This window comes from Talpa europaea (assembly GCF_964194135.1).
Source record: "Talpa europaea genome assembly, chromosome: 8".
Classification (NCBI taxonomy): Eukaryota; Metazoa; Chordata; class Mammalia; order Eulipotyphla; family Talpidae; genus Talpa; species Talpa europaea.
Genome location: NC_140075.1, coordinates 15,461,863 through 15,606,041, shown reverse-complemented (window position 1 = coordinate 15,606,041; position 144,179 = coordinate 15,461,863). Strand labels below are relative to the sequence as shown.

General features: G+C 49.0%; 1 pseudogene across 1 annotated transcript; it reads left to right on the top strand.

The window, feature by feature from the left end:
* The first annotated feature begins 38,267 nt into the window (after positions 1-38,267).
* Positions 38,268-131,546, top strand: LOC311175173 (olfactory receptor 11L1-like; annotated as a pseudogene). The gene is made up of 8 exons: positions 38,268-39,232; positions 41,804-41,870; positions 77,707-77,760; positions 83,527-83,823; positions 128,481-128,571; positions 129,648-129,801; positions 130,136-130,222; positions 131,474-131,546. The product of its transcript is annotated as an olfactory receptor 11L1-like (transcript).
* The last annotated feature ends 12,633 nt before the right edge of the window (positions 131,547-144,179 follow it).

The window sequence follows — 144,179 nt, the reverse complement described above, 5'->3', positions numbered from 1 at the left end:
TAGGAGTGGAATTGCTGGATCCTGTGGAAGCTCTATGTTTAGTAGGTCCAGAAATCTCCACACAGCTCTCCATAGTGGTTGGACCAGTTTGCACTCCCACCAACAGTGCAGAAGAGTTCCTTTTTCTCCACAACCTCACCAACATTTGTTGTTGCTAGTTTTTTTAATGTGCCATTCTCACTGGTGTAAGATGGTGTCTGATGGTAGTTTTGATTTGCATTTTCCTGATTACAAGTGATGTTGAACATTTTTTCATATGCCTGTTGGCCATTCGCATTTCCTCTTCAGAGAAGTTACTTTTTAGCTCCTCTGTCCATTTTTTGACTGGATTATTTTCTTTGTTGTTGTTGAGTCTCATCAGCTCTTTGCAGATTTTTGTGATCAGTCCTTTATCATTAGTGTTGTGTGCAAAAATGTTCTCCCAGTTGGTGGGGTTTCTCTTTGTTTTTGTTATTGTCTCTTTTGCTGTGCAGAAGCTCTTTAATTTGATGTAGTCCCAGCTGTTGATCTTTGCCTTCACTATCACTGCTTTGGGTGATGTGTCTGTAAAGATGTCTTTGATATGCAAATCACATAGTGTTTCGCCTATATTTCCTTCTATGTATTTTATGGTTTCAGGTCTTATGTCTAGTTCTTTAATCCATTTTGAGTTGATTTTTGTATATGGTGTGAGGTACTGGTCAAGCTTCATTCTTTTGCATGTAGTGACCCAGTTTTCCCAGCACCATTTATTGAACAAACTTTCTTCGCTCCAATGCATAGTCTTTGCTCCTTTGTCAAATATTAGTTGACCATAAATCTGTGGGTTTATTTCTGGATTTTCTATTTGATTCCATTGGTCTGTATGTCTGTTCTTGTTCCAATACCATGCAGTTTTGATGATTATGGCTTTGTAGTAGAGTTTGAAGTCTGGGAGTGTGATGCCTCCATTCCCTTCTTTTTTTTTTTCAGGAGAGCTTTGGCTATTCGGGTTTTTTTGTGATTCCATATGAATTTCATCAATAATTGTTCTATATCTTTGAAGAATGACATTGAAATTTTGATTGGAATAGCATTGAATCTGTATATTGCTTTTGGTAGGATGGCCATTTTAATAATGTTTATTCTCCCAATCCATGAGCAGGGAATGTTTTTCAATTTCTTTGTGTCTTCTTCTATTTCTTTTAACAGTGTTTTATAGTTTTCTTTGTATAGGTCCTTTACCTCTTTTGTTAGATTTATTCCCAAATATTTGATTTTTTTTTGTTTCAATAATAAAAGGGATTTTTTTTTGATTTCTTCTTCAGATTTATTGTTTGTATATAGGAAGGCTACTGAATTTTGCATGTTGATTTTGTATCCTGCCACTTTACTGAACTGATTGATGATTTGAATTAGTTTTTCTGTGGAGTTTTTGGAGTTCTCTATGTATATTATCATATCATCTGCAAAGAGTGATAGTTTGACTTCTTCTTTTCCTATTTGGATTCCTTGGATGTATTTCTCTTTTCTTATTGCTCTGGCTAGGACTTCCAGTATTATATTGAAAAGCAGTGGTGAAAGTGGACATCCTTGCCTTGTTCCAGATCTTAATGGAATTGCTTTCAGCTTTTCACCATTGAGAATGATACTGGCTGTTGGCTTGTCATATATGGCCTTTATGATGTTGAGGTACGTTCCTTGTATCCCAAGAATTTCAAGGGCTTTTATCATGAATGAGTGTTGCACTTTGTCAAAAGCTTTCTCAGCATCTATTGATATTATCATATCATTTATATATTTCTTTTTGTTGATTTGTTGGATAACGTTGATTGATTTTCGGATGTTAAACCATCCTTGTGTCCCTGGAATGAATCCTACTTGGTCGTGGTGAATTACCTTATGGATACACTGTTGGATTCTGATAGCTAAAATTTTATTGAGGATTTTTGCATCAGTGTTCATTAGGGAGATTGGCCTATAGTTTTCTTTGTTTGTGTTGTCCTTGTTCGGTTTTGGTATTAGTGTAATGTTGGCTTCATAGACCGTGTTAGGTATTATACCTTCCTTCTCAATTTTTTGGAAGAGTTTGTGAAGGATAGGCACCAATTCATCTCTGAATGTTTGGTAGAATTCATTTGTAAATCCATCAGGTCCTGGGCATTTGTTTTTGGGGAGGTTTTTGCTTATCATTTCAATTTCGCTAATTGTAATTGGTCTGTTTAGGTGTTCTATTTCTTCTTTATCTAGCTTTGGGTGATTGTAGAGTTGTAGGAATTTGTCCATCTCCTCTAGATTGTTGAACTTGTTTCCATATAACTGTTCATAGTAGTTATTAATTATTCTTTTGATTTCTGCTGTGTCCGTTGTGATTTCTCCTCTTTCATTTATTATCCTATTTATTTGTGCTTTCTCCCTTTTTGCCCTTGTGAGCCTGGCTAGGGGTTTATCTATTTTATTTATTTTTTCGAAGAACCAGCTCTTGGTTTCATTGATCTTTTGGATTGTTTTTTTTAGTTTCAATTTCATTTATTTCTGCTTTGGTTTTTATTATTTCTTTTCTTCTACTGGTTTTGGGTTTTTTTGTTGTTCTTTTTCTAGATCTTTGAGCTTCGAGATTAGGTTGTTTCTTTGAGTTTTTTCTTGTTTCTTGATGTGAGCATCTATTGCTATATATTTTCCTCTTATTACTGCTTTTGCTGCATCCCATACATTTAGGAAATTGGTGTCCTCCTTGTCATTCAATTCAAATATTTTTTTTTAATTTCTTCTTTTATCTCCTCGTTATTCCAGTGGACTTCCAGTAGTGTGGGTTTCAATCTCCACAAGGTAGGAGAGTACCTTGCCTTCTTTTTATGGTTTATTTCTAGTTTGATGCCTTCATGGTCAGAAAAGATGTTTGGTATGATTTCAATCTTGGTGTATCTGTTGATGTTTGTCCTGTGCCCCAGTATATAATCGATCCTAGAGAATGATCCGTGTGCGCTTGAGAAAAATGTATACTCAGATTTTTTGGGGGTTAGTGTTCTATATATGTCTGTTAAGCTCAAGCACTCTAGATCCTTATTTAGAGCTTTAGTGTCTTTATTTATTTTTTGTCTTGTTGATCTATCCATTGTTGATAGTGGTGTGTTGAAGTCTCCCACTATGTATGTGTTTTCTCTGATGTCTGTTTTCAGAGATGCCAATAGTTGTCTGATATATTTTGGTGCTCCTTCGTTTGGTGAATATATGTTAATGAGTGTTATTTCTTCTTGAAGTATTGTCCCCTTGATTATAATGTAATGACCACTGGGGTCTCTTTTTATCTTTTTAAGTTTGAAATCTGTTTTATCTGATATGAGTATAGCTGTTCCTGCCTTCTTTTTTGGTCCAAAAAATATGGAACGCTTCACAAATTTGGTTATTGTCTCTTTTGCTGTGCAGAAGCTCTTTAATTTGATGTCATCCCAGCTGTTAATCTTTGCTTTCACTCTCACTGCTTTTGGTGATGTGTCTCTAAAGATGTCTTTGAGGTGCATGTCATGTAGTGTTTCACCTGTATTTCCTTCTATGTATTTTCAGGTCTTATGTCTAGTTCTTTAATCCATTTTGAGTTGGTTTTTGTGCATGGTGTGAGGTAGTAGTCAAGCTTCATTCTTTTGTATGTAGCGACCCAGTTTTCCCAACACCATTTATTGAACAAACTTTCTTTGCTCCAGTGTATATTCTTTGCTCCTTTGTCAAAGATTAGCTGACCATAAATCTGTGGGTTTATTTCTAGATTTTCTATTAGGTTTTATCAGTCCGTGTGCCTGTTCTTTTTCCAGTACCATGCAGTTTTGAGGATTATGGCTTTGTAGCATAAATTGAAGTCTGGGAGTGTGATGCCTCCATTCCCTTCTTTTTTTTTTCTTTTCTTTTTTTTTCAGGAGAGCTTTGGCTATTCGGGGTTTTTGGTGATTCCATAGGATGTTCATCAATAATTGTTCTATTTCTTTGAAGAATGTCATTGAAATTTTTATTGGTTAGCATTGAATCTGTAAATTGCTTTTGGTAGGATGGCCATTTTAATAATGCTAATTATTCCAATCCATGAGCAGGGGATGTCTTTTTTTATTTCAAGATGTGCTTTTCTCATGGGCATGAAGTGGTGCCTCATTGTGGGTTCACCTTTAATTTTTTTTTTCTTCACTAAAGAGAAAAACATTTTTTTTAAAGGTTTATTTTTTTTATTTATACAAGCACTTGGTACAGTCAGAAGTGCGGGAGGGTGCGAGAATTCACCAGAGCCAGAGCTGAGAACACAACAGGCAGACTGACGAAATACATGGCTGAGGGGAGTAGCAGGTGGCAGGAGAGGTCTGTGTGCCATGTGGGACCTTCACTGGTGGCTGGGGATCGAACTGGTGCTGCAGAGCCTGCAGGCAGCTTCGCAGCCCAGCACTCAACTTCTGGGCCACGAGGGGAGGACCAAGAGAAAAGCATTTTTTAAAAATGAAATCCAAAGTACAGGAAAAGTAAATTTCCACCAATTTTCCCTTGGAAGCAAATTCACTTCCTGCTTATATTTCATTCCTTCACTGTTTTGTGTGCTCACTGAAAAAGACTCATTAGCCACCTCCTGTCTTCCCCCTCTTCTTTCTCACTGTCCCCCCACTCCCCACTGCTTTTCTAGGCCTGCTAAGTTCTGGTAGCCAACAAGGGTAAAGCAGGTCCCCATAAGGAATTATTGACAATCTGCCCAGTAATGCCAAATGAAAACAGTGCAAGCAGTCACAGATGGCCTACTTGAATAAGTGCCGCAGACCAGCTTTCGGCAAAATGTCGGGTCAGAAATCCTTGAAAGGAAAAGATGGCCTAGGTGCAGCGTAAAGGGCTGAGGGGAAGGGGATGAGGCAGTGAGGAGACACTGACACTGGATGAGGTGCAAGTATCTTCTGCCGTGAAACTCAGCAGGTCTTTATTTATTCATTTTTAGTAATCAGAAAAAAAAATGCATTATCATGTGTAAAGCAGAGACAATCAGAGTATTCTATTCCCATGGACTACTGGCTCCTACAGGTTTCAGCTAGATGGTAGCCTTCACGGTCAATAGATAAAAAATCAAACCTTACACTAAAACTTATGATTTAAGCTAGACAATTACCTAAGACAGTGAATAGAGGCCAGTGCATCCCTATCAGCTAAAGCATAAGAAAGAAAAGCCGGGACCGGCTGCTACTCAGCTACCATAACTTTTTCTACCTAGAAACTTAACACAGTTAACTTCATTTAAAAACTTTTCTAAGATACTTCTAAATAAAAATGAACTTCTAAAAAAGCAAAAGAAGGACTTACTATAATAGTTGTGCTGGTTTGCTTGTCAGATATGTACAATAAATTGTCTCCCATTGTCAAGTGGGTCAAATTATTTAATAACTAATTTCTAAACAGACAATTTTCCATGCCATCCACCCACAGTCTGCTGACATGTACAATCCACTGCCCTATATACTCTCTAATAAATTTTTCTCTCTCTCTATGACCAAGAACAAAAAGCAAAGGGATGCCAGATCTTCAGCCCCATGGTGTGAGGCCCTTTCTCTTTGCTGCTTGTCAGCATCCTATCTGGCTGGGGCAACAAGACCCCCTGCAGCAAATAAGCAAGAGCAGGACCCCTGTAAGAATCTCTCCAGGGAGGGAGAACAATGAATCCATTTCTCAGCCACCTGGGGTTTCCTCATGCAGGCTTGTCTCCCACCAGCAACCCTATGACACCTTCATTATTGAGGAATCCCAACTCCAATCCTTCGGAGGAGTGACATTTTAGGAGCCTTCAAAGGTGAAGCAGATGTTTCTCTAGTAAAGAAGGCAGAGAAAGATGCTCCAGGCAAAGGGACCAGCATATACTAAGGGACGAGAAGGCTTGGAAAAGAATGAACATTTAGGAAGCGTCTAGAGGTCAGCTAAATTAGAGGGTTCCCAGGTAGGACATGGCAGGGTGTGATGGGAACACACTGGCCATGGAGGGCCAGGTCAAGTCCAGATGTGAAAAGTGAAGGAATCCCTTTGTTACAGGAGGACGAGGGGTACCCCAGGACCTCCAAACCTGTCTGCTCTAAATAGGTTCTGCCACCCAGTACATCGAGACAAAACATGCTCCAGTGCATAAAAACTTCAATGGAAAACAACTTTAATACAATTACTGTGCAATAAAGAGAAGAAAACAGGAAGAATACAGTTTCCAAATCAAGCACCAAAAACTACTACCCATGTGCTTGTGGGCAAATGCCCAGCCAAACAGAGTTAGCTCAAAACAGGACCCGAGTCTAAGGCATTTCCTGGTGGGGGCCCATAGGAAAGGGGCAAAAGGGGCCAGGAAAGTCTAGAAGGAAAAGAACAAAATCAGGGCCTCCCCGTGGCACAGCAGGCTGAGCGCAGGGCTGTGAAACTCTCTGCAGCCTCTTTAGTGTGGGTTCGATTCTGGTAGGCCAGGGAGATGCCCACATGGAGCGGCAGACTTCTGCATCGCCCCCTGCTCCCCTCAGCAGTGTCTTTGGTCCGCCTGCCTGTTCTGCTCCCCACTCTGTCTCTGGTAAATTCTCTCACCCTCCCCTGCACCTGGCCTGTACCACAGATTTTGCATAAAAATAAAATAAAAAACTAAATAAATAAATAAATAAAAAGAAACAAGCAAAATCAAAATCAAAACCCAAATCAATATAAAGGCTGCCAGTGTCAGCCTCCCCGTAGGTCTCTTCCCCACATTTCTGTCTCTTTCAATTCTCTCCTTCCATATCCCCCAAGTTCCTGATACAAGCCCCAGGCCAAGGAGCAAGTACAGCTTCTTCACATGTCTCTCTGCTCCACTGTCTCCTCCAGGTGCTGGTCTTGGTATCCCCTTCCTTCCTTCCCCTGCCTTCTCTTGCTCCCTGTCCCTGCTCAGCTCCACACTTCCATGACGGGGCAAGTAAGACACGGGACAAGTAAGACACAGGGCAAGCTAGAAATTAGGCAGTTTTAGGGACAGTGCAGGAGGGGACCTCTGAAGAATTTAGGGATTTTCTCCTCAATAAACTTTTTCTTTCTCAAAACAAACCTGCCTCTTCTTGCTTGCTTGCCTGAGAGTCTGCGAAATTCCTGCTGCGGCTTCGTGAGACACCAACCCATGGAGGTCTAGTGGCTGGGACTCAGCACTGCACCTGCAGCCTGGGATCTGTTCCTGGCTGTAAGACTAGGCCTGACAATTCTGGTATCACAAGGAACCTGGAAACTCCCGTTTCCTGGGTGATTGCCTTGTTACACCTTCAGCTCTAAGATCATTCCTGTGTATTGGCAGCAAGGTAGTTTCTCCCTGTTTGGATAATATTAATATTCAACTGCAGGAGGGTGGGGGAAGAACTTTCAACAATGTTTAAGAGAAATCCACACCATGACCATTCACTCTGTTATCCGATGAGCACTAAATTAATTTCCATATGAACGCATTTTGTGGAGGTAAGACACAGAAACACGAATTACAAGAGACACAGCCAGCTCTTATTAAATTTCCCAGAAATACAGTGCGTGCATTAATAAGTCTAAGGCACCTGGAACCTAATGCAAGAGAGATTTACAGGGAGCAGCGGTACAGAGATGGATTGACCCCAGAAATAGGTTTGGCTCTGAGGCCGATGTTTTCTTTTCCTCTCTGAATGGAACAAGATAAGACACATTACTTACAAAATGTAACCATTTCTGGCAGTTTTACCTCTGATTCCTGCCTCCTACCCCCATCCCAAGTGCTGCCATGCACAGAGACTGGTTCTGAACATAAACACCAAAGTTAATTATTAGCAGCCTGGGGCCTCTTCAGCTCAAGCCCCAGAGACACTTACGGGTGAGTTGTGCAAATTCGGGGGGAAAATGCCAGTTCCTGATCCTCTTAGGCTTGGCCCTGTTTTCTGTCAATCCAGCTTTGCATGACAAATTGAAGAATTTCCCATATGGCTGAAGGCACCAAGGCACCATCACCACTGGACTTAATCCTAATGCATTTTTAACTTCCCCCTTTTTTTAACCAGGCGCCAAGGAGAAAAGATCAACTTGAAAAAATTCCCTGAACAGGCACCAAGGAAGCAAGAGGCATGAATGCCACTTTCTTTGAAAGACTGAGTCACTGGGAGTAGAAGAGTTGTCATAAAATGCAGGCTAGAGCTCCAGACCCCCTGGGCTGTGACTGAGGCCAAGGCCAGTGTGGCACCCTAAGGACAGTTGTGACCTTCCTCTTTATGCTCCTGTGGAGAGTTCAGCAGGTGTGATGGGATTTTTTGGAGTTAGTGGGTTTGGAGTGCGGGGTCCTTGGGCTCACTCTGGGAAAGGTTTCAGAGGAGCTCCCGTTTCAACAACACGCGGTGAGTTTCCCAGGCAAGTTTATCCACAAGACAGAGACATTGGTTATATTTTAAAAGCAGGTTTGTTAGGGAAAGGGACAGAAGAATAAAGGACACTTGCATAGACACAAGCAGGCAGGAAGAGCTGCCCTGAAAGGGACAGGTTTGCTAAGAGAGGCCTGCGTGTTTGCAGGCAGGTGGCCTTGAGGAAAGTGGCCTCCGCTGAAGGAGGTCAATGAGGGGAAGTACAGGTCACGGGCAGGTAGGGAGCTGCTGCCCTGCGGAGGGAGAGAGTTGGTAAAAAGAAGCACCTGCATAGGCACAGGTGGGCAGAGAGATTGCTCCCAGAGCCTGTGCAGAGACTGCACTGATATAGTCTTCTCTTGTTTGGGAGGGGCTTACTCCTTGTGAGCCTTAGATTAGTTGCTCATTTTTTTTAAGATGTATTTACTTATGCATACAAGAGCTGGGGTACAGGGCAGATGTGTGGGGGGTGAGAGGATTCACCAGAGACAGAGTGGGGAGCAGAACAGGCAGACTGACTGAAATACACTGCTGAGGGGAGCAGCGGGCGAGTCAGGAGAGGTCTACTGCGCCATGTGGGTTGCTCCCTGGCTGGGGATGGAACTCGTCCTGCAGTGGCTGCGGATTGCTTCATAGGTTGCATCTTAACCCCTTGTGCCAGCAGGGAGGCCCGATTGCTTATTTTGGATAACTATGTAGAATCTGAAAAGGACAGGAGATTCCACAATGGACTTAATCTCCATATCTTTACCCTTGAACCTATGCTCTGGACACTCCCTACAGCAGCTTGATACCTGCTTGGATCTTATGCTTTGTAATCTGGGTTTTGGCACCTAAGGATCTTGATTTTCATAGCTGTGTCAACAGCTATGCTAATCTATTCTACCCCCACCTCCTGTGTGAGCCAAATTGCTGGTCTTGTGGGGCCACCTTTGCAGTTTTGCTATTCCTATCCTCCATCAGGTGTATACCATGTGAACAGTCTTGTTTTGGAAAGAACAGACTTATTTTGCTGTAATCTTGCTGAGTGATCATGGGCAAGTCACTGAACCCCACATTTTCCTCCATTGTTCAACAGAGAGGTAGAGTGGCATGATCTCCAATATCCGCATGATGTTAAGATCCTATTATTTTACTAACAGCAACCTTATGCTTTCACATTGTGGTGGACATGGTGATGGTCCTCCCAGATGGTCACATTGTGGTGGACATGGTGATGGTCCTCCCAGATGGTCCTTCTGTAACAAGGAGCTTCCCAGGAAAAAGGGAGGTGCCAGGTTCCCTGCCCCACCTAAAGGAGGGTTTAGCTGAGTAGGGAAGAGAAGAAGCTGAAGAGGAGACTGGAGAAGGAAGGAAGCAGGATGGATAGCCAGAAGGAGACCTAGAGGAGGCACATGGAGTGAAGAGACATGTGAAGAAGCTGTGCTTGATGTTTGGTCCTAGAGGGACTAAAACAGACGTGGGTGAGAGACCAATGGCAGCATTGTTCTTGATTTTGATTTTGCACTTTTCCTCCAGACTTGTCTGGCTGTTTCTGACCCTTTTCTATGGGTCCCCACCAGAAGGTGCTTTAGACTAGTGGCAGACTTTTGGGCCTCAGTGGCCCTGCTTTGGTTCAACCCTGTTTGGCTGGGCATTCACCCATAAGGACATGGGTAACTTTAGGTGCTTGATTTCAAAACTATATTCTTTGTCTTTTCTGTACTGCACACTAATTGTATTAAATTTACTTTCCATTAAAGGTTTTGTATGTTTTGTCTTGGTGTGGCAGATGGCAGAACATATTTAGAACGGGCAGGTTTGGGGGTTCTGGGGTGTCCCTCTCTTGCCCTGTAACACTTCAGTGAAAACCTATTGTCCAGAGTTGGAAAGCGTCAGCAGGAAAAATTGCCTCAAATTGCCTAAAGCTATATACCAGAGTCAATGATGCTCCTCACTTCCTCCTGAATAAGCAGCCTTCCTGCTAAGCCCCTTCATGGAGTCAGCTTCTGAGAAAGCCCAAACTGTCAAGGTCACTCCATAGAATTGTAGAGTTTGAGCCTCTGACTGCACGTCCCCCCAGCCTTCCTCCCTCATTGTAGAGGAAATGATGTCTCAGATAATGACTTGCCAAGTTCATTATGTAAGCAGGGATGGGACAAAGTCTTCAATTTCCCACATTGCAACCAAATCCTCCTATCATTCCTCACTGACTTCCCCAACTTAACTCACTTTTCTTTGCATATGGAGAGAGAGAGATATGTAGACAGAGAGATAAATAGATTCATCCATCCATCTCCTCTGTGAGGAAGAATAATAAGCAAATGCATGCACTCATGAGTTTATTGCCTCTATATAAATAAACCACTGGTTTTTGTTTGAGGTATTTTTTTATGTCCTTGAGAAGCCATATCACATAAAGTAAATAAGCTGTGGATCAGGAACCAGGAAAGGCTTCTTATTCTCAGTTTCTCATTCCTGTGCTTCAAATATGCTGCCATTTGAGAGTAGGATTTTTTCAGATTCCAAGACTGATGGCTGGGGGATAAGAGTGGGGAAGGCGTAATCATGTTATAAAATGATGGTTCCGCAAAGATTGATGTCATTTGGGAAAGCAGTGTAAAGGAGAAATAGGAAATTTCTGTATATATACACACACACATTTATATATATTTATATACATATATTTATATATACACATTTATATATGTATTTTTTAGCAATATCTTGTGGTCAAAATTATTTCATACACATTTGATAACAATAATAATAACTCTCAATGGTTTCATTTATTCTCACAAAGAGTGGATGACTTGAGGGGAGGGGGAGAGATGAGCAAGATACAGAGCATACTCACAGCACCTCATTGCAAAGCTAGTGTATTTTGAGTGCCACTCAGTGAGGTAGAGGTGATGAAAATTATCGCACCAAGTATGTGTTTTTGAAAAACATGCTCTCTATGAAAAAGCTAAGGGACGGACATTCTTTAACCAAAGCCCTGTCTGGTACAGCACCTGTTTTCCTGTTTGGGTAAAATCACCCCAGGTAAGTCTCACCAGCTGTGTGGGTGTCATCTACTAAGTCAGACCAGATCCTTCATTTCATAGGTGTACAAAAACAGAAACCCTGAGAAGAAAACAGCTTTTGCAGGTTGGCCAAAGAGTGACTGATTTAACAAAAGCAAACAATCCAAATTGGAAATACATACCTGGTCCATGATCTGGAGAGCATCCTCTTCTCTTTCAAGAGCCCAGGGTGCATGGGTGGGGAGGAGAGCAAAAGCCAGCTGACTCTAGACTCCCCGCCATCTGCACTGGCATCAGAACTGCCCCATGCAGGCTGCAGGCTCCAGCCAAGAGTTGCCTGCAGCATGGTCAGCAGGCTGTCCAAGGATGGTCATGGAAGTCACGTACTAAGAAAGGAGCCAGAAAGAAAGAATTAAGCATTTCCAGTTTTATAACTAAATAGCATTCAAAGGTGCTATCAACTATAAATCAAATGTGATGTTAAAAAGGAAAAGAAACAAATCACCTCAATGGAAATAACTGCCTCCTATCAAAATATCTTGCAATTAAATATCTATTTCTTCTCTAAGTTCTAATTTTCTCTTAGGAGAAGTCAATGTTTTTGCAGTGACAGTCCAAAGTCATGAGGAGGACAGTGTGAGGTTTTATCCCTGGCACTGAATATTTTAAAGGTATGTATTTTTAATAACTTTTTTAAACTGAAATATATCTTATTTATAATCAAGTGCATAAAAATTGGTTTTTACTTTTTATAAACCTGATAACCACTGCCCCGCTGACCAACACCAAGAGGACATTTCCTGCTCCCTAGAAGCTTCCTGGAGTGCTTGGCTATCTAAATAATATTAAAATACTACAAAAATCGAAACCTCCACCATCCGGGTGGCTAGCTCATCCCAAACCTGGGATTTATCCTAAAGACCGGCATCTTAAGACATTCAGGTTCCCTAGCTCAGAACACCCCCCCACTGCCTTCTCAAAACAGGACCATGCCTTGAGAACATCTTATTGACAAGGTAAAGGAAGGCTAAGGCTTAGGGTAAGGCAAAATTTTATTGTTTGCTCCCTCTAAGGAGCCATGTGGAATAGGGGATGGTGAGAACCTGAGGTTTAAGGAAAACCCGGCATTTGGGGATGACCTGACAGTTTGACTTATAAGTTATGGTTTCCAATAGAGAATATTGAACTTAAAAGAGTGTTCATAAGTTTATTTAATCGCCACATGGGTGGTAGAAACATCCATGTTGAAGTAAAAAAAGATGCTTCTGGTGTATTTAAGTCTCTAAACTGATGTTTGCAGGAAGTTTGCCTTTTCTTTCTTCTGGATTGTAGAATCAAGTGCCAAGTATAAAATTTCATTCCTTTTGTTTTTTTTTCCAGTGGGAAATTTTCTTCAATTCTCAAGTCAGGATTTAATAATATTTGAAGCTGCTGTCACCTGATGATTTTGGAACTGATTTTCCCAACCTTCTTCATTCCAATATACATTTCAAAATCCTTCATACTTAGAATCTTCACCCAGAAGATTTCTTCTGTGAGGGGTGTGAAATAGAAAGTTGAGGGCCTTACTGGTGGTGCAGCGGGTGGAGCACTGCACTGTGAAGCTGTCCGCAGACTCTGCAGTGTGAGTTTGATTCCCGGCCGCCCAGGGAGAAACCCACATGGCACTGCAGACCTCTCCTGCCTTGCCTGCTGCTCCCCTCAGCAGTGTCTTCTGTCTGTCTGCCTGTTCTTCTCCCCGCTCTGTCTCTGGTGATTTCTTTCACCCTACCATGCCTCTCACTATACTCCAGTTCTTATATAAATAAAAAAAAAAATCTTTCAAAAGAAATAGAAAGTTGCCTATGTTTTCCAAAATTCAACCTAGTTCATAAAAGGGGTTCAATCACTTCCCCCCACCTCTCAAAAACACAGTCTCAATTCCTTCCCAGTGCACATTCTAGTTAGGAACTGAACCAAGCTATATTAAGGACAATTATAAATAAAATACTTGAAACTGTGGATCAGAGGGAGGGATAGTGGAGGAAAGAACATTGTAAATAGATGGCATCATTCCTCAGAGGGCCCAAATCAGCCTTTGGAACATATAAGCCAATTTAATTCCTCTTGTTTTCGCTCATAAGTAAGAATTTTGAGGAAATACCAAATGCCTAAGAGTTTAGGACATTTTTTTTTCTTTTTCTCCAAGTGGGAGTTGGAGTTATCTGATTTCAGCAAGGTTGGAGGACGGTGTGTGAGGAGAGCAAGAGGTTCCAGTGGAGCTCAGATTGAAGTCCAGCCCTTGCTATGCAACTAGTGGGCTCTGCTCATGCATTGAAACTTGTTTTGACAAGGTAAAATTTCAATTTATTTCTATAGAGAAGGGTTTGATTTCTGGTTTCAGGAAAAAAATATTTTTATGTGTAGATGTCTAAAGTGAGAAATGCCACCTTGGCCCAAAGATCTATTTATTGTCTCATTATTTGTACTCCCATTTTTACTGCTTTTCTCTAATTATATTATGTAAATATCACACATTCGTTGTGAACAACTCAAACCATTTATAAAATATGAAACTCTTGAAATATAAAAATATAATAAAAATTATCTTGTCATCTTACCATAATAATAAGCATTAATATTTTGGTGACATTTTTGCATGCATCTCTTTACATATCTATGTGTTTTTACATAAACAACATTCAGCATAAAATATAATTTTCCTGGGATACCTTTCCACACCCATATCGGCAGCTTTATCCCCATCTCCATTTTCCCCAAGTAACACACATATCTTAGCCAGAAAAAAAACTTGAGGTTTTGCATGCAAATAGTTTATTTGGGTTCATTACCATGGGAACAGGAAGCATAAAGCAGGGAGTGGAAGAAAAATTGATACCAGGGTGCTTTACTGACCTGGGTACTGTCATGGGCAACTGGGGTTCAATCTCCCTGGGGCACCCTAAGGAGCTATGTGGAATACACCTGAAAATTGTTCACCGATGGAAGGAAAGATGGAGGGACCTATTTACTCGCTGATTTCTATCTCCCATAGATAGAGGGTCGCCACATGGGCTATTAATTCCCTCTCCTAGGTTGTACATGAGTGAGCAGGTGTCAGAACAGTTCAGCAGTCATCTCACAGAATGGTTTCAGAAAGGACCTGAGGCAGAAAGTGACAAATAAGGTACAACTGGACTAAGGTGGAGGCAGGTTATACCTTCATGAAACTGCTCACTATGAAACAATAAACCATGGCAGTAAAAAGGTGAACTGATGGGATAGAAGACATGAGGACTGAGAAATGTCCCATACAGTCTACTCCTTACACCACTCAAATCTTCTCACGCCCTCTGGGGAGTCAAGTCAGTCAGAGGGTCTTTGATGTGGTGATCAGTGACAAACTCTACAAGACTCAGTTAATGGGCCAAGCCTACACAGATGCATGTGGTCACAACACCAGTATCAATGTGCTTTGTCTCTTTCCCCCACACCCATTCCAGATTCCCCTCCCCCTGGAGCAAACCTACATTCTTCATCCCTATGGAGTTGGAGGCTGAGTCCCTCACCCCCATCACGATATGGTTTCTGCATGGCCTGTTTGTATTTCTACTTGGCAAGAAGCCCCAGATCTCCAGAGTTTCTACACGTGGTCCTTTCTTACTCCATTTTGCAGCATCAACCCTAGTTCCTCATAGTAATCAGGGTCAATTATTCTGAAAACGATCACAATAGAGTTCATTGTGGTTCACTAGCTCAAGGAATATAAATGCTTAGGCAGTAGATATAACATCAAATCCAGCAGAACCTTGCTGGTACAAATATGTCTCCCAACCTCCCACCTCACATCCCTGGGAAGCCTCTAATCTAATAGGGTGAAAGGCATGGGGTGAGAAGTATAAATTCCTCCAGTGGATCATTAGGAGTAATGGTGAGAGCGGCTGATCCTTCTTTCACCTCTTAGTTCCAGGATCCATGCTTTCTTGATATTGGAACACAGATTATATATTGGCCATTACTTCAATGTGTATAACACATGTTGAAATCTGCATTCCACCATCACAGAATGTTTTGCCCAAGATAAAATGTTAAAAGTTTTTAATGTCTCTCATACTTCAATTATGCTGTCAACTTCCAGGTGACATGCTATATGGTAGAATCAGTGATTCCTGCAGACATGCTGCCAATATCATACTTACTTCACCATAAAATGTGCCCAGAGGCACATGTTATATATCAGAGGCAATGTTATATAGGCTCTATGCTGGTAAATTAGGCAATCTGTTGGCTCTTGAATGGAGATGCTGGCAGTCAGGGAAGGGAATCTTACATCCAGAAAGAATGTCAATTCTTGAGAACAAATCACTCTCCATAACAGGGTAAACTGGGTGAAGAAATGCACCTGTTACCATGTAGCTGTCTGGTCTACTAAGTGATGTTATCACAGCAAGAGCTTGGCTGTGATTTCTTTGACTGGAAATCTGGGCATTCATGAGTGACAGTAACTGATGAATCACCCATAATGAGAAGAAACTCATGCTACTGGAATCAGGTATGATCAAATCAATCTTGATCTCAATTTTTATGACTTTTAGGGACTGTTGAATCACCCCTGGGGTGACCAAGGAGACAGGTTCACTGTTGTCCACACAAAGGGAACATTCTCTGTGGTAGGTGCTCTCTGAGGTGAGGACTCACATGAGACACTCTAGGGTAAAGAAAATGTCAGGCTTTTCTGCCCTTCCACCATCAGGATAGATGATGGATTCTTGTCCTGAATGCATGCCTAATGGCGGGCACCTGGAATAGGGTGTGGGCATAGGTAGATGGGATTCAGCTGAGCTAAGACTGTGCATTTAAGGGTGGTGTCACGGGGACGCCAGCAGCAGCAGTAGTAGCACCAATAACAGCACTAGAAGCCGAAGGAGAAGCCGAAGCAGAAGCCGAGAAGCAGCAGAATGAACTCCAGAGAGAGAGTCCAGATAGAGTGAAGACTTGCTGGGGGCTGGGAGGCCTGCCAGCACCCCTGCCTGCCATATGCCCGGTGAACCCCAAATAAAAAACCTGCAAAACCAATGAGGACTCTGACTCCTCCTTTACCCGGTCTGCATGGGATCAGAAAACCTGCACTGTGGCCAGTCCTTCCCCTTTACAGACACAAAGATCTTACACCCTGTGTCCACTCTCATGGACAAAAATGTCTCAATTCCTAACTTCCTTTGACGTTCACCTTCTTATCTTGCTCCTTCGCAGCACGGAATCATTCAGAAAGTCACAAATCACTGCCAGGAGTCTATTTTATAGTCATAACGGAGGGAGGTCAACATGGCCACCATTCAAATTAAGTTATCAGGACACTGCATGCAACTCTTGCCACTCCTCACTGTCTCATTGGGCACTCCTGGGTGAGGCTATTTAATGAAATTGTAGACCTGGATATGCCATTACATCTCTAATCTTAATATCTTCCTCCTAAAACATATGTTCTTATAAATGGATGTCATAACATGGACTGATATAGACATTAACAATGATTTCTTGATTATACTTATGTACTGACATATGGCTGATTTGATAGATATTGCTCATTTGCAAAACCCTACCGATTAACTTAAATTGAGCATCCCTATTTTTTTTTTTCTTTCTGCAGAGAAGAACTAGAGTGTAGGCTTGAAGCATGGGGATAAGAGGATTCACCGGAGACAGAGTGGGAAGCAGAACAGGTAGATTTACTGAAAGACACTGCCAAGGGGAGCATCTGGTGAGATAGGAGAAGTCTCTGAGCCCTAGGAGGGTCAACTCCCTGGCCTGGGCTAGACTCAGGCCTCCGTGGTAACAGCGCTGAGACTTCACCCCTGGGACACCAGGGAGGCCCAACAAACCAAATTTGCATTACACCTTCCATGTGTACTACCTCTATTGTGTAATTGGGAAGATCCAAGTTCAACACTTATTTGGTTCCTTCTCTGTAAAACGCCCAAGTAGAATTCAGAATAGAGGCAACAGGCATGTGAGGGAATCAGGGACTGAGGGGCCTGGGCAGTGAGTGGTTTGACCAAAGGGTTTACACTGGGTTGTAGTTCTTCTGCAAGGCCATAGCAAGAAGGAGGCCAGCACTATGACAGAACTGGATGCAAAAGGATTAAAAAAAAATTTTGGGTGATACAAAACAAACTTTATTAGTATTTCCATAATGAACAAGAAACTTGGAGGAAATAAAACAAAAACAACTTGAAATCAATTAGAAAACAAAGATTTGAACTACAAGAGGAGGGCCAGGTGTCTGTGGGTGCAGGGTTAGTAGAAGTTAAACGAGGGCATGTGGCTAGGGAGTTGGGTGAGGAGAGGTTTGGGGTCAGCGGTGCTTAGTCTGCACCAGAGGTGGGCAGGCAGGACAGGGGTCAGGGATGGGACCCTGGAGGAATAGTATCAGGTGAGCACACTCTGCTTGTGCTGCAGAATCCCTGCAGGGGCTGGTTCCCCAGGCAGGGCTGCTGTGGCTTAGCACCCTCACTTGAACCTGCAGGATGTTGGCCAGAAGTGCCTTCCTCCCACAGGCATGGTTTGAGCTCAGGACCCTCTTGCATAGGCAGCATTCTCCTGACCAGGGCCTGGCTGTCCCGCAGGGGCAGAGTGAGCTCAGCACTGTCCCCATAGGGTTCAGTATCCTGGTCATTGTCTGGTTCCTCCTGCAGCACTCCTCTTATCTCAGAATCCTCAAAGAAGTCTTCGGGATCCTGCACCAGTCTGGGCTTCCCCAGATGGGGTGGGTGTGAACTGCCCACAATGGGCAGCTCTTCAAGCATCCTGGCCTATACCTGTCTCCCACAGTGGGGCTGGTGTAAACACACCACTTACATCTGCCCTGCTGGGGCCTGGCTAGGGCCTGGCTTCCTGCAAACAGGTGGTGTTCGCTTGTGCCCAGCAGGTTGTCCCACAGGTTGCAGGTCCTGGCCTGGTTTCCCCAGCAGGGATGGTGTTAGGTATTAGCTCAGCAGCCTGGGGACATCCTGCTGGAATCTGGGGAGTTTCAGGCTGACTATTCAGGGGTTTAGTGTGCTCAGAGTGCCCAGGACGCCTACAGCATCCTGGGCATTGTCTGTCTGACCCAGCAGGCCTGCTGGGCTCTCCTGTTGCTCTGGAAGAGCATATGCAGGAGCGGCTTCTCCTGTCCCTTCAGGACCCCTAGTGTCTGCTTGTCTCCAATCAGCAACTTGGCTGGTCTCCTGGCCTGTCCCATGGGCAGCAGGGGAGCATGGCTGTGCTCCTTGAGAAGGGGCTAAGGATGCAAGAGGACAGGCCATCAGCCACATACCAGAATGCCACTTGCCTTTGCAAACAGACCACATGCTAGAGCCCTGAGCAGAGACCAGCCCAAGATAGGGGGGCCCTGGGATTCTTTTCCCCAAATTTGGCAGCAACAGATGCCAGGTCATACTGCTCATGGTCCGAATCTAGCCCGTGTGGTCTCCTCCAAGGGGCACCTGACCCTACCCTCCCAGTTGGGCCCATGCACCAGCCTGTGCCACTTACCCTCAGACAGCTCCTCCAGGGGCTTTGTGTACTCCAGCCAGTTCCTTTGGACATGTGCCCCAATCTCAAATTGCGGGTGCACTTCAACCAGGGCTCTGTGCTGGGACAGATCCCACACTGGGCTGTGGGAGGACAGTCGGGGAAATACACTCTCTGGATCTCTTCACCTTTCCTGGATACAGAAGACCTTCTGGGAGCAAACAGACACACCTGCTGGGTAGCAACCAGCTGGGGCAAGAGGGAGCAGCCATGACTCTCTGGGTCCCACCACCAGCCAGGCTGGCTCTGGTGTAGACATGACCTGCCTCCTGGGTGGGCCAGACCCTCCTTCCTTGAGCACACACACGCTCACTCTTACCACTCGCACACCCACACTCACAAGGGGAAGGGAGGGGTGGGGGCATCAGAGCCCTGGCGTGGCCTGACCTGTCCGAAGGGCCCCCCTAGTTACCTCATGGGCAGTGCTGGTGTCATGCTCACAGTACTTGGAGGGTCCCACCCAGGGGAGGGCACCTGCACATGGCTCACCTAGGCCTGGCCAGCCCTGCTGGGGCCTGAGACATCTCCCACCCGGGGTGCCTTTCCTCCCACCCAGTGTGCCTGTCAGCCCTGCTCCTCTCTCGCCATGTCCTACAGGGCCTTGTGGGCCCAGTCAAGGTGCCAGGGCCACAGACAGTGCACATGTGCCGGCCACAGACTTCTCAGGGCCCCCTCCCTGCTCACACACCTGCCCACCTGCCTGGAGGTTGTATCGACTTGGGGCTGGGTTTTGATTGGGACGAGGCCACCCAAGGCATGGGGTGTCCACTCCAACAGTGACTGATGCCAGCGAGGCCTCTTCTGTCTCCTTCCCTGTCCTCACTGGCTGACTCTCCCTTTCTCTTTCTGTATGTCCCTCTGATGTTTTCTCTCCCCCTCTTGGTCTGTCCTCATCTCACTCTCTGTGTGTGTCCCTGTCCCTCTCGGCCTCTCTGTCCCTGCCCCATTCATCTGTGTCCCTATCTCAGTCTGTCTCTGATCCCCAGTGTGCAGAGGACCAGAAGGAGTGAGGGAGGAGATAGAAGACTGAGATGATGGTGCACGGGTGCCTTGGAGAAGGAAACTCTATGGGGACTACACCTGAGGGAGTGGGGGAAAGCAAATAGTGTTTACAAGTGAAAAGTGAAGTTAAAAAATTAAAAAAGAAAAAGAATATAAAAAAATACAATCACGACGGCTGGATGCTCATCGTGTCTTGGTTTCTCCAGCAGTGGGGGTGTGAACTGCCCACAATGGGCATTTTCTCAATCATCCAGGCCTATACCTGTCTCCCGCAGTGGGACTGTTTTAATCCTGTCTCCTGGAGGCAGCATCAAGTTGGGTTTTGTTTTTGGTACAACCAGTCACTCTGTGTCTTTCACTTTGTTGATTTCAATTCATTTCCATGAAGGGTGATGACATGATGACTTACTACTGTGCTTTTGTCTTTAGTCAAATCCAGGCAAGAAATGTGTGGTAGGGCCTCCCCGGTGGCACAGTGGTTGAGCGCTGGGTTGCAAGGCTGCCTGCAGCCTCTGCAGAGTCAGTTCGATCTCTGGCTGCAACCTGGCCACTGTAGGAGGGTCCCACATAGCACGCAGACCTCTCCTGCCGCCCGCTGCTGCCCTCAGCAGTGTACTTCATCAGTCTGCCTGTTCTGCCACCTGATCTGGCTCTGGTGAATTCTCACACCCTCCTGCACTTCTCACTGTACCCAGTGCTTGTATAAATAATAAATAAATAAATCTTTTTAAAAAAGTTATTTCTCAATAAATTTGCTTTAAAAACATAACAAAATGGGTCTACAAGTTGCCCTGTGTCTGTCCTCCACAGTATCCTCATCGAGGGCTTGTGGGGCAGGAAACTGCCTGAGCTCATGAGGAGCTGAGCACTGATGGTTTCACTGCACAGATGCTGTCAAGGCACCTCCTCTGCGTGGTCCTGAGTCACGCAAAGAGATGCTGATGTCATGCTGCTTCTGTGATGGGAGATACTTTTAGGGGCCTTGGGTGGGAGGCAGCTTATTTTTCATGTGGGCAGAATGGAAATAATGAGTGTCCAGAAGGTCTACTGTTTTGATTTTCAATTTTCCGCCAGTTCTGTGATACACAGGAGGGGAGACAGCTCCCCCCCCGGGAGTGTGTCTGACTCCCTGTCTCTTCCTCATGAGGAGAATGAAGCAGAAGTGACATACCGCATCACCGAGTCAGGCTCACAGGGGCTGAGACTTCCCACCAGGGCTCCCACCCTGGTCCCTCTCTGGGATGACTTCCTGCACACGGTGGACCCTCAGCTAAGGGGATGCCCACAGGACAAGGACCTGAGGGTTTTCTCCAGGAGCCACATGCATGAGCTCTGAGGCAGGTCCTTCCACGCTGATCACGGCCCTTCAGATACGACAACATCTTGTCCCCATCGCAGCTTCGAGGGACCCGGGGCTAGAGCCTCTGAGGGAGGCCCCTCATGCCGCCTGCCCCTCAGAGACTGTGGAGACGCCAGATCTTTGTTTTATGTGCAAAGTAGGAAGTGATTTTGTACAAACCAGTAAAATATTCAGGTGATAAAGTGATCAGTGGCTGTTTTCTCACAAGAAACTGTGGAGGCCAGAGTAGCTCACATGATGGTCAAGGTCCTGATTGCAATGAGCTGTCAGACAAGGAATCCTCATCCCCTGAAGTGTCCTTCAAAATATGTGATTTTTAAAAATCAGTTCTACCATTTTTAGATTCCCATTTAATTTTACTGTTTTGTTTTCTTTATACTATCCCTAGAGCGGTGTCTGCAGGGTCACAGCACAGAGGGGCTGTCAGCATCCTAGAGCTGTGAGCCAGGCTGACTCTAACCTGCTAGCAGGGAGTGTGGACTTGGAGCCCCAGAATCATCCCCCAGGGCTGGCCCTCCAGGGCAGCACAGGCCTTTCTCCTCTTGATTCCCTGAATCACCTCCTCTTGATATCAGGAATCTCCCTGCCACCCCAGCATTGGGGAGTTGGGGAGGATGTTTTGGCTCAGGAAATGGGGGCCTCCTCCTAACTATCTCTTCTCTCCTCATCTCTTTCCTTCATCAGCCTGAGTGTGCGTGTTTGAGTCACACCAGCCCTGCACATACAGGAAAGGCCCAGAACTTAAGTGATTCCCCGGTCACTTACAGAACCAGCCCCTCTGCAATCACACCACGGGAGACAGAGATTCACCCAGCCCCAGCCAGAGCCGTGTCACCCACACAGACCTTCCCCTCACAGTGTCCCCGATGCTGCCCCTTCCTGGCCCCACCCTTCCTGGTGCCCCCACCACTCCTTTTGGGCCCATCCCCTAGTCCCCATTTTCATCCTCTGCTCCATTTCCAGGAGCCTCCCTGTCTTCCTAGTCATGCCCTGGGGGTTCTCCTCTACTTCCCCTCATTCAGGGATGGAGAATTTTTTAAAGATGTATATTTATTTATTTATTTTCTGATAGCATGGGTCATCGATCTATAGTTATTGTTCCTCTTAGGTGTCGCCCTTCCATCAATGATCCACCACATACCACCACCAGCTCCCTGGGTCTCTCCCCGGTTCTGATCACTCCTGCCCCCCCCTGCTCTAAGACGTGGATGGGTGGTTGGCCCTGGGTCTTGGCGTTATCCTGGAACCTTTTCCTTTTCTTGGTCGAGGACCTGGGCTCCTGGGTAGAATTGAATGTTAATTCCCAGGAGGAGGCGCTTTCACCCCTGGAAGCAGAAGCAGAAACAAAGTACAGAGACTCTGGAGTCCAAGGATCCATCTGAGACCGAAGGAACCTCTATATTTGGGGATCAGCCCATAATCTGGGAATCAGCTATGATGACCTGGAAACCTGATTTTGTCCTTTGTCCATAGGACTAAGAAAATTTGGGGACTTCTGACCTGACTCTGGACTTCGGCGCCCCTTTGTGTGCAGATCCCTGTCCTGCCGCTGGGGGCCCAGGGAGCCTGGGGAGGGCCTGGCTTAGCAGGAGAAAGGGCGGCTCTGGGCTCCTGTGCTCAGCCCTGTGGCCACATGAGGCCGCTGCCGCCTGTTCGGGATTCTGGTGGAGCAGCCAGGACGGGGCGGGGGCTGAGGTGGGCAGAGCTGGGGGTCCTGGAGGGCGGCATCCCGGTGGTGAGATGCTCTGTGAGGAGCCAGAGCAGCAGGGCTCCGAGGAGAGGAGACTCCGGAGCCTGCCCTGTGTGTGAGGTTTCCAGCTTTTCTCCCAGAACCCTTCTCTCCACTCCCTGGACGGTGATACCAGGGAAAACTGGAAAAGAAAAAAAAAATTACATCTATAACCTATTAAATATTGAGAGTATTTTAAAAAATAACATTTAAAGAATACTGTTTGATTTACAGAAAAGTTGCAAAAGCAGTACAGGTCTTGCTTACCACACACCATTTCCATAACATTGACACTGGTGAGGAGTGATGTTTGGGAGAGGTGTTGGGGTCACAGATGGGGGTTCTTGGGTCACCTCTAAGAAAAGATTCACCAGAGTCCTCCTTTCAGTGGCATGAGGGCACACACACACACACACACACACACAAAAGGAAAGAAGTTGATGCTTACGCAAACAAAATTGGCAAGAGGAGCTGCCCCTGGAGAGAGTGGGTGTGTTAGGAGAAGCCTGTTAGTGGAGGCTCATTAGAACTCTGTTGGTGTGTGTGGTGTGGAATTACACGTTTTGATAGGTGTGAAGTTGTACTCCCAAAATTTATAGTGTTATAAACTAGTGTAAAACATATATATATATATATATATATTAATTATTGCTTTTGGGTTTTGTGCTCACATAACTGCTAAAAGCCATGATCCATTACGGAGGTCTTACTATGTGGGCCTCCTAGTTGAATCATAGTCTCTAGTATACTGTCAGCTTCCAATCCTCAGATATGGAGGAAATTTCTAATTCTGTTTGCTCCTCAGTTGATCTATATAGCCAACATCTGCATCAATAATAAAGAAAATCCTTGAATTTCCTCAAATTGTGTCCTGGAAAATATTCCTCAAATTATGTCCCCTGCAGTTATTTCATTGTTTTCCTTTCCTTTCCAGTCTGATTTGGCTAATTTTAATGTCAAATTAAAATTCCAATAGGGAGCAGTGATAGAGAAAGAAATAGATTAGATAGTAATACATCACTCCTTAAGTATTTTCTTGTAGCCCTAGGAAAATCGAGTGTCCTCCAAGGTGGCAAAAAGAGGAGATGATTTCCTGATGCAGGAGCACTCACAATGTAATCGAAACACAGGGTTGCATTGCCATTGGTTTGATCCCTAGCCCATTTTGGAATAGGGCCCGAGTCCTGTGTCATAAGCCTATATAACTAACCTGGGTCCCGAGTTCCAAGGAGGACCATGGATTTGTGGCTCATGCATGCACACTTCTCTGCCCCACCGAGGGCATATTGTGGCACCATCCTTGTATGGACTTTGAGCCCAAGACCTGTTTCCTGTGGTTTCCTGAGGGGAGGTTCCCCAAACTGTGTTTGCATGGACTAGCTGTGAGCCATCCTCAAACTTCTATAATGGATTTTACCTTCATGTATTTAAGTTGCATTCTGTTGTATAGTGATTTGTGGACTAGACAATGTAGCAGAAGTACACTGAAGCAAGTCGATTAAGAATTGATAAATGAATGTAATGTCACAGAATTAGCTGATTGATTTATTCTCAAAATGTTTATAATTCAGTTAGTTTATGCTTTAGTTAGAGTGACCATGTTTATCCCTTCATCATATTGCTCTGTACTATTCTCAAATAGTTTCTCATTTAAAGCCTTTTCTCCTTGATCTGCTTTGCAGACTTTCCTAAGAAAGACTGCCAACTTTTTCCAATGTATTGTTTTTAAGCATAGAAGAACTGGGGTGTAGCCCAGAGGTGCAGTGGTTGAGAGGATTCACCAGAGAGAGTGGGGAGCAGAACAGGCAGATGTACTGAAATATACTGCTCAAGGGAGCAGCAGGCATGACAGGAGAAGGCTGCTGCACCATATGTTTCTTAACTCCCTCGTGGGGAATTGAACTCAGGCCATAGCAGTGACAGAGCTGAGACTTACTCCCTAAGCCACCAGCGAGGCCCCTTTTCCAATAATTTCTCACTGCAGTATTGGCCATATAGAATTTACTATAAAATGAATGTGTCTTTACTGATCAATGAATCATGTCACAGGCAAGTTTTAGATTTAAATTAATCGGTATGCATGTGTAAGGACTAGATACTACATGGTTGGTATGAACATCTTTGCTGGTTTTTAAGTGACTCTGAAATTGAAAAGCGTCTTTTTGGTAAATGTCAAAGTTAAAACTAACATGAAAATATATAACCTTTCATTCTTATTATAGCAAAATGGAAAATAACAAATGGCAGGGTTTCACATGGTAACCCTGAAGGATAATACAAGGATAATGCTTTTCAGATCCCTTTTATCCATCTCTTTTCATAAATATCTCTTCATTATCTTTTTATGTTACAAGTTTGCATACTGAACCAGATTACAATGAAATAACAGTCTAATGAAAAACACTATGTTTGAAATAGATGTAGGTCGTTCTGTGCCCATAATTTTTTTAAGTAGGTAATGGAAAATTGGTCTCCAAGTAAGAGAGTTTTGTTTTATTTTCAAGTTAGTCTATAGTTTTGTCTGTGAGCAAACCATTTACTCTCTCTGGTATTACCTTTCTTCTAACTAATTCTGTGAGTCATAGTCTCTTCCGGTCCTACCAATATTATTGCAAATAGCAAGATTTAATCCGTTGGGTTTTTTTTTTAGTAGCTGAGTAGTATTGGTGTGCTGTGTGCCGTATCTTCATAAGCAACTCATCTGTTGTTGGACCCTTTGGTTGCTTCCATAACTTTAGTATTGAAAATACTATTACCATGAACATAGGAGTGCACATATCCCTTCATATTAGTGTTTTTGTATACTTCAGAGAGATATCTAAGAATGGGAGTGCTGGATCATCAGGTAGAACTATTTTTTTGTATTTTCAGAAATATATATATATACTATTTTTCTAGGAAGGGTAACAGTCTTAATTTCCACCAACAGTGGAGTAAAGACATGGATATAAGTTCTGAAATCACAAAATACACAGAAACACAAACATGTCTGAGTTCCTTAATCAGTATTACAGATGACTATTGTCAACCGGATTGCATTGGCAAAGGAAACAAAAGCAAATATAAACAAATGGGAGATTTTTTTTTTAATTTTTAATAGTTTTTTTTTAAGATTTATTTATTTATTTATTCATACAAGCACTGGGTACAGTCAGAAGCGCCGGAGGGTGAGAGAATTCACCAGAGCCAGAGTGGAGAGCAGAGCAGGCAGAATGAAGAAGTACACTGCTGAGGGGAGCAGCGGGCGGCAGGAGAGGTCTGCACACCATGTGGGACCCTTGCCCGGTGGCCGGGGATCGAACCGGCGCTGCAGAGTCTGGAGGCAGATTTGCAATCCAGTGCTCAACTGCTGCGCCACCAGGGAGGTCCCAAATGGGACAATATTAAACTAAAAAGTTTCTATAGAGTGAAAGAAACCACTATTAAAAAAAACAAGCTAATGACTTGGAGAATATATTTACATATGTCAGACAAGGGCTTAATATAGACATTTTATAAAGAACTCATTAAACTCTCACCAAAAGAACAAACATCTCCATTAAAAAGCAGCACTGTTTACAATAGCTAAGCTTTGGAAACAGCCCAAATGCCCAAAAATAGATGACTGGATCAAGAAGATGTGGTACATATACACCATGAAATATTACTCAGCTTTCAAAAAAAGATAAACACTTGCAATTTGCAGCAACATGGATGGCACTGTAAGGGATCATGCTCAGCGAAATAAGCCAGAAAGAAAAAGAAAAATACCGGATGGTCTCACTCATAGCAGAAATCTAGAAAACTTCAATAAGGGACCAGGAAAATGAATAACTATAAGAAAATGAAAATCAAAATCAACAAAAAACTATGAACCAGAGACACTTTTTGGGGGGTGGGGGGCGGGAGGGGAGGGATTGGGGTCAAAATGGGCGGGTTGCAATTGTATGGGGAATATAAAAATAAAATTTATTATTTAAAAAGAAATAAAAAAAACAACAGATTTAATTATGAAACTCTACTGGAATTGTAGATAGTCATATAAAAAAAAAAAAGTGTGGCTTCCCCGGTGGCGCAGCGGTTGAGCGCTGGGTTTGGAAGCTGCCCGCGGCCTCTGCCGCGCCAGTTCAATCCCCGGCTGCTCCCCCGCCACCAGAGGAGGGTCCCGCATGGCGCGCAGACCTCTCCTGCCGCCCGCTGCTCCCCTTAGCAGTGTACTTCAGTCCTTCAGCCTGCTCTGCTCCCAGCTCTGGCTCTGGTGAATTTTCTCACCCTCCCGCGTTTCTGACTGTACCCAGTGCTTTTATAAATAAATAAATAAATAAATAAATCTTAAAAAAAAGATTAAAAAAATTAAGAATAGAAATATCGGGCCTCCCCTAGTGGCACAGCTGATGAGCACTGGGCTGCAAAGCTGCCCTCAGCGTCTGCAGCGCTGGTTTGATCCTGGCCACCAGCGAGGGTCCCACATGGAGTGACAGATCTCTCCTGTCCTGCCTGCTGCTCCCCTCAGCAGTATATTTCGTCACTCTGCCTATTTTGTCTCCGCTCTGGCTCTGGTGATTTCTCTCACCCTCTCACACTTCTGGCTGTACCCAGTGCTTGTATAAATAAATAAATAAATCTTAAAAAAAAAAGAAGCAAATAACAATTACATCTACCAAGTTGCTCAGGAGAGAAATTTTAGCAACATCTTTAATTTCTGTCTTTCCCTCACTTTCTATATCCATCCAAATCAGCCCTAGTAGCTAACATCGTAAGCAACGTACCACTCTGACCCACACCTCTCTCTTTGTCTACTGCAAGTTTCTCAGTTGTTTTCCTGTTGCATTCTTGTTCTCCTACAATCTAGTCTCCCCAATGCAAAGAGATTTTTCTCAAACACAAATTATTCAATTCACTCCACTCTCCAACACCTCTCTCCATTTTCACAATTATCATGAAGTTCAGGCCATCACCCTGAATTAGGAAGTTCTGAGTGACTAGTTTCTGTGAATATCTTTGACCTTGTCTCACAATGCCTTCTCCTTTGTCCACATGAAACACTGACCTCCTTTTTCTTACTGCAGGGTGATTCAGTCATTTCTACCTGTCCGTGCTCCCCTCTGTAATTGTGCTTTCTCCCAAACTTTGCTGTATGCATCCTGGTCTGTAAATAAAGTTCATATTGTCATTTATTGAAGTCTTATAATTTCCATTAAAGAATAATGTTTTCATAGCTTTACAGATGCATACATTTTATTAAAAATATCCTGAAGGTTCAGAATGGGGGGATTGCAATTGTATGGGGAATATAAAAATAAAATTTATTAATTAAAAATAAAAAAAGAGAAGAGAAGAAAAAAGAAAAAAAAAGAAAAAAACATTCCGACAAAAAAAATATATCCTGAAGGGTTTCATATTTTGATGTTATCCTAAATGGTATTGAAAATTCAATTGGTTTGTCTCGATCCTTTTTACAGATCCTATCACCATTTGTTATTTCTCTGTTGGATTATTTTAAAACTTATTTATATTGCTTTTTTTTCCCTGCCAATGAAAAGTCAGTTTTACCACAACATTCTCTCGATATCCTGATCACTAGAACACTATCAATTCTACAAAAGTACAGTGTAGTTTCTCAATTATTAGTCATTGTTTCTTTTGACTGAATATCATATATAGGCAACCTTGGAAAAAATGATTAAACTCTCCTCTCACAATCTCCTTCCTCAGATACTTATTAATATATTTGTAAGTGCACATACTGATATATGTAATATATATATATATATATATATAGAATTAAAACTATGATACTTATACCTCCTGATATTTATCACTATTAAATCAATTTTGGCAAAAGTGTTAAAATCAACCTAAAAAACGAAGTATTCTGAATTACCTAACATTTTTGTTTAGTTTTTAAGCACATTGGTATTGTTATGACCTATTGGATTTGTTAGTTTACTCCTTCTCAAAAGAAATATTGGGTATATAGTATTATTATTTAATGTTATTTTTCTACTAAACTAGAGTCCATGACACAATTATAACCCCAAAAAAGAAAGACAGGATGAAAAAGAATCCTGAAATTACCTCTTGAAAATTTTAGAATTTAAACCTTACTAGTTCACTCCAACACTAGTAACTGTGCCTCCTTTTTTAAAATTTTTTTAAAGATTTATTTTATTTATACAAGCACGGGGTGCAGGGTAGATGCGTGGGAGGGTGAGAGGATTCCCCAGAGACAGCCGGGAACAGAACAGGCAGACTGACTGAAATCCACTGCTGAGGGGAGCAGCGGGCGTGGCAGGAGGGGTCTGCGCGCCACGTGGGCCCCTCGCGGGCGCGGCAGAGGCTGTGGACAGCTCCCCAGCGCGTGCCCAACCGCCTGCGCCCCTGTTTGCTGTTCTCTTCACAGTGTGAGCGCGACAGTAAAACATCTGCACAAGGCAGGGCCAGGATGGGGATGCCTGAAAAATCCAAAACCCAGGACGGGATTGCTCAGCACAAATGAAAGGGCCTCTCAGGCATTCCGAGGTTTGTCGTTAAGCAGCAGCTTTTTCCTTAAGGCGGAGAAACCGCTGGGGGTTCCCTCTGCCAATGGCTGTGGCCTCTGGCTCTGACGCCACAAAGAGCCATTGTGACGGCACCGGCACCACCTACATCAGGCCCGCCCGGACTGCGCCTGTGTCCTCAGGTGCCGGGAAGCTTTGGACAGTGACCTGTGCCCTCTGGATGCCGACAGAGAGAGTGAGAGCGTGTTTAGCGTGTTTTGGGTATTTGGTTTTCCTTGGGTTTATTTATTGGTTTATTTATTTAATTAATTGTTTAGGCTATTTATTTGGTTATTTTATTTTTCTTTCTTTGTTTTTTCCCTCATTGTCCTTTTTTTTTTTTTGTATTTGATTATAGTTTTTTTCTACTTTTTTTTTCCTTTTATTTCTTTGTTATTTATTTTCCTTTATTGTTTTGTTATTGGCTTTTATTGTTATCTTTATTCTTTTCTTTACTTTCTTACTTCAGTTTTTAGTTTTTTTGATTTTTATTTTTGGAGTGGTCTCCCCCATTTTCCCTTCTGTTCTTGTTTTGTTGTTTGTTCTTTCTTCCCCGTTGTTGTTTCTCTGGGTTTTTATTTTGGTTTGTTTGTCTGTTTGTTTCAGGTTTTAGTTTCTAATTGTTGTTTGTTCTGTTGTTTGTTCTATTGGGATTTGTTGTTCTGTTTTATTCTTAAATTTAGTGGTTAGTTTTAAATTAGTTTGTTTTTAATCATATTTTTACATTTACATCTCATTTGTCATTTTTTATTTGTGTAGCTTCATTCATTTGTAGTGTAGTTAGTATTGCTAGTAAGCTGAGTGAGGTTAGTATTGTTGGTAGAGTTAAGTTAGCATTGTTAGTATTATTGAGGTTAGTGAATACTTTCTGAGTACTATTAATACTAGATTAATAGTACATTTGTTAATATCGTAGGAGAGTCCATTGTCAGCGGAAGTAGCGCAAGGGCTGGGAGCACACTCAGGGCTGGTGAGGGTAGTCAGCGTAGTCCAAGTGCATAGGCGCTATGCATAGGGCACCTCCCTGCTAACCTCCGCAGCATTCAGAGGGAAGCAAGCTGCTCCTGGGGGTCGGGAGGGGACCCCAACCCCGGAGACCCTGAGCTGGTCCTCAGCCTGCCCCTGACTACTGCCCCCAGGGGCACCCAGGAGCCCCAGGTACGTGCACCTGTCAGGTGTGTTCACTCTGTAGCAGGTGCCTAGTGTGCACTCTGTGTCCCAGAGCACAGCTCCGGCCTGGAGCCATGCACCACCCTCCCGCCACTGTGGCCACCCCCACTCTGCTGTCAGGTGCCTGTCCCTCACCCCAGCAGTGAGGCAACACCTGTCTGACCTCAAGAGCAGCTCCCTTGCTCTTTTAAGTGATTCAATGATTCAAGAATGTCACCTGTGCACATTTTATACAGAGGCCTCTCCGGCCGGTGTGCTGCCAGGGCCAGCAGGGCTTCAGGGGACAGCACTGCAGGCTGTGTCCTGAGGGACAGCCCGTGTCCTCACGGACTGTGGGGCCAGCCGCACCTGGGTATTGGACACCAGTCAGGGCTGCCTAGACACCAAACCCTGCCTGCCCTCAGGCCCTGCCCTGTGCCCCGCCTTCTCCCTGTGGGGACCACAGCCTGGCCGTCGGGGCACAGCCCCTGCTCACCTCAGTGAGCACAGAGAATGTGAACCCCAGGGGGTGCAGAGAGAAGCCATCCCCACTGCAGGATATAAAGGAAGAGCGACCCGCCAGCTGGTGCGGAGGTGGCGACCTAAAAAGAGGGTTTTCCAAGAGGCAAATCAGCACGAGGCAAAGCAATGAAAAAGTGTACAAGTTTAGGGCCTCCCCGGTGGCACAGCAGTTGAGTGCTGGGTTGCAAAGCTGCCCGCGTCCTCTGCAGCACCAGTTCAATCCCCAGCTGCTCCGGCCACCGGAGGAGGGTCCCACAGGGCACGCAGACCTCTCCTGCCGCTCGCTGCTCCCCTCAGCAGTGTACTTCAGTCCTTCTGCCTGCTCTGCTCTTCCCTCTGGCTCTGGTGAATTCTCTCGCCCTCCCACACTTCTAACTGTACCCAGTGTTTGTATAAATAAATTAAGATAAATCTTTAAAAAAAAAAAGTACAAGTTTATCTTCAGTTATTTTACTTAGAAATAAGCACATTTTCAAAGTTTGTAAGAAGTAATGTGATCAGAGCTGGACCCTAAAAAAGCAAAATCAAAAAATGCTTTTTTGGAAATTAAAGGTGAAATCCTAACCATTATAGGCGCGGGGCGCACGGCCTGCTCTGACTTTCTTTCCAGGCGAGGCCAGGGCGTGCGGCCGCTGCCAGGGGCTTTTGGGTGGGGAGGTGCCCATGGGCGGTCACTGGGCATCCCTGGGCTCGCAGGCCCTCTCTGGGGGCTGAGGACTTGACTTGTTGGGCTGCTGGGCGGGGCTCCCGGCTTCCCTGCCGTGGGAACAAAATGTCCAGGTAGATTCACGCTTTTCCTGGGGAGACCCTGATGAATGGAAAGCAGCTCCCCTAAGTGGACGTGGGGCCGGCACAGGGTGCACCCCACCCGTGAACAGGCTGCTAGGCCTGCAGCTCAGCTGACAGGCTCCGGCCTGCCCTACCCATGTGCAGCGACATTTATGTGCACAATTCCTTGGTGGCCCTATGAGCGGGACCCTGCTATCGCCCTGCGGTTGCCCCGAAAGCCTGCATGATGGTGAAGGACCTGGAGGCAAGACCTCCCTTCTGACCCTGTCTAGTGCCCCCTCTGCTCCCTGGCACCCCCTCTGTGTCCTAGCACCCCCCTACACCCTGGCATGCCCTCTTCAACCAGGCACACCCCCTCTGTGACCTGGCACCCCCTCTGTGTCCTGGCACACCCCCCTCTGTGCCCTGGCGAACCCCCTCCGCGCCCTGGCACCCCCTCTGCCCCGGGAGCCTCCACTCTCTCCGCCTGCAGCTGGTGGGCCCTGGGCCTTGGGCTGGCCTGGGTGGTATGGCGGGGGCTGGCATCTGACCTGTATTGAATAAACGCGAACCCGTCACCCCCGCACACACTGTGCCCCGGAGGAAGGAAGGAAGGAAGGCAGTACCCTGGGACTTGCCTGCCAGGGCTTATTGTTCTGGGCTGGCTCCTCCTGCAGGGTGCTCAGCCTGGGGAGGAGGGAGGTTCTCTTAATAACTTGGTGTGGGGCTGATGAAGATGCTACCCCCATGGCAGCCTTGGAAGTCGTGCCCACGCTTCATTCGCTTGATTCCAGAGGGGGTTTGAATGATAAAAGAAGTTTCTCTCGCTGGGCCTCAAAGGGCCCAAACTGCAGAATCCCCTGGGGAGCGTCAGCAGAGAGGACTCTGGCTCCCCTGAGGCCCACCCCCAGGGACCTCAGCGCTCTGGGGAAGCCACATCTGAGGTAACCAGCAGGCATGGGGTGCTGGACCCTCCCCGGTGCCGAGCCCACACCCAGGGCCTGTAGGTCTGGGAGTGGTTCTGAGAACAGTTCTAGACAGACCATCGGGGCATCCCCTCACCCTGTTCAGAGGTGGGGTTTGCACTGCTGGAGCTGGATCCAGACTTTGTCCACACTGTGCTCTGATGAATAACTGTCATCTATGAAACTTCTGAAGAAACGCAGGAGTTTTATAATCATTCCCTTTTTCATACCGAACCCAGTGATGCTCCATGCGGGGTTTCAAGTGTGAGTCTTAGACTTTCCTTCCATGGACCCGGAAGACCTCCTCCTGAAGGCCCATCTGGAGTGGTGCCTCTGCCCTTACGGGTAGAGATTCCACCCCTCCTGTAACTGCCGAGTCCCTGGAGTACCCCCATGAGAAAGCCCCTGGCCCGGCTTCCTCTGCTGACTGTCCCGTCTCCAGCAAGCACAGCACGCCTCATCCCCCAGACCCTGGCCTGGGCCCGTGGGGTTACTGCCCCCCCCAGCTCACCAGGGCTCCCCCTGGACTCCTGCTTCCCCTTCCCTGCCTTACAGGCCTGCCCCTGCATGGGCGGCCCTCCCACCCCTGGGCCTGGTGCACCCCACATACCCCAATCCCTGGGCTCCAGCCACGTTGCTCTGGGGCCCGCCATGGGATGAGCAAAGCCCCAACTCAGTTGCCCCAGGAAATGGCCGGCCGGGACCATGCACCGCCGCACCAAGGGGGCAGGTCACTTTGCCTGAGGTGACTTCAGCTCATCTGGTCAGTGTGAGAGTGACCACCGCTGGCAGTTTCTGGCACTCCTGCCCAGCCCCTGTGCGGGATGGAGGGGCTGCCCACGTGGGCGTGAGGAAGTGTCCCAGCAACTGCGTGGGGAAGAGGAAGGAGGGATTCTGGAAGGTACTTCCGGGTGAGGATTTGATCATCTCAAAGTATCTATGAGCTTGTCTTGGTGGAGACGGATACACAGATGCCGACTCGTAGCCAATGGTGTACCCGCACCCAGGGGCACCTGCCTGAGTGAGAGCAGGCCTCTGTGCCGGGGACGAGGGCGTGTGCCAGGGTGAGGACGCGTGCCAGGGTGCTGCTGCGGGGATGGCACGGACGCCTGGGCCTGGTGCTGGTTAGGCAGTGGAGGCTGGGCCCTGGGGAGTGGGGAGGACAGCCTGGGGTGCAGAGAGGTCTTGAAGCCAGTCCTGGGCCTGTGTGTGCTCCCAGGGCCAGGCCTGGAAGCCTGGGGAAGCCTGCTGTGGCCAGCTGGCTCAGGACACAGCTGGGGCACTCAACTGCCATGGCCCTGCTGCCTCTTGGAGGTGACGTTTTCCGGCCTCTCCGCTGTCGCACATCTGCCGGGGTGAGGGGCCCCTCGGATGTCAGCACACCTTAGCCCGGAGCCCCCCCCAGGCTCCTCAGGCCAAGCCTCAGGCTGGTTGCCTGCTGGCATGTGAGTGCTGGGGTGACATCGTGGGGCTTGCGTGCCAGTGCCCTTTGCCAGCCACCATCACGTGGCAGCGCTGATGGGGTGGGTGGCCTGGGTGTCCCCAGGTCCCGCTGTACCCTGTACTCTCACCTGCAGGAACCCGCCCACCTGCCTGCTCGTCTGCTCCCTGGGTGCCTGCACTGCTCTCCTCCCCTGGCTGTGGCATGCCAGGTGAAGAGTGGGGGCCCAGTGTGAAGACTGCCCGGAAGAAGCCTGCCCACAGGCCGGGGTGCGACTTGATTTCTTCCCCACCTCTAGCAGCAAGAAAGACCATGATGGAGAGGGGCTAAAACCAGCCAAGGCCACAGCAGCAGGGTGCGCGCTGCCCGCGAGGAACAGGAGAGCTGGGGGGTGGGCCATCAGGGGGCCAACTCGGGTGGAGCGTAATGGGCCCACCCTGCCCAGGACCCTGCCCGGGACCCCGTCCAGGAGCCTGGACACTCTTCCCCGCGGCCTCGGCCCCATGAACTCGGGCTTCCTGAAGCCGCGGGCAACCCATGACCCGGTGGTGCCAGCTAGAGCTTGCAGCGGCTCCTCACCCAGTGCCCCAAAATGCACCTGTGCGTGTGCAGCCGCCCGTGCCCCTGAGCGTGTTCACAGCCGGTACGCGTGCACGTGCTGCAACATGGCCATCTTCTGTCTCCAAGTTTTCTGAAAAATACACACACGGATCACATTATTTTGGAAAATAAGTTATTACTGAAGTCATGCACAACTGCGTCACGAGGCAGTGCTCCGCCATGCAGTGGCCTCTGGTCCTGCTGGTAAGAGGGGGGCGGGGGCACGTGGAGGGCTCTGCTCAGGCCTTTCCCGGCTCAGATGCTGCATTTTCCTTGTGGAGTTGGGAGATGCCCTCAGCGCAGGTGCTCTGGTGGCCGGAAGTCGGCCTGGGTGGGGGTCTCACCGTGTGGGTGCGTGGATGTGCTCTCGTGGGCGCAGCTGAAACCGCAGTGCGAAGTGGAAGGCCGCTGGCACCTGTCTGCTCTCAGGATGGGCCCCTGGGTACCTGCTCGCTACATTTTCGAGAAACACCCATTTGTTTGAGTCAGTCCAGCTCAGCATCTCTGGGGCCATCCTAAGCTACATTTTAAAAAAGTTTTCCAAAGAACTGCTTGGGTCCCAGGGGTGCCGCCCATGCCTGAGCCCCCTGGGTAGCAGGGGATCTCAAAAGTTTGCTTTTGTTGCTTATTAACTTGGTTGGCAAATCGTGGAAGAATACCTTCGTGGAGGATTCCCCGAAGGCCAGGCCCCAGGAGACCTGGGTTGTTGAAAGGTGGGGCGTGTTCCAGCCGCATCACCCACAGAAGATGGCCAGTCGCAGCTCACAGGAGGGAGCCAGGGCCGGCGTGTGCGGTGGAGGGCAGCAGGGCCGAGCCAGCAGCAGGGAGGACCGTGGGCGCCGTGTGCTGGGGAGGCGGACAGGTTGGCCCAGGGCTCAGAAGGCCACCAGGAGAGGTGTGTTTGGAGCCAGAGGCCATGTCTGTGGGTGAGGGGCTGTGAGCCTGAGGCTGCAGGCCCTGTGGATGCTCTGTCTAGGTGGGATCGCCTGCGCCTGTGGTGCCTGGAGAGCAGCAGGGAGGCCCTAGACCAGAGGAGCCTGGTGGCCCTGGGGCATGTTTATTTCCATAAAGGCTCCAGGGAAGCTGTGAAATCAGATGTGGGGCTGGCCCCAGGGAGGTTCTGCCTTCAGGCGGGTCTTGTTGACTGAGCTCATTGTAAATCAGGTGATCCAGTCTCTGGAATAGCCAGGACTTGATGTCAGCCCGGAGCAGGTCACCCGGCCACCTGCACGCACCCCCACCCCTGCCACCCCACCCCCGCCAACCCCCACCCTGTCACCCCAGCACCCTGTCCTGCCGCAAAGGGCTTGGCCCAGCAGATTCTTTTTCCATTGTGTCCTTGACTGCGTTTGTGGGGGACTTTAGGTGACTCGGAAATGGGGCCAAATGCCCTGTGACCCAACCACGTTGCCCATGCTGACTCCGTCAAACAGACACTGGTGGTCTCGGCATTTAAATTCTGCCTTTTTCTGGTCACTGCTCATGTCACGGAAGTGGGAGCAATGGCAGGAAAGGACCATGTTCCAAAGTGAATTGCATCACTCGCTGCCCTGTGGGGTCATGCTTCCCCTCAGCCTGGGATCCTGGACTGGCCTGGGGTCAGCCTGCCCTGGGGCAGGGTCCAGGAACAGCAGTGAGCAGAGAAGGCCAGAGACTGCGGTCTGTGCTGTGAGCAGGAGCTGAGATGGGGTCAGAACAGAGACCCAGAAGTCTGGTGCCTCTGAGGAGGAGGGGGAGCTGCTAGGAGGGCACAGAGCAGGCTGGCCCTGGGCACAGAGGGCAGACACCACGCAGCAGGGCCAGCTCCTGGGCACAGCCAGCAGGTGGAGCTAGAGGCCTTTTTTACTGCAGAGCTCCAGGAACCATTGCTCTGGAGCCCTGAGCTGGCAGCCCCTTGCAGCCTCACGCCCAAGCCCCTTGCCAAGGTGTCTGCTTTGCACCCTGGTTTCCAGCCTAGCAGGGGCCTCTGCTGTGGCAGCTGCTCTGTCCACTTTTCCAGGAGGAAGGACGGGCGTGCCTGGGGTGCAGGGAGACTGGAGCATTCCTTTGGGAGGGGCGGCGGACCTCAGGGGGATGCTGTGTTTCCAGGGCGGTGTTGGTTAATTTGGGCAAGAAACCAAATATTGGGTCCAAGGGAAGCCACAGCCGGCTCAGGTACAGCCTCTGCGGGAGAGGGGGGCGGACGGGGTGATGCACTGCCCATTGGGCTCCAGGGGAGGTGGGGGCCAGTGAAGGAGGGCCTTCGGGTACTTCAGCTTCATCACTTTCCTACACAAAAAGTCCTGGAAGGTTTTGGAGAAGCGCCTGAAATAGTCACTAGGAGAGAGGGAGGGAGGCGGAAGGGCCTGCGGCTGGAGTCCTGGGCCTAGGCATTACAGAGGTGACGTCACGCTCAGTCCTTGATGAGGGAAGCCCCTGATGGCGGGCGGATGCTGGCTTCGTCCAGAACTAGGCTAGACCTTGAAAAAAAGGAGGGGTGACTTGTTGACTGGACGCAAAGTCCGATGACTAAGCTGGTGTCCACTTGGGTGAGAGGGTACCAGTGGAGATGCAGGCTGGCTCAGCCCTGGCCACACAGACACACACAGACACTCTCAGATGCTCAGGTGCCCAGAGCAGGTGTCCATAAACATGGAGGGCAGAACACAGTCTCCCGGGGCTGGGAGACGGGCCAGGTGTGACCTGTTTCCAGACAAGGGTCACCTGTGGGAGTAAAGGGCCTGGGCTCAGGCCCTTTCCAGGAAAACATAGCAATTAATTTTTTTAAAGGTTTATTTATGCATACAAGAACTGGGGTACAAGCCAAAGGTTGGGGGGGTGGGTGAGAGGATTTACCAGAGACCAGAGACAGAATGGGGAGCAGAACAGGCGGATCTACTGAAACACACTGCTGAGGGGAGCAGCGGGGAGACAGGAGAGGTCTGCCTCTCCTTGTGGGTCGCTCCCTGGCCTGGGATTAAACTCATGCCTTAGTGGCTGGCCACAGCTTCACAGTGCTGAGACTTAACCCTTGCACCACCAGGGAGGCCCAGCTATTAATTGTATTTCCTGAGTTCGGCTCAGTGAGCCCCTTCTTACCTGTGGTGTTGAACCTGGAACTTCTAGATCTCAGAGAGATTGGTGAGTGGTGCTTGCTGAGGCCCTCCCCCAACTCTTGCACCCCCTTCGCCTAGCGGGTTGAAACCACAGTGGTCTAAAAGCAAGGTGGAGCCACACACATTATTCCAGAAAGCTGTCGTGGAGACAGGAGTGCTTGAAGACAGTCTCTCATGTTCCAGACAGCACCGGGAATTTCATGCCTTGTCCGCAGTGCTTTCCAAGGTCTCTTCCCCTCCGCAGGCGATGGAGCCCCCAAATGTGTCTGCTGTCATTGAGTTTCAGCTGCTGGGGTTCCAGAACCTTGTCGAGTGGCAGTCCCTGCTCTTTGCCATATTTCTATTCATCTATGTGCTCACAGTGGTGGGGAACGTTGTCATCATCACCGTGGTGAGCCATTACCGGTGGCTGCACACGCCCATGTACACGTTCCTCAAGCACCTGTCCTTCCTGGAGGTCTGGTACACCTCCACCGTTGTGCCGCCACTGCTCGCCGGCCTGCTGGCCCGGGGCCGAGCCATCTCCTACCCCGCCTGCATGGCGCAGCTCTACTTCTTTGTGTTCTTCGGGGCCACCGAGTGCTTCCTCCTGGCCACGATGGCCTATGACCGCTAACTGGCCATCTGCAGCCCCCTGCACAACCCCTCCTGGTGCGCCCCGAGACCTGCGTCAAGCTGGTGGCTGTCTCCTGGGTGGCTGGGGTGGGCACCGGGGCCCTGCCCTGCCTGATGATCTCCAGGCTGGACTTCTGTGGCCCCAACTGGATCGACCACTTCTTCGGCGACCTGCCCCCCCAATGCGGCTCTCCTGCTCCAGCGTCTACATCACCGGGATGGTCATCTTCGCCCTGTCTGTCGCCATGCTGTGCATGTGCTTCCTCCTCACCCTCGTGTCCTACGTCTTCATCTTGGCGGCCATCCTCAGGATGCCCTCGCCTCCAGCGGTGCCAAGACTTTCTCCACGTGCGGCTCCCACCTGGCCGTGGTCACCATCTACTACGGGACCATGATCTCCATGTATGTGCGCCCCAATGCCCACCTGTCCCCCGAGATCAACAAGATCATTTCCGTCTTCTACACCGTGGTCACCCCGCTGCTGAACCCCGTCATCTACAGTCTGAGGAACAAAGACTTCAAAGAGGCCGTCAGGAAAGCGATGACGAGGAGGGGCCGTGTCTGTGGCCTCAGAGAGAGGGGCAGCTTCTTGCTCAGGTGAGGCCATTCCATGGGGCTGGGTGCAGCCCCGGCTTCCCGCAGGTGGGGCTGCTTCCCGCCCTCCCGCGCCGGCCGCCCGCTGCGCCTCTGCCCAGCTCCGCTGGCCCCGCCTGCCCTCGAGGGGTCCCGCTGCATGGCCCGTCCCTGCGCGTGGCCGGCCCAGCCCATGCGGCCGGTGGACAGAGGCCGCCTTCAGCCCGCGGGGGCGTCCGGCAGCAGCTGGAGGAGGCGCGTCCCAGCCGGCCCCGCTGCAGGCGGGCCGGGGCTTCCGAACGCTGGACTGGTCAGCAGAGACGGAGATCCGGGCGTTTGTCGAATGAAATTTTAGTAAAAGTATCGCAGCGAGAGTGAGGAGTGGGCGAGGGAGGGGCATGGGCGAGAGATGGATGAGGGCAGAGGAGAGCGCCATGGGAAGGACTGGTGGGGGGGGCCCTGCGAGGAGGGGGGCGGGGCCAGCCGCCATGGCCCGAGTGGCGCCTTGAGGCTGCAGTCCCTGCCGGCCCCTGGACCTGGCCGCAAGCGCCGCTGTGAACCTCCGCCCCTGCCATCCACCAGGCGCCCCTCCCCGGGGTGCCGTCCCCGAGGTGGGCCCGGGAGGCTGGAGGCTTCGCTGCCTAGGTGGCGAGTCTGGCCCATGGCGGAGGCCGGCTGTGCCTGCGGCGTCCCCCACCCCCCCCAGCTTGTCGGAGCGCCGCCCCCTGTGGGCAGCTGCCCAGGCTGCTGCCCCCCCGCGGCTGGAGGCTGGTCTCCCACCCCGTGCACAGCCGGGAGGCACTGGCGCAAAAAGGGCACTGGGGCGCCGGTGTCTCCGTCCCGCTGCCAGGATGATGCTGGGCCTGCGTGGGGAGGGGCCAGGCCAGGCCCTGGGGGGCAGCAGGAGGGGTGACCCGCCTCGCACAGGGGGGATGCCAGCGGGGGTCAGCGGCCTGCCAGGCGGGCGCTTTGGCCTGTACCCACCCCTGCCCTAGCTTGGGCTATGAGGAGCAGGCGGGGCTCCCTGTGGGCTGAGGAGAGAGCCACAGGCTGAGGCGGGCTCCCGGGGGGGGGGGTCAGGTGGTGCTGGGGCTCAGAAATCCCCGGGGTCCCCGGGAACAGGACATGCCCCTGAGTTAAGCTGGGCCCGGCTGGGCGTCAGGGCAGGCGGCTGCGTGGACCCGCTGGGCAGAGTGGGTGTGGCGGGGGGGGGGGAGACCCCCCAGGACAGCGGGGGGCGGAGCAGGCAGACGGGCTGAAGCGCCGCTGGGGGCAGAGGTGCCTGAGCACAGGCTGCCCCTGGGGTCGCTGCCCACCCCAGCCTCTGCCCACACGCCATCTGTGCTCCCTGCCAAGGAGCCTGACTTGGGGACTCCAGCGCGTCCCTTAAAGCCCGCCTGGGCTCCGCTTCTGCTGGTTTTCCCTACAACCCCCACCCCCTGCGCGGAGGGGACCCGCCCCGCCCACCCCGCCTGTGTCCAGTCCTCCCGGCACGTGGCCCATGCGGGGGGCAGGGGTGCGCGGGGAGCCCCAGGGACCCTGGGAGCCAGGCCTGGGCCTGGAACTGAAGCAGCGGGCGGAGGACTCGCGTCTCAGGGGCGTCCTGTTCACCCCCCACGTCAGCTCCTCACCCGACACACCCCCATCTGCTTGCTGTTTCCCCTCACCGCCCACCTTGCTCCTAGCAGGACCGTCCCCACGGGGACAGACAGAGGCTGCCAGGGAGCCGAGGGGCTTCTGTGGTGTCTGCAGCACGCGCCAGCGCCTCCTCCGGGGCTCCTCACCTGGGCGCCCTGGCGGGATGAGCGAGGAGGACGCACCCCCACCAGCCCCATCACCTCCTCCCCAGCGTGCCCTGCTCTGGGGCTCCCCTGCGGGGTGTGGCCATAGTTTCACAGTTGAGGGTGGCCCCACGATGGGTCTAAGGCCCCCAAGGCACCCCTACGTCACAGGTGCTCCCAGGCGCTCAGAGGAGCCCAGGAAGACCCGGGTTGTGCCGCGGGCGCTGAGGAGGTGCCCTGTTCGCCTGATGAGCACCAGGACTCACAGGGGCGGTTTGGAAAGGGGGAGGGCTCCGCGCCCCTCTGTCCCCAGCGTGCCTCCCCTGTGCTCCCTCCGCGTGGCCGGGGTGGCTGTGCCCTGGGATGGGGGGGGAACCCAGGGGCACCCACAGACACCGGGAGGGCTCCGGGTGTGCCTGGAAGGCACCTGCGCCGTTCCCCGCTCGAGCTGCTGTCCCGGGTCCCCTGGGGGCTCTGGCAGGGCTCAGGGTCCCCAGCCTGGACCCGGGCCCGGTGGGCGGCAGAGCCCCCCAGCCCCCGGCCCCCACCCGCGCAGGGGACAGGCAAGGCAGCCTGACCCGGAGCAGGGAGCCGGGCGGGGATCAAGCCCGGGGCACCCAGCCTTGGCCCCTGGGGGACGGTCCTGGGAGGCCCTCGCTGCTGCCTGGGCTCGACACCCCTTCACGGTCAGCGCCGACCTCCCCAGCTGCGGTCACATGGTCCCCCCAAGACCATAGTCACCTCCCGGTCCGGGAATCCCTGGCATCCACCGCGCCCCTCACTGGCGGACAGGGGTCGCTGTCCCCCAACCCAGCACAGGCCCCAACCGGGGAGGCGGTGTCTACGTGGACCTGACTCTCGCGGGGGACCCTGCCCAGCAGGTGTGGTGGCCTGAGGCTCCTACCCCGCCTCGAGTGTGGCCCCGGGCCCCCAACGCGCAGCCCCCAGACGGCAGGTTGTCAGCACCCAAGCCCCGGCCGAGGGCTCCCCAGAGGGCGGGGTGGGGGCCCAGGGAGCCCTGGAGGGGCCGAGAGCGCAGCAGGCCCAGAGCCCAGGGATGGCGGGTCCGCGCTGACGGGGTGCCGCATCTGCCTGATGCAGGGCTGGGCGCTCTGGGGCCTGGGCCCCGGATTGGGGCACGCAGAGGGCACGGGGTGCGGGCCTTTCCTAAACCATGTGTGGCAGGGTCAGCCCAGGACACTGGCGGGCAGAACTGGTGGCAGGTGGTGGTGCTGCAGGGCATGGAGCCTTGGGGGAGGGGTGGCCTGGCGGTCCAGTGGATTCCAGGCTCAGTCTCTGCAGTGACCTGCGCCCTGTGCGCCAGGACACAGGAGGGAGTTCTGCTTCCCGCGCCCCAGCTTCTCGTGGTCAATAATTATCTTCCTTCCCTTTTGGCCTTTGAGGTTTTCTGGTGAATTTAAGTTCGTAATATATTTCTTGACCTTCTGGATCAACAGTTGGAATGCACGACTTCTGGTACATTGAGGATTTATAAAACTGTTGTTATTGAATCCCCACAACTGTGCCAGTAGCAGGTTACCATGTTAAAAAGAAACAGTGATATAAATCATTTAGTAATGCCCAGTAAGAAAAAAACAAATCAGAAATCAATGGTTTTAATTGTGATTAAATGTTTGAATTCATACAACTTAGAACAGTTAATGTTTTATTAACTTATATATTCTAATTATGTTGTACAAGGTTGGCAAAAATGTTGGCAGTGAAGTGTATGCATTTAGAATGGTCTGATCCAGTTTCTTGTTCAAGGCACACACTGGAGTCTCATCATATTCCATAACGTTTATTGGCCAGTGTAACAGCATCATGAATTAATATTAACAGAGTCACTTATCGGCACTAAAAATAAAAAGGCCAATCACTTAACAGAGCAGGAGGCCGTTGTCAGCCCAGAAGTTCACAGGTCAGGATTCTGCCACCTCTTCTACCGCCCCTGGCTGGTCTCCGGATTTGCCTGGTTCCTCCTGGAGCTCCCCCAGGCTGGACGCAAGGTCAGCCTGACTCAGCCCCTCCCAGGTGAGTGTCTGAGAGTGACCGAGTGTTGGATATCTGATTGGAACTGCATTTCATCATGAAATATTTGGTGTGAAATTTTCAAATATGGAACGTCACAGATGGAAAAGCAAACGACGATGCAGTCAGCGGAGAGGAGCTGAGGCCAGACAGCAGCCTCACCAACAGGGCACTTCACTTCCCAAATGAGATCTTCTTCAAATCCTTTGCACATCTATGAACACACCAAATGATAGTGTTACCTTTTTGCACATAAATCCGATGACATTTTCAATTCAACATGTTCATAAAAATGCAGACGCTCTGTGTGAGATTCCTCTTGATAACCTGCCGGGCCAGTGCGTTGTCCTGACATTCCCACCTGCCCACTCTAGGGCATGAAATAAATGGGGACAACACTCCTGTGAAGTGTGGGGTGAGGTCATGGATGGCATCCCTAACACATTTCTGGAAATATTAGATGCAAGGCAGGCTACTAGCTATCATTTTGTTTTGAAAAGATTGTTTCTCAAAAATTCCCACCCAATAATTTTTGTATGTTTTTAGTAATTATACTGCATAGGAACTTAACTTTCTTATTTCTGCTGTCCACCAAGTGTTGATTGTGTTTATGGTAAATGCAGCAACACCCACACCAGAGCTTCCAGAAGGGTCTCTGCCACATCAGTTGTGTGGGTCCCTCTCTAGAGTGGATAGTGACTGCTCAGATTCTGACTTGGACCCTATGGCCTTGTTTATGCTGTGAAGGCCTCACAAACTAATTACAGGGGCCTCTGTCCTACCGTGACCCCTGATCCCACACGTGACTGCAAGGGTCAGTGACATTAGAGGGGAAGCCACCTTAGAGACTGGAGATGCTGCCCCAGGGACTACTGAGATGACAACAGATGAAACTGCTGCTGACAACTGCTGACAAATGAGAAGAAACCCAACCATCTCCTCTCTTGGCCGGGAGCTACAGAAATGGAGAATAGCAGAGAGGGGCTGGAAGTTCAGTTGCCCCAGTGTACATGAAATATCACACAGCACCTAAGAGATATAAAGAGCAACAAATAAAACTAAGGGTATATGAAGTTATCTTAATATATATTTTATCATTTATTTTATTTAATATTTATTTTATTATTTATTATATTATTAATATGTATTTTATAATTATAAGAATATAGAATAGTATAATGTGAAAATTTAAAATAAGTGTCTTGTAAAGAGTAATGAACTCATCTTCCCTATTATAATTTGGTGAGTCTCCCATTCAAGAGTCTCCCCACAGCCGACTTCATGGCTTGGTTCCTCAGACTGTATATGACGGGATTAAATGTGGGGGGCACCACCGTGTAGAACATAGAAATGACCAGGTCAGACATGGATGGAGTTTCTAAAGTCAGCTTCAAATAAGCAAAAAATGCAGTAGAGACAAACAGCACCACAACCAGCAGGTGGGGCAGGCAGGTGGAGTAGGCCTTGGCCTTACCTTCTGAGGATGGGATCTTCCTGACAACAGAGAAGATGTGGATATAGGAAATGATGACAAAAATAAAACAGCAGATACACAACACAGAAGTAATGAGCATGGGGACAAGTTCATTCATTAAATTTCCAGAGCGGGAAATAGCCAATAACTGGGGGATGTCACAGAAGAACTGGTGGACCACGTTGGACCCGCAGTAGGACAAGGAGAAAGTTCCAGCTGTGTTCATCACAGCATAGAGACCCCCACCCATCCAGGACACAGCTGTCAGCTGCACACACCTGTCCCTGCTCATGATGACCTCATAGTGCAGGGAGTGGCAGATGGCAGCATAGCGGTCAAGGCTCATCACGGCGAGTAGGTGAAGCTCTGCAACTCCTGAAATAACCACCATGAAGACCTGGAGGACACAGCCGGGGAAGGAGATGGAGCTGTTGTGCCTCAGAGAGTTGGCAATGGACTTGGGGACTGTGGCTGAGATGAGGCAGATGTCCGTGAGGGACAGACTCCTCAGAAAGAAGTACATGGGTGTGTGGAGGTGCCGGTCCAGGGTGGTGATGAGGACGATGAGCCCGTTCCCCAGCAGGGTGCACAGGTAGACCAGGGAGAAGAGAAGTGGGTGCAAGAAGCCCATGGTCCCCTGGGCGGGGAAACCCAGGAGGATGAATTCTTTCACGGCCGTGAGATTGGCCACCTCTGGGGCCATCATCTGCATTAATAAAATGAAGAGGAAGAAAACTTTGTCAAATATTCTAATATTGAACATAAGTTGGTTGTGAGCATAGGATAATGATTCAGTCTATCTACCAGGTAATTACTTCTTCTAGATCTCACGGCATCTAATACCCTCATCTGCATGTGCTGCTGTGTTCAACCTTTCATTCCCATCTCATGTGAGGTGACTTTATCACACAGTCCAAATATGTCCTGAAAATAGGTGAAGGCTTGAAGATTTCAATTGACCCTATAGAACTTTAAGAATTACAATCTCAAACCTCTCAACAAACCTGACTTACTGTACCTCCCCATTGCCCAAGTCTTGCTGCTCCCCCTCCTGCCCAGGCCCCAGATTCTCCACCCAGCAAACATCTCAGAGGTTGTCCAGGGCACAGCCCCAGAGGACATGTGACCATGCCCAGCCCCTCCCCACCCTGGAGAGCCTGGCCCTACTCCTCCAGCACATCCCTGGTCTGGGAAGGCCCCACAGGGACGGGTGTGCAGGGAGATGGTGTGTGTGGGTCCCCATTATCCTGCTCCCCAGGATCTGACACTGTCCTGGAACTGAATGATCTGGGCTCTGTGTCCTTATGCAGCGTGTCCTGATGCCTCCTCTGTCAAATTCCTGCCCCTGTGGCCTCACTGCTGATGCCTGGCCTGTCCCCTCATCTCCTCATCTCCTGCCCCTGACTCCCAACATCTGAGGACTCAGAGACCACATTTCCCGCAGAGTCTTCTCCTGGGTCACACCCACAAGTCCCTCCTGCAGGATGGGCTCGTCCACCCCAGGTCCCTCCCGGTCCCTCTGTCCCCCTCAGACTCATGCACGTCTTTACAGGGAGGAGGCTGCTCCGGAGCTGAGCCGGATGGTCTGTGTGTGTGGCTGTCCCTGCCGGTCCCAGGGCCCCAGGTCCCCCGGGTGCGGGTTTGTTACTCCCCCCAGGCCCGTGAGTGAGTGAGGACGTCTGGACATGGGGCAGCCTTGCCCTCTCTCCTCCCCTCCCCAATCTCACCCTCTCCTCCCTCTGTGGGGTGGCAGAGGGCAGGCCTTGGGGAGGCAGGATTTTTAAGGTCACATAGTAACATAATTACAACACATTGTTGGAATCTTCCTAATAATTTAATAAAAACAGGAAAATAAATCATGTAATGAGATGGTCCAAGATATAGACATCTTTAGACTGATATAGGTAATGATGACAGAAGCTCTGGCATATTCTCTTCCTGTGCAATATCGCTAACGACCCCTGAGTGGTGGAGTTGGGAAAAAAAAAAAAAAAAACAAGTTCATGTCTGTAAAGAGACATTCTTCATCACAATGTAATTCCATTAATTGTTGTGCTTTTGTTCAGTGCCCAGAGGAACTCAGGGTGCTGAATGATCAAATGCCAGTTATGAAGCATTAATCGTCACATACATGATGCACCACAATGTTCTGTTCAATCCTTTGAACACTTTATATTCCAGGAGAGTATATTTCCTCTCGCTGAGACTCATCAGCATGATAAGGTAGTGGGGCACTGAGAAACTTGTGCACCTTCAAAATTTATTAGTTTTTGTGATTTATAAAATTATTATTTTAATTACTATGAATTCTCAAATCTAAAATGAAGCTTGAAATCTAAAAACAGTCAATTCTGAAGGATTTCCATTCTGAAAACTATTTAAGAACAGAATACCTGCAGCCTGGGGAGGGAGTTCTTGGTGCCATGTCCAGGCTCTCTCCTGAGGTTGTCCCCATGGCAGGACAGAGGGCGTCCCGCCCTCTCACTCCATGGTTGGGGCTTGTGGAGACGCCTCTGAGCACTCACAGGATGTTACACCCAGTCCTTTGCTGCCTCATGCACAGAGCAGGGCCTCAGGGCTGGGCTATTTGAGCTCTGGAGCTCGTGTCCGCGTGTTGGACACGGTCCAGATTCCAGCCCTCAGGGACCTTCCTCTAGAGGGAAAGTGTGTGTTTACTTGACTATGTTAATTGGAGTGTCCTGCAGTGCTTCTCAAGGAGTAATTATCACACTCGGTGTGTAGATGTGATTTTGTGTCTGGCTCATGCCTCTATGGACGTGAATAGACAAATCCTCATGTCCAGGTTCCATTCCCCACCTGTTGTGTCCACCGTGGTGGGCACCATAAGTCATAACAGTGCCCTGAGTCCCTGTCTAGACAGCTGGACAGTTGTCTGTCACCCCCTGTGTGCCCTTCACGGAGAGGCCCTGGGGATGGGTGTGAGGTGGATACGGGAAGACTGGAGGTGGGAGTGAAGGGACATGGAGAAAGGCAGGATGGAGCCCAGGGAGAGGAAGTGGGGCTGAAAGACAAAGGACATCCAGCAGAAGTGAGTGACCATGTGGGTCACCAGCCCTTCGGGAAGAGAAATTTTACTGGTCTCTGAAATTGTGTATCCTGTGGTTCTTTTCCACCCCAGCACCTGTCCCTGCACTTACATTTGAATTGTCCTGTTGTTGGGATAATTTGCTTTTAATCTTTAGGAAACAGTATTTTAGGGTTTCCGCTCATGGTGTCATATCCTTAGGTTTGCTATATGACGATGGTGACATCACACATGTAAACAGGCATTTATCTGCTTGAGTTTACTCTTCTGTAGGGGGTGGGGCAGGACCTGCTTCACTCTGCTGCATGTGTCTCTCTGCTTCTCCCAGCACCATCTCCCCAAATTCCCTGCCCCAGTGCCTGCTCTGGCTCCTCTGCCGTAGAGTCACTGTCCCTCCTGATGAGTGTCGGTTCCTGGGCCCTTGTTATATTCCAGTGGCCGGCTTGTCTGTTTTTGTCCCAGTGCCATGCTGCTTTAACTATTAGAGCTTTATTATACAGATTTAATTCTGGAAGTGTGCTTCCTCCTTTCTTACTCATTTTCATCAAGACTGTTTTGGCTGTTTGTGGTCTTTTGTTGTTCCATATGATTTTCTGTAATGTTTGCTTCATATGTTTGAAAATGCCATTGAAATTTTCACTTGGATTGTATTAATCTGTAAATTGCTTGAGTCCGATGGATATTTTGTAATCCTGATTCTTCCTGTCCATGAGGAGGGCACATATTTCCCTTTTTTTTTGTGTTTCCTGTTTATTCTAAGAATGTCTTACAAATTTCTGGGTATCTTCACTTCTTGTTTAAGGGTTACTCCTAGGTAATTTTGTGATTATATGTAAGATTGCCTTCTCAATACTTCACTTCTGATTCATTTTTTGCATATAGGAAGGCAATTGATGTTCATGTGTTTATTTTGTAGTTTTTTTTTTTATTAAAATTTTATTTTTATATTCCCCATACAATTGCAACCCCCTTATTTTGACACCAATCCCTCCTTCCCCCGCCCCCCAACTCCCCTAGAGTGTCTCTGGTTCATAGTTGTTTGTTGATTTTTATATTTTCTTTCTTATAGTTATTATTTTTTGTAGTATGATTGATGGTTTATTTCCCATAGCATTCTCAAATAATCACAATCATTTAATATATTTTTTAATTTAAATTTTATATTTTATATTCCCCATACAATTGCAACCCCCTTATTTTGACCCCAATCCCTCCTTTGCCTGACCCCTACCCCTGTAGAGTGTCTCTGGTTCATAGTTATTTGTTGATTTTGATTTTTTACTTTCTTACAGTTATTATTTTTTCTGGTCCCTTATTTAAGTTTTCTAGATTCCTGCTATGAGTGAGACCATCTGGTATTTTTCTTTTTATTTCTGGCTTATTTCGCTGAACATGATCCCTTCCAGCTCCATCCATGTTGCTGCAAATTGCATTTGTTTATCTTTTTTGATTGCTGAATAATATTCCATGTTGTATATACACCACATCTTCTTGATCCAGTCATCTATTTTTGGGCAATTGGTTTGTTTCCAAGCTTAGCTATTGTAAACTTTGCTGCCATAAACATAAGGGTGCAGGTGCTCTTTGGAATTGATGTTTCTGTGTCCTTTGGGTAAATACCTAGGAGTGGAATTGCTGGATCATATGGAAGCTCTATGTTTAGTAGGTCAAGAAATCTCCACACAGCTTTCCATAGTGGTTGGACCAGTTTGCACTCCCACCAGCAGTGCAGGAGAGTTCCTTTTTCTCCACACCCTCGCCAACATTTGTTGTTGCTAGTTTTTTTAATATGTGCCATTCTCACTGGTGTGAGATGGTATCTCATGGTAGTTTTGATTTGCATTTCCCTGATGACAAGTGATGTTGAACATTTTTTCTTATGCCTGTTGGCCATTTGCATTTCCTCTTCAGAGAAGTTTCTTTTTAGCTCTTCTGTCCATTTTTTGACTGGGTTATTTTCTTTGTTTTTGTTGAGTATCATCATCTCTTTGTAGATTTTTGTGATCATTCATTTATCATTAGTGTTGTGTGCAAAAATTTTCTCCAATTGGTGGGGTTTGTCTTTGTTTTGGTTACTGTCTCTTTTGCTGTGCAGAAGCTCTTTAATTTGCTGTAGTCCCAGCTGATGATCTTTGCCTTCACTTTCACTGCTTTGGGTGATGTGTCTGTAAAGATGTATTTGATGTGCATATCATGTAGTATTTCACCTATTTTTCCTTCTATGCATTTTATGGTTTCAGGTCTTATGTCTAGTTCTTTAATCCATTTTGAGTTGGATTTTGTGCCTGGTGTGCTCACCTCTGCGACGAATCCTGCAGGGTTCCCCACAGCTCCAGTTCCCGGGGTGTGGTGGCTGAATTAGTTCCTTTCCACTCACAGTCCCATTTGATGCATAGTTTCTTCTTGTTGGTCGTTTTAGTTTGTTTCTAAACAAACTAAAGTCGGAGAGTGCTGACTTTGTGGGTGGGGGAGGGTAGCAGGTTTCTGCGCTTTCCTCCCTTCTAGTCCTCTTTTATGGCAACTTTCTTCTTCAGGTAGTTTGCTGGAGTCATCTGTTTATCTTCCGTGTCCCAGTTCTCACTGGGACCTGCTGCTTTTCCTCCCTATTAACTTTTTTTTTTTTTTAATGGGAGATCTTACTCACAGCGTCTCCTCGCCGGCATATTGCTCTGCCAAGAATGTCTGCATTTTTTATGAACACGTTGAAATGAAAAACCTCATCAGATCGACATACGATAAAATAATATTATAATTTAGTGTACGCGTAAAGACAATAAAGAATTTGGAGGAGATTTCAATTTGGGAAGCGAAATGCCCCCATGATTGTCACTTGCTGTCTGGCCTCAGCTCCTCTCTGCTGACTGCATCCACCTTTGCTGTCCAGTCTGTGACATCCTACATTTGAAAATTTCACACCAAAATATTTTATGATGAAAATGTAGTTCCAATTGGATGTCAGACATTTAAGTCATTCTCTCAGAGTTCACCTTGTGAGGCCGCTAGTCAGGCCTACCTTGCCTCCAGCCCAGGTGAGACCCATGTGGGCACAAAGTAAATATGGAGGCAGCCAGAAATGGTTAGAAAATGGCAACACCTCCATCTTTGAAAGTCTGGGATGACAACTTCATACTCTTCTTTTAAGTGATAGGCAATTTTATTTTTTCTGCCAATAAATGATTTTCTTCATATTAATTATTGGTACTGTTATACTTTACAAGTGTAAAGTTTTGGGATGCAGTAAGAATCCCATATATGTATTGAATTAAGAACCTGAATCAGAGCATTATAAACATTCACTGAGACTATTCATAGTCATTGTATAGCATAATTAAAATATGTAAGTGAACAAAACATTAAACACCTCAAGTTTGTTGGAATTTAGACACTTAAAATTGTTGGACAACATGTTATTATACATTGAGAACTCTAGAGACTCCAAAAAAAACCCAAATTAAATTAAATAAACCAATCTGTATACTTGGAAGTTTACAAAATGAACACATGAAAACCGATTGCCTTCCTATATGCAAAATATGAAGAAGAGAAGTTGAGAAGGCAGCCCTTTATACAATCACAAAATTAAGTACCTAGGAGTAAACCTAATATATGGAAAATTGCAAGATATTATTAAAACAAATAGGAAATGCCCAAAAATGGAAAGATAAACCGTCCTCCTGGATTGAAGAATCAGCATTACAAAATATCCATAAGAACCACAGCAATTTACACATTTAATGATTATCAAATGGATATTTTAATGGTATTCTTCCAAGATATGAAACAAATATTACTGAAATATATATGGAACCCCAAAAACCCAGAACCCAAAACAATCCTGACAAAAAATGAGGAAGAACATTGTAGCACACTTCTATACTTAAGTCTATACAATAAAGGTATAATGCTTAAAACAGCATGGCACTGGGACAAAAAAAGACACAGACCCCTGGAATATAACTGGGCCCAGGAACTCACCCTCATCAGGAGGGACAATGACTCTATGACAGGATCCAGAGCAGGCACTGGAGCAAGAAAGTGGGGAGATGGTGCTGGGAGAAGCAGAGAGACACACACAGCAGAGTGAAGCAGGTCCTGTCCCACCCCCTAGAGAAGAGTAAACTCAAGCAGATGAACACCAGTTTCCATGTGTGACGTCACCATCGTCATGCAGCAAACCTAAGGATATGACACCATGAGCAGAAACCCTAATATTCTACTCAATTTTGTTAAGGTTAAAAGTAAAATTATCCCAACAAAAGGACAATTCTAATGTAAGTACAGGGACAGGTGATGGGGTGAAAAAGAACCGCAGGATACACAATTTCAGAGACAAGTAAAGTTTCTCTTCCTGCAGGTCTGGTGACCCCTGTGCTCACTCACTTCTGCTGGATGTCCATTTTTTTTCTGTCCCACTCCCCGTCCCTGGGCTCCCTCCTGCCTCTTTCCGTGTCCCTTCTCTCCCATCTCAGGCCTTTCCACAACCCCCTGAAGTCCATCTTCATGGAACTCTCCCTGAAGGGCACACAGGGTGTGACGGGTGACTGTCCAGCTATCTAGACAGGGACTCAGAGCACTGTTATGGCTGATGGTGCCCACCACTGCGGACACGACAGGTGGGGAATGGAACATGGACATGAGCATTTGTCTATTCACATCCATAGAGGCGTGAGCCAGACACAAATCACATCTACACACAGAGTGTGATAATTCCTCGCTGAGACTCACTGCAGGACTCTCCAATTAACACAGTCAAGTAAACAAACACTTTCCCTCTGGAGGAAGGTCCCTGAGGGCTGGAATCTGGACAGGGTCCAACACATGGACGCCAACCCCAGAGCTCAAATAGCCCAGCCCTGAGTCCCTGCTCTGTCCATGAGGTGGCGCAGGATGGGGTGCAACATCCTGTGAATGCTCAGAGGCTCCCCACGAGCCCGGACCATGGAGTGAGAGGCTGGGAGACCCTCTGTCCATCCACGGAGACAACCTCAGTTTAGAGACTCAAAGGGCAGTTGGATCTTTCCCCTGAGATTACAGGTATCTGCCCCCAGCTGTTTACATAGGAGAATTATTCACAATGAATATTTTCTGATGTCAAGCTTAATTTTAGACTTGAGAACGTACCGCAGTTAAACTGTTCATTTTGTCATTCATAACAACTAAGTTCTTGAAGGTGCCCAAGTCACTCAGTGTCTCACTGCCGTATCAGCCTGGGGTGAGACACAATGAGAGAAAACATATTCTCCTTCAATTTTATGTGGTCAAACATATTGACCTTTAATACATTGATCATATTAGAAGATTTTGAATGATGGGATGTGTGAAGATTAATGTTCATACTTAGGATTTTAGTATCAGCACAATGAGTGTGTTTTGGATACTAAACAAAATCACAACAACTAATGGAATTAGACTGTAATGAAGAAATTCAAACAAAAATTTTAAAATAATACTTATTGTTAAATTCAGAATGCTAAGCATTTCTGTCTTAAACATGACAGTTATGAGTCAAGTAGATACTCAGTAACATTTACAGCAACATGTTGACCAATTAATTGCTCTGACACAAACGTGAAGCTGGCAGGGACCTCTGACTATTTATAGACGTGAACTTGGGATTTTCCCCAACTCCATACTCAGGGATTGTTAGTAATATTGTAAAATAAAGTCACAATATATAAACAGCACCTGGAGGAGATAGATGACAAATGTTATTTTATCATTTTAAATTTGTATATAAATCACTCAAGAGACGTCAACATTATTAACAACCAAGTACCCTAATTTATTTCCTTGATTTTTATTAAATTTTTGGAATTATTCAAACCAATGTATTGCAATTATTTTATATTACTATACTCTCATAAAAATCCTGCCTCCACAGAGCATCCCATCTGTCACCCCACAGAAGAGGAAGAGGCTAAGATTGGGGAAGGAGAGGGGAGTGGGCAGGGCTGCCCCGTGTCCAAGCATCCACACTCACGCATGGGCCTGTGGTGAGGAACAAACCTGCACCCAGTCCCCGGGGCCCTGGGACCAGCAGGGAGAGCCACACATACTTACCGTGCATCTCAGCTCCAGAGCGTCCTCCTCCCTGCACAGATGTGCATGAGTCTGAGGGGGACAGGGTGGCCGGTAGGGACTCGGAGTGGACGAGCCCATCCTGCAGGAGGGACGTGTGGGTGTGACAATGGGAAGAGGCTACAGGAGAAACCACTTTAGGGCCTTGGGTGAGGGAACAGGCAGGACAATGACTGGGATGGGCAAGAGCAGGAGGTCACCATCTCAGCACATACAACGCAGGGCCAAGGGAAACTCCATGGTCTGACAGCAACACAGGGCACAATCCCAAAATTGCCCCTGGAGCTGCGACTGTCCAGTGTTTTGCAGGGACTGGGGTCTGAGATCCCCACAGGCTATTTGGGGCATCCTTAACCATTCATATTCTTGAGGATGGTTGGGGGGGTCTCCCACTCATGAGAGAGGTGTGCTGACTGGGGCCTAGGGATGGCAGAAGAGGGGCCAGGGTCAGGGTTTCAGGGGTGCCCATGCACGGGATGTGGTGAGATGAGAGGAGACTTCTCAGGGAGATGAGGTCGGTTGAACTCTCTGCCCTTCGGCATCTCCCACAGGCAGTGTGGACAGTGGCTGCACCTGCGGGTCACTGAAGCTGGAGAGGCCGAGCAGAGAAGGAGCTGAGATCCCTGTGGGTTGATGCTGGCCAGCACGGAGAGAAGTCAGTGGGGAAGGACAATTCTGGTCCTATGCAGAGAGAAATCACGGTTCAGCACTGGCAGACAATCACGGTGTTTTATTCCGCTAGACTTTCAAGCAGTGATGGCCCCAGGGGTGACCAATCTCACGGGTATGACAGTATCCGTCCTCCTGGGTTTCCCCACCCAGGGGACCATGGGCTTCCTGCATCCGCTGCTCTTCTCCCTGGTCTACCTGTGTGCCCTGCTGGGGAACGGGCTCATCATCCTCATCACCACCCTGGACCGGCACCTCCACAACCCCATGTACTTCTTCCTGAGGAGTCTGTCCCTCACGGACCTCTGCCTCATTTCAGCGATGGTCCCCAAGTCCATTGCCAACTCTCTGAGGCACAGCAGATCCATATCCTTCCCAGGCTGTGTCCTCCAAGTCTTCATGATGGTTATGTCAGCAGTTACAGAGCTGTGTCTACTCACAATTATGAGCCTTGACCGCTATGCTGCCATCTGCCACCCCCTGCACTATGGCGTCCTCATGAGCAGGGACAGGTGTGTGCAGCTGACAGCTGTGTCCTGGCTGGGTGGGGGTCTCTATGCTGTGATGAACACAGCTGGCACCTTCTCCTTGTCCTACTGTGGGTCCAACGAGGTTCACCAGTTCTTCTGTGACATCCCCCAGTTATTGGCTATTTCCTGCTCAGGAAACTTAATGAATGAACTTGTCCCCATTCTTATTAGTGTGGTGATGGATTCCTCTTGTTTCATTTTCATCATCATTTCCTATGTCCACATCTTCTCTGCTGTCAGGAAGATCCCTTCCACAGAAGGGAAGGCCAAAGTCTACTGCGCCAGCCTTCCCCACCTGCTGGTTGTGGTGCTGTTTCTCTCCACTTCATGTTTTGCTTATCTGAAGCCAGCCTGAGGGACCCCGTCCGTGTCTGACCTGTTCATTTCTATGTTCTACACGGTGTTGCCCCCCACCTTTAATCCCATCATATACAGTCTGAGGAACCAAGCCTTGAAGAAGGCTGTGGGGAGACTGATGAAGCCAATACTCCAACATGTGAGAAATCACAATCTACAATTATAAACCTTCATTAATTCAGCTTTTCCCCTCTAATTCTTACATGTCATCATGTAAGACTATATATGTATAGTCATCATGTCATCTATATAAGTCATCATGCAAATCTATATAAGTATAGATTTCTTGCATTAGGATTATTCCCTTGTCACAAATTCATATTCTCATAATCCTCACTATATCCTGTTTCCTAAATTCCTGCAATCCTTCCCCCAAGCCCTCCCTGTGTGATGTTCATAAACTGAATCCATCTTGCGGTTAAAAAGTTCTATTTGGTGTAGAAGAAATGTTCTAGAACTCCCATTCAACAACATGTACATAACATGAGCAGTGGTAAAGTGGTCTGCCCTCAGGGCCACATGGCCACGGGACCCCAGTACTGGGGCTCGGTTCCCACAGACTGTGTGTGTCTCCACCGAGGGCCTTGTCCTCGTTGATGTCAGGGGAGAGGTTGAGTGGACCCCCATCCCTCACGATTCCTCATGGGGCGTCTTCCTCTAGGAGAAGTTCCTGTTGCTGCTCAAAGGACAAAGGGAAACCACACTTGACTCTGCCAGAGGGGGAAGGATGGATGCTTCCTTGGTTAGTAGGAATCTATGAGTGAAATCTGGAATGGATGGAATGTTAATTTCTGTGATGCCTGTTTGGATGCCAGCATACTGCACTCCTCGAGGTGGTGTTTTCAAAAGTAAAGTTGTATGAATTATCTTTGAAGAACTACATTTCTACGTAAAAGTTTATAATTTGTGACTTGTCATTGTGATGATTTTTAGGTTCCCTTACTTTTCCAGATTGTATCTTGATCCTCAACCAGGTCTTCTCTGCCTTCTAGTAGATTACACTTAAGTTCACTTTTCTTACACTTGGGAACAATATTATTTTTTATTATGTAAAACGTTATGCAAACTTAAGTACGGCATAGTTGCATTTTTTTTTTTTATAATCCTACACATCTGCACTGCATGCCGGGGGTTCTCATATTGTTCCCCTAACCCTGAGAACGTGAGCTGGAGTGACGGTCCTCCTCTCTGGAGCAAGTCACTGGGTATCCAAACTCTCCTGACCGATGAGCACATTTTGTCCATGAAACTATTTGTGATGATAAAATGTAGTTAATCACCAGACATGACTCATCCATTCAAATTTCAAAATGAAACCTGAGTTAGAAAATCACTCACAGTAATAATCGTTTCATTGATAGTATGAGAACACACGGCCTCCCTGGTGGTGCATTGGGTTGAGTGCCACGCTGTGAAGCTGTGCGCAACATCAGCAGTGTGGGTTTGATTCCCGGCTGGCCAGGGAGAAATCCACATGGTGCAGCAGACCTCTCAGGTCTCCCACTGCTCCACTCAGCAGTGTCTTCAGTCCATCTGCCTGTTCTGCTCCCTACTCTGTCTCTGCTGAATTCTCTCACCCTCCAGCGCCTCTGACTGTACCCCAGTTCTTGTATAAATAAATAAGTCTTAAAAAGTACACATGAGATCATGGTCTGATCCACTTGGAATATGACATCATTACGTGGTCAGATTCCTGTTGATGCATTTTCTGTTATTCCTTGAACAAATCCAGTGAGTGTCTGTGAGGATATTTCCATGAGTGTTTCATCACAACATCATGTTAACTTGTTATTTGTTCTTATCAAGGAGGACACTCATTTTCACTTTTTACTGTTTTCACCGTGGGTCACTTTTCCCTCCACCCCATGCGCCAGTGTCCACTCAGAATCTACTAAATGCCCCTCAGTGCCCGGCCCCTCCATCCACACTCCTACTCTCCTCCCCTGTTCTGTCTGGTAATGAGCAAACTTTTGCACTCGGTCCAACATTTCCTTTTGCTGTTTGCCACTATAATTTTTTTTAATTGTTGAATTTTATATTTTAATCCACAGATGGGTGAGACGTGCCAATGTTTTTCATTTTTTGTTATCTTACTAGCATATGCACTTCAACGTCCACTTTGGTCTCAAAGGACACTAGTTCACCTCTTTAATAGCTGTGAGGTATTCCATGGAGTATGGATGCACATTATATATTCTCTACTCTGTCCATGGCACATGGGTTGGAGCCATGGCTGGCTGGAGTGGACGGTGCTGCTGGGAACACGGGTGTGCATGGTCTGCACTGTGGAGTCTACACATCTGGGACAAATACCCGGATGAGGTTGCTCCATCCTGTGGTTGTCCTGTTGTCAGTGTCTGAAGACGTCTCTACACCATTCCCAGGAGAGGTGAAAGGCCTTTTCTCCCCCTTCCTCACCTTTTAGCTGTGTCCAGTCTCTGGATTGGTCCCTTCTCACAAGTGACAACAGTTTGGATTTCTATTTTCCTTATTATTAGAACAATTTGGAATGGGCTAAAAATTTGCATTAGACAAACCCTTAAAATAACAGAAGGAACACACAGGGGCTGCCCACTGCACACTCACCCCAAAGATGAGCTTGGGGACACACACCAAGGACCAGGGAAGAAGAACACGTAGGAACAAGTGAACCCCCCATACTAGAGAGCTTCTCTGTCTCAGAAAAGCCATCCCAAAAATAAGCCTCTGGGAGAAAATTGTGCACATCACACACCTGACAAGGGCGAGTGTCCAAAGTACAAACCCAGCAACAGAAAGAGACAGCCCAATCCAACACGGCCTCAGATCCCCAGAGACATTTTCCCAGGGGAGTTCAGGAGTCCGCAGCCTCTCACACCTTTTATTCAGGTTGAAAATATCTAGGCTCCTGAGCGCGTCCACCTGCCTCAAACCTGCATGACATGAAGGTGCCTCGAACATCACATGGGCTGGCTTTTGCTACATAAAGTCTCCTGCATTCCTGATACTTGCTTTAGATTTTAATATTGGATAGAATCTGAGTCTCCTGAATTAGTTCTGTCATGTGATTTCCGGCGATGTCTGACTGTTGCAAATTTATCCTCTTCATCGCCCACTCTTTGTCCCACTATCTCCCCATAGAGGCCTCACAGGAGACAGAGCACCTGAGTCTGCTTTCTGTGACTCACTGGTGGGCACCTGGGGCTGGACACTGCTCAGCCAGGATGGGCGGGAAGGACGGACATTCCCTCGTTGGCCGAGACACAACAACAGTCTCGGTGACCCTGCGGGTTCCCAGTTAACCAAACGAGCAGCTTCCCAGCCCCTGACCCTGTACCTTCTCCCTGAGCCCCTAGAGGACACCCCGCCCGGGTGCTGACCCCATCTGCCCTGCTGACTGGGCAGACTGCTGAGCAGGATGTAAGAGGGTGTCCTCTCCTGGGGGGCTTGACTCCGGGAGGCATCCGTGGCCACCATCAGTCAGTGTGTACGGTCACTGATCAAAGGTGAATTCAGAAACTGCTGACCATGCGGTGCTCAGAATCGCGATGCCCCGGGGAGACACAGGCTAGCCAAGAGGGCCGCAGGCTGCCCACCCGCGCTTGAGCTCGGAGGCGACAGATGCCCCTGCCGGCCTCTGGGCACCGACCCCATCTGCCAGCTCGCCAGTGCGCCCGCTGCCCCCGACTCCTGACCCAGGGCCCCACCCCACACCAAGCTCATGGCACCCATGCATGTCAGGGAAGCGAGTGTCCCCACTTGCAGTCCCTCAGCGCGGCCTGCACAGACCTGGGGGAGCTCGTCCCGGCCCCTGTCTCCTCAGAGCAGCCTGCAGATCATTCCTCAGTCACACAAAGGACATATGAGACAAAATGGAAGAAGTTTCCTTTATCATGGATGAAAAGAGGCTGTGGGGTGTATTTACAAGACAAAGGAGATGACTTCAAAGGCAGAACATGCGGGAACCTAAACTGCTTCTCCCTCACCCTAGCGTTCATCAGGGAGAAACCCGCTCACATGCAAACAGACAATGCTGACATTCTCTTCCTCCCCAGCGTGCCAGCCCCGGCTGCTCTCCCTGGATGGCTGCCGGCTTGTGCCTGGCCCCGGGGCCTGAGATGGCAGCTGGGCAGAGCCTGGGGTGAGGTCTTCGGCGTCTGGAGCCCGAGGTGCACTGGCCAGGGTGCCGGCACTGTGCTAGGAGTCCATGTGCTTGTCCCCGGCAGGGCCAGTTGATGCCCATGCCTCAGAGCACGCAGAACGTGGGAAAAGCAAAGACAGTTGTGCCAGGGCCGAAACAGGAGTCCGGCAGGAGGGAGACGCAACAGTGACCATCCACAGACCAAACCTCAGCTGGGAAGGGAGAGGGAGGTGCAGAGGGCCCCGTCCCCAATGGCCAGTGCGGTCCCCACGGCGCCCACTCTCAGGGCCGGTCGCCCGGTCAAGGACACATCAGAGGGGGTGGTGGGCGTTGTCTTCAGGAAACGGACTCAAAACCAGCGGCCTCTGCGGAGAAGGCAGGGAGAATGATGCACCCGTGCCCACCGGGAGTCCCAGTGAGGGGACACTGTCCGTTCCACACTGAGGGGCGGGGAAGAGAATGTGACGACGCCTCGGCAGGGGCAGGTGGACTCCCAGACACGGGCAGGAGGACAGTGACCTGCACCTCAGGTCAGCCCCATGGGCAGAAGCGGGCGAAGCGGATCTGGCAGAGACCAAGGGCAAAGCTCTGGGCCTCCTGATGCAGGAGGGCGTCCCCCGAAGACACGCCACCAACTGACCTCAGGGCTGGCCTTGAGTGACTAGAGTCTCCTCAGCCTTCGCGAGTCCTCAGTGTCCTTCTGCCCAGTCTCAGTGTTCCAGGGGTCCTGCCCTCAGGTGCAGCCCGTGGCACAGCAGCTTGGCTGGGCACCAGCCCTGGGTTGACGTGCCAGGTGTACCCAGCCTGGCATGAGCCACAGGAGAGCAGGCCCAGGGCACTCCCTGTCATCATGGAGGCTGCGAGCCCAGATGCAGCCGCTGGACCCACATCTCAGCTCAGCAGTGAGGTGCCTGCATCCCGGCCCAGATACCATGAAGTGCTCAGGGTAGGCAGTGTCAGGCCCACCAGAGCTGGCTCTGGCCGCGCCTCCCCTGAGCAAATGGCCCAAGAGCCTGCTCTGAGCTCAGGGCAGTTTGGGTCTGGGCAGGAGCCGGGGTTTCACTTGGGAACAAGGCGACAGGATAGTCAATGAACCACATGGGCAGCGCCCTCCAGAACTGACAGGGCTGAGCTCTCACCAGCTGCACACAGGCCTAGAACCCCTGAGCTCTGAACATGGAGCATCCGATGGGAGCTTCGTCGACAACAACAAACAGTGAGCACTGGAAACCATCCATCAGGCTTGATTGCGGGACCATGAGAAAATAGCCGCGTGGGAGCCAGCCCAGACAGATAAATTGGCTTCAGAAGAGGACACATGTGGCGGCCTCAGAAGAGAAGCATGAGTTGATGGCTGCACACCCTCCCCAGACAGAGTCATCACGGCTTCAGGACCTCCAAAGACTTGGAGAACCCTGGACACCTCCGCAGAGGCCCTGCTGCTGCACCTGCCTCAGGCCCTGCCTCTGGCATCTCCTGCAAAGAGCGCTTGGGCCTCAGCCAGGTCTCTGCCTGCTGTTTGCAGGTGGCGGGCGCCAACCCCCTAAGAGCTTGAACACTGGTGTCGCTGGCACCGCCTGCGGGGCCGGGTGCTCACCTGCCTGCTCCCTGGGGGCTGGCGCCTGTGTCTGGCCTCCTTGAGAACTCTCGATGGCCCAGCCATGTCTGGCCCAGCACCTGGTGATGTCCAGCCTGGTCTGCAGATGATTGCTGTGGACTCTGCCCGAGCGGGCTACCTCCCAGGGACTTGGGGATTTGATCTCAATCCCTGGGTTCCCCAGTGCTGACCCCTCCCTGTCCTCTTTCCATTCACCTGGACCCCTGGGTGTTGTAGCCATAGCCCGCAGGCCCACATGACGGGGCGTCACCTGTGTCCCTGAGGCACAGGACACCAGAGCCTGAATGGGACCTGGGCCAGTGGAGCCGCATCCCTGGCGGGGCCATGTGCCCTCCGAAACAGAGGGGCAGGGGTATCCACTTCATTGACAGGCCCGTGTGGGCGAGGCCCTCCCCTCATTGTATGCAAGAAACTCCAGAATCACCATCAGTTTCTGGGGCTGCAGCTTCTGGGACTGCTTGTCAGGGTGCATCCCTCACACTGGCTCTAGCTCCGCCTTCCCTCCTGCACGTGCAAGGGATGGTCCCAGCATGCCCACCACGAGCTCGTTTGTTGTGTGTGACCCTGACCTGGGGGGGCTGTGAGGACTCTGGGAGACCACACCAGGAGAGGGCCCCCCACTCTGCAGTGTCAGAGCCCGAGGCACACCCCCCCCTACCATAAGGACATGCCGGATGGCGCCGCCGTGGGCCTGACCCCCATTGTAAGGTCACCACCCGCCTCCATCAGACACACCCATTCACATGTTGTTCCATTTCCAGGCTCTGAGGCAAACAGCCTTTTCAATAAAATAATTCCCGTGTCAGAAGACCAGGTGCTTCCCCATCCAGCTCCTAGGGGTTTCTTGGTTCCCCTCCCTCCCTCCCCTCCCGCCTCCACGCCGCGTACCCCTGCCAGGACCAGGGGTCCCTCAGGGTGGCGGCAGCTTTCCCGCTCCCTGTGGATGGGCTCATCCTGGCTCTGACACCAGGGCCACCTGGTCCCCGTGGGGTCAGAGGAGATATGGCTGAGGGGTGACCATGTTCTGCCCACGGGGTCTCCCGAGCCCCTGACATGCCTGATCGGGGGGCTCATTACTGGGGCTGCCGAGAAGCCCATGGGGATAGGACAGCGGCCCGGGGAGGCCCCGAGCAGCGCGCGAGGACGTGTCAGGCCAGGGTGTGGGAGGGGGAAGTCGCAAACATCGCGGAGGGTCTGTCTGTCGGGACGTCGGCGGGGACCAGGCAAGAGTTTCAGGCTTGGGAGCCCCAAGTGTGTGGCTGTCACCATAGGGTGGACCGTCCCTCCTGCCATGACCGTGGCCACTCCTGAGCCCTGCGGATGTAGCTGCAGGAGAAACCACCTCAGCTCCTTGGGGGAGGGAGGGAAAGGACAATGACCAGGAGGGCAGGACGGGAGGTCACCCTCTCAGCGCATATGAGTAGGGGCGAGGGCTGAAAAATCATCCGATGGAGACTTGGGGCAGGGCCCTGATGAAGGACGTGGGCGCCGACCAGGAACCGATAGGGGCCATCAGTGTCCACTTGGTCCCAAAATGTGCACCTGGAACTGCGACTGGACAGTGTTTTGTGGGGACTGGGGGCTGAGATATGACAGGCTAGATTTGGGGCATCCTTGACAGTTCATGTTCCCGAGGGTTCTTGGGGGTCCTGCTCCTGAAAAGTGCATGGACTGGGGCCTGAGGAAGGCAGAGGAGGCACCGGGATCAGGGTTTCAGGGGTGCCCATGTGTGGAACGTGGTGAGACAGGAGGAGACTGCTCAAGGGGCTGAGGTCAGTTGAACTCTCTGCCCTTCAGCATCTCCCACAGGAGGTGTGGACAGTGGCGGCACCTGTGGGTCACTGATGCTGGAGAGGCTGAGCAGAGCAGGAGCTGAGATCCCTGCCAGGGGTCGCTGGTCAAGGCAAGGAGAGAAATCAGTGGGGAAGGACAGGGCTGGTCACCTGCAGAGAGACACCCTGGGTCATGCAATGGCGGATGGTCCTGGCATTTTATTCCTCTACACTTTCATGCAGTGATGGCCCCAGGGGTGACCAATCTCACGGCTGTGACAGAATTCGTCCTCCTGGGGTTCCCCACTTCGGGGACCATGGGTTTTCTGCACCCGCTGCTCTTCTCCCTGGTCTACCTGTGTCCCCTGCTGGGGAATGGGCACACCATACTCATCATCACCCTGGACCGGCACCTCCACACCCCCATGTACTTCTTCCTGAGGCGTCTGTCCTTCACGGAACTCTGCCTCATCTCAGCTACAGTCCCCAAGTCCATTGCCAGCTCTCTGAGGCACAGCAGCTCCATCTCCTACCCGGGATGTGTCGTCCTGATCTTCATGGCGGTTATTTCAGGAGCTAAAGAGCTTCACCTGCACATGCGGCCTGTATCTGAGGACTTTGAAACCGAGAACTGGGACACAAAATTCATGGTGTGGAATACCCACGACGGTGGGGTACAGGGAAGACACGGCACCCCCACGCTGTTGAGGTGCTCCACGGCACCCCCACTCTATTCCCCAGACCCAAGGACACTGGAAAAGAAAGATCTCTGGAGCCACCTAGCGACCAGAGCAAAATCACCAACATCCTGATAGTTGGAAACCAGGGATCCCAAAAACACACTCAGGCTCTGAGAAAGGATGGGCCACGCAAACGGGGCTAAGAAGAGAAATAAGGCATGGAGCAAGACCCCCATTCTGGAACTGAGAGCTAGTCGCAGGATACAGGATGAGGGCCGCGCCAAAGCAGCAGGCACTGCAGAGTGACAGCCAGAATTTTGGATGTGATAGCCTGCAGACCTACAGCACAGAATTCAGGGCACTGGATCCATATAGCTGTGGGCACAGCACCCGGTGAATATGGGGCAGACAGAGCACCCAGCTTGAATAAGAGTCCCTCTGTTGAGGTGCTCTCCTCCGCCCCTCCTCCATTTCTCAGAGAACCACTGGGAAAAAGCACAGGTCAGCAAGTATGGTCTCTGAGACAGTAATCAAAGCACTCCCCCAAAAAAATTCCAGGCCCAGACAGCTTCACAAATTAATTCTACCATATGTTCAGCAGTAAATTAGTGCCTATCCTACACAAGCTATTTCAAAAAATTGAAAAAAGAAGGAATACTACCAAATATGTTCTACGAAGCCAACATTGTGCTAATACCAAAACCAAACAAAGACAGCACAAAAAAAGAATATTACAGGCCAATCTCCCTAATGAACACTGGACTCAGTGTCCTCAACAAAATCCTGCCAACAGAATCCAGCAATGTGTCAAAGGGATAGTACACCACGATCAAGAGGGATTCAGTCCAGAGACACAAGGATGGTTCAACATATGAAAATAAGTGTAATCCAACACAGTAAGACATCAGTGAAAAAAGTAATAATAACAGTACAAAACACAACAAAGTGGGCCTCCCTGGTGGCGCAGCAGTTGAGCGCTGGTCTGTGAAGCTGCCGCCAGCCTCTGCAGCACCAGTTCGATCCCGGCTGCCAACGAGGTTCCCACATGGCGTGCAGACCTCTCCTGCCACCCGCTGCTCCCCTCAGCAGTGTATTTTGTCAGTCTGCCTGTTCTGTTCCCCACTCTGGCTCTGGTGAATTCTCTCACCCTCCTGCGCTTCTGACTGTAGCCAGTGCTTGTATAAATAAATAAATAATTCTTAAAAAAATACAACAAAGCAAAATCAGACAATTATAAATCAGAGACATCCTGCAGGGGAGGAGGAGGGAGAGGGATCAGAGGGAGGGAGGGAGGAGCACAGGGGTCTGAGGTGATGGTGCACGGTGACTTGAGAAAGGAAATTCTATGGGGACTCAACCTGAGGGTGTGGGGGAAAGCAAATATTGTTTAAAAATTAAAAAAATATATATGTATTGTAAAATGTTAGTGTAAAATAAAAAAATAAAAAAAAACAGATAACAAGAAAAAGTCATGAATTGCAGTCTGACTCCCTTTATTGTCATAATATTTTAGGGATGAGGATGTGTACCTTCCCTTTTTAAACAATTAGCAGTATTTTAAATTTCCTTTCAGATTTTCCCCACTGCCCTCTAAATACTTCCATTAAATGTGATTTCATGTAACATTATATTCTTTCAACTCAGAGTGCAAAATGTTAAAAAATTAGTTATGAAACAATAATTGACCTATATACCCTAGGTCAGAATATTATAAAATAATAAATGCATGAAAGATAATAATCTGTGGAACACCTTAAATTAAGATTATCCCAGAACAACATGACATTCTGAAACTGAACTATATCCACCTTTATAATTTATTAGTTTTCATTAATAAGATGAATATTCTAGTTACTGTTCTCCTGAAATACAATATGCATTTTGAAGTGATACTGTGTTGTAAAACAGTGTTACTTCAATAAAGAAACAAAGTCACCATTGGAAACACACACAATAACATAAATATTTCATGTTGAAATGCCAACATGATGATGTATGGGTTAAATGAAATGTGAGTAAATTAAAAAATTAAGTATTAAAAAATTTACTTTTTAAAATTATTTGACAGACACCTGAGTCTGGCGTAACACACACGCTGTCCCAGAAGTTTGCTTCCCACAAAATTCTCGCCCTCACAGAGACAGGAGGAAAAGCAAGCCTCACTTGATGTCCCGGTCACCCACTGCCATCTGCTGTGCTGGCCTCTAGTGTCTGGGGTCCAGGCCTCCGTCTCACAGACTCCAGCAGACAGGCCGCAGGGCTCACTATCTCCTTATCCTACTGCCCCCCAGGCCCTGACACCTTCCCCAGATCCCCTTCCTCAGGGACCTCACCCTGAGGGGACCAGGTGTACCTCATCCCCGTGGACTTTCTAATGGTGTCCCCAGTAATGAGCCTCCTGAGTCATCAGCACAGTCAGGGGGTCACAGGAGACTCCACAATCAGGACTGTGGTTCCCCCTCTTCAGGCTCCATCAGGCTCCAGTGAGTGGCCATGGGGACCCAGGTGTGGCCCTGTTATCAGAGCCATGTCCACAGGGAACGGCAAAGTCACCATCATCCCCTGTGCTCCCTCACGGAGAAACCTGCAGAGGTGGTTGTGGAGAGTTTGGGGAAGGAGGAAGGAAAATAAAGTAGGATGGAACTAAAGGAGAAAGGAAAGCAGGAAGGAAGACAAAAGGAAATTCAACATAACTGAACAATACATGGGAAGAAAACAATCTTCTGAAGTAGAAATGTTTCATGTCATCACACATTTACCATGTGTGTGCTTTGGTTTATTTTTTAATGGTCCGTTCTCAGCATCTTCAAGTCTTCTTTGAATCTGAATTGCTACTGCTGGTGAGTGTGTGTCCTTTATCTTCACAAGGAGAGGGGCCATTGCAGTTGGAGTGGTTCTGGTGGATGGTTCTTCATGGTTTGAGATTCCTGGGGTTTGATGTCATGACTATTGTGTCTTCAAATACACGGTAAGAGGCCTTTTGTGGGTGGCCTTCACTGTGTGAAATGCTTTGGAATTCAGAGTGATGCTGCCCTTATACCGCCTCATCCCTCGGTTTACATAGGCACATACCCAAAATTCTCTGGGCCCAGGTGACCACACTCACATGCAACTTGTACAAGATTTTGGGTGCCAGCCACAGAGGCTAATGACAGGACGGGGCAAAAAGCCTGACCTTTACCTCATATACCCTACAATCCACCCCTTCAGGATTTTGTCACATCTCCCTAGTGCCTGGCACAGCCACCCTGTGGACCTGGGAGTGCCGGGCAGCAGGTAAGTTTGCTTTAAGCCACCAAGGATGACAGACCCATCCTTTGCTCTTCATCACCTGTGGTGGGCAAATGATTCTGTCCACCCCAGGTCCCAAAGTTCTCCACCTTCTGGCAGGATTGTTTGCGCAAGTCAGTCAGGGTCATCTTTGTCACTGGGCAAGCTCTGGATGTTGGATGGGGTCCCCTTTTTTTTCCTGGCAAGTCTGCTACCTCAGGGTTATGATGGCCTGGGCCTTGCAGGGTTTTCTTCTCCTAACCACAAGGTCTAGGATGTTTCCCAGTGCTTGTCCTCCATCTCCCAGACCTTGTTCACCTTCTGTGCTCCTGCAGCATATTTAGCTCTTCTTGGACTTTGGCCACCACCTGTCTCCAGCAACTCTGATGCTGTCTTTCACTCCATTTGTAGATGCCACTTGGTATGTCTGCTCTTGGAGACATATCTTGCCAACTGTGCCGATTGATTTTCAAACATCCAAAGCCAGGAAGGTTCTTTGTCATCTCTCACAGACACAAAGATAATTTTGGAGACTTCAGTAGATATTTACAGAGCTTTCATGCTGTATCAGGGAACAGACTCAGGTGTACATGTACAATCTGTGAAGATAAAATGAAAATGTTGTAAAGTATATATTAGATATGATGAATTAAAACACCATAATTTGCATCACACAAAAATCACAAGGAAACAGTATGACAGAACTAATCCATCATTATTAATTTATATCATATAATTATAAAATTATGAACTAGACTACAGCTATTCCATGGAAGATGTGCTAATCTCTGGGGATTTAACAAAACACATTTGAGGTCAGCCACTGTCAGGACACGCAGGCAAAGTTCAGGAGCAGGCATGGTTTAGAAGCCCAAAAACATCTGCCGACAACTCTGCAGGGAAACTGGGTGACCTCCTTGGAAATATCTATGTTGGTTTCTTAACCACTTCTTGATTGGGGTGTCTGTTTTTTTGTTGTTGGGCTGTGACATACCTTGTATGAATGGATAATAGACCCATGTCAGATGCATGATGTGTGTATATTTTCTCCCAGTGCTGAGGTCTGTTTTCTTAGTGGTTTATGAACTCTCTAGTGTATTGGGGCACATTTGTTCCTACTTGCTCATTTCTCTTGTCCTTGGGGCCTTGGAGTTGTTTCCCCAAGATCATCTGTGGGGTGAATGTGCAATAGGATGGCATAGTTCCTCAAGTATTTATGGCTTTGTCACATCCAAATCTTTAATCCAAATAATATTGTTCAGTAGCTCTAATTATAAGGGGAACATAAACTAAAACTGCAATGACTTGTCACCCACCCCTGTGAGAGTGGGCCGATCAAAAAGACTGAACACAACTGATGTTGTGTGGATGTGGAGAGAAAGGAGCTCTCACCTCTGTTGGTGGGAATGTAAGTAGGTAAAGCCTCTAGGAAAATGGTTTGGAGATGTCCTAAGTAAATAAAAACGGGTATCCCATAGGAACTAGCAATCCCTTTGCTAAGTTTTTATCCCAGAATTTGAAAAATCTACAATACAGAGGCACTCATGTGCACCAGTGTCACAACAGCACCATGCACCATTTCGGAACCAGCCCAAGGGTTTTCAACAGAGGACTGAATAAAGTTATTGTGGGTCCATAGTCAGTGGAATTGTACACAGTGATTAAAAAAATCAAATCATATGTTTGGGACAAGGTGAGTAGACCTTAAATTTATTTTGTTAGGTGAAGAAAATCAGATAGTGAAAGACAGATAGCAGATGGTCTCACTCATCTGTGGGATAGAAAATACAGAAAACCAGTCCTCCCTGGTAGCCCAAGCGGTTAAGATGCAACCTATGAAGCTAGCCACAGCCACTGCAGCATGAGTTCGATCCCTGGCCAGGGAGCTATCTCACGTGGCACAGCAGACCTCTCCTGCCTCATCTGCTGCTCTCCTCAGCAGTGTATTTCACTCAGTGCACCTGTTCTGTTCTCCAGTCTGTCTCTGATGAATCATCTCACCCCTCACAACTCTGGCCTGTGCCCCAGTTCTTGTATGCATAAATCAATCTTTTAAAAAAAGAAAATACAGAAAACTGACATTACAAAATACAGCAAAACCTATTTGTACTAGTGAATAAATTCACTGTTACCAGTCGAGAATCAGTATATTAGAGGGATAAGGAGTGGAAACAAGTGGGTATTCATGTGGGTGTTCCCCGGAGTGTGAGGGGAGATGCACAAACACAGAGGGGCAGAGATGCAGCCTGCAGTAAGAGAACAGAGATGTGACAATGAGCGTTTCCTTCAAGTGGCAATTGTTAATTAACATGACCCCATGTTACCCCACTCCTGAAGTCAGATCCTCTTCTCAACAGAGTTTAGAGTTTTCTTCAAAGGAAAGACAGAAAGTATGTAAAGGACGTGAGCAGTGAGTGATGAAGTCCCGGGAGGAGAAACATAAGATCAAGGCCTTTCACTGGAAAGATTATTCACTTGAGAGATTTTCCAACACAGATTTTATTCTGAAATCTGAATCTGGTCATTAACATACATTTTTTAAAATAAGTATTTTCAGGAGGGAGTATGTTACGATCTCTCAGGAGCAATTGGAGACACAGTGACCTGCTCCAGAGAAAATGCTTGAGTGAGGAGCATCCCCCGAGTTCATGTTCTCAGAGTGGGTAAACAGTCATGAGGCTTCAGGGTTTATAGTACAGAAGCTTCTGGAGAATAAAAATTCATAAATATTGTAGTATTTTACTTTATATAAACTTTTACATCATATGAAAATACATCATGGTTCCTGAAGTAGAAAAATATCGAACTTAAGTGTTATCTAAAAGAATGCCAAGTAGAAAACCTGGTAGAGGAATCAAGATACAATTTGGAAAACTCAGAGAACCTGAAAATGAACACAACAACATCAAAGGTCTTTTTTTTTATTTGTTGTAAAGATTTATTTACTTATTTATTTATTTATACAAGCACTGGGTACAGTCAGAAGCGCGGGAGGTTGAGAGAATTCACCAGAGCCAGAATGAAGAGTAGAACAGGCAGAGTGACAAAGTACACTGCTGAGGGGAGCAGCGAGCAGCAGGAGAGTCCTGCGCGCCATGTGGGACCCTCCTCACGTGGACGGGGAGCAGCCAGGGATCGAACCAGTGTTGCAGAGGCTGCGGGCAGCTTCACAACCCAGCGCTCAACCACTGCACTCCCAGGAAGGCCCAACATCAAAGGTCTTAACATTAAATTTTGAAGTAGAAATGCACTGACTCAAAAATAATTCATCTATTTTAAAAAAAGAACAGTGCATCACAGGAGTACAGTGGTGATAGGATCAAGTCAGATGCCACAGAAAGTAACAGTCACGTCCATGACAGATTTCAGCCCCAGACTCTGATTCCCTGGTCTCCGTCCAACTCCCACCTCAGGCAGATTCATGGCAAGTGTAGTACTATGCAAACTTTGAGCAGAAACATGAATGTCTCTTAGAGGAAGACACCCCATTAGGAATCGTGTGGGTGGGAGCATGCCTTCAGCTGCCCCCCTTCTCACCAGAAGGACGGGCCTCGGTGGAGACTCACGCTGAGTGGGAACTGAGTGCCCAGGTCCCGTGACAGGTGCTCCTGGGAGAAAATACATTGCATCTTGTCACTGTTAGTAACTGTTGGTGACCTCTGAGTTCTGACTTCTTTCTGAGTCAGAAAAGTGTGACTTCTTGCAAACTTTATCACATTTTTTTTATTAAAGGTTTATTTATTTATTTATACAAGCACTGGGTATAATCAGAAGCACAGGAGGGTGAGAGGATTCACCAGAGCCAGAGCGGGAGCAGAGCAATCAGACTGATAAAGCATACTGCTGAGGGGAGCAGCAGGCGGCAGGAGAGGTCTAAGTGCCATGCGGGACCCGCCTCTGGTGGCCGGGGGGCAGCAGGGGATCAAACTGGCACCGCAGAGGCCTAGGGCAGCTTCCCAGCCCAGAGCTGAACCGCTGGACCACCAGGGAAGCCCTTCTTCACATTTTTTTAACATGGCATATATTTCAAGCTATGAGCTTCACTTGGGGAAGGGTTTTGTCAAAGACTGTATTAACTTACAGAACAAACTTTAAGGAAAAATACAAGAATATAAGTTTCTGGGAAAGCAATAATGTTAAGACAAAAGTCTACTTGGACATGAGGACATGTGAGAGTTAGAGGGAAACCTGAGTAAAGCAGGGGTTGTCACTTGTCAGTATGTTGGCCTGGGCGGGGACCAGAACGGCAGTACCTGATCTCCCAGCGGGAGTTGCTGGGATCCCGACACCTCTCCCTGTCCCCACATCCCGCCGGCCCCTCCTGCGAGTCTGACTTGCTGCTGACTCCGTGGACGTCGCCTCCATGGGGACAGTCCCGCCTGGGGTGGACACGGCTGGGCCAGGGACCCCTGGTGCGGCCCGAGGGCGCTGCCCGGGGATCTGGGGGTCTGGGTTCTCCGGGTCGACCAGGTCCCGCCTCGGCCGCCCGAGCCCGGGTCAGCAGCCAGGGGTGTGGGGCGGCCGTGGGGGGACGAGGTTCCCGGGGCCGCTGTGCCAACCCTGGGGCAGGGTCTCCTCCCGGACAGGTCACCGAGCGGGTCCCTTGCGGCGTCCGCCGCGGCCGGGCAGGGGTCAGCGCGGCGCGGGCCGCCCGGGGTGGCGGCGCTGACCCTGAGGCCGGGGGGGACACGGCGGGACCGAAGTCTGCGTCCTCCCTGACGGGGCGACCACTTCATGTGCGGTACCGTCTGGGCCCGCGGCCGGGAGGTCACGCAGGACAGTCCGGAAACCCCCATCGTGTGCGCCTTTGGCTGAAACGTGGGTATTTGTGCCCCAAGGGCTCTGCGAGGCGGATGCGGCCCCGAGGGCAGGCGGGGGTCAGGGGGGTCCGTGCGGAGCCCGGGACTGGCCGAGGCCACAGGGGGACACACACTGGCTAGGGGACAGGGCGAGGCCGAGGCCGGGAGGGCGCCTGGTGCTTCTCCCGGCTCCAGGCATCCCCTCGGGCATGTTTGGGGGACGGACGCCTCGACCTGTCTGCCCTTGGCCTGGAGCTTGACCCTACCCTGCCCGGGGGCCCAGCCTGCGGTGCAGGATTGGGGCTCTGCTCGCGGGGTCTCGGGGAACCCGTGTGGCCGCAGACACTGCGTCGTGTCTCGGCCATCGAGGGCATGTCCGTCCCTCCTGCCGTCCCACCGCGCAGCGTCCACCTCAGCGCCCGCGGGTGCGGCTCAGAGAACAGACTCATGGGCGCGTCCCCTGAAGGCCTCGGGGGGGACAGGGCGCAGCGGGCGGGCGGGATGGAAAGGACCAGTTTGCCACGGTCAGAGCCGCAGGAAATGACTCGGCAGGACTAATTCAGGATCGATTAAACTCGCATGATGAAATGATAAAGAAGCACAGAGCATGTGAGAGACTGAAAGTCGCGCACAACAGCACCTGTGCCTTGGTGGAAGCACGTTCACGTCACTTCATACATGAAGACAAGCTCCGGAGCAGGGAAGATTTAGACCCTGAATAAAATCTGCAAATGACTCTGTAGGGCCACTAAGCGTTTCTCCTAGAAAATGTCTCTGGGGGTCTGAGGCCGTGTTGGATTGGGGTGTCTCTTTCTGTGCTGGGTTTGTAGGTTTTGTGTACTTTTGACACTCGCCTTGTCAGGTGTGTGATGTGCACAATTTTCTCCCAGCACAGGGACCCATTTTGGGGATGGCTTTTCTGAGGCACAGAAGCTCTCTAGTGTGGGGGCCACTTGTTCCTACCTGCCCTTGTTCCCTGGTCTTTGGTGATGTGTCCCCAAGTTCATCTCTGGGGTGGATGTGCAGTGGGCAGCACCCAGGTGTTCTTTCTGGTATTTTAAGCCCTCGTCAATGCAGATTTTAATCCATTCCAAATTGTTCAACTGTACTTATAATAAGGAAAATAGAAATCCACAATGTAATGTATTGTCACCTGTGAGAAGGGACAAAGCTGGAGACTGGACACAGCAAGGAGGTGAGGGACAGAGAGGAAGGGCCTCTCACCTCTGCTGGGAAAACAGCTTGGAGATGTCTTCAGACAATGAAAACAGAATCACCACAGGTTGGACCAAACTCTGTAGGTATTTGTCCCAGATGTGCAGACTCTCTGATGCACCATGCACAGCTCTGTTCACAGCAGCACTGACCACTGTTGCTGGCCATGGCCCCAACCCAATTGCTATGGACAGTGGAGTGAAAAAATAAATAATGTGGGCCCACACACAATGGAATAATATACAGCTATTAAAAAGGTGAACTAGTGCCCTTAGGGAACAAAGGTGGACCTTGAGGTGCTTATGCTAGTGAAATAAGTCAAAAAGTGAAAGATATTGGCTGGTATCATCCATTTGTGGATTATAAAATAAAACTGTCAATAACTGAGAAAATACAGTGGCAAACAGCTAAAGGAAATGTTGGAGTGAGTGCAAAGCTTTGCTCATTATCAGAGGGAACAGGAGAGGGAATGGGGAGGAGATTGGAGTGTGGATGGACAGGGCGGGAACTGCAAGGAACTTAGTAGTTTCTGAGTGGACACTTGTGCAGGTGGGGGAGTGAAAAGTGACCCACAGTAAACAGTGAAAATAGTAAAAAGTGTAAATGAGTGTTCTCCTTTTATAAGAACATATAACAAATTAACGTGACGATGTGATGAAACACTCATGGTAAAGATCCCTCCTCAACAGATATAACTGCATTTGTTCAAAGGAGAAATAGAAAATTAACAGGAATCTGACCAGGGAATGATGTCATATCCAAGGAATGGGGACTGTGCTCTCATGCTATCACTGAAGCAAATATTACTGTGAGTGATTTTCTAACTCAGGTTTCATTCTGAAATTTGAATGGACGAGAGATGTCTTGTGATTAACTACATTTTATTATCATGAATAGTTTCATGGACAATATGTGCTCATCGGCCAGGAGTGTTTGGAGACACAGTGAACTGCTCCGGAGAGGAGGAACGTCACCCCAGCTCACATTCTCAGTGTTAGGGAACAATGTGAAAACCTCCGTACGTGCAGTGCAGATGTGTAGGACTATTAAAAAAAATCAGCAAATATTGCCAGGCTTTAGTTTGCATGATGTTTTACATAATAAAAAAAACATACTTCCCAAGTATAAAAAAAGTGAACTTAAGTGTAATCTATAAGAAAATTGAGAAGACCTAGTATAGGATTAAAATACAATATGGAAAACTAAAGGAACCTAAACACAATAACAAATTAAAAATTGCAAATTTTTAAGTAAAAATGTAGTTCTTCAAAAATAATTCATAAAACTTTACTTTTGGAAACACCATATCAAGGGGGAGCAGTCACATTGGCATCAAAACAGGCATCATAGAAATTGATATTCCATCAATTCCAGGTTTCAGCCATAGATTCCTACGAACCAAGGAATGTTCCATCCTTCCACCTCTGGCAGAGTCAAGTGTTGTTTCCCTTTGTCCTGTGAGCAGAAAGATGACCTTCTCCTAGAGGAAAACACTCCATTAGGAATCGTGAGGGATGGGGTTCCAACACTAAACTGTGCTCCCCTCCCCTCCACAAGGACAGGAACCCCCCAATGGAAACACAAACAGGCTGTGGGGACTGAGTGCCCAGGACTGGGGTCCCATGACGTTGTGCTCCCAAGAACAGACCCCCATGTACACTGCTTCATTTCATGTAAAGGTTGGTGATATGTGAGTTCCAGAACATTCTTTCCACAGAAAATTCATGTTTTTAACCATTAGCTGGATTCAGTTTATGAACAAAATACAGGGAGATGGTTGGCAAAGGATTTCAGGAAATTTTAGGAAGCAGGATTTATTGAAGAATATGAGAATATGAATTTGGGACAAAGGAATAATCCTAAATCAAGAAATCTATACTTTATGAATAACATATTAAGAGTTAGGGGGGAAAAACTGAATTAATGAGAGGTTATAATTTTATATTTCGATATCTCACATCTTGGAGTACTGGTCAATGATTAGTCTCCTCACAGCCATCTTCAAGGCTTGGTTCCTCAGACTGTATAGGACGGGATTAAAGGGGGGGCACCATCGTGTAGAACACAGAAATGACCATGTCAGATGTGGACAGGGTCCCTGAGGTCGGCTTCAGATAAGCAAAGCATCCAGTGGAGATAAAAAGCACCACAACCAGCAGGTGGGGAAGGCACGTGGAGTAGGCCTTGGCCTTCTCTTCTGTGGATGGGATCTTCCTGACAACAGAGAAGATGTGCACATAGGAAATGACGATGAAAATAGGACAGCAGATATTCCAGACCACACTAATGAGAATGGGAACAATTTGCTCATCAAATTTCCTGAGCATGAAATAGCCAATAACTGGGGGACGTCACAGAAGAACTGCTGGACCACGTTGGACCCACAGTAGGACAAGGAGAAGGTTCCAGCTGTGTGCATCACAGCATGGAGACCCCTACCCAGCAAGGACACAGATGTCAGCTGCACACGCTTGTCCCTGCTCATGATGACATCATAGTGCAGGGGGTGGCAGATGGCAGCATAGCTGTCAAGGCTCATCACCATGAGCAGTGTAACCACTGCACCTGCTGACAAAATCAACATAAAGACCTGTACCACACAGGCAGGGAATGAGATGGAGCTGCTGTGCCTCAGAGAGCTGGCAATGGACTTGGGGACCATGGCTGAGATGAGGCAGAGGTCTGAGAATTACAGACTCCTCAGGAAGAAGTACATGGGGGTGTGGAGGTGCCGGTCCAGGTTGGTGATGAGGATGATGAGCCTGTTCCCCAGCAGGGTGCACAGGTAGGCCAGGGAGAAGAGCAGCGGGTGCAGGAAGCCCATGGTTCCCTGGGTGGGGAACCCCAGGAGGATGAATTTTGTCACGGCCGTAAGATTCATCGCCCCAGAGACATCGTCTATAAAAAAAAAAAAGGAGGAAGAAAAAACAGAGGAAGAAAAGATAGTCATATCTTCCAATATTGAACACAAAATGGGTTATAAACATATAGCAACCATGCAATCTACTTATGCTTTATCATTATCTGAGTAATTCATATTTTATCTCATGTGAATGTGCTATTGATGTATTGTCCAAACATGTGTCCATAAATTGTTGAAGAAAAGAAAATTTTAAATGAACATGATGAAACCTGAATATCAGGTCTCTCAGTGAACAGAATTGACAGACCACCCATGCCCAGTCATTCCCAGGCCCGCAGTTCCCCTTCCTGCCCAGGCCCCAGCGTCTGCGCCCAACACACCTCCCAGAGGTTGTCCAGGGCACAGCCCCAGAAGACATTTGACCATGCCCAGCCCCTCCCCACCCTCGAGAGCCTGTCCCTGCTCTTCCAGCACAGCCCTGGTTTGGGGAGGCCCCACAGTGATGGGTGCGCAGGGAGATGGGTTGTGTGGGTCCCTGTTTTCCTGCTCCCCAGGACCCGACACTGTCTGGGAGCTGAATGATCTGTACTCGGCGTCCCCGTGCAGCGTGTCCTGATGCCTCCTCTGTCAGATTCCTGCCCCATGGCCTCACTACTGCCTCCTGGTCTGTCCCCTCGTCTCCTCATCTCCCTGCCCCTGACTCCCCACATCTGAAGACCCAGAGACCATGTTTCCCGCAGAGTCTCCTCCTGGGTCACACCCACACGTCCCTCCTGCATGATGTGCTCATCCACCCCAGGGTCCCTCCTGGCCCCTCTGTCCCCCTCAGACTCATGCACTTCTGTGCAGGGAGGAGGCCTATCCTGGGCCGAGCCCGATGGTCTGTGCGTGTGGCTCTCACTGCTGGTCCCAGGGCCCCAGGTCCCATGTGCAGGTTTGTTCCTCCCCTCAGGCCCGTGCGTGAGTGGGGACTTCTGGACACGCGGCAGCCCTGACCTCTCTCCCACCCCCAATCTCACCCTCTCCCCTATCTGTGGGGTGATGGAGGGGCAGGCCTTGGGGAGGCAGGGTCTTTAGGGGATTGTGCTGCTATGGAATTATTGTAACAGACTAGAGGAACAACTTTTGCTAATTTAATGGAAACAAGAAAATAAATACAGAACCTGCTGTTTTGTGTCCTCGGCCAAAACCTTTTCAGTGACTTAAAATAATTTTTATATTGATATAATTATATTTTATATAGCTGTGTTGCTGTGTGTAGTTAAATAAAATGTTAACATCCATGATAGACAGATTACACATATCTATCACTTTAGCGTGAAGGAAAAAAAGACCAATATTTATCACATTAAAAATTTATGAATATCTCACTCACGATTGTGTCATATTCTGGGGATGAACATGTGAAGCTTTCCCTTTTAAACTACTAGTGTGAATTTTAACTTCCTCTTAAGATTCTTCCTCACTGTTCCTAAATAGCTCTCGTACGTGTGTTATTTAACATGTGATGCTCTTTCATCTCAGTGTTCTCAGTGCCGAAATACATGTCTTCGAGCAATAATTGTCAGATAGACCATAATTAAAATATTATATGATCACAGATAGATTAGAAACCATAAGCTGCAGACCTTTTCTAATGGAAGAAAAGTAAAAAAAAAAAAATCTCCCTCTTTCAAACTCATCCCAGAATATATGACACTGTGACATTGAACTGTGTAGTTTTAATTATTCACTTTCATTTATAAGGTGACTATTTTAACTACTGTTCTTTTGAAATACAAAATGCATTTTAAAATGATACTTCATTGTAAAACATTACCACAAAAGAGAAAAAATAAAATCCCCTTTTGTAGGACAACAAAATAAGGTCAGTTGTTCACAGTGAAAGGCTGACCCTGAGATGCAGTTCAGTGGAATACATATTGAACAGAAAACATTTAATTACAAGGTTAACCTCCCCGCCTTACTGGACCCGCACGTCCAGGCTGGAGCGCCCACGGCCCAGCAGCAGCTCCCATAAAGCTCACCCTCCAGAGCTGGGAGGGGACGTGAACTCCCCGGTGGCCGGTTCCGCTGCCTCCGCAGCACTGCCTCCGCTGTCCGGTCCGGCCTCAGCTCGCTGACCCCGCAGATGGCCACAGGGCGCGCTCTCCCCCCACTGCCCCCGGGCCCTGACATGTCCGTGCCTTCCGCAGGGACCTCGCCGGGCCCAGGTGTCCTGTCACCAGGGGCTTCTTGGCGGCGCCCAGGTAATGAGCCTCCCGACTCAGGGTGCGTCAGGGGGCCCGGGAGGCTCCACAGGCAGGACCTGGTCCCCCCTCGGCCCCATCACCCCCAATCCCGCGGGGACAGAGTGGCCCCATCGTCAGAGCCACAAATGAGCCCATCCACAGGGACCTGGAAAGTCGCCGCCACCCTGTGTGCCCTCCTGGGCCTGGGAGGTGGGGATGGGCATGTGGAGGCAGAGGGGGACGGTGGAGGGAAACCAGGAGGAATCCCCCAGGAAAGAGCCGGGGAAGTGCCTGGGTCTTCTGACATGGGAATTTGTTCGTGTCTCTCAGAATTATTTTATTCAAAAAGGCTGTTTACCTCATCACCTGTGACTCTCTCCTCACATATGACCTGTTGTCATGCTGTTAGGGGGAGAGGCTGTCCTGAGCAGACTCCATGCCAGCTATATGGACGCCAGCCCAGGCCATCAAGACATCAGGGACTTCAAAATCCCAGGATCACCAAAGGGAAGTCGCGAGGACCTGAGGGCCAAGTCAGGCAGCCATTTTCTCTGTCTGTAAATAACACCAGCCCTGCTCGTGGGGTCTGGGGGACACACGTGGCTCCTGCTCTCTGCCAGGTGGGTTTGGTCTCGGTGGGTCATTCGGGATTCCAGGTCAGCAGAATGGGTAGGATGCATGTAAGACTTTCGCTCATTCATTTCTCCCTGAGTGCTCCATGTCCTCATCCCCTTCCCTTGTCAATAAACCTTTGTTAACTGTGGTGTGTGCCTGCAGTGTGGCCCTTTGAAGTGCACAGGTGAGGACCCACAGTCACACTACCTGTTTTAGAGCAGGGGTGCCCTGTGACAATATGTGAGGGAAGCGTATGTTTACCTTCCGATGTGGGTCAGTCTCGCAGCGGTGCTGCCTGGCAATTCTGCAGGGTGGTCTGTGTCTCGGGCTCTGACACAAAAGAGTGGGGGACACTCTCACAGCTGTGGGTTCCCCCTGCATGCTCACAGGCCCGACCATATCAGGCACAGACAACAAGGAGGGGGGTATTAGTGGTGGACACCAGGGATGGACAGTCCCAGGTCCCATGTGCCGTCCCACCTGTGTCTGTAATGCCCCAAGCCCACAGCTGCGCAGCGAGATGGTTTTACCTTGAGGGAGGCGGAGCTAGAGGCCAGGGTTGGGCGGGGTTGGGGGCCCATCCAGGCATGACGGTGCACGTGGGCACAGACTCGAGGCCCTGCAGTAGCCCTGGTTCCTGGACCCCCTGATGGCCTGTCACCCCCTTACGGGCTTGCCCGCCCTGAGTCCATGTGCCGCTCACCACTTCCCAAGTGGCTGGCAGCCGCGCCCTTGGGGGCCTGGGGTCGGCCTGGGCCCCACTCAGACCAGCGTGGGATGCAGCATCACCATAGACCTGTACCCACTGCCAGCCGGAGGGCAGCTCCGCTGTGTCTGTGAAGCTGACGCTGGGCCAGCCTGACCTGCATCCAGACCTGCCCAGACCTTTCTCTCCTTTCCCTGAAACCTCAGCCAGTGGTGTCAGAATTCCCAGGACCAGCTCCCTGGGGGGGGAAAGGGTGGGCTTCTCAGCTGGGCCCAGGACTTTTGGAGAAGCCAGAGCCCAAGCCGCCATCACTCCACCAGGTGTGCTGATGTCCCTGGGGTTTGGGCAAAGGACAGTGGTTGGCCCAGACAGGACACTTGCTCCCTGCCCTGGCTGGGCCCAGCTGCCTGTGGGAGGGGCAGCTCCCTCCTTCAGGACCCTGAGTCTGTGGGGTCACAAGCTGCCCCACTGCTCACCGGAGACAGGTGAATGGAGACAAGGAGACACCCCTCACCCAGGACAACGGCCGTGTCCCAGGGGCCCACAGGCACTAGAGGGTGTGGAGAAAGGGCCCCGTCACACTGCTGTGGGGATAGAGATAGTGAAATTCCATGACAGCAACCTGACTTTGCTAAAAAAATCCAGGACAGATTCCAGCAGCAGGTCACATGCGGGCACAGCAGAGCAGGACTCCCTACGAACCCACGGCTCTGTGATCATCACAGCGGCATCATTCACAGCAGCCCCACGCGGCCCACAGGACAAGGACCAGATGGTGGTGCATCCACACCAAGGGGGACATGGACAGGGCGAGGGCAGCACCCTGCAAAAGGAGGGGGTTTGAGAAATGCACACAGCAAAGCAGGTCAGACATGGACACAAACACTGAGCGGCAGAGAACAGGCATTTGAGTGGGGAAACACTTGAGAAGTCTTGGGGAACAACCTCCTGAGGGCTCTGAGAAGGAGGAGAGGGGCTGGAGACAAAGGAGGGGCTGGTGTCCCCTGTGACAGACACCTGTGAGTGTCTGGTTGGAGGTCACAGGCATGCATTTGTAAATGCTCTGTGTGGCTGAGGGAAAGAAGGGCGAGCTTTACTTGTTGGTGTAACGGCCCTTCATGAGTCTCCCCACAGCCGACTTCATGGCTTGGTTCCTCAGACTGTATATGATGGGGTTAAAGGTGGGGGGCACCACCGTGTAGAACATAGAAATGACCAGGTCAGACATGGACAGGTTCCCTGAGGTTGGCTTCAGATAAGCAAAGAATGCAGTGGAGAGAAACAGCACCACAACCAGCAGGTGGGGAAGGCAGGTGGAGTAGGCCTTGGCCTTCCCTTCTGTGGATGGGATCTTCCTGACAGCAGAGAATATGGGGACATAGGAAATGATGATGAAAATAAAGCAACCCACATCCAATGTCACACCAATTAGCATTGGGACAAGTTCATTGATTAAATTTCCTGAGCAGGAAATAGCCAATAACTGGGGGATATCAAGGAAGAACTGGTGGACCACGTTGGACCCACAGAAGGACAAGGAGAAGGTTCCAGCTGTGTTTATCAAAGAGATGACACCCCCACCCAGCCAGGAAACAGCTGTCAGCTGCACAAACTTGTCCCTGCTCATGATGACGTCATAGTGCAGGGGGTGGCAGATGGCAGCGTAGTGGTCAAGGCTCATCACTGTGAGCAGGGTCAGCTCTGCATCTGCTGAAAGAATCACCATGAAGACCTGGAGGACACAGCCCGGGAAGGAGATGGAGCTTCTGTGACTCAGAGAGTTGGCAATGGACTTGGGGACAGTGGCTGAGAGGAGGCAGAGGTCTGAGAATTACAGACTCCTCAGGAAGAAGTACATGGGGGTGTGGAGATGCCGGTCCAGGGTGGTGATGAGGACGATGAGCCCGTTCCCCAACAGGGCACACAGGTAGACCAGGGAGAAGAGCAGCGCATGCAGGAAGCCCATGGTCCCCTGGGTGGGGAACCCCAGGAGGACAAATTTTGTCACAGCCGTGAGATTTGTCAACCCTGGAGCCATCATCTTTATAAAAATATCAATCAGAATAAGCCATCAGTGAAGCCTTCCAGTCTGAGTGTAGATGAAACCTACAAGGACAGTCACAGGTGTGCCCCAGATGTCACTATCAGGGTGTGGAGTGAAGCAGCTCCGTGTCTCTCGCTCTCTGTTGAGCCTTTTGTGTTCAGCTCTAGAAACACCACCTTTATCACACAGGATCTGGTATCATGAAAGATGACCATTATAGCTGATCGTAGGATTCTGCTCTGGTTGATCTCATAACCTGACTGATAGCCCCTCCCTACAGCCCCAGGCCCCCGGCTCCCCCTCCTGTCCAGGCCCCTGTGTCTCCGCCCAGCACACCTCCCAGAGGTTGTCCAGGGCACATTCCCAGAGGACACGTGACCATGCCCAACCCCTCCCCACCCTGGAAAGCCTGTCCCTGCTCCTCCAGCACAGCCCTGGTGTGGGGAGGCCCCAGAGTGACGGGTACTCAGGGAGATGTGGTGTGCGGGTCCCTATTTTCCTGCTCCCCAGGACCCGACACTGTCCTGGAACTGGATGAACTGGGCTCAGCTTCCCCGTGTGGCGTGTCCTGATGCCTCCTCTGTCAGATTCCTGCCCCTGTGGCCTCACTGCTGCCTCCTCGTCTGTCCCCTCATCCCCTCATCTCCCTGTCCCTGACTCCCCTACATCTAAGGACCCAGAGACCACATTTCCCGCAGTCTCCTACTGGTCACCCCCACACTTCCCTCCTGCAGGATGGGCTAGTCCACCCCGTGTCCCTCCTGTCACCTCTTTCCCCCTCAGACTCATGCACATCTGTGAAGGTAGGAGGCTGCTCCGGGGCTGAGCCTGATGGTCTCTGCGTGTGGCTGTCCTTTCCGGTCTGTCCCAGGGTCCAGGATCCCCTGGGTGTGGGTTTGTTCCTCACCCCAGGCCTGTGCGTGAGTGGGGATGTCTGGATATGGAGCAGCCCTGCCTCTCTCCTCCTCCCCCCAATCTCGTCCTCTCCCCCCTCTGTGGGGTGACAGAGGGGCAGGCCCTGGGGAGGCAGGATTTTTTGGAGAACGTGCTGATATGAAATAACTGTGAGAAGTTAGAGAAACAAGTCAGCTGTTATAATTAAAACAGGAAAAAATAATCTCATAACCCTCTGTAACCTACGTAAAAACTTTTCCAGTAATTTAGGTACATATTTATATTGACAAAATTAGGTTTTATGTAGCTCTGTTGCTGTTTTCAGTTAAAACACAACATGATCAAGTCCAAATTAGATATCCACATGTGTATGTCAACATATATCATGGGAAAAGGACATGAATTTCTGTCTGCTTTACTTAATTGTTGTAATATTTTGTGATGAATATGTGTAGCTTTCCCTTCTAAACAGTTGTATTATTTTAAATTTCTCTTGAGTTTCTTCTTTACTGCTTCCTAAATGTGTCCATTATGTTGATTTCATTTCACATTTATATTGTTTCAACTCAGTTTGCAAAATGCTGAAATAATATGTTTTTTTATTCTATAGTTGCTGTAGATACCATAAATCAAAATGTTATAAAATGATAAATGCAGTGAAGATCAAAATATGTGGAACACCATGAAGTAAAAAATGTATTTTCTCTATTAGAAACTCGTCCCCACACAACAGGGCATTCTGAAACAGAACTATTTGTCTGTGTTTGTAATTTATTTGTTTTCATTTATAAGATGATTATTTTAACTGTAGTGCTTTTGAAATACAAAATGCATTTTGAAACGATACTGTGTGGTAAAAATATGTTACCTCAATAAAGAAAATAAAGTCACTTTTGGAAACAATAACATAAGTATTTCTTGTTGAAATAACACTTTGACCTATGGGATTAAATGAAATATGTCGGTAATTTAAAAATTAAAAATTTGAAAAACTTACTTTTTAAAAAAATATTTGAGGGCCTCCCCTGGTGGTGCTGGAAGTTGAGTGCCACACTGTGAAACTGTCCACAGCCTCTGCAGTGCCTGTTAGATCCCGGCCAGCCGGGGAGGGTCCCACATGGTGCGCTGACCTCTCCTGTTGTGCCCGTGCCAGCTGCTCCCCTCAGCAGTGTATTATGTTGGTTTGCCTGTTCTGCTCCCTGCTCTGTCTCTGGTGAATCCTCTCACCCTCTTGCACACCTGGCCTGTACCCCAGTTCATGTATAAATAAATAAATCATTAAAAAATAAAAAAAAAATATTTGATAGGCATGTCCAGTATGGCATGATGTGCCCTCTGGCCCAGAAGTTGCTTCCCACAAAACTCTCACCCTCACAGACAGGAGGAAACACAAACCTCTCTTGATGGCCCCAGTCACCTGCTGCCCTCTGCTGTGCTGCCTATGATGTCTGGGGTTCAGGCCTCCAGCTCACTGACTCTGCAGATGGGTTGTAGGGCTCGCTGTCTCATCCCCCACTCTCCCCAGGCCCTGGCGTGTTCACGCTACCCTTCCTCAGGGACCTCACCCGAAGGGGACTGGATGACCCTCATCCCTGTGGACTTCAGTGGCATCCCCGGTAACGAGCCTCCAGAGTCAGTGGCCCATTCAGGGGTCCCAGGAGACTCTGCAACAAGGACCTGGTTGCCCCTCAGGCCCATCACCTCCCCTGACCGCCATGGGGACCTGGGTGTGGCCCTGTCATCAGAGCCATGGATGAACCCCAACCACAGGGAGCTGGAAAGTCACTGTCACCTACTCTGCACCCTCCTGGGCACCTGGGAGGTGGGTGGCAGATGGGGTAGGTAGAAGGGAAAATAAATGTAGGAAGGAACTAAGGAGCAAGGCGAGAGGAGGGAGGGAGACAAAGGGCGGGGAAGGAAGAAAAGTGAATCTGATTTAAATGAAGAGGGAAATAAAACCGGGTCTTGTGAACTGCAGCCAACCCTCTGCATGTCACAGGCGGGGACCCAAGGACAGTGCCCCCCATGCTGCCCCTCTCTGGCCCCTGCCAGCTGTGCTCTCCACCACAAGCCATGTTTCCCGCCTGTCCCCCAATGGATGGGTTCTTTGGCACCTGACACTCAAAATTGATCAGGCATCACCCCTGGGTGATTTGAAGAGGCCCACTGTCCTCTTCAGCATCCCGTTTGGCTGTTTCTCAACCGCTCAGGACTTCCTGACCTTGGCACCAGTGGTTGGCTTTCTCTGATTTGGCTTCCTGATGCATCTCCTGGCTGGCTGCAGAGACCTGGCGAGGGCGCCAAGCTCTGCCAGCCCTGGCTGCTGTCACGCTGGCCCTGCCCATACTCTCAGCCTTCCCAAGTGCTCACTGCCATGCCAGGCTGAGTGTACGGCAGCTCCTGCAATAGGCTACAATAGGCCAGCAAGGCCCAGTGGCCATCCTTGGATTTTCATGTCCCAGGGTCTACAGATGACCCTGTCTCCCCTGGGTCCCATAATCAGCCATCAACTTGCCCAAGCCCCTGCCTTGGCAGGATTGCCTCTTGGGGTCGTCTCTTGTGGTCATCAGTGTGATCTCTGCCACTGGTGAGCTCCAAATGATGGGTAGGGCCTCACTTTCCCTGTCAAGTCTGAAGCCTCAGGGGTAGTGGGCAGGTGCTCATCAGGCTGTCTCCTCCTCCCCTCAAGGATTTTTTTTATTCATTTATTTATACAAGCACTGGGTTCAGTCAAAAGTGCGGGAAGGTGAGAGAATTCACTAGAGCCAGAGCAGGGAGCAGAACAGGCAGACTGATGAATACACTGCTGAGGGGTGCAGTGGTCGACACAGGAGAGTTCCACAGCGCCATGTGGGACCCTTGCTGGCCATCTGGGATATAACCGGCTCTGCAGAGGCTGCAAAAAGCTTCATAGCAGTCTCTCAACCGCCTGCGCCACCAGGGAGGCCTGATAAAATTCTAATTTCAACTTGAGTTTAGTTTTTATCACAATGTAATTTATTTTTTAAAGATTTATTTATTTATTTATACAAGCACTGGGTACCGTCAGAAGTGGGGGAGTGTGAGAGAAATCACCAGAGCCAGAGCTGGGAGCAGAGCAGGCCGACTGAGAAAGTACAATGCTGAGGGAAGCAGTGGGCGGCAGGAGAGGTCTGTGCATCATGTGGGATCCTTGCCCGCGGCCAGGTATCGAACGGGCACTGCAGAGGCTGTGAGTAGCTTTGCAACTCAGCATTCAACTGCTGCACCACCAGGGAGGCCCTTGATTTATTTCTTTTTTGATTGTTAATACACACTGACACATTGTGCTGGCACCTAAATCACAATTATGAAGCATCATATATCACAAATCAAAATCTGATGCATTGAAATTCATAATATTCGGAAGAGTTACATTAAAAAAAAATATATATTCTCCCATTGCAATTCATCCCAGAATATGGAATTGTGGAAGTCAGTGACTCGTGCATCTTTAGAATTTTATTAGTTTTTATAAGCTACAAAACGAGTATTTTAACTGCTTTCTCAATTCAAAATTGAATATTGAAATAGAAAAAAATTCAGTTCTGAATGGATTCTCCTCTACAAACACCTGGTATCAGACACCTGCAGTCTAGGAGGAAAGTTCCCTCTGCTGTGTCGAGTCTGTCCTGAGGTTGTCCCCATGGCAGGACAGAGGGCATCCCAGCCTCTCACTCCATGGTCGGGGCTCGTGGGGCCGCCTCTGAGCATTCACAGGATGTGCCACCCCGTCCTGCACCGCCTCATGGGCAGAGCTGGGACTCAGGGCTGGGCTATTTGAGCTCTGGAGCTGTGTCCGCATGTTGGACACTGTCCAGATTCCAGCCCTCAGGGACCTTCCTCTAGTGGGACAAGCACCCTCTTTCAGTTGACCATGTTTATGGGCATCATCCTGTACCACATCTCAGTGAGCAATTACTGCACTGAGGGTGCCAGAGGCAATTTCCTTAGTTATTCACACCTGTTTTGATAGGACTGAGGCTCCTCCTCCTCCAGGCTCCATCACCCTCCACTGACCTGTCACGGGGGACCCGGTTGTGGGCCTTGTGAAGAACCACATCCAAAGGGAGCTGGTAAGTCACTGTCACCCACTGTGTGCCCTCCATGGGGAGACGTGGGAGATGGGTGTGAGGGGGATGGAGAAATGTGGAGGCAGGAGGGCAGGGGAGAAGGAAAACCAAGAAAAATGTCAATTTGTTCATGTTATTAAATATTTTTAAATTTCATTTTATTCTCAGCACCTATAAATGTGATACAACCTGAATCCTTGTAGTTAACTAAATCTGTGTTTCTGTTACAATTTGGGCGAGTCCCGAGGGGCTGCTGTCTTTGGCTTGTCCACTTCCTGGTCTGTGTCTTGGGCTCTGAGACAGCAGTGGGGAGACCCTCTCCCGGGGGTGTCCCCCGCGTGCTCACATCCAGCGGGGCAGGGTGCACGGACAAGGGGCTATTTGGGAGGGAGACGGGGCAGTCCTGGGCCGCATGCACCGTCCTGCCCCGGGCCTGGAGTCCGCCAGGCCCAGCCTACGGCTGCTTCAGCAAGATGGTGCCCGCCATGGAGGGGGCTGAGCTGGACACCCTGGGGTGGGGGGAGGGAGACGCAGCCCGGGCTGTGCTGTGCTCAGAGGCGCCGCTCCAGGCCCCGCTGCCGCCGGCTCCTGACCCCCAAAGTCTCCAAACCCGTCGAGGACCCGCCCGTCCTGGGGCGCTGGAGACACCCGGTTCCAGACAGGAGGCCACACTCCGCCCCGTGTGCCCGGCGGGATCAGCCTGGCCGTCCACAGGCCGCTCGGGCTCCGGCGCCTGCCCCAGCCCGGCGTCCACCCGCCCCGCCGGCCAGCGGCTGCCGTGCAGGCGCCGGCGTCTCACCCGACGGAGCCCAGAAGCGGGCGCTGCCCCAGGCACGCGGGCAGCTCCAGCCAGTGGTCGTCGTCACCCCCGGTCACCGTGGGCCAGGCGACGGGTCAGGGGCGCGCGTGCGGGGTCCCTCCTGGCCCGGGGCGGCATCAGAGCCGGAGTGTCCCCCGCTCCGGGGGCCCGGACAGCGCCCCGCTCTGAGGCACAGGCCGGGCCTCGGGCCGCCTCGGCCAGCGGGGGCGCAGGATGGACCTGAGCCCACGTCTGGACGGGCGTCGTCTTCTCCGCCCGCCCCTGTGGCGGCCATGGTGCCTCTTCCCCTAAGCACCATATCCCAGTTCCGGACCCGGGTGCGCGATCCCCCTTCTCCCCTCAGAGCCTGGCCCTGCTCTCCTTGTGGGGGGGCTGATTCCTGCCTCAGGCCGCCGCCCCGCCTCTCAGCCGCCAGTGCCAAGCCTCTCGGGCTGCCCCGCCCTCAGCCCTTTTGGACCAAGCCGCATCCCTGCTTTTGATTGGGCCGGGCCTGTCCACCCTGGCGCCTGATTGGTCCACGCCCTGCCCCGGAAGTGTGGCTCTCCATAAAATGGCCTTGAGGCACTGGGGCCAGATCAGCTTGCGGGGAAGACCAGGAGAGGACGTGCCCCGCCCCTCATACGGGTGGCTCCAGGATGGGGGTTCAGGAGTGCTGGACGCCCCCTGACGCCCTGGGTCCGGCCAGACCCACCCGCGCCAGGGCCCAGCTCAGAGCCTGGACCTGCCTCAGCCTATCTCCCTGCCAGGAGACCCCAGCCCCGCCCCTCTCCCCTCAGGTGAGTGTCCATGGCCCCGCCCCCCTCTCCTAGGGGAGTGTCCACGGCCCCGCCCTCCTCTCCTTGGGGGAGTGTTCAGGGGTCCACCTGTCCCCTCTGTCCCCCTCAGACTCCTGTACATCTGTGCAGGGAGGAGGCTGCTCTGGGGCTGAGCTGGACGGTCCGTGCGTGTGGCTGTCCCTGCTGGTCCCAGGGCCCCGGGTCCCCCGGGTGTGGGTTTGTTCCTCCCCCCAGGCCCGTGCGTGTGTGGGGACGTCTGGACACGGGGCAGCCCTGCCCACTCTCCTCCTCCCCAAGCTCATCCTCTCCCCCCACTGCGGGGTGACGGAGGGGCAGGCCCTGGGGAGGGCAGGATATTTAAGGAGGATGTGGGATAAAACTTGTGGATATACATTAGTTTGAACAATTAAAAATACTTTAATGAAAATAATATAATCAATGAAGACACAATGTGGTCTATGCTTAAAAATATTTTCTTTTTTTTTTTTAATAGAGGCATGTTTTATTTATTTATTTACATGTTTGTTTGTTTGTTTATACATGCACTGGGTACAGTCAGAAGCGCGGGAGGGTGAGAGAATTCACCAGAGCCAGAGCGGGGAGCAGAGCAGGCAGAAAGACCGAAGTACACTGCTGAGGGGAGCAGCGTGCGGCAGGAGAGGTCTGTGCGCCATGTGGGACCTTCCTCTGTTGGCCAGGAAGCAGCCAGGGATCGAACTGGCGCCGCAGAGGCCACGGGCAGCTTCAGAACCCAGCGCTCAACCGCTGCACCACCGGGAAGGCCCGTGTAAAAATATTTTCAATTATTTAAATAAATATTAATTATAGTAAGGTATATTTTGACATATGATTCTGTTATAAAACTGTTCCATCTGCATCTTACAATATTGCTAACAATTTCTGAGTGATGGAGTTTGGGACAAATCCCAAATTCCTGTCCCTGAATAGTCACACATCCCTGCCAGCCTCATGTTAGTGCCAAAGCCATGAAACTATCAACAATGTTGCTTAAAATATTTTTGAAATTTTACTTGACACATGTGTGTAAATTTTGGGACAAAAAGGCATGATACTCTGAATTTAAACAATAAGTATTTTAACTTTCATCTTATATTTCTTTATCATTATTCCATTAGTTGTGATTTTATTTAATACTTAACATATGCTCACTGTGCTGAAAGCTAAAATCTGTTATTAAGCAATATTGTCGTTGGCCACAATTCCAAACATTCTCTATTTTAAATGTATTAAAAGTCACAGCCTTTGGAGAGATTAATGAAAAAGTTAATTTCTCTCTTTGAAACTTATCCCATAAAAATTTTGTGGTGTGAAATTGAACTATTTGGGAACCTTGAGAATGTGTAGTTATTTTCTGAATGAATATTTTGACTACTGTGCTTTCTGAGATGTGAAATGAAGCTTGAAATCTGAAATCTTTCAATCTGAATGGATTCTTCTTGAAAACTGTTTAAGAACAGAATACCTGCAGTTGGGGGGGAGGAAGTTCCCGCTGCCATGTCGAGTCTTTCTCCTGAGGTTGTCCCCAAAGCGGGATAGAGGGCGTCTTGGACTCTCACTACATGGTCTGGGCTTGTGGGGAGCCTCTGAGCACTCACAGGATGTTGCACCCCGTCCTGTGCTGCCTCATGGACAGAGCAGTGCCTCAGGGCTGGGCTATTTGAGCTCTGGAGCTGGCGTCGCGTGTTGGACACTTTCCAGATTCCAGCCCTCAGGGACCTTCCTCCAGAGGGACAAGTGCATTTTTTGTTGTTGTTGACGGTCTTAATTGGCTTCATCCTGAAGCACATTCAGTGATAATTAGTGCACTGAGTGTGCCAGAGACAGTTCTGTTAGCTTTGACCCCTGTGAGGACTGGACTCTGGTTCCTCCACCTCAGGCTCCATCAGCCTCCACTGACTAAGGGGGGCCTGGGTGCTGGTCCCATCATTAAAGCCAGTGGTAGGTCTGCATGGTGGGTGGGGACCAGCTCAGGGATCATTGGGGCCATGACCTGGGATGACCCACCCCCAGACTCAAGGGGACAGAGATTTGACTTCAGCTTCTGGCACGTGATCATTGATGAGAGGCCCTCGTTCAGCCCGGGGGACAATATGTCCACTGGATGTCTTCCCCCAGCACCCCACCTGGATGTAGGGCCAGGCTCTCCCCGCCTATTCTGGGAGGCTCCTTGCAGCAAGAGGGGGCTCTGTATGCACCGTTGGGCTGGAGACCTTCGGGGTACGTGACACCACTTTGCCCCTGTTCAGTGGAGGATACAACTGTGGGGGCACAGCCAGGAGACAGCTCCCAGCTGGTGTCTGTTTAGGGGTTCAGGGAGTAGGTTGTGTGGTATGCCGGGGAGGAGTAACTGGCACACTGCCCACATGTATCATGGGGTAACCTGTTTTGTCACTAAAAATTTTATGTTCATAACTTGAGAAAAAGTATAGGTAGTCCTTCCTGCTAATCTTAGGAGAGAAAAGCTTCTCAGCACCAGGAGCACATTCCTCACATGTAAGTCTCTCTGGACACACACTCGGACCTTGTGAACCCCGGTGTTCAGCACCCACTGAGGGAAGGAGACACGACGGAAAGTGTGGGCTGAGTGTGAGGAGCTGAAGCGTCATCGTCGGCACCTCTCAGAGGTCCTAGGAAGCAGCAGGACAGAGTCTGCCCAGTTTATTAGATGTTAACGCTGAATAATGACACGGCCACGCCCTGAACTCCGCTGGCCTCACAGGATGAGCCCATCACTGGATAGGAACAAACACATCTGTGCCAGGGGTAGGGGGTGGTCAGGATGCAACAGTGAAGATCAGAGCAGGTTCTGGAGCCTGAATCCACCTGCCCGAGACTCTGCAGGCATAGGCGTGACCTCCTTAGAGACTGTCCATGTCGGCCTTGGCCCGTGTCTCAACTGGGGTGCTGCTTCCTGTTGTGGTGGGGACACATGTGTGTGGAGGGACACTTGCCCTTTTCAGGAGTATGGGGTGCACATGGCTTCTCCCCACACAAGGTCTGTGCTCACAGCGGATTCTGAGGCCCAGGAGCACTCTAGTGTGTGTGGGGGGGTTGCTTGTCCTATGTGCTCTTGTTCCCTTGGTCTTGTGTCCCTGAAAACATGCCATAGTGGGTGTCCATTAGGGCATCACCCCATGTGTTCTTTCTGCTGTTTTATGGTTTTGGGTCCTACCGCAATTTGAGCCACACAATATTGTTCAATAGCACTGATGGTAAGAGAACACAAATTAAACTGTAATGACTTGTCCGTCACCCTTGTGAGCAGGGACCAATCAAGAGAATGGACACAACAGGAGGTGAGGGAGGGAGAGAAAGGGCCTCTCACCTCTGCCCGAAAATGGCTTGGAGGTGTCTTCAGAAAATAACAAGACAACCACAGGATGGAGCAAATCTTATCTGGGTATTTGTCCCAGATGTGCAGAATCTACAGCGCAGACCACGCACACCTGTGTTCCCAGCAGCACCGTCCACCATTGCCAGCCACACCCCCAACCCAAGTGCCATGGACAGAGGAGAGAATAGAGAGTGTAAGGTCCACACTCAGTGGAATACCACACAGCTATTAAAAGATGAAATCATGTATTGGGGACCACATGGATGGAACTTGTGGTGATTTTGTTTAGTGACGTAAGCAGATAGCGAGAAACAGATAGCGATGGTCTCATGCATCTGGGGAGAGAAAATACAGAAATCCTGTATTACCAAATCTAGTGAAAGCGAATGTCGGACTAGAAAAAAAATGTGCTGTTACCACAGGGAACAAGGGGTGGGGGTGTGGCTTGGAAGTAGATGATGTAATAATGGGGCTGTTGTGTGGAGTGTGCATACAGAGTGGGAAACTAACACCCAAATGAAAGCAACCAAAACCTGTGAATAAAGTGTTTCTTCGATGGTGGCAAGTTATAAATTAGCATGTCCTCATGTTACGTCACTGATGTTACCTCACTCATCAAATCCCCGTCTCAAAATACAGAAGTTTTATCCAAGTGAATAATTGAAAATATTTTTAATAGATGTAAGTGAGACTGAAATAAGTATCGCAAGGGGAGAGATCTTTGGTCAAATACATTCATTGCCATGAATGCTCATTTGAGTGAGTTTGCAGCATGTTTTATTCTGATATCTGAATGGACTCGGTCTGTGGTTAACATGCATTTTTTAAAAGAAAGAGTTTCTGGACTGAGTATGTTACAGCCCGTCAGGAGAGTCTGGAGACACAGTGATCTGCTCCAGAGAGAGCACTTGAGGGAAGAACATCACCCCCAGCTCATGTCTGAGTATAAGGAAAACAGTAATGAGAAGCTGGGTATTTAGGGTACAAATATTGTAGAAGAATAAAATTTAAAATAGTGTCATACTGACTTTCACATCCTGTTCTTTACATAGTATAATAAATAGCTAGTTCCAAAGTAGAAGAAAAGGGAATAAATGTTATCTACCAGAGAGTCGACAAGAAGTCCTGGTGTAAGACTCAAAAAATAAATTTGAAAACTAAGGAAACCCAAAAATAAATACATAAAAATATGTGTATAAACAAGATGCATCTTAAAAGTAAATATGTAGTTCCTCAATAAATATCATATAATTTTTACTTTTATTCTAGTAGTTAAAAAAGTGTAGTCCTGTAACAATCAAATCAGACATTATAGAAATCAATATGCACATCACTAATTGAGTTCAGCATAGACACTGACTCCCCAAGGATGCTTCCATCCTTCCATCCTGACATCTTCAGCAGATTCAAGTGTAGTTTCTCTTTGCCTTTTGAACAGAAACATGAATGTCTCTATAGGAAGACAATGCATTATAATAGTGAGGGTGGGGGACCCCATTCTATTGTCTCCCCTCCCCTCCACAAGGACGGAGCCCTCCGTGGTGACATACATAGGCTGTGGGAACTGAGTGCCCAGGACAGGGGGCCCGGGACAGTGTGCTCTTGAGCATAGACCCCTTTAGCACTGTTCCCTTTCACATAAATGTTGGTGATGTGTGAGTTCTAGAACATTTTTTCTAAGCCACATACATTGTTTTCAACCATGAGTGGGAATCCACTTTATGAACATCACACAGTTGGAGGTTTAGCAAATGAGAGCAGTATTTAGGAAACTAAAGCTTATGGAAGAATATGAGAATATAAATTTCTGGAAAAGGAAAAATCCTAATGCAAGAAATCTGTACTTTATAAATAATGACATCTGGAGTCAGAGGGAAAAAAAAAAACTAATCATGGGCTATAATTATAGATTGTGATATCGCACATCTTTGAGTATTGGCCCTTCATCAGTCTCCCCACAGCCAACTTCATGGCTTGGTTCCTCAGACAGTAGATGACAGGATTAAAGGTGGGGGGCACCACCGTGTAGAACATAGAAATGATGAGGTCAGACGTGGACGGGGTCCCTGAGGTCGGCTTCAGATAAGCAAAGAATCCAGCGGAGAAGAACAGGACCACAACCAGCAGGTGGGGAAGGCAGGTGGAGTAGACTTTGGCCTTGCCTTCTGTGGATGGGATCTTCCTGACAACAGAGAAGATGTGGACATAGGAAATGACAATGAAAGTCAAACAACCCACATCCAATGTCACACTAATGAGAATGCGGACAATTCCGCTCATTAGATTTTCTGAGCATGAAATAGCCAATAATGGGGGGATGTCACAGAAGAACTGGTGGACCACGTTGGACCCACAGTAGGACAAGGAGAATGTTCCAGCTGTGAGCATCACAGTATAGAGACCCCCACTCTGCCAGGACACAGCTGTCAGCTGAACGCACCTGTCCCTGTTCATGATGATGCCATAGTGCAGGGGGTGGCAGATGGCAGCATAGCGGTCAAGGCTTATCACTGTGAGCAGGGTCATCTCTGTACCTGCTGACATAACCATCATGAAGACCTGGAGGACACAGCCCTGTAAGGAGATTGAGCTGCTGTGCCTCAGAGAGTTGGCAATAGACTTAGGGACCATGGCTGAGATGAGGCAGAGGTCCGAGAAGGACAGACTCCTCAGGAAGAAGTACATGGGGGTGTTGAGGTGCCGGTCCAGGGTGGTGATGAGGACGATGATCCCATTCCCCAGCAGGGCGCACAGGTAGACAAGGGAGAAGAGCAGCGGGTGCAAGAAGCCCATGGTCCCCTGGGTGGGGAACCCCAGGAGAACGAAATCTGTCATGGCCGTGAGATTTGTCACCACTAGAGACATCATCTGTATAAATATATCAAGCAGAATAAAACATGAGTGAAGCCTTCCAGTCTGTGTCTAGATGACACCTACATGGACAGTCACAGATGTGCCCCATTGGTCACTCTCAGGGTGTGGAGTGGAGGAGCACCATGTCTCTCCCTCTCTGTGGAGCTTTTTGTGTTCATCTCTAAAATGCAATTTAACACACAGGATCTGGGATCGGGAAGGAGGAACATTTCAGCTGATTGTAGGATTCTGCTCTGTTTGATATCATAGCCAGACTGACTGTCCCTCCCCACCACCCTATTCCTGCTGGCCCAGCTCCTGCCCAGGCCCAGCATCTTTGCCCAGCACATCTCCCAGAGGTTGTCCAGGGCACAGCCCCAGAGGACACATGGCCAGGCCTAGCCCCTCCCCACCCTGGAGAACCTGTCCCTGCTTCTCAGCACAGCCCTGTCTGGGGAGGCCCCACAATGACGTGTGTGCAGGGAGATGGGGTGTGCGGGTCCCTGTTTTCCTGCTCCCCAGGTATCGACACTGTCCTGGAACTGAATGATTTGGGCTCCGCGTCCCTGTGCAGTGTGTCCTGACACCTCCTCTGTCAGATTTCTGCCCCTGTGGCCTCACTGCTGCCTCCAGGTCTGTCCCCTCGTCTCCTCATCTCCCTGACCCTGACTCCCCATATCTGAGGACGCAGAGACCACATTTCCCACAGAGTCTCCTCCTGGTCACACCCACACGTCCCTCCACCAGGATGGGCTCGTCCACCCCAGGTCCCTCCTGGTCCCTCTGTCCCCCTCAGACTCATGCACATCTGTGCAGGGAGGAGGCCGCTCTGTGGCTGAGCTGGACGGTCTGTGCGTGTGGCTGTCCCAGCCGGTCCCAGGGCCCCAGGTCCCCTGTGTGCAGGTTTGTTCCTCCCCCCAGGCCTGTGTGTGAGTGGGGACGTCTGGACACAGGGCAACCCTGCCCGCTCTCCTCCCCTTCCCCAATCTCATCCTCTCCCCACTCTGTGGGGTGACGGTGGGGCAGCCCCTGGGAAGTGTAGGAATTTTACAAATATGTGGTAATATATAATTATTGTAAGAGATAAGAGAAATATTTCCAGCTATTTTAATGATATGAGAAATAAAAACTAAAAACATGTAGCCTATGAAAAAACTCTTTCAGTGATTTAGAATACACATTTATATTGACAAAGTTATATTTTACATTGCTCTGTTGTTGTGTGGTTTCAAAATATAAGGAAGGTCAGGGCTGCACTGGGGGCACAGGTGCTTGAGCGCAGTGCTGTGAAGCTGTCTGCAACCTCTGCAGAACGGGTTGGATGCTGGCCGGATGGTGACGTCCCTCTCCTGCCTCGTCTGCTGCTCCCCTCAGGAGTGTATTTCGTCAGTCTGCTGTTCTGTTCCCTACTCTGCCTCTGGTGAATCCTCTCACCTTCACACTCATCTTGCCTGTACCCTGATTCTTATATAAATAAATAAATAAACACATAAATAAATAAATAAATAAACAAACAAACAAACAAACAAACAAATAAATAAATAAATAAATAAATCTTTAAAAATATATATATAAGCAAGGTCAGGTCCATAATAGATAGATTTCCACAAGTGTCTATCACTTTAGTGTGAAAGAAATAGGAAGATCAACATAGATCATGAGAAAAAGTCATGAATTTCTGTCTGACTCCCTTATTGTCATAATATTTTAGGCATGTGAATGTTTAGCTTTCCCTTTTTAAACAATTAGCATTGTTTTAAATTTCCTCTTCAGATTTCCTTCACTGCTCCCTAAATACTTCCATTAAATGTGATTTCATTTATATTCATATGCTTTCAACTCAGAGTGCTAAATGTTAAAAAATTAGTCATGAAACAATAATTGCCCTATATACCCTATGTCAGAATATTGTAAAATAATAAATGCAAATGCATGAAAGACCATAATCCGTGGAACACCTTAAAATGAAATTACATTTTCTCTCTTAGAAACTCATCCCAGAACAACATGACCTTCTGAAACTGAACTATATCCACTTTTATAATTTATTAGTTTTCATTTATAAGATGTGTATTTTAACTACTGTTCTTCTGAAGTGCAAAATGCATTTTGAAATGATACTGTGTTGTAAACAATGTTACCTCAAAAAAGGAAAAAAGCCACCATTAGAAACAGAAACAGTAACAAATATTTCATGTTGAAATGCCAACACTTTCATTTTTGGGTTAAATTAAATGTCAGTAAATTAAATAAAAAAATAAAAACTTACTTTTAGATAAATTATTTGACTGACACATCCAGTCTGGCGTGATGTGCCCATGGGCCCAGAAGTTGCTTCCCACAAAACTCGCCCTCACAGAGATAGGAAAAGCAAACCTCACTTGATGGCCCAGTCACCCGCTGCCCTCTGCTGTGCTGGCCTCTGATGTCTGGGGTCCAGGCTACCATCTCACTGACTCCACAGATCGGCCTCAGGGCTCACTCTCTCTGTCTCCCCCGGCCCCCAGGCCCTGACATGTCCGCGCTTCCATTCCTAGGGATCTCGCCTGGGGCCCGGGATGTCCCTTGTCCCCGAGGACTTCTCAATGGTGTCCACAGTAATAAGCATCCCGAGTCATTGCCACAGTCAGGGGATCCCAAGAGACTTCACGAGCAGGACCATGTTTCCTCCTCCTCAGACTCCATCATCCTCCACTGATTGGCATCAGGGTAGGGGACCCGGGTGTGGCCTCGTCCTCAGAGCCATGGATGAGCCATGTCCAGGGAGCTAGAAAGTCACCACCACCCACCGTGCGCCCTTCATGAGGACCTGGCAGGTGGTGTGAAGAGGTTGAAGCAGGAGGAATGGAAAGAATAAAGTAGGAAGGAAAGAGGGAAGTAAAACAACGAGAAATTCAACAGAATTGAATGACAGAGGGAAGAAAACTGGATGCTCTGAAGTGGGCATTGTTCATGTCATCCCGGGTTTACTCTGTGTGTGCACTTGTTTGTTTATTTTTTGCTGGGCCATTCTCAGCACCTACAAGTCTTGTTTGAATCTGAATCGCTACTGCCAGTGAGCGTGTTTCTCCTCTGTCTTCACAAGATGAGGGGCCATTGCAGTTGGAGTGGTTCTGTTGGGTGGTGCATGGTGTGCATGGTGTTCTGTTGGGTGGTGCATGGTTCCTGGGGTTGACGTCATGCATACTGTTTTCAAAAACCTGGTAAGAGGCCTTTTTTGTGTTGTAGCATTGGCTGTGTTAAATGTTTTGGGAAATGAATAATTTATCAAGTAGATTATGCCACAGTATTGACTAGATTGGGGGGGGTGGTGAGTCCAGGTTATAGTCTCCACTTCCTGCCCACACTTAGAGGGAACAACCATCACCCACTCCATGTGATGGATTCCAGGCAGTACGTTAGGCTGAGAGTGAGAGGCTGGGCTGAGACTCTTCCTACACAACATCCTCGACAATTCCCAGGTCATTTAAATAAATATCTCACTATTTTGCAGTGACCAGAGTTACTGCTTCTATTTTCTGTAGTTGTGCACAGATATTAAAATGGCTTCTCCAATAAAATTAGAATTGACCACATTACTCATCCGTCATTGATAGGCTAATTTATCTTCAAACACAGGCTCTGACAACTTTCTTTAGGGCCACGTTTCACAGCCTTCCCAGGCCGGCAGGTCATAGTCGGTTCTCACATGTGAAAAGATAATTTTGTGGCCTTGGTAGACTTTTCAGGTCTTTAATACTGACTCAGGGGACAGACCAGCTCTCTCCCTCAGCATTTCTCTGGCCATCTCCCTGTCCTCTGGATCTCAGAGTGACGATGCCTTTATACCTCTTCATCCTTTGGTTTACATATGCACATGTCCCATGTTCTCTGGGCCCAGGTGTCCACACTCACATGCACATGTGCAAGACTTTGGGTGCCAACCACAGAGGCTAATGGCAGGAGGGGGCAAAAAGTCTGACTTTACCTCATATACCCTACATTCCACCCCTTCAGGATTTTTTCACTGCTCCCTAGCGACTGGCACAGCCACCCTGTGGCCCTGGGGGTGCCGGGCAGCAGATAAGATTGCTTTAAGCCACCAAGGATGACAGGCCCATCCTTTGATCTTCATCTCCTGTAGTGGGCAAATTATTCTGTCCACCCCCAGGTCCCAAAGTTATCCGCTTTCTGGCAGGATTGTTTGTGCAACTCAGTCAGTGTCATCTTTGTCACTGGGCAAGCTCCGAATGATGGCTGGAGTCCTACTTTTTTCCTGATGAGTCTGCTGCCCCAGGGGTATAGTGGGCTGGTCCTTGTAGGGCTGCCTTCTCTTCCCCATGAGTTCCAAGGTGTTCCCAGTGCTTGTCCTCCATCTCCCAGACCTTGTCCACCTTCTGTGCTCCTGCAGCATCTTAAGCTCTTCTTGGGCTTTGGACACCATCTGTGGTTCCCAGCGACTCTGATGTCTTTGACTCAATTTGTAGATGTCACGTGGTATGTCTGCTCTCAGAGTCATATCCTCCTGACTACGCCAATTGTTTTTCAACCATTCAAAGCCAGGTAGGTCATTGTCATCTCTCACAGACACAAAGATAATTTTGGAGCCTTCAGTATATATTTACATGTAGATATTTAGAGCTTTCATGCTGTGTCAGGGAACAGACCAGCTCTCTCCCTCAGCTTTCTGGGACTGTCTCCCCTCCCTCTGGATCTCAGATGACTCAACCCATATATCCCTTGGCACAGGGGTCCCAATTAACATATGCACATGCTCCATGCTCTCTGGGCCCAAGTGTTCACAATCATAGGCTCATGTGCAAGACCTCAGGTGCTAGCGATAGTGAGGGTTAATGGAAGTTCTGCAGCTACTGAAATAACCAACATAAAGACTTGGATGACACAACTAGGGAACAAGATGGAGCTGCTGTGCCTCAGAGAGTTTGCAGTGGACTTGGGGACCATGGCTGAGATGAGGCAGAGATCCGTGAATGACAGACCCTCAGGAAGAAGTACATGGGGGTGTGGACGCACCAGTCCAGGGTGGTGATGACAATAATGAGCCCGTTCCCCAGCAGGGTGCACAGGTAAACCAGGGAGAAGTGCAGCAGGTGCAAGAATCCCATGGTCCCCAGGGTGGGGAAGCCCAGGATGATGAATTCTGTCACAGCCATGAGATTTGGCACCACTGGAGCCATCATCTGGGAAAACCAGAAAACAGGAAGAAAATGTCAAATCAGCCAACATTGAGCATATGGTTTATCATGGTACAATAACAATTCAATCAACTTTCCATATAATTTCTCCTTCTAGGTCCTATTGAGTCAATACCATCATTTGCATATATTTTATTATTCAACCCCTATATGTATGTAAATGTGTCATTATTAGGTTCTCTGAACTTTTTTCAGAAATTGGTGAAAGACCGACATTTCACCAAAAATTGTACAAATTAAAATTCCATTGTGTCAACAAACCTCACAGGCCCTCCCTACTGCCCCAGCCCCCTGCTCCTGCCTCCTGCTCCTGCCCAGGCCCCAGTGTCTCAGCCCAGCACACCTCCCAGAGGACACGTGGCCATGCCCAGCCCCCTCCCCACCCTAGAGAGCCTGTCCCTGTTCCTCCAGCACAGCCCTGTCTGGGGAGACCCCACAGTGATGGGTGTGCAGGGAGATGGGGTGTGCAGGTCCCTGTTTTCCTGCTCCTAGGACCCGACACTATCCTGGAACTGAATGATCTGGGCTCCGCGTCCCCGTGTGGCATGTCCTGATGTCTCCTATGTCAGATTCCTGCCCCTGTGGCCTCAATGCTGCCTCCTGGTCCGTCCCCTCATCTCATCTCCCTGCCTCTGGCTCCCCACATCTGAGGACCCAGAGACCACGTTTCCTGCAGAATCTCCTACTGGTCACCCCCACACATCTCTCCTGCAGGATGGTCTCTTCCACCCCGGGTCCCTGCCCGACCCCTCTGTCCCCCTCAGACTCATGCATGTCTGTGCAGGGAGGAGGCCACTCCGGCGCTGAGCCGGACAGTCTGTGTGTGTGGCTGTCCCTGCTGGTTCCAGGGCCCCTGGTCCCCCGGGTGCAGTTTTGTTCCTCCCCCCAGGCCCATGCGTGAGTGGGGATGTCTGGACACAGGACAGCCCTGCCCACTCTCCCCCTCCCCACTCTCCTCCTCTCCTCCCTCTGTGCTATAATGGAGGGGCAGCCCCTGGTGAAGGCAAGATTTTTAGGAGAATGTGGGGAATAAATTGATAGAAATACATTAGTGGAAATATTTCCAAATATTTTAATAAAACAAAAAAAAAAGGACACCACATGGTTAAATGTGTAGACATATTTTGAGTGATTTAAAGTACATATTATAAATGATGTAAATTTTATATATATTCTTCCTCCTCTATTCAATTACTGTGACTTTATTTTCTATCACTAGCAATCCCTGAGTGATGGAGTTGGGGAAAATTCTCAAGTTATGTCCATAAATAGATGTCCCTGCCACCGGCACTGTAGTGTCAGAGCCATGAAGTAGTAAAATATTGTTATAAAAGTTGGCGCAAATCTTCTTTCGCATCTGTCAATATTTAGGAACAAAAAGAAACAAGAAATTGAAATTAAGCAATAAATATTTTGAAATTTCATCCTGAATGTCTTCTTAGTTACAAAATAATGTTAATTTTTTGTGATTCAATTTAACACTTAATACACAATAATAGATGTATGCTAAAATCACTCATGAAATAAATTTCATATTTCTCATAAAGTCATCCAATATGATGATTATATTAAAATGGTATATTTGTGGAAAACCCTCAAATAACAATACGCTTTCTCTCATTGAGTCTCACCCAGGCTGACAGGGCAGTGGGACATGACGACTTGGGCACTTTCAGAATTAGTTGTCATGATTTACAAAATGAATAGTTTAACTGTGGTGCTTTCTCAAGCCTAAAATAAAGCTTGATCTGAAAACTTTCAAGTGTGAGTGGGTTCTACCCTGCAAATATGTGCAGTCTTGGGGGAAAGTTCCTGCTGCTGTGTCGAGTCTCTCTGCTGAGGCTGTCCTCATGGCTTGGACAGAGGTTGTTCAGGCCTCTCACTCCATGCTCGTGGGGTGCTTGTGGGGATGTCTCTGAGCACTCACAGGATGTTCCACCCTGTCCTGCTGCCGCCTCATGGACAGAGCAGGGCCTCAGGTCTGGGCTATTTGAGCTCTGGAGCTGGTGTCCGCGTGTTGGACATGGTCCAGGTTCCAGCCATCGGAGATCTTCCTCCCAAGGGAAAGTGTGTGTTTGCTTGACTGTGCTAATTGGAGCATTGTGCAATGAGTCTCAGCGAGTAATTACCACACCCGCTGTATAGATGTGATTTTGTGTCTGGTTCACACCTCTATGGAAGTGAATAGAAAAATCCTATTTTGGGCCTCCCTGGTGGTTCAGCAGGCCAAACACCACACTGTGAATCTGTCTGCTGCCTCAGCAGTGCGTGTTTGATCCTGGCAGGCCAGTGAGGGTCTCACAGGGTGCCACAGACCTCTCCTGTGTGTCCACTGCTCCCCTCAGCAGTGTATTTCTGTTGTCTGCCTGTTCTGCTCCCTGCTCTCTCAGGAGAATCCTCTCACCCTCCTGGGCCTCTGGCCTGTACCCCGCTCTTGTATAAAAATAAATAAATATTTTTCTTTTTTTTTTTTAAGGAAAATCCTCATTTCCTGGTTCCATTCACCACCTGTGCTGTCTGCTGTGGTTGGCACCATCATTAATAACAGTGCTGAGAGTCCCTGTCTAGACAGCTGGACAGTCGCCCATCACCCCCTGTGTGCCCTTCACGGAGAGGCCCTGGAGATGGGCGTGAGGGGAATGCAGGAAGGCCTGAGGCGGGAGGGAAGGGATGTGGAGAGAGACAAGAGGGAGCCATGGGAGGAAGAGTGGGTTGGGAAGATAATGGACATCCAGCAGAAGTGTGTGACCATGGGGATCACCAGCCCTTCGGAAAGAGAAACTTTATTAGTCTCTAATAAAATTTCCATTTTCAGCACCTGTAATTCTGAATTTAAATTAGAACTGTTATTATGTTTGAATAATTTTACTTTTAACCTTAACAAAATGGAGTGGAATATTAGGGTTTCTGCACATGGTGTCGTATACTTAGGTTTGCTGCATGACTATAGTGACTTCATACCTTTGCAAACAGGTGTTTATCTGTTTTGAGTTTATTTTTCTGTAGGGTGTGGGGCAGTAACCTGGTTTCTTCTGTTGCATGTGTCTATCTGCTTTTCTCAGCACCATTTCCCCACTTTCTTTGTTGTAGTGCGTGATCTTGGCTCCTTTGTCATAGAGTAACTGTCCATCTCGATGCGGGTGTATTCCTGGGCCCTCATTATAATCCATTGCTCTGTGTGTCATTTTTGTCCCAGTACCATGCTGTTTTTAGTATTATAGCTTCATTGTATGGACTTGAGTCTAGAAGTGTGCACAGGTAGACCAGGGAGAAGAGCAGCAGGTGCAAGAAGCCCGTGGTCCCCTGCGTGGGGAACCCCAGGAGGACGAATACTGTCATGGCCGTGAGATTGGTCACCCCTGGAGCCGTCATCTGCGTGAAAGTAGAGGAATGAAACGCTGGGACCGTCCACCAGTGCTGGACCCATGGTGTCTCTCTGCAGGTGACCAGTGCTGTCCTTCCCCACTGACCTTCCTCCATGCTCTGTCCAGTTTCCCCCCAACAGGGATCTCAGCTCCTGCTCTGCTCGGCCTCTCCAGCTTCAGTGACCCACAGGTGCTGCCAAAGTCCACGCCTGTGGGAGATACTGAAGGGCAGAGATTTCAACTGACCTCAGCTCCCTGAGCATTCTCATCCTGTCTCACCACATCCCATGCATGGGCACCCCTGAAAGCCTGACCCCAGCCCCTCCTCCCCATCTCAAGGCCCCAGGTCCATGCGCCTCCCAGAAGTGGGACCCCCCCCCAGTAGCCTAAGGAATGTGACGGTCATGGATGCCCCAAATCTAGCCTGTGGTGCCTCAGCCACCAAGTCCCTGCAAACACTGGCCAGGGCAGCTCCAGGTGCACATTTTTGGACCAAGTGGACACTGATGGCCCTGAGTTGGCTCGTGATCAGAACCCTTATCACTGAAGTGGGTGGGGTTTCCCAAACCCCGTGTCACTGTCTGATGACATCTGCCCCTCGCCCCTGTGTCCAATTCACTGAGACAGTGACCTCCCGCTCCTGCCTGTCCTGGTCATTGTCCTGCCCCTTCCCTCCCCCGAGGAGCTGAGGTGGTTTCTCCTGCAGCTATTTCCCATGGTCACACCCACTCGCCCCTGCTGCAAGATGGGCTCATCCACCCCCGGGTCCCTCCTGGCCCCTCTGTCCCCCTCAGACTCGTGCACATCAGTGCAGGGAGGAGGCCACTCCGGAGCTGAGCCGGACGATCTGTGTGTGTGGCTATCCCTGACGGTTGCAGGGCCCTGGGTCCCCCGGGTGCAGGTTTGTTCCTCCCCCAGGCCCGTGCATGAGTGGGGACGTCTGGATACGGGACAGCCATGCCCACTCTCCTCCCCCCACCCGCAGTCTCATACTCTCCTCTCCCACTGGGATGACGGAGGGGCAGGCCCTGGTGAGGCAGTATTTTGGGGAGAATTTGCTGATATAAAATATTTGCAATATGTTGGTGGGAATAATGCCAAATAGTTTAATAAAAACAAAGAAATAAGTCAGGATACATGGTGATCAATAATGTTGACTTCTGTTGAGTGATTTATATAAAATTTTAAATGATAAAATCACTTTTGACATATATCTCCTGCAGACCCTATTTAAATACTGTTGCTTGTTTTATACATCACTAAAAATCCCAGAGTGATGGAGTTGGCAAAAAATCCAAAGTTCATGTCCATAAATAGTCACACGTCCCTACCAGCCTCATGCTAGTGTCAGAGCCATGAAGCAGTCAACATGTTGCTGTAAGAGTTTTTGATTTTATCCTTGACACATATCTGTCATAGTGTTAGGACAAAAAGGATAATATTCTGAATTTAACAATAAATATTATTTTTAATTTGCTCTGAAATTTCTTCGATACCATTTTATTGCATTAACTTTGTGATTTTGTTTACTATCTGAAACAAACTGAGTGTGGTGATGCTACAATCTCATACAAAACAAAAATCGTCACATCTCCCATAAGTCAAAATCTTATAGTATGATCAATGTATTAAAAGTCAATATTTTTGACCATTGTAAATTGCAAGAGAACATATTTTCTCTCACTGAGTCTCACCCAGGCTGATGGACATGAAACATATTGGACATGACGACTTGGGCCCCGTCAGCATTAGTTATCATGATTTAAAAAGTGAATAGTTTAATTATGGTGTGTTCTCAAGTCTAAAATAGAGCTTGAATCTGAAAACTTTCAAGTATGAGTGGATTCTCCCCTGCAAACGGCTGGAGGTAGATATCTGCAGTCTGGGGTGGAAGTTCCCTCTGCCGTGACCTGTCTCTCTCCTGAGGTTGTTCTCATGGTGCAGACAGAGGGCATCCTGACCTCTCACTGCATGGTCATGGCTCTTGGGGATGTCTCAGAGCACTCACAGGATGTTCCACCCTGTCCTGCTGCTGCCTCATGGACAGAGCAGGGCTTCAGGGCTGGGCTATTTGAGCTCTGGAACTGGTGTCCACGTGTTGGGCACTGTCCAAGATCCATCTGTAAAGTGACTTTATTCCAGAGGTACACGTGCCCTTTGTGAGTTGACTGTCTAAATTGGCATTGTCATGTGGCACAATCAGCGGGTAATTGGAGCACTGATTGTATCAGAGGCAGTTTGTTGGTGATTTGCACCTGTGTGGGGAGGAATGTAATTCATCCCCTTTCCAGGCTCCATCAGACTCCACTGACCCAGGTGCAGGCCCCGTCCTAAGAGCACGTGTTGAGGAGGGAGCTGGTAAGTCACCGTCCACACTGTGTGCCCCTCATGGGGAGACCAGGGCAGCTTGGTGTGAAGCAAAGTGAGGAAACTGTGGAGGCAGCAAGGAAGGGAAGACATGAGGAAGGAAGGGGTGAGGGAGGGAACATGAGGTGGGAGGACAAGGAGAAACTCAGCAGAAGGGATTGGCCAGGGGATGAATACACAATCATCTGAGAAAGTGATTTATTCTTGTTGCTTAAACCCTGTTTATTCATGTAATTCTGTTCTGTTTTCTGCACTTGTGACTCTGCATTTAAAATATAATAATTATTATATGTTTGAATATTCATTTATCCTTAACATATAGGAGTGATTTTTGGGGCTTCTGTACATGCAGTCATGTTAGTTGAGTTGCACTGTCACGATTATGGTGGCTTCACATATTTGGAAAAAATAATTTAATTCATTTAGAGGGTTTTTTTTGGGGTGTCTGTTGGGAGATAGTGATGAAGTTTCATTCTTTTGCATGGGTCTGCCCAGTTTTCCCAACCCCATTACCACACTCTCCTTGTTGCAGTCATACTCTTGGCTCCTCTGTCGTAGAGTAACTGTCCATCTGATGTGGGTGTATTCCTGGGCTCTTATTATATTCCAGAGGTCTGTGTGTCTGTTTTTGTCCCACCACCATGCTGTTTTAACTATTATAGCTTTATTGTATAGATAGATGTCTGGTGGTGTGATTCCTCCATTTTCTTCATTTTTGTCAGGACTATATTGTCTGTTTGGGGACTTTTGTGGTTCCATATGCATTTCAGTAATTTTGTACCAGATCTTTGAAGAAGCTATTGAAGTTCTCTGGGGTTACCTTGAATCTGTACATTGCTTTGGGTGGGATGGCCTTTTGACAATGCTGATTCTTGTAATCATTGAAAAGGGAATATATTTCCATTTCTTCGCATTTTCTAGGTCTTTAACTATATCTTACAATTTTCTTTGTGTAGAGCCTTCACCTCTTTTGCTAGGTTTGGTCCTAGGTTCTTTTATTTATTTATGTATTTATGTATACAAGAACGTGAGTACGGGCCAAATGTGTGGGAGGGTGAGAGGAGTCATCAGAGACAGAGCAGGGAACAGAACAGGCAGACTGACTGAAGTACACTGCTGAGGGGAGCAGCAGGGAGACAGGAGTTGTCTGCTGCACCATGTGGGACCCTTACCGCCAGCCGGTATCGAACCAGTCCTTCAGAGGCTGTGGACAGCTTCAAAGCATGGCGCTCAACTGCCTGCACCACCAGGGGAGGCCCTGCTCAGGATTGTTTTCTTAATTCTTGCCTCTTCTGCCTCTTTTTTTTTTTTTTTTTTTGCGTATAGGAAAGTAACTGATTTTCATGTGTTGATTTTGTAACCTTCCAACTTAACTGAAATGGTTTATTGTTTTAATTAGTTTTTGCATGGAAATATGAGATACTGATCTAGTTTGACACAATTATTCATGAGAATGGAGCGAGGAATTTACACTGGAGCAAATGAAGAGCCTTCAATAAGTGGGGTTGGGAGAAATGGGCGGTAACAGTGAAAAGAATGAAACCAGATATATTGAGAGAACTTATAGTATATTATCATACTATCCACAATAGTTTTAATTATGAGTAAATGGATATTAATTTGAATTCATACAATGTTGAGACAGTTAATGTTTGATTAATTTAAATATTTTAAGTATGTCATACAATCTTGGCAAAAATATTGGCAATGAATATTCTCAGTATAAGGTTATAATGGTTTAATTCAGTTTCATAATTCAGTGTGCATATTGAATTTTCATTGCATCTCATAACTCTTATTGACCAGTAAACTATAACAGAATCAAGGATTAATAGTCACAAAATTAACTATGGAAAAAAAAATAAAGTTAATAATGTCAGTCATTTACAAGTTGTCAACCCAGAAGTTCAAATATCAAGATTTTGCCATTTCTTCTAACTGTTCCTGGCTGCCTCCAAATTCATATTGTGCCCACCTGGAACTCACCTGGGCCAAAGGGAAGATCAGCCTGACTTGCTTCTCACAGGGTGAATGTCTGAGAATGAATTAAATGTCTGATATCCAATTGAAACTACATTTTATAATGAAATTTTTGGTGTGAAATTTTGAAATATTGGACATCACAGATGGTAAAGATCGATGGAGTCAGCAGAGAGGATCTGTAGCCAGACAGCCAGCGACACACACTGGGCATTTTATCTTCCTAAATTTAAATCTTCTTAATATTCTTTTAAGATTTATTTCTTTATTTATTTATACAACAAACGCTGGGTAGAGTCAGAAGCACGGGAGGGTGAGAGAATTCACCAGAACCAGAGCGGGGAGCAGAGCAGCCAGAAGGACCGAAGTACATTGCCGAGGGGAGCAGTGGGCGGCAGGAGAGGTCTGCGCGCCATGTGGGACACTCGCCAGCTGGCCGGGGACCGAACCAGCGCTGCAGAGGCTGCAGGTAACTTCGCAGCCAAGCACTCAACCGCTGTGCCACTGGGGAGGCCCTTCTTCATACTCTTTGCATGTCTTTATGTCTACACTAAATGATAGTGTTATATTAATACACGCAAATCCCGTAATTTTGTCAATTCGACCCGTACTGGGAAATTCGGCCCTCTGGGTGAGGGTCCATGGTGAGGTGCCCTCGGGACACTGTTCCTAGTCTCCGCAGCGGAAGAGTATGAGCAGATGGGGACAAACACGTGCAGGTGCGGGGCGAGGCTGCGGTGCCATCCTCGGTCATGTCTGGAGACACTAGACTACGAGGAGGTTGGTGTTTCTGCTTTTGCTATTATAATTAAAAACTTACATCCTCTTATTTGTTCCTCAAAATTCCACCTAATACATTTTCACAATGTTTTTGTCATCTTGCTGTCCGTGCAGTGAACAGCTTTTGCAGGTGCTCCTTCCGTGCCCTGGGCCATGAGCACGGACGGCACCACGCCCTGCAGAGCTAGGAAAGCGCGGCCGCAGCAGCAGCAGCAGCAGCCACGGGGGCAGTGGCGCTGCTGGAGAGCGATCAGCCCAGGGGGTCCCTCCAGTCACCCGTGGGCCCATGGGTGCCTCACAGCTCACACGGGGCCAGCATACTGACAGCAGCCTGGCCTGGGAGACACAGCTGGAGCGCGAACCGCGCCCACCCCTTGTGGGCTCCTTGGTGCTGGACGAGCAGGCTTCCACCGCGGTCAGGCGCTTCCCGCGCTCAGCTTCTGCACACCGGAGTCAGGACCTGGTTTCGCAGCTGCAGACAGCGGGCCCAGGGAGAGGCAGCCTCGAACAGAATGCAGATAGGACACGGTCCGTGATGGAGGCCCCAAACAGCTCCAGGTCAGCCGGGAGTGTGCAGGAGGGGCAGGTCACGGCCTGGCAGGGCCTGGGGCGGCCCCCCGATGGGCTGGCTGGGCTGTAGAGGTGGTGGGAGAGGCCTGGGCCATGTGTGGTTGGGGTGTCTCTTTCTGTGCTGGGTTAGTAGGTTTTGGGTATTTTGGACACTCGCCATTGTCAGGTGTGTGATGTGCACAATCATCTCCCAGTGCAGGGGCCCATTTTGGGGATGACGTGTTCTGAGGCACAGAAGCTCTCTAGTGGGGGGGCACTTGTTCCTACATGCTGATGTTCCCTGGTCCTTGGCGCGTGTCCCCAAGTTCATCTGTGGGGTAGATGTGCATCGGGCAGCACCCAGGTGTGCTATCTGGTCTCTTAAGGCTTCGTCTAATGCAGATTTTTAATCCATTCCAAATTGTTCAACCACACTAATAAGGAAAATAGAAATCCAAACTATAATGAGTTGTCACCTATGAGAAAGGAAGGAAATAAAGGGCCTTCACCTCTGATGCCAAATGACGTGGAGATGTCTTCAGATGATGGAAACAGAGCTCCCACAGGTTGGACCAACCTCTGCAGGGAGTTATCCCAGATGCACAGACTCTAAAGTGCAGACTACGTACACCTGTGTTCACAGCTGCACTGACGACTGTTGCTGGCCATGGCCCCAACCCAAGTGCGGTGCACAGAAGAGTGAACAAACAATGCGGGTCCACACTCAATGGAATACTACACAGCTATTAAAAAGATGAGTCCATGCCCTTCGGACCAAAGGTAGACATTGAGCTGCATATGCTAGTGAGATAAGTCACAAAGTGAAAGACATCGGCTAGTCTCACCCATCTGTGGAAGATAATATAAAAATTCAATAACTGAAAAAGTATAGTGGCAAACAGCACATGGAAACGTTGGCCTGAGTGCAAAATTTTGCTCATTACCAGAGGGAAACAGGGAGGAGATAGGAGTGTGGACGGAGGGGCTGGGCACTGCAGGGCATTTAGTAGATTCTGAGTGGACACTTGTGTGTTGGGGGGAGTGAAAAGAGACCCACGGTGAAAACAGTACAGAGTGTAAATGTCATCCTTGATAAGAACAAATAGCAAATTAATGTCACATTTTGATGAAACACTCATGGTAAATATCCCTTCTCAACAGACACTGGATTTGTTCAAAGGAAAAATAGAAAATACATTAACAGGAATCTGACCAGGGAATGATGTCATATCCCAAGGGATGGCGACTGTGATCTCATCTATCACTGAAATGAATATTACTTTGAATGATTTTCTTATTTTTCCCTCAGATTCCTTTTTCTTAAGATGTATTATGCATGCAGTAACTGGGGTACAGGTCAGTAGTGTGTAGAGGTGAGAACATTCACCAGAGACAGAGTGGGGAGCAGAACAAGCAGATGTACTGAAATATAATATTAAGGGGAGCAGCAGGAGAGCCAGGAGAGGTCTGCTGCACCATGTGTGTAGCTCCCTGACCCGGGATTGAACTGGTGATTCAGTGGATGCAGATAGCTTCATAGGTTGCTTCTTAAACATTTGAACCACCAGGGAGGCCCCTAATTTGAGTGATTTTATAACTCATGTTTAATTCTGAAATTTGAATGAGCTAGTCAGGTTTTGTGGTTAACTACACATATTATTATAAGAAATATTTTTGTGGACAAATATGTGATAATCTATCAGGAGAGTTTGGAGACACAGTTACCTGTTCCAGAGAAAGTACTCGAGAGCAAGAACAACAAGCCCAGGTCACATTCTCAGGGTTAGGGAAACAATAACTCTGAGTGCAGATGTGTAGAATTAACATATATTGCCCTGCTTTATTTTGCATGATGTTTTACATAATAAAAAAATAACATAGCTCCCATGTAGAAGAAAACGGGGTTTAAGTGTAATCTACAAGAAGGTCAAGAAGAAGACCTGGTATAGGATCAAGATACAATCTGGAAAAATAAGGGACCTAAAAATAAATACAACAATTAAAATTATAACTTTTTAAGTAGAAATGTAGTTCTTCAAAAATAATTCCAATAACTTTACTTTTGAAAATTCCACATCAAGGGAGTGTTAGTTACATTAGCATCAAAACAGGGCATCATATAAATTAATGTTCCAATCAATTCCAGAATTCAATCACAGATTCCAACTAACCAAGGAACCTCCATCCTTCCATCTCTGGCAGAGTCAGAGAGAGGAGAAACATGAACTTGGAGCAGAAACATGAACTTCTCCTACAGGAAAATGCACTGTTAGAAATTGTGAGGAGGCCTCCCCTGGTGGCGCAGCGGTTAAGCTCTGGGCCCTGAAGCTACCTGCAGCCTCTGCAGTGCCGGTCCGATCCCTGGCCAATACCACTCTGGCTCTGGTGAATTCTCTAACCCTCCCGCACTTCTGACTGTACCCAGTGCTTGTATATGTAAACAAACAAACAAACAAACAAACAAACAAACAAATAAATAAATAAATAAATCTTAAAAAAAACAAAAATAAATTGAGAGGTCAAGTTCATCAGCATATAAAAAAAAAGAATTTGTGAGGGATGGGGGGGGCACTCTGTCTCCCTCCACTCCACAAACATGGGCTTCCCAGTGGAGACACACATCGGCTGTGTGAACCGAGTGCCCAGGACTGGGATCTCGTGACCATGCGCTCTCAAAGGACTACCCTTTTTACCACTGCTTTATTTTATGTAAAGTTGGTGATGCCTGAGTTCCAGAAAATTCTTTCTACACCAAATACATAAATACATGTTTTTAACCATGAGCTGGTTTCAGTTTATGCATACCATGTAGGGAGGGGTTGGGGAAAGGATTGTAGTATTTTAGGAAACAGGAGTTTATGGAAGAATATGGGAATATAAATTTCTGGAAAAGGAAAAAATTCTAATGCAAGAAGCCTATGCTGTATAAATGATGAATGTAAGAGTTAGAGGGGAAAAGCTGAATTAATGAGTAGATATAATTTTACATTATGAAATCTCACATCTTAGAGTATTTGCCATTTACCAGTCTCCCCACAGCCATCCTCAAGGCTTGGTTCCTCAGAATGTATATGATGGGATTAAAGGTGGGGTGCACCACTGTGTAGAACATAGAAATGACCAGTTCAGACATGGACAGGGTCCCTGAGGTCGGCTTCAGATAAGCAAAGCATCCAGTGGACAGAAACAGCACCACAACCAGCAGGTGGGAAAGGCAGGTGGAGTAGACTTTGGCCTTCCCTTCTGTGGATGGGATCTTCCTGACAGCAGAAAAGATGTGCACATAGGAAATGATGATGAAAGTAAAATAATCCACATCCAATGTCACAGTAATGAGAATGGGGACAAGTTTGCTCATTAGATTTCCTGAGCAGGAAATAGCCAATAACTGGGGGATGTCACAAAAGAATGGGGGGACAACAGTGGACCCACAGAAGGACAACAAAAAGGTTCAAGCTGTGTGCATCACAGAGATAACACCCCCCACCCAGCCAGGACACAGCTGTCAGCTGCACTCACCTGTCCCTACTCCTGATGACGTCATAGTGCAGGGGGTGGCAGATGGCAGCATAGCGGTCAAGGCTCATCACCACAAGGATGTGAAACTCTTCAGCCCCTGAAAGAATCAGCACAAAGACCTGGAGGACACATCCCATGAAGGAGATGGAGCTGCTGTGCCTCAGAGATCTGGCAATGGACTTGGGGAACGTGGCTGAGATGAGGCAGAGGTCCGAGAAGGACAGACTCCTCAGGAAGAAGTACATTGGTGAGTGGAGGTGCCGGTCCAGGGTGGTGAAGAGGATTATGAGCCTGTTCCGAGCAGGGTGCACAGGTAGACCAGGGAGAAGAGCAGCGGGTGCAAGGAGCCCATGGTCCCCTGGATGGGGAACCCCAGGAGCATGAATTCTGTCGCGGCTGTGAGATTGGTCACCCCTTGAGCCATCATCTATATAAAAATATTGAGCAGAATAAAACATGACTCCTTCAAATACAGTCACAGGCGTGTCCCCAAGGTCACTCTCAGAATGTGGAGTGGAGCAGCTCCGTGTCTCTCGCTCTCTGTTGAGCCTTTTGTGTTCAGCTCCAGAAATGCACCTTTGTCACACAGGATCTGAGATTGGGAAATGAGGGACATTTCAGCTGATTTTAGGATTCTGCTCCGGTTGAATCTCATAGTTGACCGACAGCCCCTCCCTATCACACCAGCCCCGCTGCTCACACTTCGGGTGCAGGTTTGTTCAGACCGGAGTGTGAGTGGGGACTTCTGGACACGGGGCAGCCCTGCCCACTCCCCTCCTCCCCACAATCTCATCCTCTCCTCCCTCTGTGTGGTGACGGAGGGGCAGGTCCTGGTGACTGTAAGATTTTTAGGAGAATGGAGTGGTATATAATTACTGTATGATATAAGAGAAACAATTCCAGCTAATTTAATGAAAACAAGAAAAAAATCAACTCAAAATATGTTGTAGCCTAAGGAAAAAACTTTTTCAGTGGTCTGGAATCCATATTTATATTGACAAAATTAGATTTTACATGGCTCTGGTGTTGTGTGGAATTAAAATAAAAACAAGATCACATCCATAATAGATTTCCACAGGTGTCTCTACTTTAGTGTTAAGGAACTAGCAATATCAACATGACAGATCAGAGAACCCTGCTACCCTCCCCACCCACAAAGTCGGCACTCTCTGACCAACAGAATGTAGGAAAAAAGAAAGAAAGAAAATAAAACAAGAGCAAACTACAGATCAAGGGGGACACTGCGTAGAAAAGAACAATTTCAGGCACTGCACCCTGTGAATGGGAACTGTGCAGAGCTGTGCAGGAATTGCCAGGAAGTGAGCAAACAGCTCCAGGCACCATTAGAGGAAGACAAGGACTCCTCAAGAGACTTGCAAATAGCCCAAGGCCAGCTGGTAAGCTTGTGCAGAAAAACGATGCACACTGGAAAAGCGCACATGCCTCCGCTGGCGGCACAGGCGGTTGAGTGCCTCACTGTGGAGCTGAATGCAGCCTCTGCAGCGCGGGTTCCATCCTAGCCAGCAGGCAAGGGTCCCGCATGGTGCGCAGACCTCTCCTGTTGTGCCCACTGCTCCCCTCAGCAGTGTATTTTGTCAGTCTGCCTGTTCTGCTCTCCGCTCTGTCTCTGGTGAATCCTCTCACCCTCCCATGCATCTGGCCTGTACCCCGGTTCTTGTATAAATAAATAAATAAATCTTTAAAAAAAATACGTGTATCACAACTGCCCAGGTCCCCACGCCCACAACCTAGGTTTGTGGGGAGATGCAACAGAGCTGTCACTGATGTGAATGTCCCTCCCTGAGTAATCAGAAACCAGGAGACCAGACACAGGAGTGGGGTGCAAAAGGCACCATTTCTGCTGACACTGAACTGGGCTACCGCCCGCGGCCTGTATCTGAGGGCTTCGAAACTGAGAACCGGGACACAAAATTCAGGGTGAGGGATCTCCACGATGGTGGGGCACATGGAAGACACGGCACCCCCATGCTGCTGAGGTGTTCCAGGACACTCCCACTCTGTTCCCCAGACCCAAGGACACTGGGAAAGAAAGATCTCTGGCGCCACCTAGCGACCAGAGCAAAATCACCAACATCCTGATAGTTGGAAATCAGGGATCCCAAAAACACACTCAGGCTCTGAGAAAGGATGGGCCATGCAAAAGGGAATAAGAAGGGAGATAAGGCGTCGAGCAAGACCCCCATTCTGGAACTGAGAGCGAGGCACAGGATACAGGATGTGGGATGTGCCATAGCAGCAGGCACTGCAGAGTGACAGTCAGCGTTTTGGATCTGATAGCCCTGGAGTGGAGATCTACAACAAGAATTCAGGGCATGGGATCCATATAGTTGTGGGCACAGCACCAGGTGAACATGGGGCAGACAGAACACCCAGCTTGAATAAGAGTCCCTGTGTTGAGGTGCTCCCCTCCGCCCCTCCTCCATTTCTCAGAGAACCACTGGGAAAAAGCACAGGTAAGCAAATATGGTCTCTGAGGCAGTAACCAAAGCACTCCCCAAAAACAAAAGCCCAGGCTCAGACAGCTTCACAAATGAATTCTACCAAATGTTCAGCAATGAGTTAGTGCCTATACTACACAAACTCTTTCAAAAAATTGAAAAAGAAGGAATACTACCAAATAGGTTCTACAAAGCCAAAATTGTACCAATTCCAAAACCAAACAAAGACAGCACAAAAAAAGAATATTACAGGTCAATCTCCCTAATGAACACTGATGTAAAATTCCTCAACAGAATCTTGCCGACAGAATCCAGCAATGCATCAAAGGGATAGTACACCACAATCAAGTGGGATTCAGTCCAGGGACACACGGATGTTTCAACCTATGAAAATAAGTGTAATCCAACACAGGAAGACATCAGTGTAAAAAATAATAATTACAGTACAATACACAACAAAGTGGGTCTCCCCCGGTGGCGCAGCAGTTGAGCTCTGGGCTGGGAAGCTGCCCCCAGCCTCTGCAGCACTGGTTCCATCCCCGGCTGCCACTGAGGGTCCCACATGGCATTCAGACCTCTCCTGCCACCCGCTGCTCCCCTCAGCAGTAGACTTTGGTCCTTCTGCCTGCTCTGCTCCCCGATCTGGCTCTGGTGAATTCTCTCACCCTCCCGCACTGCTGACTGTACCCAGTGCTTATATAAATAAATAAAAAAATCTTAAAAAAATAAAAACACAACAAAGAAAATCAGACAATTATAAATCAGAGACATCCTGCAGGGGAGGAGGAGGGAGAGGGATCAGAGGGAGGGAGGGAGGAGCACAGGGGTCTGAGGTGATGGTGCACGGTGACTTGAGAAAGGAAATTCTATGGGGACTCAACCTGAGGGGGTGGGGAAAAGCAAATATTGTTTAAAAATAATATATATATGTAAAATATTAGTGTAAAATAAAAAAAAAAACAGATAACAAGAAAAAGTCATAAATTTCTGTCTGACTCCCTTTATTGTCATAATATTTTAGGGATGAGGATGTGTAACTTCCCTTTTTAAAAAATTAGCAGTTTTTTAAATTTCCTTTCAGATTTTCCCCACTGGCCTCTAAATACATGCATTAAATGTGATTTCATGTAACATTATATACTTTCAACTCAGAGTGCTAAATGTTAAAAAAATTAGTTATGAAACAATAATTGACCTATATACCCTAGGTCAGAATATTATAAAATAATAAATGCATGAAAGAATAATCTGTGGAACACCTTAAATTAAGATTATCCCAGAACAGCATGACATTCTGAAACTGAACCATAATCCACCTTTATAATTTATTAGTTTTCATTTATAAAATGAATATTCTAGCTACTGTTCTCCTGAAATACAATATGCATTTTGAAGTGATACTGTGTTGTAAAAAGTGTTACCTCAATAAAGAAACCAAGTCACCACTGAAAACACAGACAATAACGTAAATATTTCATGTTGAAATGCCAACACTTTGATGTATGGGTTAAATGGAATGTCAGTAAATTAAAAATTTAAGATTTAAAAAAACTTACTTTTAAATTATTTGAAAGACACCTCAGTTTGGCATGACGTACCCGCTGTCCCAGAAGTTTGCTTCCCACAAAATTCTCGCCCTCACAGAGACTGGAGGAAAAGCAAACCTCACTTGATGTCCCGGTCACCCGCTGCCCTCTGCTGTGCTGGCCTCTAGTGTCTGGGGTCCAGGCCTCTGGCTCACAGACTCCAGCAGACAGGCTGCAGGGCTCACTATCTCCTTCTCCTACTGCCCCCCATGGCCTGACGTCATCCCCAGATCCCCTTCCTCAGGGACCTCACCCTGAGGGGACCAGGTGTCCCTTGTCCACATGGACTTCTTAATGGTGTCCACAGTAATGAGCCTCCTGAGTCATCAACACAGCCAGGGGGTCAGAGGAGACTCCACAAGTGGTTCCCCCTCCTCAGGCTCCATCAGCCTCCAGTGAATGGCCATGGGGACCCAGGTGTGGCCCTGTTATCAGAGCCATGTCCACAGGGAACCATCATTCACTTTGCTCTCTCATGGGGAAACCTACAGAGGTGGATGTGAAGAGGTTGGGGAAGGAGGAAGGGAAATAAAGTAGGATGGAACTAAAGGAGAAAGGAAAGCAGGAAGGAAGACAAAAAGAAATTCAACATAACTGAACCATAGATGGGAAGAAAACAATCTTCTGAAGTAGAAATGGTTCCTGGCATCACAAATTTACCATGTGTGTGCTTTTGTTTATTTTTTAATGGTCCGTTCTCAGCATCTACAAGTCTTCTTTGAACCTGCATCACTACTGCCGGTGAGTGTGTCCTTTATCTTCACAAGGAGAGGGGCAATTGCAGTTGGATTGGTTCTGGTGGATGGTTCTTCATGGTTTGAGATTCCTGGGATTTGATGTCATGACTATTGTGTCTTCAAATGCATGGTAAGAGGCCTTTTGTGGGTGGCCTTCACTGTGTGAAATGCTTTGGAATTCAGAGTGATGCTGCCCTTATACCGCCTCATCCCTCGGTTTACATATGCACATACCCAAAATTCTCTGGGCCTGGGTGTCCACACTCACATGCACATGTACAAGACTTTGGGTGCTGGCCACAGAGGCTAATGACAGGAAGGGGCAAAAAGCCTGAATTTTACCTCATATACCCTCTGATCCACCCATTCAGGATTTTTTTACCTCCCCCTAGTGCTTGGCACAGCCACCATGTGGCTCTGGGTGCCGGGCAGCAGATAAGCTTGCTTTAAGCCACCAAGGATGACAGGCCCAGGCTTTGCTCTTCATCTCCTGTGGTGGGCAAATTATTCTGTCCACCCCAAGTCCCAAAGTTCTCCGCCTTCTGGCAGGATTGTTTGTGCAAGTCAGTCAGTGTCATCTTTGTCACTGGGCAAGCTACGGATGATGGATGGGGTCCCCTTATTTTTCCTGACATGTCTGCTGCCTCAGGGGTATGGTGGGCTGGGCCTTGCAGGATATTCTTCTCTTCCCCACAAGGTCCAAGATGTTTCCCAGTGCTTGTCCTCCATCTCCTAGACCTTGTCCACCTTCTGTGCTCCTGCAACATCTTTAGCTCTTCTTGGACTTTGACTACCACCTGTCTCCAGCAACACTGATGTTGTCTTTCTTTCACTCCATTTGTAGATGCCACTTGGTATGTCTGCTCTTGGAGTCATATCCTGCCAACTATGCCAATTGTTTTTCAAACATCCAAAGCCAGGTAGGTTCGTTGTCATCTCTCACAGACGCAAAGATAATTTTGGAGACTTCAGTAGATATTTACAGAGGTTTCATGCTGTATCAGGGAACAGAATCAGGTGTACATGTACAATCTGTGAAAATAAAATGAAAATGTTGTAAAGTATATATTAGATGTGATAAATTAAAACACCATAATTTGCATCACTCAAAATCACAAGGAAACAGTATGACAGAACTAATCCATCATTATTAGTTTATATTATATAATTATAAAATTATGAACTAGACTAAAGCTATTCCATGGAAGATGTGCTAATCTCTGGGGATTTAACAAAACACATTCGAGGTCAGCCAGTGTCAGGACATGCAGGCAAAGATCAGGAGAAGGCATGGTTTAGACGCTCAATAACATCTGCTGACAACTCTGCACGGAAACTGGGTGACCTCCTTGGAAATGTCTATTTTGGTTTCTTACCCGCTTTTGATTGGGGTGTCTGCATTTTGTTGTTGGGCTGTGACATACCTTGTATGAATGTAAACCAGCCCCATGTCAGATGCATGATGTGCACATATTTTGTTCCAGTGCAGGGGCCTGTTTTTATAGTGGTTTATGAACTCTCTAGTGTGGTGGTGTGCATTTGTTCCTACATGCTCATTTCTCTTGTCTTTGGGGCCTTGGAGATGTGTCCCCAAGTTCATCTGTGGGGTGGATGTGCAGTATGGTGGCATAGTTCCTCAAGTATTTATGGCTTTGTCACATCCAAATCTTTAATCCAAATAATATTGTTCAGTAGCTCTAATTATAAGGGGAACACAAACTAAAAATGCAATAACTTGTCACCCACCCCTATGAGAATGGGCCAATCAAAAAGACTGAACACAACTGATGTTGTGTGGATGTGGAGAGAAAGGAACTCTCACCTCTATTGGTGGGAATGTAAGTAGGTAAAGCCTCTAGGAAAATGTTTTGGAGATGTCCTAAGTAAATAAAAACGGGTATCCCATAGGAACTAGCAATCCCTTTGCTAAGTTTTTATCCCAGAATGTGAAATCTCTACAATACAGAGACACTCATGTGCACTGGTGTTGCAACAGAACCGTGCACCATTGCAGAACCAGCCCAAGGGTTTTCAACAGAGGAGTGAATAAAGTAATTGTTGGACCATAGTCAGTGGAACTGTACACAGCAATTTAAAAAATCAAATCATACATTTGGGACAAGGTGAGTGGAACTTTAAGTTATCTTGTTAAGTGAAAAAATAAAAACAGATAGTGAAAAACAGATAGCAGATGGTCTCACTCATCTGTGGGATAGAAAATACAGAAAGGGCCTCCCCGGTGGCGCAGCAGTTGAGCGCTGGGTTGCGAAGCTGCCCACAGCCTCTGCAGCGCTGGTTTGATCCCCGGCTGCTCCCCGGCCACCTGAGGAGGGTCCCACATGGCGCGCAGACCTCTCCTGCCGCCCGCTGCTCCCCTCAGCAGTGTACCTCGGTCTTTCTGCCTGCTCTGCTCCCTGCTCTGACTCTGGTGAACTCTCTCACCCTCCCGTGCTTCTGACTGTACCCAGTGCTTGCATAAATAAATAAATAAATCTTAAAAAAAAAGAAAATACAGAAAACCAGGCCTCCCTGGTAGCCCAAGGGGTTAAGATGCAACCTATGAAGCTAGCCACAGCCACTGTAGCAGGAGTTTGATCCCTGGCCAGGGAGCTGTCCCACGTGGCACAGCCCTCTCCTTCCTCGTCTGTTGCCCCCCTCATCAGTTTATTTCACTCAGTGCACCTGTTCTGTTCTCCACTCTGTCTCGGATGAATCATCTCACCCCTCACAACACTGGCCTGTGTCCCAATTCTTGTATGCATAAATCAATCTTTTAAAAAAAGAAATTACAGAAAGCTGACATTACAAAATACAGCAAAACCTGTTTGCACTAGTGAATAAATTAACTGTTACCAGTCAACTGGTTATAGGAGAGGGATAAGGAGTGTATACAAGTGGTTATTCATGTGGGTGTTCCCCGGAGTGTGAGGGGAGACATGCACACACAGAGGGGCGGAGATGCAGCCCCCAATAAGAAAACAGAGATGTGACAATGTTTCCTTTAAGTGGCAATTGTTAATTAACATGACCCCATGTTACCCCACTCCTGAAGTCAGATCCTCTTCTCAACAGAGTTTAGAGTTTTCTTCAAAGGAAAGACAGAAAGTATGTAAAGGACATGATCAGAGAGTGATGAAGTCCCGGGAGGAGAAACATAAGATCAAGGTCTTTCATTGGAATGATTATTCACTTGAGAGATTTTCTGACACAGATTTTTTTCTGAAATCTGTATGGAGTCAGTCTGGTCATTAACATACATTTTTTGAAAGAAGTATTTTCTGAAGGGAGTATGTTATCATCCCTCAGGAGCATTTGGAGACACAGTGACCTGCTCCAGAGATAATGCTTGAGCAAGGAGCATCCCCCAGCTCATGTTCTCAGAGTGGGTAAACAGTCATGAGGCCTCAGGGTTTACAGCACAGAAGCTTCTGGAGAATAAAAATTCGTAAATATTGTAGTGTTTTACTTTATATAAAGTTTTACATCATATGAAAAGATAACATGGTTCCTGAAGTAGAAAAATAGTGAACTTAAGTGTTATCTAAAATAATGTCAAGTAGAAAACCCTGTAGAAGAATCAAGATACAATTTGGAAAACTCAGAGAACCTGAAAATGAACACAGCAACATCAAAGGTCTTTTTTTTATTATTTATTAAAAGGTTTATTTATTTATTTATTTATTTATTTATTTATTTATTTATTTTTGCAAGCACTGGTTACAGTCAGAAGCGCAGGAGGGTTAGAGAATTCACCAGAGCCAGAGCGGGGAGCAGAAAAGGCAGAAGGACCGAAGTACACTGCTGAGGGTGCAGCGGGTACTGCAGGAGAGGTCTTCGCGCCATGTGGGGCCCTCCTCAGGTGGCCGGGTAGCAGCTGGGGATGGAACTGGTGCTGCATTGACTGCGGGCAGCTTCACAACCCAGCCCTCAACCGCTGCACCACCGGGGAGGCCTAACATAAAAGTTCTTAACATTAAACTTTGAAGTAGAAATGCACTGACTCAAAAATAATTCATCTACTTTAAAAAAAGAACACTGCATCACAGGAGTGCATTGGTGATAGGATCAAGTCAGACATCACAGAAGTAACAGTCATGTCCATGACAGATTTCTGCCCCAGACTCTGATTCCCTAGTCTCCGTCCAACTCCCACCTCAGGCAGATTCATGGCAAGTGTAGTTGCTACACAAACTTTGAGCAGAAACATGAATGTCTCTTAGAGGAAGACGCCCCATTAGGAATCGTGAGGGTGGGAGCACACATTAAGCTGTCCCCTCTGCTCACCAGAAGGACTGGTCTCAGTGGAGACACATGCTGAGTGGTAAACGAGTGTCCAGGTCCTGTGACTGGTGCTCCTGGGAGAAAATAACTTGCATCTTGTCACTGTTAGTTACTGTTGATGACCTCTGAGTTCTGACTTCTTTCTGAGTCAGAAATGTGTGACTTCTTGCAAACTTTATCACATTTTTTATTAAAGGTTTATTTATTTATTTATATAAGCACTGGGTACAGTCAGAAGTGCGGGAGGGTGAGAGAATTCACCAGAGCCAAAACGGGGAGCAGAGCAGGCAGAAGGACCGAAGTACACTGCTGAGGGGAGCAGTGGGCGGCAGGAGAGGTCTGCTCGCCATGTGGGACCCTCCTCTGGTGGCCTGGGAGCAGCTGGAGATCGAACTTGCGCTGCAGAGGCCGCGGGCAGCTTCCCAGTCCAGCGCTCAACAGCTGCACAACCGGGGAGGCCCTTCATCACATTTTTTTAACATGGCATAGATTTCAGGCTATGAGCTTCACTTGGGGAAAGTTTTTGGGAAAGACTGTATTAACTTATAGAACAAACTTTAAGGAAAAATATGAGAATATAAGTTTCTGGCAAAGCAATAACTTTAAGAGAAAAGTCTATCTGGAAGTGAGGATGTGTGAGAGTGAGAGGGAAACCTGAGTAAAGCAGGGGTTATAACTGAGACTGTGATCTCTCACTTGTCAGTGTGTCGGCCTGGACCGGGGCCAGAACGGCAGAACTGGATCCCCGAGCACGAGTTGCTGGGGTCCCAACACCTCTCCTTGCCCTGACACTCCCGCGGGCCCCTCCGGCGCCTGCGAGTCTGACTTGCTGCTGACTCCGTGGACGTCGCCTTCACGTGGACAGTCCTGCCCGGGGTGGACACTGCCGGGCCGGGGTCCCCTGGCGTGGCAAGGGGAGCCAGGGTTTGGGGTCTGCCGGGTCGACCAGGTCCCGCCTCGGCTGCCCGAGCCCGGGTAGGCAGCCGGGGAGGCAGGGGGTTGAGCAGGTACCCCTGCGGCGTCCCCCGCGGCCAGGCAGGGGTCAGCGCGGCGCTGGCCGCCCGGGGTGGCGGCGCCGACCGTGAGGCCGGGGGGGGGGGGCACAGCATGACCGAAGTCCGCGTCCTCCCTGGCGGGGCGACCCCTTCATGTGCGGTCCCGGCTGGGCCTGTGGGCCGGGAGGTCACGCAGGACAGTCCGGAACCCCCCATCATGTTCGCCTTTGGCTGAAACGCGGGTATTTGCGCCCCAAGGGCTCCGCAAGGCCGACGCGACCCCGAGGGCAGGTGGGGGTCAGGGGGGTCCGCGCGGAGCCCGGGGCTGGCCGAGGGGACGGGCCGAGGCCGTGGCCGGGAGGGTGCCTGGCACTTCTCCCAACTCCGGGGATCCCCCCGGGCGTGTTTGGGGGACGGACGATGCGACCCCGTCTGCCCTCGGACTGGAGCGTGACCCTTCCCTGCCGGGGGGGCCAAGCCTGTGGGGCAGGTATGGGGCGCTGCTCGCGGGGTCTCGGGGATCCCGCGTGGCCGCAGAGATTGTGTTGTGTCTCGGCCAAGGAGGGCGTGTCCGTCTCTCACGCGGTCCAGTGTGCAGTGTCCACCCCGGCGCCCGCGGATGTGGCTCAGAGAACAGACTCAGGGGCGCGTCGCCTCGGAGGCCCTGGGGAGACAGGGCGCAGCGGGCGGGCGGGATGGAAAGGACTAGTTTGCCATGTCAGAGGCGCAGGAAATGACCCTGTAGGACTAATTCGGGATCGATTATACTCACATGATAAAATTATGAAGAAGCACAGAGGCAGGGAGAGATTGGAAGTCGCGCCCACCAACACCTGCGCGGTCTTGGAAGCACGTTCACGTCACTTCAGACATGAAGACAAGCTCCGGAGCAGGGAAGGTTTAGACCCAGCATAAAATCTGCAAACGACTCTGCAGGGCCACTGAGTGCTTCTCCTAGAAAATGTCTCTGGGGGTCTGAGGCCGCGTTGGATTGGGGTTTCTCTTTCTGTCCTGGGTTTGTAGGTTTAGTGTACTTTGGACACTCACCTTGTCAGGTATGTGATGTGCACAATTTTCTCCCAGTGCAGGGGCCCCTTTTGGGGATGGCTTTTCTAAGGCACAGAAGCTCTCTAGTGTGGGGGGCCACTTTTTTCCCACGTGCCCTTGTTCCCTGGTCCTTGGTGATGTGTCCCCAAGTTCATCTGTGGGGAGGATGTGCAGTGGGCAGCACCCAGGTGTGCTTTCTGGTATTTTAAGCCCTCATCAATGCAGATTTTCATCCATTCCAAATTGTTCATCTGTGCTAATAATAAGGAGAATAGAAATCCAAACTGTAAGGTATTGTCACCTGTGAGAAGGGACAAAGCTGGAGACTGGACACAGCAAGGAGCTGAGGGACAGAGAGAAAGGGCCTCTCACCTCTGCTGGGAAAACAGCTTGGAGATGTCTTCAAACAATTAAAACAGAACCACCACAGGTTGGACCAACCTCTGCAGGTATTTGTCCCAGATGTGCAGACTCTCTGATGCACCATGCACACCTGTGTTCACAGCAGCACTGACCACTGTTGCTGGCCATGGCCCCAACCCAACTGCTATGCACAGTGGAGTGAATAAATAAATAATGTGGGTCCAAACACAATTGAATACTACACAGCTATTAAAAAGTTGAACTAGTGCCCTTGGTGACCAAAGGTGGACCTTGAGGTGCTTATGCTAGTGAAATAAGTCAAAAAGTGAAAGATATTGGCTGATCTCACCCATCTGTGGATTATAATATAAAAAGGTCAATATCTGAGAAAATATAGTGGCAAACAGCAAAAGGAAATGTTGGACTGAGTGCAAAGCTTTGCTCATTATCAGAGGGAACAGGGAGAGGGAATGGGGAGGAGATAGGAGTGTGGATGGACAGGGCAGGCACTGCAGGGCATTTAGTAGATTCTGAATGGACAATTGTGCAGGTGGGGGAGTGAAAAGTGACCCACAGTAAACAGTGAAAACAGTAAAAATTGTAAATGTGTGTCCTCCTTTTATAAGAACAAATAACAAATTAGTGTTATGGTGTGATGAAACACTCATGGTAAAGATCCCTTCTCAGCAGACACTCACTGCATTTGTTCAAAGGAGAAATAGAAAATTAACAGGAATCTGACCATGGAATGATGTCATATCCAAGGAATGGGGACTGTGCTCTCATGCTATCACTGAAATAAATATTACTGTGAGTGATTTTCCAGTGCAGGTTTCATTCTGAAACTTGAATGGACGAGTCATGTCTTGTGATTAACTACATTTTATTATCATAAATAGTTTCATGGACAATATGTTCTCATCAGCCAGGAGAGTTTGGAGACCCAGTGATCTGCTCCTGGAGGGGAGGAACGTCACCCCAGCTCACGTTCTCAGTGTTAGGGAACAATGTGAGAACCTCCTTACGTGCAGTGCAGATGTGTAGGAATATAAAAAAAAAAAAATCAGCAAATATCGCCAGGCTTTAGTTTGCATGATGTTTTACATAATAATAAAAAAACATAGTTCCCAAGTATAAAAAAAGTGAACTTAAGTGTAATCTATAAGAAAATCGAGAAGAAGACCTAGTATAGGATCAAGATACAATATGGAAAACTAAAGGAACCTAAACACAATAACAAATTAAAAATTACAAATTTTTAAGTAAAACTGTAGTTCTTCAAAAATAATTCAAATAACTTTACTTTTGGAAACACCACATTGAGGGGGTGCAGTCACATTGGCATCAAAACAGGCACCATAAAAATTGATATTCCATCAATTCCAGGTTTTAGCCATAGATTCCTATGAACCAAGGAAGGTTCCATCCTTGCACCTCTGGCAGAGTCAAATGTGGTTTCCCTTTGTCCTGTGAGCAGAAACATGACCTTCTCCTAGAGGAAGATGCCCCATAAGGAATTGTGAGGGATGGGGGTCCAACACTAAACTGTGCTCCCCTCCCCTCCACAGGGACGAGACCCCCCCCAATGGAGACACAAACAGGCTGTGGGTCTGAGTGCCCAGGACTGGGGTCCCATGACCTTGCGCTCCCAAGAACAGACCCCCATTTACACTGCTTCCTTTCATGTAAAGGTTGATGATAAGTGAGTTCCAGCATATTATTTCCACAGCAAATTCATGTTTTTAACCATGAGCCGGATTCAGTTTATGAACAAAACACAGGGAGATGGTTGGCAATGGATTTCAGGAAATTTTAGGAAACAGAGGTTTATTGAAGTATATGAGAATATGAATTTGGGACAAAGGAATAAACCTAATTCAAGAAATCTGTGCTTTATTAATAACATGTAAAGAGTTAGGGGGGGAAAGCTGAATTAATGAGAGGTTATAATTTAGATTTTGATATCTCACATCTTAGAGTACTGGCCATTTATCAGTCTCCTGACAGGCGACTTCAAGGCTTGGTTCCTCAGACTGTATATGATGGGATTAAAGGTGGGGGGCACCACCGTGTAGAACATAGAAATGACCAGGTCAGATGTGGACGGGGTCTCTGAGCTCAGCTTCAGATAAGCAAAGAGCCCAGTGGAGAGAAACAGCACCACAACCAGCAGGTGGGGAAGGCAGGTGGAGTAGGCCTTGGTCTTCCCTTCCATGGATGGGATCTTTCTGACAGCAGAGAAGATGTGGACATAGGAAACGACGATGAAAATAAAGCAACCTACATACAATGTCACACCAATGAGAATGGGGACAGGTTCGTTGATTAAACTTTCTGAGCAGGAAATAGCCAATAACTGGGGGATGTCACAGAAAAACTGGTGGACAACGTTGGACCCACAGAAGGACTAGGAGAAGGTTACAGCTGTGTGCATCACAGCCAATATACCCCCACCCAGCCAGGACACAGCTGTCAGCTGCACACACCTGTCCCTGCTCATGAGGACATCATAGTGCAAGGGGTGGCAGATGGCAGCATAGCGGTCAAGGCTCATCACTGTGAGCAGGTGAAGCTCTGTAGCTCCTGAAACAACCAGCATAAAGACCTGGAAGACACAGCCCGGGAAGGAGATGGAGCTGCTGTGCCTCAGAGAGTTGGCAATGGACTTGGGGACCGTGGCTGAGATGAAGCAGAGGTCCGTGAAGGACAGAATCCTCAGGAAGAAGCACATGGGGGTGTGGAGGTGCCGGTCCAGGGTGGTGATGAGGACGATGAGCCCGTTACCCAGCAGGGCACACAGGTAAACCAGATAGAAGAGCAGTGGGTGTAAGAAGCCCATGGTCCCCTGGGTGGAAACCCCAGGAGGAAGAATTCTGTCATGGCCGTGAGATTGGTCACACCTGGAGCCGTCATCTTTATAAAAATATCTATCAGAATAAGCCATCAGTGAAGCCTTCCACTCTGAGTGTAGATGACACCTACAAGGACAATCACAGGTATGCTCCAGAGGTCACTCTCAGGGTGTGGAGTGGAGGAGCTCTGTGTCTCTCGCTCTCTGTTGAGCCTTTTGTGTTCAGCTCTAGAAACAAAAACTTTGTCACACAGGATCTGGGATCAGGAAGGAGGAACATATAGCTGATTGTAGGATTCTGCTCTGGTTGATCTCATAACCTGACTGACAGCCCCTACGTATAGCCCCAGGCCTGTGGCTCCCCTCCTGCCCAGGCCCCAGTGTCTCCACCCAGCACACCTCCCAGAGGCTGTCCAGGGCACAGCCCCAGAGGACACGTGACCATGCCCAGGCCCTCACCCCCGGAGAGCCTGTCCCTGCTCCTCCAGCACAGCCCTGGTCTGGGGAGGCCCCACAGGGATGGGTGTGCATGGAGGTGGGGTGTGCGGGTCCTCATTTTCCTACTCTCCAGGAGTCGACACTTTCCTGGAGCTGAATGATCTTGGCTCAGCGTCCCCCTGCGGCATGTACTAACTCCTCCTCCTCTGTCAGATTCCTGCCTCTGTGGCCTCACTGCTGCCTCCTGGTCTGTCCCCTCATCCCCTCGGCTCCCTGCACTTGACTCCCCCACATCTGAGGACCCAGAGACCACGTTTCACACAGTTTCCTCCTGGGTCACACCCACACGTCCTCCTTCAGGATGGGCTGCTCCACCCCTGGGCCCCTCCTTGGCCCCTCTGTCCCCCTCGGCCCCTCTGTCCCCCTCAGACTCATGCACGTCTGTGCAGGGAGGAGGCCGCTCCGGGGCTGAGCTGGACGGTCTGTGTGTGTGGCTTTCCCTGCCGGTCCCAGGGCCCCGGGTCCCCCGGGTGCGGGTTTGTTCCTCACCCCAAGCCCGTGCATGGGTGGGGACACCTGGACATGTGGCAGCCCTGCCTTCTTTCCTCCTTCCCCCAATCTCGTCCTCTCCCCCCTCTGTGGGGTGACAGAGGGGCAGGCCCTGGGGAGGCAGGATTTTTTGGAGAATGTGCTGATAATAAATAACTGTAAGAATTTAGGGAAACAAGTCAGCTGTTAAAATTAAAACAGGAAAAAATAATCTCAGAACCCTCTGTAAACTACGTAAAAACTTTTCCAGTGATTTAGATACATATTTATATTGACAAAATTAGGTTTTATGTCGCTCTGTTGCTGTTTTGAGTTAATACACAACATGATCAGGTGCAAATTAGATATCCACATATGTATGTCAACATAGATCATGGGAAAAGGACATGAATTTCTGTCTGCTTTACTTAATTATTGTAATATTTTGTGATGAATATGTGTAGCTTTCCCTTCTAAACAATTGCATTATTTTAAATTTCTCTTGAATTTCTTCTTTACTGCTTCCTTAATGTGTCCATTAAGTTTATTTCATTTCACATTTATATAGTTTCAACTCAGTTTGCGAAATGCTGAAATAATGTTTTTTTTTATTCTATAGTTGCTGTAGATACCATAAATCAAAATGTTATAAAATGATGAATGCAGTGAAGATCATAATATGTGGAACACCATAAAGTAAAAAAAAAATGTATTTTCGCTTTTAGAAACTCATCCACGCACAACTGGGCATTCTGAAACTGAACTATTTGTCTGCATTTGTAATTTATTTGTTTTCATTTATAAGATGAATATTTTAACTGCAGTGCTTTTGAAATACAAAATGCATTTTGAAACGATACTGTGTGGTAAAAATATGTTACCTCAATAAAGAAAATAAAGTCACTATTGGAAATAATAACATAAGTATTTCTTGTTGAAATAACACTTTGACGTATGGGGTTAAATGAAAAATGTCGGTTATTTAAAAATTAAAAATTTGAAAAACTTACTTTAAAAAAATATTTGAGGGTCTCCCCTGGTGGCGCAGGAAGTTGAGCTCCACACTGTGAAACTGTCCGCAGCCTCTGCAGTGCCTCTAAGATCCCAGCTGGCCGGGGAGGGTACCACATGGTGGGCTGACCTCTCCTGACGTGCCCGTGCCCACTGCTCCCCTCAGCAGTGTAGTATGTCAGTTTGCCTGTTCTGTTCCCCGCTCTGTCTCTGGTGAATCCTCTCAACCTCTTGCACACCTGGCCTGTACCCCAGTTCTTGTATAAATAAATAAATATTTAAAAAATAAAAAATAAAAAAAAAAATATTTGATAGGCACTTCCAGTCTGGCATGGTGTGCCCTCTGGCCCAGAAGTTGCTTCCCACAAAATTCTCACCTTCACAGACAGGAGGAAACACAGACTTCTCTTGATGGCCCTAGTCACCTGCTGCCCTCTGCTGTGCTGCCTCTGACGTCTAGGGCCCAGGCCTCCAGCTCACTGACTCTGCAGATGGGTTGCAGGGCACGCTGTCTCATCCCCCACTCTCCCCAGGCCCTGGAGTGTTCACACTACCCTTCCTCAGGGACCTCACCCGAAGGGGACCGGATGACCCTCATCCCTGTGGACTTCAGTGGCATCCCCGGTAATGAGCCTCCAGAGTCAGTGGCCCATTCAGGGGTCCCAGGAGACTCGACTCTGTGACCAGGTCCTGGTTGCCCCTCAGGCCCATCACCTCCCCTGACCGCCGTGGGGGCCTGGGTGTGGCCCTGTCATCAGAGCCCATGGATGAGTCCCAACCACAGGGAGCTGAAAAGTCATTGTCACCTGCTCTGCCCCCTCCTGGGGCCTGGGAGGTGGGTGATGGACGGGGCAGGTAGAAGGGAAAATAAAGGTAGGAAGGAACTAAGGAGCAAGGCGAGAGGAGGGAGGGAGTCAAAGGGCAGGGAAGGAAGAAAAGTGAATCTGATTTAAATGAAGAGGGAAATAAAACTGGGTCTTGTGAACTGCAGCCAACCCTCTGCACATCACAGGTGGGGACCCGAGGACAGCATCCCCCATGCTGCCTCTCTCTGGCCCCTGCCAGCTGTGCTCTCCACCACAAGCCATGTTCCCCGACTGTCCCCCAATGGATGGGTTCTTTGGCACCTGACACTTACTCAAAATTGATCAGGCATCACCCCTGGGTGATTTGAAGAGACCCACTATCCTCTTCAGCATCCTCTTTGGCTGCTTCTCAACCACTCAGGACTCCCTGAACTTGGCACCTCTGGTTGGCCTTCTCCGAGTTGGCTTCCTGATGCATCTCCTGCCTGGCTGCAGAGACCTGGCAAGGGTGCCAAGCTCTGCCAGCCCTGGGCTGCTGTCATGCTGGCCCTGCCCACACTCTCAGCCATCCCAAGGGCTCACTGCCACTCCAGGCAGAGTGCATGGCAGCTCTTGCAAGAGGCTACAATAGGCCAGCAAGTCCCAGTGGCCATCCTTGGATCTTCATGTCCCGGGGTCTACAGAGACCCTGTCTCCCCGGGGTCCCATAATCAGCCATCAACATGCCCGAGCTCCTGCCTTGGCAGGATTGTCTCCTGGGGTCATCAGTGTGATCTCTGCCACTGGCGAGCTCCAAATGATGGGTGGGGCCTCGCTTTCCCTGTCAAGTCTGAAGCTTCAGGGGTGGGGGGCAGGTGCTTGCTGGGCTGCCGCCTCCTCCCTGCCAGGTCCCAGGTGTTCCCCAGCATCTTGCCCTGCATCTCCCGGCCCTGGCCACCTCCCGCTCTCAGCCGCTCTTCCTGGACATTGGCCGCCAGCTGTGCTCCCGCAGCGACTGCAACATTGGCTTTGCCTCCACTGAGTGGAATAAGCATTTGATGAAAATAAGGTAAATCAGGAAAAATTATGACTTGTGAAATAGTTCCTGACAAATATGACTAGAACTTGTTAACATCATGCTGGAAAGTGCTGACTAGACAGGAAACCAGCCTCTCGGCAGCGCCGTGATGGAGAAGCCCCTGTGCACACCGAGGTGGGAAGCCCCTGGCTGAGGGCGTGAGGGACATGCACTGCCCAGCAGTGGCCGGGACCATGGCTGACACGAGAGGCGCACCTGACACTTCCGCCAGGACTTAGAGGGACCTGCCCACGGCTGGTTGGATCCCCCCGTGGGTCTGCTCATTGGGAGCGGCCTGCCGGGCCCCTGTTTTTGTTATCTGCAGCTCTGCATCCTGCATCAGGGCGGAAGTGCCCACTCGGCTGGTCCTCGGAGCCAACCCTTCTGGAGCCTCTCACATCAAGAGCAGAAGGTGGGGTCACCCCGGGGAGGGCTTGCGTCCCGAGTGACCCGGGAATGAAAGAGGGGCAGAGAGAGCCACGACGCGGCAGGAGACCAAGTCAGGCTGCAGCAGCCGCCCGCCCGCCGCCAGAAAGCCCCAAAGGCCAGGAAGCCCCAGTAACAAAAGCCAGAGCCCAGCAGGGGCCGAGGACAGAGCCGACCAGGGTCAGGACGCCGTGTCCCCCACGCGCACAGTCGTGAGAGGCCCAGGCTCGGAGCCACCCCCGCGGGGTTATCCGCCAACAGAGACGAGGGGCTCACGGCACCCTCGAGAGGCGGCGGCTCACCCGGACAGCACCAGGGACGCCCAGCGGCCCCCGCAAAGACGGACAGCACTAGTCCCGGTGACGGCCACGCCGGCCCCTCAGAGGCCGATTCGGGGCTCGCAGCACTCACAGGTCCCCGGGGGTCCATGGGCAGCGCCAGCAACAAGCAGTTCCTTGGGCCTTTGCTGCCCCTTCAAGGCCGTGGAGAGACGGGACAGAGCCCATGTCCGACCAAGTCCTTCAGGTTCTCTCCCTCCTCAGGAAGCGGCTGCCGGACGCCCGTCTTCTTCATTCTCTGGAGACGGGACACCCGCGCGTGCCCTCGGCCTGGTCTCCCCTGCTCCCCTCAGCGCCCCGCCGACCCAGGCTTATATCCTCCCGGGCTGCCCCGCCCCCAAGTCTGATTGGGCCATTTTTCACTCCTGTGGCTGATTGGGCCGTTTACCGTCAGCCCTGAGCACTGATTGGTCCATTCCCAAACCCAGGACGTGTGCTTTACATAACAGGGCTCTGAGGTGCAAGTGCCAGGACAGACTTGCGGTGAGTGGCGGGCCCTGGTGACAAAGGTCTGATTGGACCATGGAACACCAATCAGCTCACAGCTCGCACCTGATTGGGCCTCACCGCGAGCCCGGAAGTGCCTGTTCTGTACCAGTTTCTGAGGCGCAAGGGCCGCACAAGCTGATGGGGGCGCCGCAGGGTGAAAACGCTCTGCCAGGCCGCTCCTCCGCTGAGGGGGGGGGCGGCGCCTGCTGCGGAACGAGGGGCCCCGGGAGCCGAGCAGTAGGGGCCCTGACTGGTTGGAAATCATGGCCGGGATATGGGCGGTGACCTCTATCTCAACGCCAAGTGGCCCCACAGTGAGAGGCCTGGGGGGGACGCCCGACCCTGGAGACCACAGAGAGCAGCACGTTCCCCGCCTCGCCCATCTTTCCCGGGGTCCTCCGGTCCCACAGCTGCCCCTGCACTGGCTACAGGAGCAAGGGCTGGGCCTGGCTCCTCAGCAGCGTCCTGCCCGGGGCAGCCTGAGCCACAGCTTGCACTCGCCAGTGTGTTGTCACCGCAGCACCCTGGACACTCCTTAAGCCAGAGGCACCCCCGGGAGGGACACCCCCTTTTCTCCTGCTCAGCAGGGGGTACGTATGCAGGGGCCAGGGCAGGGTCATCGCCTCTGGGGAGAGTCTTTAATGGCTCAGGGGAGGTCATGAGGCCAAGGGGCAGCTGTGGTGCTGCTCGAGGTGGACGTGGTGGACACGGTGCCCTCACCTCAAGAATCACATCCACAGGTTAATAACACTCATGTTTAAGAGTTTTTCATGGACCTCGTGTGTTATAAGCAGTCAGAAGAGTGGGGAGACAAGTGATGGCTCCCAGAGTAAACACTGGAGAGGAGAAACTCACCCCCAGCTCATGGTCTCAGGGTGGAGACACAGCCTTGAGGCCCCAGGATCTATAGCACAGAAGCTGCTGGAGATGAAAGATTTAAAATATTGCCGTGCTTAATTTTTATGTAATATACCTTACATAGTGTAAAAAATAACATAGTTCCAAAGTAGAAGAAGAGGACGTAAATATTACTCACAGGAAAGTTGACAAGAAGTCCAGGCGTGAGACATCAAAATACAATTTTGACAGCTAAGGGAGCCTAAAAACACACACAAACCAATGTCTCCGAGCTAAACACTTTCACTGTACATACGCAGTTTCAGTAAGAATTCATGGATATTTTGCTTTTATTATAGTACATCAAAGAGAGTAGTCCTGTTAGAAACAAATCCAACATCTGAATTAATATTCACATCAACTGTCAGTTTCAATCACACATTCCTTTCCCAAGAATGTGTTGATCCTTCCATCTCTGGCAGATTCAGGAGTAGATGCTCCTTGCCCTTTGAACAGAAATATGAATTTGTCTTAGAGGGAGGTGACCCATTACATTTGTGAAGGTGAGGGATCCAATCAACGGTGCCCCCCTTCCCTCCACTAGCAAGGGGGCCCCTCAGTAGAGACACACACAGGAAAGAAGGAACTGAGAGCCCAGAACTGCAGTCTGGTGATCCAAAGTCTCCCAAGGAGCGATCCCTTTTACCATAGCTTCACTCTACATAACTGTTGGCAATGTGTGAGTTCTAGAACATTCTTTCTACACCGAATACATAGTTAAACAATGAGTGAGAATTCAGTTTATTTGAACGTCACACAGTTGTAGTTTTGGTAAATGTTTGCAGTATTTTTAGGAAACTACAGTTAATGGAAGAATATGAGAATATAAATTTCTGGAAAAGGAGAATTTCTAATGCAAGAGTCTATACTATATAAATGATGACATGTAAGAGTTAGAGGGGGAAAACAGAATGAATGAGGAGTTTCTTTTAGCTTGCGATATCTCACTTGTTGGTGTATTGGCCATTTATCAGTCTCCCCACTGACATTTTCAAGGCTTGGTTCCTCAGACTGTATACGATGGGATTAAAGGTGGGGGGCACCATCGTGTAGAACATAGAAATGACCAGATCAGAGAGGGACTGGGTCATTGATGTTGGCTTCAGATAAGCAAAGCATCCAGTGGAGAGAAACAGCACCACAACCAGCAGGTGGGGAAGGCACGTGGAATAGACTTTGGACTGACATTCTGTGGATGGGATCTTCCTGACAGCAGAGAAGATGTGGACATAGGAAATGACGATGAAAATAAAGTAGCAGATACTCAACACCACAGTTATGAGAATGGGTGCAAGTTTGTTCATTACATTTCCTGAGCAAGAAATAGCCAATAATTGGGGGATGTCACAGAAGAACTGGTGGACCACGTTGGACTCACAGTAGGACAAGGAGAAGGTTCCAGCTATAAGTATGACAGAGGTGATGCCCCGACCCAGCCAGGACACAGCTGTCAGCTGCACACACCTGTCCCTGCTCATGATGACCTCATAGTGCAGGGGGTGGCAGATGGCAGCATAGTTGTCAAGGCTCATCACTGTGAGCAGGTGCAACTCTGTACCTACTAAAAGAATCAGCACAAACACCTGGACGACATAGCCCTGGAAGGAGATGGAGCTGCTGTTCCTCAGAGAGTTGGCAATGGACTTGGGGACCGTGGTTGTGATGACGCAGAGATCTGTGAAGGACAGACTCCTCAGGAAGAAGTATATGGGGGTTTGGAGGTGCCAGTCCAGGGTGGTGATGAGGATGATGAGCCCGATCCCCAGCAAGGCGTACAGGTAGACCAGGGAGCAGAGCAGCAGGTGCAGGAAGCCCATGGTCCCCTGGGTGGGGAACCCAAAGAGGATGATTTCTGTTCACGATGGTGTGATTGGTCACCCTCAGAGCTATCATCTTTGTAAAAGAATAAAATGGGAATAGTGTCAATCTTCCAATATTGAAAATATAAGGGGTTATCAATATAAGTTAAAAATTCAATGTATTTTCTACATACTTATGCCTTCTAGGCGCATCTGTGTATACAGTTTTATTCTACACTTTATTCCCTTCTAATGTGAATGTGCCATTATTATATTCTCCAAATATGTCCGCCAGATTGGTGAGAGACTCAAATTTCAACTGTCACCTACAAAACTTGAACATATTAGAATCTCTTATCTGTCAACAAACCTCCCACACTACGCACCCCGCCCCAGTCCCTGGGGCTTCTGCTCCTGCTCCTACCCAGGCCCCAGCGCCTCCACCCAGCACACCTCCCAGAGGCTGTCCAGGGCACAGCCCCAGAGGACATGTGACCATACCCAGCCCCTCCCCACCCTGAAGAGCCTGTCCCTGCTCCTCCAGCACAGCCCTGGTCTGGGGAGGCCCCACAATGACGGGTGTGCGCGGAGATGGGGTGTGAGGGTCCCTGTTCCTGCCCCCAGGACCCGACACTGTCCTGGAACTGAATGATCTGGGCTAGGTATCCCCGTATGGCATGTCCTGACATCTCCTCTGTCAGATTCCTGCCACTGTGGCCTCACTGCTGCCTCCTGGTCCGTCCCCTCATCTCCTCATCTCCCTGCTCCTGACTCCCCACATCTGAGGACCCAGAGACCTCGTTTCCCACAGAGTCTCCACCTGGGTCACACCCACACGCCCCTCCTGCAGCATGGGCTCATCAACCCCGGGTCCTGCCGGCCAATCTATCCCCCTCAGACTCATGCACATCTGTTCAGTGAGGAGTTGGCTCCGGGGCTGAGCTGGATGGTCTGTGCATGTGGCTGTCCCTGCCGGTCCCAGGGCCCCGGGTCCCCTGGGTGCGGGTTTGTTCCTCCCCCCAGGCCTGTGCGTGCATGTGGACGTCTAGATACGGGGCAGCCATGCCCTCTCTCCCACCCCCAATCTCACCCTCTCCCTCCTCTGTGGGGTGATGGAGGGGCAGGCCCTGGGAAGGCAGGATTTTTGAGGAGAATATAGGAAATAACTGTGTATATACATTAGTGTAAACAGTCCAATATCATTTAATTACAAAATAAATTAGGATAGAATTTGATCTAGTTGTAGAAATCATTTGATTTCCCTAAATGTAACGATGAAATGTGTTTTGCATAGATCACTTCCTGACTGTTACTGTTACTGTTACTCTTCCTTTTACAATATCACTAACAATCCTTGAGTGATGGAGTTGGAGAAAAACCCCAAGTCCAGGTCCATAAATAGTCAGTTGTCCCTGCCACCCGCACTTCATTGTCAGAGCCATGAAACTCTCCAAAGTTGCTGAAAAAAAGTTATTGAATCTCTACTTGACATACAGGTCATAAGATTTAAGGACAAAATGACATAACATTCTGATTTTTAACAATAAGTATTATTTTTAAATTCATATTAAGTTTAGCATCCCTCACATTAATTGCATCAAATGTTTTGATTGTATTTGACACTGAACACACACGGACACACTGTGTTGAGTGCCCAACCACAGTGATGATGTGATGTTAGATGTATCGCAAGTCATGATCTACTTTATGATGATGCTATAAAACGTCATAGTACTTGGAACAGTTAAAATAAAAAAAAAAGTTATTTTCTCCCATTGAAATTCATCCCAGGAGAATATGGAATTGTGAAATCCAGCAACTTGTGCATATTAAGAATTTATTAGTTTCATAATTTATAAAATATGATTTTAACTGCTATGCTCTCTCCAATGTAAAACAAAGCTTGAAATCTAAAATCTTTTAAGTGTGAGTGGATTCTCCTCTGCAAATAGCTGGGGGCAGATACCTGACGCCTGGGGGGAAAGTTCCCCGTGCCATGTCCTGTCTCTCTCCTGAGGTTGTGGCCATGGCATGGACAGAGAGTGTCCCAACCTCCTACTCCATGGTTGGGGCTCATAGGGATGCCTCTAAGCACTCACTGGATGTTCTACCCCATCCTGTGCCGCCTCGTGGACAGAGAAGGACCTCAGGGCTGGGCTATTTGAGCTCTGGAGCTGGTGTCTGCATGTTGGACACTGTCCACATTCCAGCCCTCAGGGACCCTCCTCTAGAGGGACAAGCACCCTTTTTTAGGTCACTGTCTTCATTGGGGTCATCCTGTAGCACATTCAGTGAGTAATTGGTGCACTGAGTGTGCCAGAGGCAGTTTTATTAGTGGTTTACACCTCAGTGGAAAGGAATGTAATTCATCCCATTTCAGGTTCCAACACCATCGACTGAGCCTACTATGGGGCACACGGGTGTGGCCATGTTGTCAAAGCCACAGATGAGTCCACTTCACAGTAAGCTGGAAAGTCTGCCTCCCCCTGTGCACTATCCTGGGGCCTGGCAGGTGGGAGGGTGGACGAGGGCCTTATAGGGGCAGGAGGGGGAGGGAGGTGGAAAACCAGGATGAAATCCCTCAGGAGCGATAAGGAGAAGCACCTGGATCTTCTGACACGAGAATTTGTTTGTTTGACTCAGAATTTGTTTATTTAAAAATGAAATTTACTCAGCATTCAAAAAAGATAAACACATGCAATTTGCAGCAACATGGATGGCGCTGAAAGGGATCATGCTCAGCGAAATAAGCCAGAAAGAAAAAGAAAAATACTGGATGGTCTCACTCATAGCAGGAATCTAGAAAACTTAAATAAGGGACCAGGGAAATGAATAACTATAAGAAAGTGAAAATCAAAATAAAAAAAAAAAAAAGCCTGTGTACCAGAGACACTTTTTGGGGGTTGGGGGGCGGGAGGGGAGGGATTGGGGTCAGAATGGGGGGGTAGCAATTGTTTGGGGAATATAAAAATAAAATTTATTATTTAAAAAAAATAAAAAACACTAAAAAAATAATATAAATAAATAAATAAATAAACTATGACCTTTGAAAGCTGAGCATTTAAAAAAAATAAAATTGAAGTAACGTTAAATAACTAACTAACTAAAAAAATAAATAAATAAATAAATAAAAATGGCATTTTCTCTCAGCACCTATAACTCTGTCATCACATTTGAACTGTTGTCGTGTGTGAGGGAAGCTTGTGTTTATCTTCCACTGCGGATCAGTCCCAAGGCAGAGCTCTCCAGCATGTCCATGGTGTTGTCTGTGTCTGGGGCTCTGACACAGCAGAGTGGGGGACCCTTTCGCAGCTATGGATCTCCCCAGAGTCCTCATAGGGCCTACCAGGTCAGGCAGACAACGGGGTGGGGGGTACTGCCTGAGGAGACAGGTAATGACAGTCCTGGGCCAAAATGCTGTCCTGCCCACATCCACAGCGTCCGCCAGGCCCAGCCCACAGCTGCCCAGCAAGATGGCACCTCCCTGACAGAGGTGGAGCTGGAGGCCCATGATGGGCGAGGTTGGGGGTGCATCCAGGATTGGGGGTGCATGTGGGTGCTGACTCCAGGCCCTGTGGCAGCCCTGGCTCATGGACTCCTGACGGCCTGTCCATCCCCTTCCGGGCCGCCCGCTCTGAGGCCATGTGCCATCCAAAGCGGTTCCTGAGGGATGTGCGCCTGCGCTTGTGGGGGTTGTGGGGTTGGGCTGGCCCCACAGACCAGGGTGGGATACAGCGTCCACCCAGCCCTGTGCCCAGTGGAGGCGGCGGGCAGCTCTGCTGTGTCTGTGAACCGAGGCTGGACCTGCCAACCCAAAACCCAGACCTGCCCAGGCCTTCCTCTCCTTTCCCTGAAACCCCAACTGCTGGTGCCAGAGTCCCCAGGACCAGCTCCCAGGGGACGGACTGGGCTGCTCAGCTGGGACGAGGGCCACTGGGGAACCTGTTGGGGAAGATGTGCCCAGGCAGCCATCACATCTCCAGGTCTGATGATGCCCCCAGGTTTGGGCAAAGGACAGTTAATGCTTGGCTGGCAAAGGACAGAGAGGACACCTGCTTCCTGGCCTGACGGCTCCCCCTGAGGGACCCTGAGTCTATGGGGTAACAAGATGCCCCACTGCTCACCAGAGACAGACATTTTGGTACAAGGAGAAACCCCTCATCCGGGACAAAAGCCATGTCACAGGGGCCCACAGGCACTAGAGGGTGTGGAGAAAGGGCCCCCGTTGCATGGCTGGGGGGACAGAGAAACTATGCAGAGCCACCACCTTGGCTTAAAACTCCAGGATGGATCAAGAAGCGGGTCACACGCGGACACGGGCAGCAGGACTCTCTCACAGCTCTGTCACCATCACGGAAGCATCATCCCTAGCAGGCCCGCTCGGCCCACAGACCAAGAACCAGATAGTGGCACATCCACACCTGGGCGGGCACGGACAGGGCGAGGGCAGGGCCGTGCAAAAGGAGGAAGTTTGAGAAATATATGCAGCAAAGCAATTCAGACATGGACACACAATCAGGGGGTGGTAGAAAACAGGCATTTGAGCAGGGAAACACTTGAAAAGTCTTGGGGAACAAACCCTTGAGGCTCTGAGAGGGAGGGGAGGGTACGGGGACAAAGGAGGGGCTGGCGTCCCTGTGACACAACCACCTGTGCGGGTGGCTGGAGGACATGGGCGTGCACATTTATACAGTCTCTGTGACCGTGGGAAAGAAGGGTGAGGTTTACTTGCTTGTGTTCTGGCCCTTCATCAGTCTCCCCACAGCCGACTTCATGGCTTGGTTCCTCAGACTGTATATGACGGGATTAAAGGTGGGGGGCACCGTCGTGTAGAACATAGAAATGACCAGGTCAGACATGGACGGCGTCTCTGAGGTCGGCTTCAGATAAGCAAAGATCCCAGTGGTGACAAACAGCACCACAACCAGCAGGTGGGGAAGGCAGGTGGAGTAGACCTTGGCCTTCCCTTCTGTGGATGGGATCTTCCTGACAGCAGAGAAGATGTGGACATATGAAATGATGATGAAAATGAAGCAGGACATTTCCAATGTCATACAAATAAAAAGGGGGACAAGTTCACTCATCACATTTTCTGAGGAGGAAATAGCCAATAACTGGGGGACATCACAGAAGAACTGGTGGACCACGTTGGACCCACAGTAGGACAAGGGGAAGGTTCCAGCTGTGAGCATCACAGAGATGAAACATCCACCCAGCCAGGACACAGCTGTCAGCTGCACACACCTGTACCTGCTCATGATGACCTCATAGTGCAGAGGGTGGCAGATAGCAGCATAGCGGTCAACTGAAAGGTTCGGCACGGGGCAGGTACCCCCTTTATTAGCTGTTAACAAGTCCAGAGCCCGCCGGTTTTGGAGAGTGACCTGTGCCAGGGAGGTGAGCTGTCTTTTTAATGATGTTGAAGACACATAGGTTTTTTCTAAGGAGGTATCAATTTGTTCATAAAATTTCTGGGCAGAAATCAGGCTGTGTCCCAGCACCCCACCTACCATACTTGCAGCTGCTATCGATGATGCCAGGCTGATTACAACCATGATTGGAAGAAAGGCTGCCCGCATAGTCCGATGTGGTGAGAATAACTAACCTAATTCATACCATCTGTACAGAGTTAACTGTGGGACCACGAGAGAGTACGTGGGCCTGGAGTAACAGAACTAATACACTGAGAGAGAGAGCCATTGCACCAGAAAAAGTTTCCCTTTGCTGTTGTTCGGAGTACAGAAGTAACCGAAAGGTTAGAAGTACAGGAATGAAAGCTGACAAGGGCATCAGTTTGATAGCAGGGGTAGCTGTAATTGGAGTCAGTGTTGCCACTGGATAGGAATGCCAGCCAGTGTACCCTGCGGCTTGGACTCCCTGTACCCAACGTTGGTCCCAAGGATCTGAAATAGCATAGCTAACTTGATTCATATTGAAGCCTGTATTATGACGGACCAGAGAGAACATTTGGCCTTTGTCTGGAAGGTGCACTGTGCATGACTGGTAAGGGCACCCCCCATATTCTCTATAGGTATTTTTGTAGTGATCTAAGGTTTGATGGCAAAGAAACAAAACAAGGTGTTTATAGGGTTAGTAATCGATGAAAGAATGGGTGAGAGTGATAAGTGCTGTGCATCTGGCCTGTGGGCACTCCGCAGTACCCACCTAGTGGGTGGTCTCAGTGGATCCTGAGACAAAGGTCTCCCTAACTTTGAATTTCCATACCCAGGACACTGAGCTAGGGGAGATTTTGACAAGAAATGCACATCCTAGTAGGACCCAGGTTATAACATACATACTGTTTGTCTTCAGGGGCACGTTTGACCCGTGATAGATGGTGCCAGGAGGGGTGTCCCACAAGTGTTACCGCTGTAGGCGTGGTGAGAATAACCGTGTGTGGGCCAGTCCACCGAGGCTGCAGTGGCTTTGGCTGAAGCGATTTGAGCAGGACTTGGTCTCCTGGATGCAGTGGTAGGGAAGGTTGTTTGAGGAGGTCGAGATCTGAGGCAGGACTGGGTAAGTACCGGTCTGCGTGTTCCCGGAGTATTTGGCTGAGTAGGGAGAGATCAATCCTGTCCGGGTAGGTGTCCACGCAGTTGGTGAGCTGCAAAAGAAGGTAGGCAAACTCCCCTTTGAGGTGACACGTGAACACAGGTTTGACGACGGGAACATATTTGTCAGACTTTTGCACTTAAGGAGGGGTGGAAGAAGAGCAGGCTCAGGAATTGGCGTTCATTAGGCTCCTAAGTCGGAGTGATGGAGGGGACTGATAGAGAATAGGGGAAGGGTCTGCAGCAGAGTCAGTTGTGAGAGCGAAACCCTTGCATCCGCCTTGTTATTCCCTGTGGTAACGGTAAGAATTGTCAGTTGGTGTCCTTTCAGTGGATAATGGCGACTTCAGTTGGAAGCTGCAAGGCTATGATGGGGGACCCCTTGGTGGAAAGGAATCCCCTTTCCTGCCAAATCGCAGCATGACTGTGAGCAAAAAGGCAGGCATATTTTGAATTTATATAGATGTTGACTTTCTTATGTTTGCTGAGGGTAAGGTCCCTGGTTAAGTGCTGAGTTTTGTCTTTTGGAAGGTGGTTCTTCTAGGCAGTTTTTTTGTGTCGATTACCTGATAGATGGTAACAGTGGCCTAGGTGACCCTCCGCTGACCGCGTGCATCTTCACAAGAGCTGCCAGTCTACAAACACAGGAGGCATCTGACAAAGGAGAGTTTGCGTATCTTCCAGGATTTCAGGACAGAAATGGGCGGCAGAAAGGGAACCAGAGACAGGCAGGAGAGTGGCTGGGTTGAGAGAATTAGACTGAGTGAGACTCACTAGAGAGGGTTTTCGATAAAGAATATATGGAAATTTTGTAAGCAGGAAGGAGTAAGAGTGGAGAGCGAGCGGCGAGACAGGAGGTCCTGAAGGCGGTGAGGGGAATGTACTTGGGTGGGTCTTTTTAGAGTAAGTTTGAGGGATTTTCGGGTGAGTTGGGCTGCCACTGCCAGGGCTCTAGGGCAGGGTTGCCAGCCCCTGACAGTGGAATCCATCTGCTTGGAGAGATAAGCGACAGGACACATAGCTAGGCCCAGAGGCTGGGAAAGGACACCTGCCACCATACCCTGACGTTCGGCTGTGAACAGGAGCAAAGGCTTTGCTGGATCAGGAAGGGTAAGGACAGGTGTCTTCAGAAGGATATGTGTGACCCTGCGGACTTTTCCGGGGATTGGAGAGATTTTTTAAGAGACTTTTGTTGAGTTGTGTAGTGGCTTGGCTGGGAAAGCAAAATTAGGGATTTAATGACGGAAGAGTCCAACCAAACCTAAGAAAGAAAGGATTTGTTTTGTCGATTTAAGGGAGGGAAGGTCCCGGATGGCCTGTTTGTGGTCCACTGTCAGCTGTTTGGAGGAAGGAGTTAGTCAAAGACCCAGATAGATGACTATGGGAACTGAAAGTTGAGCTTTGGATGGGGAGACAGTATTATTTTGGAGCACAGGAAGCTGAGGAGTTGTGCAGTGTGTTGCTGAGACAGTGGCAGAGAAGGACGGCAGAGGAGGAGGTCAGCAACACACTGGAGGAGAGTGCTGGGTGGAGTATGACATGTCGAGAGATCACTGGCTAATGCCTGACCAAACAGATGAGAGCTGTCCCGGGAACCCTAAGGCAGGACTGTCCAGGCCAGTTGCTGGGAGGTGTGTGTCCGGATTTTCCCAAGTAAAAGTGAATAGTAAGTAACATTGAGGATTTAGAGGGATGGTAAAAAAGGCATTTTTGAGGTTAAGCACAGAGAAGTGTGGGGTAGAAGATGGTATATGAGACAGAAGGGTGTAGGGGTTGGGCACTATAGGATGGATAGGCATCACCACTTTGTTAATGAGGCGAAGGTCTTGAACAAAGGGATAAGAACCATCAGGCTTTTTAATGGAGAGAATGGGAGTATTACAGGGAGAGTGGATAGGAGTAAGGAGTCCCTTTCCCAGGAGTCGTTGGCTGATGGGTTTGAGACCCTGATGGTGAATGAGGGAAATTGGAAACTGGGGGTGAGAGGGAAAAGAAGAGGGATCCTTATGGCGAATGAGGACTGGGGTATGATGGGTGGCAACAATCAGGATAGAGATATTCCAGAACATGAGGTTGACAGTGGAACGAGACAGCGGGTAGTCTTGAGAAGGATTAGGAGATGTTTGGAGTCGTGGAAGGATGAGAGCAGCGCTAGGGTGTTGGAACCATGAGAGAATAGCCCTGAGTTTGGTCAGAAGATCGTGACCCAGGAGTGGTGTGGGGCAAGGAGGCATGACTAGGAAAGAGCGGACCAGTGGTCCTGGGCTGAGAAGGAAGGCCGTCAACTCCCGTAACCGAGGCCTGAGAAGGATAAACTTGACTGGATTAGGAGGGGAGGACAGAGAAGGTAGACCCTGTGTCAACCAGAAAGGAGATGTACTTACCTGCTACCTTGACCGTTACCCTGGGCTCCTCGAAGGTTACCCACTTACCTGAGGGGAGGGAGAAGAGGATCAGCAGGGAGAGGGTGTGGCAGCTGGGAGGTGAAAAGAAAGGGGGGGAGGGGCTGGATTGGGGAGCTGGAGGAGGTGAAGACTGAGAATTTAGAGGATTAGAGAATGCAGAAGAGGGGTCTGGAGAGGGCGAAGAGTGAGAGGAGTCTCGAGACTTAGAAAGTACAGCAGGTTTTCAGGAGGGAGGGAAGGGGCGGAGCGCAAGAGAAAGACAGCCTGGCCCTAAGGATCTCTGACCATGTGCCATTGCCGTGACAGAATTGTTTAGGTCTGTAAGGACCGAGAAGTCAAAAGTGCCATGTTTGGGCCAGTGGGAGCCATTGTCCAATTGATACTGAGGCCATGCAGTGTTGCAGTAAAAGACCAGACGCTTAGGGCGTATATCCGGCCCAAGTCCCAACAGATTGAGGTTTGAGAGAAGGCATCCCAGTGGAGTGGCCGGGCTCAGCTTGGAATCTGCGGACCCCATGACTAAGTCGGCTCCTTTCCCAACTAACGGGGGCACAGAGTCAGGACGCAGCATCCCACGAACCTGAACTGGCCGTCGGGGGCGCAGGCCCCGAATCGCGGCATCCCCCGATTTGGTCCTGGCCTTCGGAACGGAGGCAGACAAGCGAGGGGGACGTCTCCAATGCTCGGTTGCGCCTAGGATTCGGGCACCTAGTCTGGAAGGGCGTCCCCAGATCCAGGGTCTAGGTGTACGGGAGTTGGCTGACGTGGGCCCACGGTTTACGGAACAGCCAACCAAGGTACGGTACGGGAGTCAGGAGAGGAGCCGAATAGCCAGAGGCAAGGGCCTCCCAGGAAGGAGGGTCAGGCAGTGACTTACCCCAAGGATTAAGGCCGGTGGTGGGTGTGAGGTGTCTGCAATGGAGAGGAGAGGTCCCAGGGACGAGAAGGCGGCCCCGGCGCCAGGGGACACGGCCTTCCCGGGTTTCGGCACGAAGATGAAAGGTTCGGCACGGTAAAGAAAAGGAGAGCCAGGCTACATTTCTCAAAGGGAGGGAAAGTTTATTGCGCCCCGGGTGGACCTCACAGACCCAAGGCGGGGGTCAGTGGAGTCACGCACGTTGTTAGGGGGAAGCAGGATTTTATAGGGTGAGGAGAGGTCAGGTGGGTAGTTGGGCTCGTATGGCGGGAAAAGTTTGTAGGGCAGGTAGAGGTTCTTTGTCTGAGATGAGACTCGTAGTGGGAGGGGGGAGGCTCATTGTCTGAGTCCTCCAGGCAGGTATCCACATTCCTGCCCCCCAGGTGGGCTTCCTGGTTGGCTCCTGCATTCCGGCCTGCTGCATGGACCTTTCATCAACACTCATCACCTTGAGCAGGTGAAGCTCTGCAGCTGCTGAAATAACCATCATGAAGACCTGGAGGACACAGCCCGGGAAGGAGATGGAGCTGCTGTGCCTCAGAGAGCTG